This window comes from Podarcis bocagei, assembly GCF_964188305.1.
Source record: "Podarcis bocagei genome assembly, chromosome: 7".
NCBI lineage: Eukaryota > Metazoa > Chordata > Lepidosauria > Squamata > Lacertidae > Podarcis > Podarcis bocagei.
In genome coordinates, this window is record NC_138132.1 from 10,586,580 (window position 1) to 10,721,109 (window position 134,530).

The 134,530-nt window shown below is 48.8% G+C and overlaps 2 protein-coding genes and 1 long non-coding RNA gene across 4 annotated transcripts in view; 1 reads left to right on the plus strand and 2 right to left on the minus strand.

Moving 5' to 3' along the window:
- The first annotated feature begins 33,550 nt into the window (after positions 1 to 33,550).
- Positions 33,551 to 95,666, plus strand: BCAM (basal cell adhesion molecule (Lutheran blood group)). 2 transcript variants are annotated; one of them, XM_081200371.1, is made up of 16 exons: positions 33,551 to 33,707; positions 69,413 to 69,546; positions 69,655 to 69,871; positions 73,809 to 73,879; positions 75,419 to 75,515; positions 76,601 to 76,783; positions 77,800 to 77,924; positions 78,566 to 78,725; positions 79,227 to 79,342; positions 80,745 to 80,886; positions 82,530 to 82,657; positions 84,582 to 84,720; positions 89,083 to 89,121; positions 91,680 to 91,827; positions 93,683 to 93,797; positions 94,541 to 95,666. In XM_081200371.1, exons 1-16 carry the CDS (start codon positions 33,632 to 33,634, stop codon positions 94,544 to 94,546), a joined length of 1,896 nt encoding a protein of 631 aa, XP_081056497.1. In that variant the 5' UTR covers positions 33,551 to 33,631; the 3' UTR covers positions 94,547 to 95,666. The 2 variants fall into 2 exon arrangements, with proteins under 2 accessions (XP_081056497.1, XP_081056498.1); XM_081200372.1 differs by having other exon boundaries at positions 89,086 to 89,121.
- A 160-nt stretch (positions 95,667 to 95,826) lies between these two features.
- On the minus strand, positions 95,827 to 98,646 carry LOC308590618. The gene is made up of 3 exons (XR_014009800.1): positions 98,385 to 98,646; positions 96,393 to 98,051; positions 95,827 to 96,360 (listed from the first exon to the last, which is right to left on the minus strand). It is a non-coding gene; the product is annotated as an uncharacterized lncRNA (long non-coding RNA).
- A 21,732-nt stretch (positions 98,647 to 120,378) lies between these two features.
- The window catches only part of CBLC (Cbl proto-oncogene C), a 34,493-nt gene continuing 20,341 nt past the window's right edge, over positions 120,379 to 134,530 (minus strand). Inside the window, exons 7-11 of the mRNA XM_081200440.1 lie at positions 128,794 to 128,925; positions 125,739 to 125,921; positions 125,514 to 125,633; positions 122,315 to 122,470; positions 120,379 to 121,628 (exon numbers count right to left, since the gene is read on the minus strand). Of these exons, the coding sequence (XP_081056566.1) occupies positions 122,342 to 122,470; positions 125,514 to 125,633; positions 125,739 to 125,921; positions 128,794 to 128,925 (564 nt within the window). The 3' untranslated portion in view covers positions 120,379 to 121,628; positions 122,315 to 122,341. The remainder of the gene's footprint in view (positions 121,629 to 122,314; positions 122,471 to 125,513; positions 125,634 to 125,738; positions 125,922 to 128,793; positions 128,926 to 134,530) is intronic.

Genomic DNA, 134,530 nt, shown 5'->3' on the forward strand with positions numbered 1-134,530 from the left:
TGTGCCAGATCTGAGGGGCTCTTTTGGGGACCCCCTTTTGCAAAAGAATCTAACTTTGCAACCCCCAACCCTGCAATCCTTCATTCAGCGAACTCCAGGCATTGTTAAGCAGGTAAATGTCCCAACCTGGGACATTGGAGCACTTTGGGAAAGCTGCTTTGTATACAGAAAACTGATATCACCTGAATGAATCCAGCCGCTTGGAGCCCATTACTGGCAAAAAAGCAAAAGCAATACACAACCCAGCCCCAGAAAACAATTCCTTTTTGGTAGGTTTTAATCAGCTGAAGTTTGCTGCAAATTTTCTTGATTCCAAAATACATTTGAGCGTAGATCCCAAACTTGCAAAAGTCAAGTTGCATCAGAGGGAAATGATAGCATGCCCTCTCTGCAGTAGCTTTCCCCCTTTCCAGCGGCTGAGTCTTTCCTTGTTTTGCTTCTCTGTCAAGCAGCCCATTATTGTCCTACGTTAGCTTCTGTTTCCATGTGGAGTTATCAGCCTTTTCCAAATATCTTGGCACGGGCCCGACGTTTTGTTTTGAAACGGCAGGTTTCGTTGCCAGCAGCTTCTGTGCATTTTCTGTCTGAGGAATCTGAAAATAGTCCATGAAGGGCTGTGTGTGTGAGTGTGTTTTGGGCATATGGAACTCACTGCCACAGGAGGAAGGGATGGCCATTTGCCGGATCCAACAGACTCTTCTCAAATTCTTAAGGGTATAAATTAAAGCTTCTTGAAATCTGACCAAGGAAAGCCTGTATACTTAATACAATTAAATGTGATACGATATATGTTCAGTGCAGATTTATTTATTATCATTTACATTTATAAACTGCCCCTCATCCCACAAGACAGTGAACATTTTGTTGTTTTTGGTTGGCATCTCGAGAGACGATGGAGTGCGCCTCCAGGGGTTGAAGTCATACCACTGCATTAGCAGCACCGAAGAGACCTCCCCTGGGTGGAAGCCTGGGCAGAATGTGTGGGGGTTCTGAGATGCCCAGACGACAAGACCCCCCCCCCTAGCCTTGCTGAAAGCAGAGCAAGGCATTTGGCACCAGCTGGGCTGCAGGAGTTGCCGGAAGGCGCTATCCAACCATCTTAAGGACTCCATTCCGGATTTTTGTAGCCTTTTCTTTTCCAGAAGATATCCTGCAAGGCAGGTTTAGGATCTGTTATGTACTGAGTTGAATAGGATCCAAAAGGCAGCAGTCTGATTGGTCCTAGATCAATAGGGTCCAGAATGCAGCAGTCTGATTGGTCCACAGGAGCCACCCAATCCAGCTGCAGGTGAAAGTGAATCCGCAACCTGATTGGCCTACAGGTGAATCCCGGAATGAGCCAATCATGTGGGGCTCATTGTGTAAATAACGTATATAAAGCAGACATTCTGGGGGAACTTCCATTTCTCCTCACCACTATGAGCTGAAAAAAGAGCATGAAATCCACTCTCAACTCCGAGTATATTTCAGGATCAGAGTTTTCCTTCTCCTAGATGGGCTATCTTCCCAGGTAGATGAGCCCCATCTGCCCCTTACTTCCCTCTACAGTGGATGCTCAGGTTGCGAATGTGATCTGTGCGGGATGCACGTTCACAACCCGCAGCATTCACAACCCGCATCTGTGCACGTGCGGGTTCTGATTCGGCGCTTCTGCGCATGCGTGATCGCTGAAACCCGGAAGTAACCCGTTCCGGTACTTCCGGGTTTCACCAGGCCACAACCCAAAAGAACGCAACCTGAAGTGTCTGTAACCCGAGGTATGACTGTATATAATCATAATAAACCCACAACACTCTCCATTTTCAATGTCATTAAAATCCAATTAAACCGGTAAGCACCATTCAAAACAATTTGGCGGCAGCATCCAAAATTGCCTTGTTAAGTCACTGATGTCCCCCAGATGTGTGAACAGATGTGTCTTAAGCTCTTGTCTGAACATCGTCAAGGAGGGGGGCAGCCTCATCTCCATAGGGGGAGAGTTATACAAATTGGGGAGGGGGCTGCAACAGCGGGTGCCCAATCCCATGTCGCTTTCTCAGGAATTGCTTTTAAGGGGCAAAAAAGAGCAGTATATCTTGATTACGGGTGGGCGACAGAAAAACAACAACAAGTACTCTGTCTCCACTGAATCTAAAGTAAAATGTATGCTTCCTCATCCTTTAAAGCCCTTTGTGGCTTAGGGCCCTCATATTTACGGGACCACCTCTCCTGGTATGCCCCGCAGAGGACCTTAAGGTCCATGACTAATCATAGTTTAGAGGTCCCGAGCCCTAAGGAAGTTAGATTATCCTCCATCAGGGCCAGGGCCTTCGCAGTGATGGCTCCGACCTGGTGGAATGCTCTGTCCCATGAGACCAGGGCCCTGCAGGATTTAACTTCCTTCCGCAGGGCCTGTAAGACAGAACTATTCCGAATGGCTTTCAGTTTGAACTTAGCCTGATCTTTTATTCCCCTTCCTTCCCTCCCCCTCCCCTTTTTATGATGATTACCCGCTCTGGGATGCGACAGCTAATTCTCCCCTGATCTCCTCTCTGGCCCAAAGAGGACTAATTTAGCCAGCTAACCCTGGTGATCATCTAATGTTTATTGGATGGATTTCCCCCTAAATTGATTTTTTATTTTATTGTTATTCACGTTTTATACCGTATTTTATGCTGTTTTTTGTAGCATCAATTAAGTGTTTTAAATTTGTTGTTAGCTGTCCTGAGCCCGGTTTTCTGAACCGGGAAGGGCGGGGTATAAATAAATAAAAAATTATTATTATTATTATTATTATTATTATTATTATTATTATTATTATTATCCGAAAAGCGTTGTTGTTGTTGTTTTTCTGTGTTTTAGTAAAGGTCTCATGCCCCATGCAGGGATTCATAGAATAACAGAATTGTAGAGTTGGAAGAGACCACAGGAGTCATCTAGTCCAACCCCCTTTGCCTCAGGTGGGTCTCGAACCCTGAGATTAAGAGTCTCATGATCTGTGGAGTAAGATATCCAGCTTCGACTGAGCTATCCCAGGAATGAGGGCTGCTGCTGATCACACCCCCCCCCCACCTCAGCTCTCCAGGCCCCCTCCGGGGCGTTTGGTCATAGAAACGGGATGCGTGGAATTTTTCTGTCCTTGCTCTCCAGTTCCCTGGCTGCAATTTGCAGAGGGGATGCACGGTAGGCCCAAAATAGCCTCAGAAAATAAACAAGGGTGACCTTAACTCTCAATTAGCCGCCGCCAATTAATCAACGAGGATTTATTTCTGTATCGGAGTGGCTGCTCCCTTCTCCACAGACCTTCTCAGGTGTTAAGATCAGAAGAGGGGGCCTATTTGTGAGTAGTTTCAGTGCTCTCAGAAACTTGGGTTGGGGGGGGGGGAGGCATTTTCTCTGGCAGCCCCCAAATCATGCACCTCCCGCCTCACAGAGGTGCATCTGGCAATATCATTATCCAGCTTTCATATGCTGAAAATGGACCTCTCTCTCCCCCCTGGCCTTTGACCCCAGAGAGAGATATTTTTAGGAACCACTCCAGTTGCAACTGCAATTCGCTTTTAAGTTGTTTTTACTGCTGTGTTTCACACACTGATTTTAATGCTGTAAGCCATCCTGGAACCTTACTGTGAAGGACAGGTGATAAATGCAATAATAATCATCATCAGTCAGTCAATCAATCAATCAATCAATCAATCAATCATTTGTTTATGTGATTTGTGACTCGTTTCCCAGAATGCACCCTGAGGTCCTTTACAACATAAGAAAAACACATATTAAAAACAGTTTAAACAAATTGCACCTACAAAAATATATTATACACACTTTAAAAACAGCAGCAGCACAAATAAATCCATTCGGACCCAACCCAGACACCAACTGAGATAAAGATCTCCGTTTAGAAAGCTTGTCGTAAGAGGTACGTCTTTAGCAAATGCCAGGAAAAACAACCAGATAAGTTGCCCGTCTGAGATATAGTGGCAGGGAGTTCCAAAGGGAAGGAGCTGCCATGCTATGAGCCCGACTCTGAGAGCATTTGCAACTGACCTCCTAGCAGAATGTATTATGACAGGAGCTCGGTGTTTACAAATAAAAGAGTAAAAGAAATCTGGGTGCTTTGCAGGCTGGGGGATGAGTTCACTTGACCCAGAATACAGCTACCACCCTCCCCCAGGACATCTTCACGTGGCGCAAAGTTAAACTACGGAACTCTCTGCCACAGGAGGCAGGGATACTTACAAAAGAGGACGGGACAGATTCATGGAGGAGAGGGCTATTAACGGCTACTAGCTAGGATGGCTTTATCATAGAATCATAGAGTTGGAGGGGTCCATGAGGGTCATCTAGCTCAACCCCATGCTGTGCAGGAATCTTTATGCCCAGCGTGGGGCTCAAACCCACGACCATGAGATTAAGTTGGAGGCAGCAATGCTTCTGAATGCCCAACGCTAGAAACTGCAGGTAAATGTAAAGGACCCCTGGACAGTTAAGTCCAGTCAAAGGCAACTATGGGGTTGCGGCGCTCATCTCGCTTTCAGGCTGAGGGAGCCGGCGTTTGTCTGCAAGCAGCTTTACGGGTCATGTGGCCAGGAGGACTAAATCGCTTCTGGCGCAACAGGACACTGTAAGAGCGCACGGAAATGTCGTTTGCATTCCCGCTGGAGCGGTACCTATTTATCTACTTGCACTGGCGTGCTTTCGAACTGCTAGGTTGGCAGGAGGTGGGGCAGAGCAACGGGAGCTCACACGGTTGCGGGGATTCGAACCGCCGACCTTCCGATCGGCAAACCCAAGAGGCTCCAGTATATCTGAAGGAGCGTCTCCACCCCCATAATTCTGCCCGGACACTGAGGTCCAGTGCCAAGGGCCTTCTGGTGGTTCCCTCGCTACGAGAAGCCAAGTTACAGGGAACCAGGCAGAGGGCCTTCTCGGTAGTGGCGCCTGCCCTGTGGAACGTCCTCCCACCAGATGTCAAAGAGAACAACAACTACCAGACTTTTAGAAGACATCTGAAGGCAGCCGTGTTTAGGGAAGCTTTTAATGTTTGATGTATTACGGTATTTTAATATTTTGTTGGAAGCCGCTCGGAGTGGCTGGGGAAGCCCAGCCAGATGGCCGGGGTATAAATAATAAAAAATTATTATTATTATTATTATTATTATTATTATTATTATTATTATTATTGGTGGTATAGACCACAGCGCCATCCGCGTCCCTAGAAACCGCAGGAGCGGGCTCTCATGCACAAGTATCTGGCTGTGAGAAAAGGATGCGGGACTCGCTGGGCCTGATCTTCTGTTCTTAGCACAGGAGAGTTTTAACAGGTCTGCTTTCCAATCCCTGCTTGGGCGCACCAGGCACCTGAGAGGCCAGGAATGCGGAGAAGGCCCCAGGGTGGGAATTATGGCCTGTCCAGATGGACGCCAGCCCGCCAGCCCCTGGTCTGACTCACGCCTCGCTGTCAGCTGTTGACAGGCCTCGCTCGAGGGAGGAGATGCCTGATACCGGGCTGAGCCGCCTCCCGTCCCAGGGCCTCGGGCTGCCTCTGTTCGGAATAAAAAAACCCACATGCGTGTGTGTGGCTTGCGCCTCCTGGCCAGGCCCGTTGTCTGCAGCCAGATATGGTCCGTCCTAGCTTGGCACGGGGTGCTATCTAGGGATAGCAGACTCCCCACCCCACAGCCAAGTGTCATTCTTAATATTCTTCCTCAGAAAGACCTTTGAGTGTCTGCCGTTGCAGGAAAAAAAGCAGCTTCCTTCTGCATTTCCTGAATTGTCTGCCACACACGAACACAACACGCAGTGTAATGTTTTCATTATTCAAGTTCATACCCGCCCCTCACCAGCAGGTCCCAAAATTCAGAATTAAAAGCAGATAGGACATATCACATTTGCAAAAACCTCGAGTCCTTGCCAAAGGCCGCAGATTTGGGGGGTTCGTTTTGTTTTGTTTTGCAATCTTCAGTTATTCATATGCCCACATCAGTCTGTGGTATTTTTTCAAGACTTGATGAAAAGTCGGCATCATTTCAGTGTGAATTTCAACAACAACAACAACAACAAATTTATTATTTATACCCTGCCCATGTGGCTGGGTTTCCCCAACAGAATATTAAAAACACAATAAAAATCAAACGTTTAAAACTCCCCTAAACGGGGATGCCTTCAGATATCTTCTAAAAGTCAGAAAGTTGTTTATTTCTTTGACATCTGGCAGGAGGACGTTCCACAGGGCAGGGGCCACCTCCGACAAGGCCCTCTGCCTGGTTCCCTGTAACCTCACTTCTCGCAGGGAGGGAACAGCCAGAAGGCCCTCGGAGCTGGACCTCAGTGTCTGGGCAGAACAATGGGGGTGGAGACGCTCCTTCAGGTATACTGAGCAGAGACCGTTTAGGGCAGGGGTCGGCAACATTTTCTTAGGCCAGTCCAGTTCACTCCCTGGCAGACCTCTCAGTAGGCGTGGGCGCTATTTCCGGCGTACTTCCGGGACGGAGGAGCGCCCGTGCACATGCGTACACGCTGTTTCTGGCTCTCTTCCGACCCGGCGAGGGAAAAAATGGTGCCTTGGGGGGAAAGCACAGAATCCCCATGCCGATCCATGGAATGGCCGAGGGCCAGTTCCAGGAAGCTCATGGGCCGGTTCCTTAGGTTGCTGACCTCTGGTTTAGGGCTCTAAAGCTCAGCACCAACACTTTGAATTGTGCTTGGAAACATACTGGGAGCCAATGTAGGTCTTTCAGGACCAGTGTTATATGGTGTTTTCGGCCACTCCCAGTCACCAGTCTAGCTGCTGCATTCTGGGCTAGTTGTAGTTTCCGAGTCACCTTCAAAGGTAGCCCCATGTAGAGTGCATTGCAGTAGTCCAAGCAGGAGTTAACCAGAGCATGCACCACTCTAGCAAAGCGCCTTTCCCCCAATAAAATGCAGCTGTACAGTGTTACCTCGGGTTAAGTATTAAATTCGTTCTGGAGGTCTGTTCTTAACCTGAAACTGTTCTTAATCTGAAGCACCACTTTAGCTAATGGGGCCTCCTGCTGCTGCCGTGCCGCCGCCGGAGCACGATTTCTGTTCTCATCCTGAAGCAAAGTTCTTAACCCTAGGTAATATTTCTGGGTTAGCGGAGTCTGTAAACTGAAGCGTGTGCAACCTGAAGCGTATGTAACCCGAGGTACCACTGTATTTTATTTCCACTCATGTTAACGCACACTTTGGTTGAGTATATGCCTATATACCTGGCTGGGAGACTGCACTGCAAAAAAAATCATAAAAGTGCCAGTTTTGACATGCACCTGTGTTTTGGCTCATGTGTTGTTCCAGGAAACGCAGATTTGAAAGATTCGCCTTTAACCGGGAACTGAGTCTGATTTCTCTCCCAGCTAGGGACACGGATGCACAAGCTGTAGGCCCCAAGAAACGCACTGCAGCTCATATTTACTCTCCCACATTACTATCCGCCTGGCACACAAATGCAGCCCGTTTTTGCAGTCTCTCTGTCTTTCCACACAAACACACACACACACCAGGTGCCCTGCAAGTTCAGCTGGCTCATCCAGACCTTCCCTAAGCCAAAGGGAGTTAATCCCTGCGATCGGTCCGGGGATGGGGGGGGGGGAGAGAAGTGTGCCAGGCCTCCTCCATGTGCAAAACTCTGCCGTAGCCCTTGGCAACCTGAGGGGAGGAAGGGGGGGGGGAGAAGGAACATTGCGGGAAGAGCGCCCAGCGGAGGGGAGATTCCTGCCGGGACCGAGCCCTCGCGGCTGGCGGCTGGCCAACCTGTCTATGCCCCTAATCCCTGAGCATGCCCACCCGACATGGCAGAGGCCCAGGCCTACTCTAAGAGGGCGCAGCAAAGCCAGGCGGCAGCTCTGGCTAAATACTACGCATGCCTTCGCTGAACATTTGCAGGCCTTCCCAGATTTGAGGGGGCGGGGAAGGGACGGTAATCCTCCTTTTATGTTACTCAGGGGAGAACGGAAAATCAGGTTGGCAGCAGGACAGCAAGCCAGAGAAATGAAGAAACCTCTTCTCTCTTCTGCAGCACCTGTGGAAAAAATGGCACAGGTGCCCAGGGAATTTTAGGTGGCGCTGTGGTTGTGGTGGTGGTGCCCAAGTGAAATATACTCGGAGTCGAGAGTGGATTTCATGCTCTTTATTCAGCTCATAGTGGTGGGGAGGAATGGAAGTTCCCCCAGAATGTCTGCTTTATATACATTATTTACACAGTGGGCCCCACGTGATTGGCTAATTCTGGGATTCACCTGTAGGCCAATCAGGTTGCGGATTCACTTCCACGTGGAGGTGGATTGGGTGGCTCCTGTGGACCACTCAGACCACGGCATTCTGGATCCTATTGTTCTAGGACCAATCAAACTGCTGCATTCTGAATCCTATTATTCTAGGACCAATCAGACTGCTGCATTCTGAATCCTAATCCTATTGTTCTAGCACCAATCAGACTGCTGCATTTTGGATCCTATTCAGCTCAGTACATAACAACAAGACTAAGGAATGAGGGCTCACCTATAGTGTCATCTAATGCAGAGATTAACAGACCCTCCAAGTCTCCCTATTTTCCAGGGACGGTCCCCAATTTACAGAAGCCGCCCCGGTTTCTGATTTGACCCCGGAATGTCCCTCTTTTCCTTAGGACGTCCCTGTTTTCCTCGGAGAAATGTTGGATGGGGCGTCTTAATTTTCATCAGAGAAATGTTGGAGGGTCAGCTTCCCATGGCCATATGACATTCTCCTCTGAATCATGGCCTTCCTGCACTTTTGAAGGAGTGAGGACCAGGGGTCCACCTGGGTCCACTTTGGAGAGCCAGGCTGGAGATAAGCTGAAAGCCATCTTAGAGAGCAAACTAAAAGCTAAAAAAGACATTTCTCTCTCTCCCCTGCTTGCCCCTGCTTGCAAAAACAATACACAGCGAGTTTGCAAGAGGATGCGGTCAGGGGATTTTGGAGCTGTTCTGAGAAACTGTTCGTTTGCCCAGGATGTCTAGCCCACCACAAGGTTCTAAGCCGAGCAACCTGTTAAAACCACAAGGACATTTCTTGGAAGCGGGGGGTTCAGGGGCACTTCCTGGAACTAATAAAGAGGTTAAGTAGATTATAAGCCAGTAGCGCCACCTAGTGGAATAGGCAACTTGGAACCGAAAGGACACACCAAATTTATTAATTGGTTGGGCTTCAATGAATATGCATAAAGGGGAATGTTTGAGGGCTGGGTCAAGGGTTGAACCATTGTTTTGCCTAAGGGGATAAAAACTGTTTGCCCCTGGTGTTCGGGGGCATTTTCTCTCATTTTGGCAGCTGAATGCACCCCTTTGCTTTACTTGTCTGACAAATAAACCAAAGTCAATAAAACTTTTGTAATTAAAATATTGCTGCCTGGATTTTTCCATTCTGGTCTGTATTCTGAAGTCTCTAACATTTCTGGTGCTTGCGTGACTCGGATAGGGACCTTAAGTCCTCAAAAAGACCAGAAGGCAGCTCCCTTGTCCTTTTCTAGGCAGGACACAGGGGAAGGGCCAATAGGCCGCTTATCCTGGCGCCACCGAGGTTTTTCTTCGGAGGAGGGCGAAGCCAATTTGACCCTTCTGCTGGATCCTGGAAGAGAAGGCAATGGATTGAAGGACCGAGGTTGACAGGACAGGGCAGAGTCCAGCCGGCTGGTGAGTACATGACAAAGGGCCCTGGGGACAGAGGAAGACAGAGACCCCCTTGTAATTAAAAAGGGGAAGCGGCATCCTGATCACATGCCCAAGCGTGTTTGGTGGCAGTAAGGGAAGGATTGGCCCCTGATACCCACCCACGCTTAAGGATTTAAAGGAAGGCAAAAAGGAAAAGGGGGGGGGGGAACCGGGAGGCTAGTGTGTGTGGTACAGCGTCCAGTGAAAGAGGCACTTGGTGCGTGTGTGTGGGGGGGGGTAGAACCAATAAATACTCCGCTTCCTAGCAGCGTGAGTTCGAATGGGCGAGGAAAATTGGGAAGTGCATGTGTGTGTGTTTGGTGTTTGGGGACGCTGCACAAGGGCCATATTAAATATGGGAGGGAGTGGCTCAAAAGGTCTAATAACTCCCCTAAAGTGCATGTTGAACAATTTCAAGAAAGGATTCAGCGGAGACTATGGCGTTGTGATGACGCCAGAACACTTACACACTCTGTGTGAACTGGACTGGACACAGCATTGAACTGGGAAGAAACATAGGGGCCCTAGCTGGGACAGGGCAACAAGGAGTATCTTTTGAGGCTGAGTAGTTACTTAGAGAAGAGTTTCAGACTCAGATTCAGATTTGGGAGCGATGGAGGGGATCGCTCCAGAGATCCCTTAGGTTATCCAAGTTAGTATACAGAACCAGAGTGCATACAAAGCTTTCAGATCTCTGGACCTCAATGAAGGCAAGAGTTCAGCCAGGCAGAGCTGGAGGGTTCTCTGCTGAGCTGTAAGTTTGATAGTAAGGCAAGCCTCCTAGTTTCTCCAAAGCCCATCACTGAACTGGGAAGTACATGAGCCTTGCAGACCTCCAACAGTTTTGATCCCTATAGTAAGTACAGCTTGACCAGGGAGGGCAAGCTAAATCCCAGAACTTAGTTAGGGAAGAGCTGGGTATATATGTGACCAGCGGCAGTTTGGAACACATCAGGGAAACCACCAGTAGTGCCCTAGGTTCTCTGATGACCAGTGAGAGGTGGTCTATGGCTAGGAAATACGAAATGGTTTTAGACCCATAGCAGTTATAGCTGAGACAGGGAGGGCAATTTAATTGGTGTCCTTAACCAGGCACCAGCTGGATGGCTCAGTGCTCAGGTGTGTCTCAGAGAACACTGCAACAGACCCCTGGTTTGAGACTCAGGCAGAGAAACCTCAAGAGAAGACCTGCATCTTTGTGGCCACCACAGTTGACAAGTTAGTTGCCACAGAAAAAGGATGAGGGAACAGATGAAAAAAAAAAAAAAAAAACAAAACACAAAAAAACTGCATAAAACTAAAAGAGGAAGAAGAACTTTCTCCATTTAACTTGCATGAGTTTGTGAACATGGATGAAGTTTTAGAGGTTCACGTGATAATAGAGAAACCCCCCCCACCCCCCTGGCTGAAGAAATATAAGACTGATCAATTCAAAATTAAGGAGAATTAATACACAGGCTTTAGAATTTCTTGGAACGCCTGATGGAGGCATACAGAATTTGGACCCCCTTTGACTTTGAACTCCCTGCACATGAGTTAATGGTAAATGCCTCCCTCATAGGACAATGTGCAAAGGACATTAGAACCAAAAATCCAAAAACAGCCTGGGTTCCAGGGCATGTCCAGATTTCAGATCATGGCCATCGCCCAGAAGGTGTTTGAACAAAGAGGAGAGGCTGAGAAGAGGGAGAAAAAGCAGTGGAGGAAAGAAAAGGCAGCAGTGTTAGGCACAGGAATGGCTCACAGGCCAGGACCCGAGGGGTCCGCCGTAGCCATTCAGAGACCCGCGGCCAAGGGGGAGGAAGATGCCTGTTCAGCAACAGCAAGGCCATAAGAATTACCCCTGTGAAAGGCTACATGGAGCCAATTGGGAAGCCTGGTCAAAACGCATGTATTACTGGCTGGCAGAAAAGCAACTATGGGAAAGTACACAGGCTGAAACAGGCTTTGCCCAGCCCATTAAGAAGTTTACAGGCGCAGTGGAGGCTTGTGAAGGAGACGTGGCTGATGCTCTAGAGAAGACCTGGGTTGCGTGGCAGGGATTGAAGACGGCATGTCAGGCTGCAGTGAGTACCAAGCCCAGAGGGGGCTGAGGCTGCTTTGGGAAGTTGTTTCTACGGTTCAACGCATCTGTGTGATGCACTGTGTGTTGGAGAAAGGCTGAAAAGGCAGTTGCAAGCTGTTCCTCAGGCGATGGAGCACCCAAAAGTGGGGGTGCAGGCCAGGCAAGCCATTCCAAGAGTTCTGAGGAGGCCAAAGTCTCCAAGAGTTATTTGTCCTCTGAGGTGAAGTCCAACAGCGAAAGGCATTGCCATGCAATTGGCAGCTGGATGCAAGGCTAACATCTATATTGATTCTAAATATGCCTTCTTAACCCTGCATGCGCATGGCGCCCTATGGAAAGAGCGGGGCTTGAGTGGAGCCCACGGGAAAGCTCTGAAATACGTTCCAGAAGTTGAGACGTTACTAGAAACTGTATGGGCCCCCAAAGAGATTGCTGTAATGCACTGCAAAGGCCATGATAGAGGTTGGGACATGGTCACTAGAGGCAACCGGAAAGCAGATAATGCAGCTTGTGAGGCAGCTCTGAAACCTCCACCAGTGGTCACCACCGCCCTCAACCCAGCTACCCTGTTGCCGGTAGGAGAAGGTGAGGAGCAGACGCACGATTGCATTGAGGTTATGGACACAAGACTGGACCAGGAGAAGTGGCCAGAGGAAATCGATTGGCAGACAGAGTGGCCAAGGAAGCAGCCCGGGAACTGGCCCCGCCTCAGTTATTGGAACAGTGGTCCCAGAAGGGATCTTAAGCACTGCTGACAAACCAGATACTATGTATCCACCCACATGAGGCCAGATGCCACAACCAAGCAGCTGGAGAAGTATGTCTATATAGCCAACCTTTATCAACTGGTGGCCCAGATTTCCAGGAAATGCCTGCTATGCCAAAAGAATAATCCCAGAACTCACTCCAGACGATGTGGAACCACGTTACACCCTTGATGAACAGCAGTAGACCAGCCAAGAAGTACCACGCTCCAGGAAGGACCAGACAGCCGTGTTTTTGTGCCCCAACATCTGGCCAGCACAATTGTAAAGAATTACCACGAGTCCACCCATTTGGGAGGCCCAGCTGCTAAAGCACACCTTGGGAGAATATTCTATCTCAACTAACTGCTGCTATAACTAACTGCTGCTATATCCCAAAATGTGCCCTGTGCGCCAACCAAGAGACTGAGACTATCACCCTTTGAACTTCTATATGGCAGGCCAACCCCTTTCGTCCGAGACATCCCCGCCAGTTTGGGGCAGATGGGAGATCACATCACCCAAGAACAAGTGCAATCCCTGTGTTTGTTGTGTGTGTTTGCTTCCTTTCCAGGTATTCCCTCGAGCGTACACCTGCAGTCCCGCGGCAGTCTCGCTGAGCCGGTTCACCAGTTCCTCTGGGTGACAGTGTCTGGCGACCCCCTCATCCCCAACTGCAGTGAAAGTAGTCGAGGTGATCCCCTGGGTACATCACACGCATCTGAAGAAGGGTGTCTGGACTTGCAAGAGAAATCCTGCTGACCCTCTGAAGTTGATCATCACCTTGTGTCTGACGCTACCAGGGAAAAAGCGTTAGGCCACGGGCAACGAGATCCTGCGACTAATCATCACAAGGACAGTTACAAAGACTTTCTCTTTCTCTCTTATTTTCTTTATTGACTTGCTCTATGTCTTATTGCCCTGACCCTACCGAACCATACCAACCCTATTGCTATGACCTCTGCTATGACTGGTTTGTCTTGCCGGTGGTAAGAGACGGCATACTCGTAGGCTCTTGGGAACGAGGGTTCAATAGGGCGGCCGCAGTACAGCATCCCACTCTCCCACTGTGGCTCTTTATTCACTGCATTGCCCAGCGCACTTGGATGTGGCTCCTCCGGGGAGCTGCAGGATTGGTCGAAATCTATCGAGTTCTAGACCGCTCTTGTGGTTGTGGGAGAATAGCCTGCTGGTTGCAGGGTAGAGCACTGTACCAACCCCATTTGATAATCAGGTGCACATTAAAATTACTGAACAGGTGCCTGTAAGTTCTGCAGCCCCACCTGTGGTTGTCGTGGTGGCTCAAGCCTCCCAAAATCCCAGAATACTACCTGAACTACTGGGCCTGGTAACTCCACACCTAATACCCTTGAATGTGGCAGGGTATTCTTGTGGCTGCATAAGAGTTGCCGCCCAGTAGACAGACAGGGCACCTAGTTCCGGAAGAATTGGATGGGAGGGGTGCCCGCGGGCAGGGTCCCCAATGTAGAAACTTGCTCTCCAGCAAATTTAGAGGCACCACTAGGACTTTTGGTATTGGGACCAGAACCCCTTGATATAGTCACCCCGTGTGTCAGGCCGTTGCAGGGGTGGATATATTCTTGTGGGTGCATGGTGATATATGAAGAGGGGGAAGCCCCTTTTGGGTATAATCTCTTGAGGAGACAACACGAGGGCCCAGTCCACCCACAAGGGATTATAGGGAAATTGCTCCATATAGTGGGTGCCTCAGCAGAAAGGTGGAGAGTCACCCCTGAGGCCCAGCGCCCTTCAGCAGTAAAAGAACATTAGGAATGGCCCCCAAGTATTGGTGGGAGGAACTATGGAAATATTGGGGTTGGTGGGTAGGCGTGGTATGTACTGCCCTACTTCTTTGGATACTCCTGTATTTTTGCTGGCATTGGCCAAAGCGGGAAAGAGTTCCCTGGTCTCCCCTGCCAACTTTTCCCGTCTAATGACTGAGTGGGGCGTCCATAACCCCTACACTAGGTGTTTACAAGTGGCTGAAGTGGTAACCCATTCTGCCAATAAGTCACCCCAACAGATGCCACGAGTGGACTACCACTCCTCCCACTGCCACTTAACCGTTCCGCCATTCACAACCGAGCATTGGTCAATGCAGCTACATGTACGCATATCCTGGCTCTCTATGATGTGGTATCTATAGGTCCATCAAAATGAAAATGCAGAACCATAATCGGTCGGCATTTTCATGATGGAAAGGGGGGAATGAAGGAGTGAGGACCAGGGGTCCACCTGGGTCCACTTTGGAGAGCCAGGCTGGAGATAAGCTGAAAGCCATCTTAGAGAGCAAACTAAAAGCTAAAAAAGACATTTCTCTCTCTCCCCTGCTTGCCCCTGCTTGCAAAAACAATACACAGCGAGTTTGCAAGAGGATGCGGTCAGGGGATTTTGGAGCTGTTCTGAGAAACTGTTCGTTTGCCCAGGATGTCTAGCCCACCACAAGGTTCTAAGCCGAGCAACCTGTTAAAACCACAAGGACATTTCTTGGAAGCGGGGGGTTCAGGGGCACTTCCTGGAACTAATAAAGAGGTTAAGTAGATTATAAGCCAGTAGCGCCACCTAGTGGAATAGGCAACTTGGAACCGAAAGGACACACCAAATTTATTAATTGGTTGGGCTTCAATGAATATGCATAAAGGGGAATGTTTGAGGGCTGGGTCAAGGGTTGAACCATTGTTTTGCCTAAGGGGATAAAAACTGTTTGCCCCTGGTGTTCGGGGGCATTTTCTCTCATTTTGGCAGCTGAATGCACCCCTTTGCTTTACTTGTCTGACAAATAAACCAAAGTCAATAAAACTTTTGTAATTAAAATATTGCTGCCTGGATTTTTCCATTCTGGTCTGTATTCTGAAGTCTCTAACATTTCCTCCTCTCTTAATATGGGAGTTACTGATACCAGGAATGTTCTGGAAAGGTGAGGTTGTCGCCACATTCACACCATGCCTTGAAAGCGCCAGGATGCCACTTTAAACACTTGTGGCTTCTCCCTGCCCCCAAGTATTCTGGGAGCTGCAGTTTGCGAAGGGCACTGAGAGTTGTTTAGGAGACGCCTTCCCTCCTCTCAGAACTACAGTTCCCAGAGTTCCCAGAGGAAAGGGACTGGTTGTTAAAGCATTCTGGAAATTGTAGCAACCCATGTTCTGCAACCCATACACGCAGTCACAGCGACCAAAGCTCTTAGTCATGGTAAGGCAAACTAGGGCTCGGGGGCTGGATCTGGCCCAATCGCTGCCTAAATCCGGCCCGCAAACGGTCCGGGAGTCAGCGTGTTTTTACATGAGTAGAATGTGTCCTTTATGTAAAATGCATCTCTGGGTTCTTTGTGGGGCATAGGAATTCATTCATTACTCCACCCCAAAAATATAGTCCGGCCCCCCACAAGGTATGAGGGACAGTGGACCAGCCCCCTGCTGAAAAAGTTTGCTGACCCCTGCTCTTAGTGGTGTAGTGGTTAGAGTGTCAAGACTAGGGCCCAGGAGATCTGAGTTCAAATCCCGCCACTCAGCCTTGGGCCAGTCACAGCCTCTCTGCCTCGCCTACCTCCCAGGATTGTTGTGCGGATAAAACAGGGAGGGGCATAACCACGTATACCACGCCCAGCTCCTTGGAGAAAAGGCGGGGTAGAAATAATAATTAAAAATAATCTTTATCACGTCACAGTGAAAGCGGCCGGTACTGTTGTTTTTATCAGCAAACCTATTTATTTTGAAGACGTACCGTATTTTTCGTCCCATAGGACGCTCCGTCCCATACGACGCACCTAGTTTTTTGGGGGGGGGAAATAAAGGAAATTTTTTTTCCCTTTATTTCCCCCCCAAAAGCAGGTCGGGGAAACCGAACCAGGTCGAGGAACAGCGGGATGGCAGCGCTGCGCCTCCCTGCTGTCCCCCGAGCTTGTGGGGCTGGCCCATGTCTGCCCGGCGCGAGGGGCGCTCTGCATCAGGGCGCCCGGCCCACCGGGCGGCAGGCTGCTATCCGCAGCTTGGGGAGCTTTGCGGGGAACTCCTGCAAGGCTCCCCATGCTGCGGATGTCTGCCGGGCGCGGGGGGTGCTCTGCTTCAGGGCGCCCCTCGCGCTGGGCAGCAGGCTGCTATCCGCAGCCTAGACATCGCTGCGGGACCTCCCGCAGGGCTGCCTAGGCTGCGGATGTGTTCCTGAAGCCTGGAGAGCGAGAGGAGTCGGTGCGCACCGACCCCTCTCGCTCTCCAAGCTTCAGCAAAAGCCTGCATTCGCCCCATAGGACGCACCCAGATTTCCCCTTCATTTTTGGAGGGGAAAAAGTGCGTCCTATAGGGCGAAAAATACGGTAGAATCTAAGGCTGAGAGTCTATAGGTCCGGTGAGATTTGAACTCCCAGGCTTGCCCTTTTAGGAATTACGCGGTGTCAGCTTTCAGATAAATTCATGCTTTACACTCAGGCGCTGAATAGGAACGTCCAGAATCTTTCTCCAAGAACGGGATCCAGTTCTCAAACAAGGCAAAAACATCGCCCGTGTGCAAATTTTCTTCAGTTCAGCGCACTGCTGACCTGTGATAATCTTCTCGTGGAGATAAAGATCTCTTTATGGCCAGTTAACATGCTGCAGTGAAGCATGTGTGTTTCTGGAAGTGTAACCATCTGACCCGCAAGCCTTGCCCCTCCCTCCTCCATCTTAGCTGTGTGAAGGCTGCCTGTGATTACTCAATTGTTAGTGAAGGACTCATAGTTGACTTAAGCCAGTTTATCAGTGAAGGTGAGCCACAACCACATTATAGCCTCAGGTATACAAAGGATCAGCAACAGTCATTCCCTGGAGCAGCGGTTCCCAAACAAAACAAAGCCAAATCTTTTATTTTTCTGGTCAGGGACCAGCATTTGATCTGATTTGCGGTCCCCAATCCTTTTCTCTTTCCCCAGACCACTTGAAAATAGCCGAGGGTCTCTTGGCAGACCACTTAGTGGCTTCCCCCATCTGTCGTAGCATCTGTAATGCGCTGTGCTACACGCCGTGCGATTTTTAATCGCAATTTTATCGCTTCCGTCATTTCTTGTACTGGGGTTTTGCCTGCATTCTGCAGGGCTCAAATTGCAACGCAGTAAAATGCAACGTCATAAATAAGAGGAAAAAGAAGTACAATAAAAAAAGTATGTGAATATTTCACTTGGATATGCCACGGGCCACCGGGATCCTGGGTAGGCAAACTAAGGCCTGGGGGCTGGATCCGGCCCAATCGCCTTCTAAATCTGGGTGGCGGACAGTCCAAGAATCAGCATGTTTTTACATGAGTAGAATGTGTCCTTTTATTGAAAATGCATCTCTGGGTTGTTTGTGGGGCATAGGAATTCGTTCATATTTTTTTCCAAAATATAGTCCGTCCTCCCCAAGGTCTGAGGGACAGTGGACCGACCCCCTGCTGAAAAAACTTGCTGACCCCTGACATGGATGAAGTCCATGGACCACTGGGGATCCCCAGACCACAGCTTGGAAAGCCCTGCCCTAGGAAACCCCTGGACTTCCAATCACAAAAGGAAAAGTTGAGGAAGCAGCGGCTTGTGGGCAGCCTTTGGGAAGGCTGGATAGAAACCCATCACTGCTGACTCCATGGGTGGGGAACCTTAGTAGAAGCGGGGCTCCAGGTATCTCCATCTGGACTTTGGAATTATCCCCAGGCCACTCCTCCTCTTGCTAAGCCACGCCCCTCACAGGTCCTGCCTTGCACCCTGAATGTCTTTGTCTGAATGTAGGGCATCCTTGAACTCTGATAATGTTTCTTGCTTTTTCCGGATGGAGGAATCAGAGGTGCGTGCATGTGTGTCTGTTTTTAAACTATACTACCATTCTGTGGGTTAAACCACAGAGACAGAGCCTAGGACTTGCCGATCAGAAGGTCGGCGGTTCGAATCCCTGCGACAGAGTGAGCTCCCGGTGCTCAGTCCCTGCTCCTGCCAACCTAGCAGTTCGAAAGCATGTCAAAGTGCAAATAGATAAATAGGTACCACTCCAGCGGGAAGGTAAATGGCGTTTCCGTGCACTGCTCTGATTCTCCAGAAGTGGCTTAGTCATGCTGACCATATGACCCAGAAGCTGTACTCCGGCTCCCTCGGCCAATAAAGCAAGATGAGCGCCGCAACTCCAGAGTCGGCCACGACTGAACCTAATTGTCAGGGGTCCCTTTACCTTTACCATACGCAGGAAAATTTTGTATTCCTTGCTTTGTCCACTTTTGCGGGTAGCCCTGCCTGTCATTGGTATGTGGCCCCTGGAAGCTTCCTTAGTAAGGAATTTGGCCCTCGGGCTGATAAGACCCATCCCTTCTCAAAACGGGTCTCATAGCTGCCAACCAGATGATGCTGATGCTGACCTGTGTACACCAGGTACCCAGGTGATCTTCCATGCAAGTGGAATCAGAGGATTACTATTCCTATTATTTTAATTTATTACACCCCCTTCACCCTATGGTCCATGGGAAGGTTGCAACCATTAAAAAACAAACAGTTTAAAGCCACTTGCAACCTTCCAATGTGTTTGCATTGTGCCAGGATCAAACATGAGTTCGGGTTATTCTTTTAAACGATGGATAAATTTGGAACCAATTGCATACGTTTATCTATGCAAACGCAATTTTCATCTAAAACAATAAAAATGATTAGCAGCCCCCTTTACAATCACAAAAAATAGGGTGGGTCCTAAAAATATACATCTCAGTGGGTCAAATGTCAGGGTTTTGTCTCACAACTCGTCCTCTTAAACTCTTAAACATCATCATAATCAGAAACATCCACCCGCTCTCCAAGGCCCTCAGGGCAGCGTCCGCAGAACTCCTTCCTTTGTCCTCCCAACAACCTTGGAAGATAGGTGAGCCCGAGAGATAACCTAAACAAACCAGGGCTTAGTGTTATGTCCAGAGGTGGACAGCGATTGGTTCAAAGTAACCTTGGTGGCTGTAGCATCGTAAATGCCAATACCTTTCTTCATTTCATTTCGATGATTTCCATTCCCTCCCTTTGCAGGAGCCACAGGGCAGTTTGCAACAAGGCAAATCCATAAAGATAACACAGCCCTTCAGAAATACAGCACAGTGCCAGGTAAACAAAAAACAAAATATTGAATTGCAATTCCTAATGGCAGCAAGCAGGTCCCCTTGGCTCCCAAACAGGGATCTGATTCCTAGATATCATGTCAGAAATATATGAAAGTAAACAGATTGTTGTTGTTGCTCTTTAGTTGTTTAGTCGTGTCCGTCTCTTTGTGACCCCATGGAGCAGAGCACGCCAGGCACTCCTGTCTTCCACTGCCTCCCGCAGTTTGGTCAACCAACACTTATACGACTGGTTAGAACGCACCTTATAACATAAAGGTAAAGGTAAAGGGACCCCTGACCATTAGGTCCATTCGTGGCCGACTGGCATTGCAGAGCTCATCTCGCTTTATTGGCTGAGGAAGCTGGCATACAGCTTCCGAGGTCATGTGGCCAGCAGGACTAAGCTGCTTCTGGCGAACCAGAGCAGCGCACGGAAACGCCGTTTACCTTCCCGCCAGAGCGGTACCTATTTATCTACTTGCACTTTGATGTGATTTTGGGCTGCTAGGTTGGCAGGAGCAGGGACCGAACAATGGGAGCTCACCCCGTCACGGGGATTCAAACCGTCGACCTTCTGATCGGCATATCCTAGGCTCTGTGGTTTAACCCACAGCGCCACCCGCATCCCAACCTTGTAACATAAAATGTGTTAAACCCAATACACAACAGCTGCAATTCACAGATCCAACCCTCTTCCCTATGAACTCTGGGAATCGTAGCCCTGTGAGGGGTTCTCCTGACCATTCTTGGCACCCCGGACAAACTACAGTTCCGAAGATTCTTTGGCGAGAAACCACGACTGTTTAAAGATGCTGCTTTAAATGTGTCGCCATGTCGGGCGTTAAGTCGGAGGGGAAAGTTTGAGCAGGAGGCCTGTCTCCCATCCCTGGAGACACCGGCCTTAGCCGAAACCAGGACTCCCTCCTTATTCCCCCCCCCCCGACAGGAGAGCGACCTTTATCCAAAAGTTGTGGGGGCTGCAGTGTTGCTTCATCCCAGTGGAACATTACTGGAATGTGCAAAATGCAGGCTCTGGTTCCCTGCTGACTGGGAAAGCGAGGGGGCAAGCTCCGGCGTGCTAGTGGCAAAGAGAGGTCACAGCCTAGGGATGGACAGACCTCCTGGCTTCTGTTCCTACATCAAGATAACAGGTTTTCAAAGTTTCTACCTTCAGGGATCCTCTGTCCAAGGAGCCCATGAGTGCCTGTCAAGGAGCAGCACTGCAGAGGATTGTGGGTCAGATTCTAGAGTGTGTTGCACACTCGGTTTACACATCACTAAGCAGTGTATACTGCTCTGCCTCAGCAAACCCTCCAACATTTCTCCAATGAAAAGAGGGATGTCCTATTCCATACCCTCCAAAGTTTCTCCAATGAAAATGTTGTTGTTTAGTCATTTAGTTGTGTCCGACTCTTCGTGACCCCATGGACCAGAGCACGCCAGGCACTCCTGTCTTCCACTGCCTCCTGCAGTTTGGTCAAACTCATGCTGGTAGCTTCGAGAACACTATCCAACCATTTTGTCCTCTGTTGTCCCCTTCTCCTTGTGCCCTCCATCTTTCCCAACATCAGGGTCTTTTCCAGGGAGTCTTCTCTTCTCATGAGGTGCCCAAAGTATTGGAGTCTCAGCTTCAGGATCTGTCCTTCCAGTGAGCACTCAGGGCTGATTTCCTTCAGAATGGAGAGGTTTGATCTTCTTGCAGTCCATGGGACTCTCAAGAGTCTCCTCCAGCACCATAATTCAAAAGCATCAATTCTTCGGCGATCAACCTTCTTTATGGTCCAGCTCTCACTTCCATACATCACTATTAGGAAAACCATAGCTTTTACTATACGGACCTTTGTTGGCAAGGTGATGTCTCTGCTTTTTAAGATGCTGTCTAGGTTTGTCATTGCTTTTCTCCCAAGAAGCACGCGACTTTTAATTTTGTGACTGCTGTCACCATCTGCAGTGATCATGGAGCCCAAGAAAGTAAAATCTCTCACTGTCTCCATTTCTTCCCCTTCTATTTGCCAGGAGGTGATGGGACCAGTGGCCATGATCTTCGTTTTTTTGATGTTGAGCTTCAGACCATATTTTGCGCTCTCCTCTTTCACCCTCATTAAAAGGTTCTTTAATTCCTCCTCACTTTCTGCCACCAAGGTTGTGTCATATATATATAAAAAATACCAAGACACCTTCACTGAGCAATACAGGCTCAGAGAGAAAGAAGTGTAAAGCCAGTCAGACCTGTGCTCCATCTACCTTAGTATGGCCTGCCCTGGCTGGAAGCAGCTTTCCAGGGCTTCGCGCAAGCAATGTCCCCAGCCCCACCTAGAGATGTCTGGATTCGAACCTGAGGCTTTTCTGTGTGGAAAGCAGATGCTGTTGCACTGAGCTATGCCGTTTTACCAACTAGGAGTTGGGAAAAGGGGTGAGGCAGGTATAGGTAGCGATGAGGAACCCCTTAGACCCTTTCAGGAAATTTGGGGGTCTTAACGCAATTAATGTGTCCTCAAAATGCCGCTCCCCAAGTCACCAGCCAAGGCTCTAGACCCCCCCCCCCGGCTGCCTTTTGCTGGCCAGGGAAGACATATTTTAATCTTGGCAGGCTTCTACCTCGCTAAGTAGTCGATGTTTTATTTAAAGGCTGTGTTTTATCGGTAGCTGCGGCCTCTGTTGTAGTTGTTGGATATATTGTTTTGAACGTCGAGTGTGATTTTAAAGTGTTGCCATCCGCCCAGAATAGGGCATAGGCATTTCAAGGGCAGATAGACATTTCTGCATGAGAAGAGCTTTGGGTTTTGACGCCATATTTTGTGGGAGGGGAGGGTTGTCCCTGCAGTTCACCAGAAGCGCATCAAGGGATCCTTTGACGAGAAGACCAGGCGTGGCAGGCAGGCTTTCCCAGATTATAGTTTGACCACAATGGCCCACTTTGAGTGCGTTTCTGATGGATTCCGGAGACACGAGGGGCAATACTGAGCACAGACCCACCTAGTGCCCCTATTTTCCAGGGACAGTCCTGGATTTACAGAAGCCATGCCGGTTTCTTATATGATGCCGGAATATCCCGCTTTTCCTTAGGACGTCCCTATTTTCATTGGAGAAACGTTGGAGGGTATGGAATAGGACTCCCCTATTGAAAGTGAGGAGGAATTAAAGAACCTTTGAATGAGGGTGAAAGAGGAGAGCGCAAAATATGGTCTGAAGCTCAACATCAAAAAAACAAAGATCATGGCCACTGGTCCCATCACCTCCTGGCAAATAGAAGGGGAAGAAATGGAGACAGTGAGAGATTTTACTTTCTTGGGATCCCTGATCACTGCAGATGGTAACAGCAGTCACAAAATTAAAAGTCGCCTGCTTCTTGGGAGAAAAGCAATGACAAACCTAGACAGCATCTTAAAAAGCAGAGACATCACCTTGCCGACAAAAGTCTGTATAGTAAAAGCTATGGTTTTCCTAGTAGTGATGTAGCTGGACCATAAGGAAGGTTGATAGCTGAATAATTGATGCTTTTGAATTATGGTGCTGGAGGAGACTCTTGAGAGTCCAATGGACTGCAAGAAGATCAAACCTATCCATTCTGAAGGAAATCAGCCCTGAGTGCTCACTGGAAGGACAGATCCCGAAGCTGAGGCTCCAATACTTTGGCCACCTCATGAGAAGATAAGACTCCCTGGAAAAGACCCTGATGTTGGGAAAGATGGAGGGCACAAGGAGAAGGGGACGACAGAGGACGAGATGGTTGGACAGTGTTCTCGAAGCTACCAGCATGAGTTTGACCAAACTGCGGGAGGCAGTGGAAGACAGGAGTGCCTGGCATGCTCTGGTCCATAGGGTCACGAAGAGTCGGACATGACTAAATGACTAAACAACAACAAAAAAATTAAATTATTATTTGTCATTATTATGACAGAACACGGACCTGAATCCTGGGATTTTGCCACACCCAAGCGCTTATTTGCAACCAGCCTTCCCCTTTTCTGGCCTTCTGAAATGTCAAAGGTTTGTAAATTTCCTCCCATAGGAAAGGGGATTTCACAGCAAAGTGCACTAAAACCACCAAACAGCCACAAGAAAGAGGGGAGAGCTTGCAGTCTCCTCGCCGCAGGCCAACAGCAACACACACCAAATTGCCCTTCTAATAAAAGGGTCTGGCAACCATAGAATCATAGACTTGCAGGGTTGAAAAGGGACCCAAGGGTCATCTAGTCTAACCCCTGCAGTACAGGAGCATGAGACTCTATTATTATTATTATTATTATTATTATTATTATTATTATTTAAAAAATTTTATTTGATTTTATACATATCTGTATAAAGAAATTTCTCTCAATCTCGAGTCTTCCCACCATCCCCTCCCTAGGTCCTATTGCCAGCTCATTTTGGAGGTGTGAGTTACAAGAACACAAAGCCTAGATTTCTTGAAACAGGCAAAATTAGAACGCCACCTGCTTGCTGTTTCCTAAGAAGTTAAAGGAAACCCCCCTCCCCCTTTGTTACAATGCTTTTCAATACTGAGGGAAATTTCCCTTTTATCATTAAAAAGGAAGAATGGAAACAGAAACATTTGGGCAGCAGTCAAGGTTAGCACCCTTTGAGCGAACACTTACCCACAGCCAGAAAAGATATCAAAGGATTCTCTCATCACATCTGCATGTGCCGGTTTGTGTTATAGATGCCCATAGAGAAATGATTGCTGTAATTGAAATGGAAATTGGAAAAAAAAAATACAGCTCAATATTGTGGTAGGAACTGTGACCCAGTGACTGGGCAGGCTTAGTGTTGATGGGAGTTCATAGAATTGTAGAGTTGGGGGGTCCCCATGGGTTTTCTAGTCCAACCCCCTGCAATGGGTACCACCTTGACCAGGGGTAGGCAACCTAAGGCCCAGGGGCCGGATCCGGCCCAATCGCCTTCTCAATCTAGCCCGCAGAAGGTCCGGGAATCAGTGTGTTTTTACATGAGTAGAATGTGTCCTTTTATTTAAAATGTTATTTGTGGGGCCTGCCTGGTGTTTTTACATGAGTAGAATGCATGCTTTTATTTAAAATGGATCTCTGGGTTATTTGTGGGGCATAGGAATTCGTTTATTTATTTATTTTCAAAATATAGTCCGGCCCACCACATGGTCTGAGGGATGGTGGACCGACCCATGGCTGAAAAAGGTTGCTGACCCCTAACTTTGACAAAGGCTGAGGCCTTGCTTGCATCATGCATTCGCAACACTAGGATTCCGCTTTAAACAGTTGTGGCTCCCCCGCCCCCGCTGGGAGTTATAGTTTGTCAAGGGTGCTGGGAGTTGTTAGGAAACCCCTGTTCCCCTCCCAGAGCTACAATTTGCCGAGCTGTTTAACAAGCAATCCCTCTTCACAGGGAACTCTGGGAACTGTAGCTCTGCACGGAGAACAGGGTTCTCCTCACAACGCTCAGCGCCCTTGACAAACTGCGGCTCCCAGAATCCTTTGGGGAAGTCTGGCTGTTGACATCGGTCTCGAGAAACAATGGAGTGCGCCTCCGGGGGTGAAGTCAAGCCACTGCGTTAGCCGCACTGAAGTGACCTCCCCGGGGTGCAAGCCCAGGTAGCGTGTAACAAACTACAGTTCCCAGAAGTCTCTGGGGGAAGCCGTTTAAAGTGGCATCGCGGCGCTTTGAAAGCATGGTGTGGAGCTGGCTGCCTGGCCTCCCACTGAAAGCCTTCGTGAGTTTCCTCTGGCTTTGAGATGGGAGAAGAAGATTGGCTTGCGGCCAAAACATGATCGGATCTCTGATGTTGTTTCACTTCAAAGCAGCTCCCCAGTTTGGATCCGAATGAGGGAATAATCTGTTTCACCCTCCTCTGCCTGCCATCTTCGTGGTGCAAATGCAATGGAATAAATAACAGCAAATTGCCCCCTCCTCCCCACCCGCATGAAAGACCGTGCAGGGAATTCCCAGGTCCTCAGCCCAGTTTGTTTACCCAACCTTCTTTTTCCCCCTGTTTTGCCTGGCTAGCCTTGAGCTGGCCCTATCTGCTTGGGACAGCTGGGCTGTCCGTTTGCCGGAGGATTCATCCGGACCGCAATTAAACAGCTGCTGACCCAGCTTAGCCTGAGAGGAAAGGCTAGGAGAGATTTCTGACCTTGCAGCAGAGCCAAGCGGCTTGCTGGGATACCCAGGCCAGAAGGGGGCAAGGCCATATGGGGGTGCAAAGGAGTTTTTACAGCAAGGGGATGTGAAAAAAGGAATATCCTGCATGCCAGCAATAGAACTAATTCTCCAAATGTGGGGGCTTGAAACAGTCCCCACTCACCCCCTGCCTTAGGCCCCATCTGTGCCCTGCATTTAAAGCAGTATCATGGCACCTTAAACAGCCATGGCGTCCCCCACTGAATCTTGGGAGTTGTAGTTTGTTCAGGGTGCTGAGAGTTTCATAGAACTGGAAGGGGTCCCTACAGTCATCTAGTCCAGCCCCCTGCAATGCAGGGGTCTTTTTGACCCCAATTCTCTTCACAGAGTTGCAGTTCTCAAGAGTGGTTCAACAAACAATCTCTGTTCCCAGGGAACTCTGGGAAATGGGGTCTACTAACAACTCTCTGCACCTTTAACATACTACAACACCCAGGATTCTTTGGGAGACAGCTTGCCTGCTTAAGGTGGCATGATAATGCTTTATTTTTTCAGCGCAGGTGGGGCCTCGTTGGATAAAACTGAAATGAATTGCCTCCTCACTCAGAATTCTCTAAACGCTAATGTTCAATATTGCCCTAGCATTCTCTGATTAATCAAATATTTCCAGAAGGTTTGATGCTGGCCATAAATATACTGATAACCCAGTTTAATTATTTGGTACACGATATCTGACATGCAATGGTGTCCGGCATTATTTCATCACCGACATGCAATGGTGTTTCCTATCAGACTGCTTTTAGCCTTTTGAAACTTTCGGCTGGACGGCACCTGCCATAATGAAAACAATGAAGATATATATGAACAAGTCTAAGGTGCTCAGGTTTCAAACGCTGTGAGGAAAAGCAACGCTGACATTTGGGATTTCTGTTTCCGAATGTTGTGTATGATGTCGTTTGGGCAAATTTTGTGAAGGCGTTTTGGCTTACCCACTGGATGGCGCAGCAAAGTGAAGCCTCCAGATGCACAGAATACGTGTCCCAGGGAAGATAAAAATGGGATGCTGAAGAGAAGAGGTTTCCAAATTGTTTTCTGAGGTACCCAGCCCAGCCCAAAACATTTTGGTACCTGAGGCTGTCTGAGACAGAACAGCAAATGTCCAGGGCCATTTTGACGCCTGAGGCATCAAATCCCGCAAGCACCTCTCCCTGGCAGTAAAAATACAATAGCAATGTATTAAATCACTACCATTTTCTCATAACATCCAACCTCAGGTGCCTGGAAACAGAAGCCTCTAACTAATGCTAGAGCCAGCCAACCCTGGATTCTCTGAGAGCCTATGGGGAGTTTCTCAAGGAGAAAATTAGTAATAATGCATAAGCTTCCCTGACAGAAAGAAAAAAATCCCACTAATTGCCAACTTCTTTCTGCAAGAGGCGATGCAAGAAAGTTTTGGAAAACGGTCCGTATGAGCTATGCGCCATAGAATCTTCGGCAACGTACAGGGTTTCCTTCCGTGGCAAGGCATGGCTCCATAGAAACAATTTTGTTTACATTTTCATACGCGGATTTATTTGTAAATATTTTTCTATGTACATTTATGTATATGACAAAAGAGCCTTGTGGAATTTTAACAAACGTATTAGGGCATCGGCTTTTTGTGGACTTCATCAGACACTGTGGTTCTGAAAGTTTGCAAAAAGCTGATGCCTTAATTAATGTAGTCGCTCTTACAAGAGCCTTTGTAGTTCTGGCCTTCTGGTAATTTAGATGTATAAATGCAAATTTAGAATTTAGATGTCACAACTAATCTTCCATCCAAATCACCCCAGATAAACACTTCAATTAATTTGCGCCGCATCCCAAATCACCCTCTCTAATCAGTTCCCCTTTCATTCATTTCTCCCTAATTAACTTCCCCAAAGACCCTGCTCAAAATCATTTCAGTTCCCCTTCATTTATTCCCTTCATTATCCCAAATCATCTCTAGATAAAGCCATCTGAAATTAATTTATTGCGCCCAAATTAATATCCTGCTCAGCAATCCAGAACATTGCCAATTCGATTCCTCCTGAATTCATTGCCAACCCAGAAACACTTGGGGAACTTAGAAAAATATTTGGGGGTCTCTTCCCCACATGCCCACACACAGCAATGCCTGTGTGCTCAAAGGTTCATTGGGAAGGGTTCTCTAAGGATACAACATTTGAAAACAGCTCCTCTGGAGGGTGGGGATCAGTGGTGAGGTTGGGATTGTGAATTACGGTATGTGGGGAGCCAATGGTGAAATTGGTGACCGATGGTAATCTGTGCAGGGAGGTTTTGGAGCCTGGAGTCAGCACTATGGAGAGTGGAGGGCTGGAATTAAGTAGTAATAATCAATAGTGCTTCTGAGCACATGCAGGGTGTCTTTTGCACCCCTGAGAGACCAGGGCATGCACCAACACATCTGAGAACGCAGAAGGCTTGTTTCTTGGAAGAGGGCTGCTTATTTTCTTATTTTGCAGCTTTGTTAATTTTAGAACTAGTATACTAAATAAAGACATCTTTGGGGAAATACTCTTAGTCTTAGAACATATTTGAAAGCAGCACAAGGATGAACATTATCATTAAACCTATTATTCCAAAACATTGCAAACCTGCCCCCCCTTATTTTTTCCACGAGCCTATTAGATTGGTCTATATGTATTCTTTTGCAATAAGTTAATTTAAACATTATAGACCAGCTTCTCCCCCCCCCCTTTCACATATAGCAGGAGATACACTGGAGAGATGCTTATTTTCAAAACCAAAAAGTGCCCAAGCAGACATTATCTCTAAACCCAGATGTGTGAGTTGTTTTCCCCCTTCTTCCTCCAGTTAATAATTTTACTCCGTATATTTCCTCTCTCACTTAGCCAACGTAATTGGGGTGATTCCAAAAGGTGGAGAGGGGGGGGGGGAGTTGCTGTTCATCTCCTTGGTCAGAGTCCTTCAAGGTCCCTGATGCTATTTAGCATCTACATGAAACGACTGGGAGAGGCTGCCCAGGAATTTGAGGTCGGGCGGCAGGAGCAGGCTGGTAACACCTGACTCTACCTCTCTTTTCCATCTAAGTCCAGGAAGGCTGCGGAGATCAGCAGCCAGAAACACCATAACCAGACACTGGAGAGACCCGTCAGGAGTAAGCATGGACCAATGGTACCAAATAGTATGGGAAACAGCCCTACTAGAAAAATTAACCAATAAACTGAAACTGACACGGGGACAAATAGAAGGTGACACCTTCACTCCGGTATGGCTCCCCTTTATCACACACACACAGCCCAACAAGACAATGACAAAAATCACCAACAGCATACAAATCACTAGGGCTAACCTGATCCAAAACACCCACCCACCCCACTCACACATGAAAACAAAGACCACCACAGCCAAGCACAAATGAACAACCACACCCTAGGCCAGCCCCAACCTCTCTCACCACCAAAGGAACACAAGCGAAGAGCAGAGAACCTGCACAAGCAAAGCTGACACAAAACCCCACATTTAGTAAGTAAAATAGAAACATCGCCACCCGACCTCTCCCCCCTCCACCTCTCTCCCTCTTTTCTTCCTAATGTCTAACAAATGAAACTGATTTGTAAAAATGTTACATGGTAAAAATACGAGAGACATTATACATACTTTTGTAAAACAAGAAAATCTTTAATAAAAATACATTAAAAACAAAAGAGGGGGGGCAGGATGGGGACTCACAAGCCAAGACTTAGAATCATAGAATCATATAGAGTTGGAAGAGACCACAAGGGCCATCGAGTCCAACCCCCTGCCAAGCAGGAAACACCATCAGAGCACTCCTGACATATGGTTGTCAAGCCTCTGCTTAAAAGCCTCCGAAGTAGGAGACTCCACCACACTCCTTGGCAGCAAATTCCACTGTCGAACAGCTCTTACTGTCAGGAAGTTCTTCCTAATGTTTAGGTGGAATCTTCTTTCTTGTAGTTTGGATTCATTGCTCCGTGTCCGCTTCTCTGGAGCAGCAGAAAACAACCTTTCTGCCTCCTCCATATGACATCCTTTTATATATTTGAACATGGCTATCATATCACCCCTTAACCTCCTCTTCTCCAGGCTAAACATGCCCAGCTCCCTTAGCCGTTCCTCATAAGGCATCGTTTCCAGGCCTTTGACCATTTTGGTTGCCCTCCTCTGGACACGTTCCAGTTTGTCAGTGTCCTTCTTGAACTGTGGTGCCCAGAACTGGACACAGTACTCCAGGTGAGGTCTGACCAGAGCAGAATACAGAGCAGAATACAGAATACCTAGGCTGCATACACATAAAGCACATGACTTAAAAAGAGCCCTGATATCTCAGCCCAGCGGCCCATCTATTCCAGCATCCTGCTCTCACAGTGGCGAATCAAATGCCTGTGGGGAACCCCCAAACAGGATCCAGGCCCAAGAGCCCTCTTCCCTCCTGCAGTTTCCAGAAACTGACATTAAGAAGCATTACAGTTTCAAACTGTGGAGGCACAGCACAGCCATAATCAGAGGTGATTTTAGCGTAGTGCGACCGTTGCGGCCGCACCAGGTGCCGCACTGAATTTTTAGCGCCACACTGAAATTTGAGAGCCCCAGGTCCACCGCTGCCATCATGTCTAGCAGATTTCCCCCAAAGAATCCTAGGAACTGTAGTTTAAGGGTGCTGGGAATTGTAGTTCTGTGAGGGACAAACTACAGTTTCCAGGATTCTTTTGTGCATGCGCTTTTAATATGCTTTAGATGTTGGGTGTGCACGTAGCATTTCTTCTTCTTCTTTGGCGATCCCTTGTATCTGAGTAAGATTGTCTTCCATAAACACGGTTTTAACAATGAGTCCGTAGGTGACTGTGGAGGCCAATTCTGGATCCACACGTCCTTCCACAGTGGGGACATAGGTTTCCAGGCGGGAGTTGATCACGGTGTAGATTTGCCAAGCGTGCCTTCCTCTTAGCGTGTGGTGTAGTGGTTAAGAGCAGTAGATTTGTAATCTGGTGAACCGGGTTCGCATCTCCGCTCCTCCACATGCAGCTGCTGGGTGACCTTGGGCCAGTCACACTTCTCTGAAGTCTCTCAGCCCCACTCACCTCACAGAGTGTTTGTTGTGGGGGAGGAAGGGAAAGGAGAATGTTAGCCGCTTTGAGACTCCTTCGGGTAGTGATAAAGCGGGATATCAAATCCAAACTCCTCCTCCTCCTCTTCTTCTTCTTCTTCTTCTTCGAGTGTCTTCAAAGCCCATGGCACCTTTGGGAAAGGCTGTTCTCCAACTGGAGCGCTCGCAGGCCAGTGTTTCCCAGTTGTCATTGTTTATACTACATTTATTTTAGACTTGCCTTGAGACAGTCTACCTCTTTTGTTTACCAGCATTACGCTTTCCATTTTTAAGTTCAGAATAGAGTAGTTGCTGTGGAAGACGATCATCAGGCATCCACACAACATGACCAGTCCAACAAAGTTGATGTTGAAGAATCATTGCTTCAACGCTGATGATCTTTGCTTCTTCCAGTACACTGGTATTAGTTCGCCTTAATCTAGCGGACAATGCAGAAGGGATATTTGTTGAGGAGCAGGAGAGAGATTTCAGGATTGGGCATGCAGCTGGTTCTAAACAGCACCACACAGTCATCTTCTGGAAGACTTCGGGCTTGCAGGCTGGAGCCATCACAACCCTTGGGACATCCTGGTTGCAGCTATGTCTAGTGGCAGGGCAGGATTTAGGTTTGATGAGGCCCTCAGCTACTGAAGGTAATGGCGCCCTTTATATGTCCAGCTGTCCTTTGTCAACAACAAATTGTTGCTGTTTTTCATGTTGAGTATATGCTATATGGTAGTTTATGGACCTAATAGGTATCTAACACCATTTGCATGTAACAAAATATATATTTTATCAAAGTAATTGTTGAACTGAAATACAATTAAGAAGAAGTATATTAATAGTGAAATACAGGCAGGGCCCATTACCTACATCCTAGGAGCCTACACAACACAAAACACTGTTGCTGTATGTAGGCTTTATTTGTTTTTTATCTTATATTTTGGAAATGTACATCCAGGTTTTTTTTCCCTTTAATTTTTTTTGGGGGCCCCCAAGAGAGTGGGGCCCTAAGCTATAGCGTGTTTAGCTTATACGTAAATCCGGCAGTGTCTAGGAGTGAATTTGCACAGCACTGGTTAACATGCCAGCTAAGTTGTACCCTTTTACTGGAACAAACAACTTCGGTCTCTGCCGCTCGTGCCTTGATCGCATCCAGATTAGATTACTACATTGCATCTGCGTGGGGACAGTCTTTGAAAAGTTTCCACAAACCTCAGCCAGAGAACTGACTGCGGTTTGCGAAACTTCTGTTCAATTTGCCTTGGCTTCAGTGCTCAGTTTGAAGTGCTGCTATGAAGCTCTCAAACTGTCTGGGACCAGGCGATTTGATGGGGCCCCCTCTTCCGCCAGCCTGAACCTGCTCACCTCTTGCATGCAAAATCTGAGGCTTTGATCTCAGGCTGAGATTGTTCCTCAGGGCCTTCTTGGTTGTGGTGCCTGGAGCATGGAACTCAAACTCGACTGGCTTTCCTCCCTTCATGGCTTCCCAGCCACCTGTAAAAAACGAGCCAAGTTCTTGGTTTGAGCTGAATTTTCTTCTTCCTCTTGCCACAAATGCATTTTAGACAGTCTTTCAGTTTTCTTCCATTTTTCATTTTACTTTTGGATGTGATTGGAGTTTTTTTACTTGACTGCTTCTTATGTGAACTGCTTTGAGCACAGATGTATTTATGGAAACTCCGGTATATAAATAAATTGCGGCTATTATTACCATGACCATTGCTTTGTTACAACTATACAGTACTGTACATTTCACTATTTGGGGTTGTTGCTGTTGTTGTTTAATTGCAAGCTGCCTTGGAGACCCATTTGAGCAAAAAGAGGAGGTAAAAATACTTAAGATAGGTAAATAGGCTGTATAAAGCAATATTAATTTCTGGAGTGGCAGCACCCCCTCCCCAAATAATCTTTGGCACCTGAAAGACTAGATTTATTGTCATAAGATTCCATGTGTCTCATTGCAGCACACAAAGCATCAGCTTGAGTGACAGCTTTACGCATCAAAAAAAGAATGACACTCTGCACTTGCTCAGAGGTCCTCTCTTCTTATTTCTAGGTCTCAATCTTGGCGCTTAAAAGTGGATAAGCAAAGGGGAAGTATAACCTCATTTGTATTTTAAGGGGATATGATATTGTTGTTATATAGGAGCAGGAATTGACAGCTGATGGATAATGGAAAATAAAAAATAATACAAATTAAGAAATAATTGCAAATTGTATATATGGACTGAAATGTGAGTTAAGAGATAAATATGGAATATTTATGCAAAGGGGAAAACTAGGGGCGCATCTAGGAGGAGGAAACTATTTTGGCAATTTTTTATTAAATTTGATTTAATTTGGCAATGATCTGTTAAAAAACTGGAAAACTAATAAATATTATTTGGCAAAAAGAGAGAGGCTCCGGGCCTGAAATCCGGGTCCAACGAAGCCCTGCGCAAAGGAGGACTGAGTCCCAGCACCTCGCTTTTTAGAAACCAAGCCCCGAGGGAGAGGGGCGGGTGTAGGTGGGGGGGAGAGCGGATCTCGGCGCGGAAAAGGGGGACGGCGGAGTGACGGCAACCCCCTTTACCTGGGAGTAAGCTCCGTTGAATTCAACAGGGCTTACTTCCGAGGAGAGGGGGCTCGGATCGCGCGCCGAGCTGGCGACCGTCTGCCCTCCAGCCTCCGCCGGCTGGGGAGCCGCTCGCTCGCTCTCCCGCAGACCCGGGGGGGGGCGCGGCTGGGGCTGGCGCTGAGCCGCTGGGGGCGGGCCGGGGGGCGGGCCGTCTCGCCGGGCCGGAGGGGGCGAGCTGGCGGCGGCGGCTGGGGTGCCGGAGTCGGTGGCTGCAGCTCCTCTCGGACGCACCAAAGGCGCACCATGGGCTCCGCTCGCTCCCCGACGGCGATCCCTTTGCGCGGCCTCGTGCTGGGGCTCTTTCTGCTCGCCTGCTCAGGTAAGGGGCTCGGGGAAGACTCCCGATCGCGGCGGCGGCGGCGGCTTCCTTTGCCAGCCGGGAATGGAAAGGGAAAGCGGGAGCCCGGGCGCGCGCGCCCCGGGGTGAGAAGAAAGAAAGAGACCGAGCGCAGCCGCGCCGGGAATGGCAGCGCAGCTCGCCCGGGATCTCCCTGCGCTTTCGGACACCCCCCTTCCCCAAAACACCTCTTTGCCCACCGAGGAAGCTTCCCCGGTCTTAATTCCCCCCCCCCTCCGCGGGTTTAAGCGTCGGATCCACCTGCTCTTCTCCGCAAGTCCCTCCCTTCCCAAGTTTCTGGCAACTTTTACGCGTCCGCGGGAGGAAGGATTTGGTGGCGAAGAGGGGTGGGGGGTCGCCTTGCACCTGCGACCTGCCCCCCCCTATTTTTGGAAGCAGCCAGCCTGCCACCTCGCCCCGCAGAAAGGTCTCTTTTCTTTCTCCGTGCGTTGCGTTTTGTGGCAGCTGATCCTTCTTTTCTACCCGATCCCTTTTAGCCAACCACCTTTCGGGACCAGGAAAGGCGCCGTGCGTTCTCTTCTCCAATCCCAGGGAAGAGAGAGCCCCAAATGAATGGGGCGGGGTGGTGGGGTCGACGGCGGCCAGGTTCAGTTCTAGGGGAGGTGGAGAGGACGAGGGGGGGGGGACCTAGTAGATCAGGGTGGGGTGCAGGGACTGGGAATAGTTCTCTGTGTTACTGGATAGGTATCTCTTCTTTGCAAGGAATTCAGCTTAGTAGTTGGAAAAGTCTGGGGTTGGGGTGTAAGCGTCTCCTAATGGGGACCAGTCAAAGACCCCATCTTTGCCTTCTCCATCCTCCCCTCTGACACCGCCCGCATTCTGCACCACCTCGCCAATTAATATGCCACAGAGCCCCTTGGCAAGATCTAGGGTCCCCCTTGGGGTCACCGCAACATAAAGCGTGTGACCCCCCTTCTTTCTCTCCCCCCCCAACTCTCTGTGCTTCCACCTTCCCAGGACTGCTGCTGTTCCCTGCTTCCCCCCCACCCCACTCATATCCTCCCCATCCTCTCTTGGCACTGATCCTCTCCTCGTTTCCTGGCACTCTTTCTTGCTCAGCGGTGACTTGACCGTTCTTAAGTGACTCATGGGCAGGGTGAGGTGATTTGGAACGTAATTAAGGGAGGAAAAATAATGTGCGAGTTCCTTACCCCCCCCCCCCGTCAAATACAGAAGAGGAACTGTGGAGAAGGGTGCCATCCTGGACTCAGTCGCACCTCTTTTCGTCCACACACACACACACACCAGATGGTGCTATTTTATTCCAGGCTAATTTAACCTGGAATAAATCCTGAAGCCCGGTTCTGTGCACATTCTTGCTCGCTTGTTGTAGGAAGCTTGCATTTAAAAATCCCACCCTTAAAACCTCAGCCATCTGGATTATGAAAGGTGTTTAGTCCTTATCATCTCAAAAAAAGCTGTTTTGAGTGCTAAGCCTGAGTGCTCTCTGGAGCATGAGGATTAATACAAAAGAGTGCCTCTGGGCATGTGCAGAGTTAAAAAAAAATCTAAGGAACCGCTCAGCCCACCTTTACATATTTGGGATTAGGACACTGAGCTCAGAGGTTGTGGCTTTTACACAGGGGTGAGATCCAGCACCTCTAATTCTTGCTACTTGAAAAAAATAAACCAAAAACTACAACCCAGCTGTCAGTCCTCCTCATTGGAACTGTAGCAAAGAATGGCTCTAGCGGCCTGAGATTCAGAAAACAAGCTCTGCAGAGCCTTTTCGCTTGGGTTCAAAGTTACCCCTCAAGTACACTTTCCTCCCCCACTCCCTTTCAAATCATTTTGGGACCCCCTTTCTCTCAGGACACTGGGTTTTGCCCCACCCTGCCAACACCCCCTGAGTCATGACCCCCTCGCGCCGGATTTTGTAGATGCCAGAGGCTGGCACACAGGGGAGGATGTTTATACAATCTGCTCTTAGGGAGGCGGATGGGCTCGGATGCTGGAATGGTGCTGGGTTGGGTGTGGAGGGCTCTGCTGGAATGAGGCAGGGGGTGCCCAGAAGAGTGGAGGAGGAGGAGGTGTAACTCAGTTGTAAGTCTCCCCCAGTCCCCTTCCCCCAGCTTGGAGTACTGGGAGGGATGCTCTTACCCAAACAAGACCCAGCTCGTTGTTTGCTCAGCCCCAGCCCCTTTGCATTCCTGGTCCCCTGCGTTAGCTTTTCCCAGCCTCCTGGGCTCTTCAAGAACCACTCCCTTTACCCCTCTGAGCAGTGGCTGAGATTGCTGCTCCAAGGCAGCTCTGCCTCACCCCAGGCGGAGGCAACAGCAAGCACCTTGGGGGAGGATTTTGGGGGGTGTCCCTCTAGTCCCCCCCTTCTTGAAACCTTCCCATCCAGAGCACCCTTTAGAAAAGGAGGTGTTCTGAGACTTGAGCCCATGTGAAAACCACATATCCGATTATTATCAGCTGGTAAGCCTCTTTTATGGCAGGCCCCTTTAAGAACCCATTTTGTAAAGTGCTTAATTCATCTGATCCTGGCGAGCTCAGCTTGGGCATCCTTCATAATCTTGAAGTCTTTTCTCCAGGCCCAGAAGTATGAGATCAGGGTGGCTCTCCTGGTTTCCTGACTGGTGGGGAGGAAAAAAGGAGAAGTCACTCTGCACATGCTCACTACAGCCATCGCCACCATGTTCCAGAATTGAATCTTGGCTGAGATTTCAGTTCTCACGCAGCCCCTCTTTAGGCGTATCCTCCTCCTTCAAAGATTTTTACCCTTTTTGTGTACATAAGAGCCACGAAAATCAATAAATTACAGCAATTAAAGCCTCTCCAGGTACAATTTCAGCAACTACAGCAGCCAGAACATTAAAAAAGGAGGGCAGAGAAGTCAATATCGATAGCAAATGCCAGGATAAACAGAAAGGTCTTTAACTGACTGGGAAAGCAGCCCATTGCCACGGCTTTGCTGATTTCCATTGGTAGCTCATCTGTAAAACGGGTGCCACCACAGATAAGGCCATCCTCTGAACCCCTGGCCAAGCAGGCTTCAGGAAACGGGGGTCCGGTCTGGAGGGCTTCACGCATAGATCACCCTGAGCTGTGTTGGGAAAGGTGATCTTGGAGAGAGCCTTGTCCCAAACTCTTTCAGATCTTTATAGGTCAAAACACGCACCTTAAATTGGATGTGTGGCAGCTAGCTGGCAGCCACGCCCTGGGTGGCATAATGTGTACTGGGCACGATTCCTGGTTTCTCTTATCTGCGTTCGCAGCTTCAAATGACAAGGGACCGAGATAAGGAGTTTCATTTACTTCAGTTTAAATTAATATCGGCAACTGCCTTTTGGATTTAAGGCTGCATTTTAAGAGTGTGTGTGTGTGTTTTATTAATGCATGCTGTCTTAGTGGTGTAGCTGAAAAGTAGGATATTTATTACATATTACATGAATATATACTTTTTAAAACAAATATCTTATTGTATAAAATGGGAGGCATTAACTAAGAGTTCCAAATGCAATGCTATATGTTTAAAATGCATTAGTTGATTGTGACACCTATGATAAATCTCCTTGCACTCTGCTAATGGTGAGCATCAAGGAGCAGTACAGACAGAGGTGTGGCATCAGCGCATGGGTCGAGGAGGGTTTTATCTAGTCCCCTGATTACTAATGGGGTGCAGACGTGCTGTGAAATCATCCCCAGCTACTGTGTAGAAGCAGTGCAGATGGCCAGCTCCCCATGTGGCCGTATATCTGCCCTAATAAGTCCCCACTTGCTGAATTGAGGTGGTTAAAGAGGTAAGGAGATTTGATTTCTTGCATATGCAGGGGTCCTTGTCCTTGTTAATGGTGATGAGGGGCAGGATAAAGGGAGGAGAATAAAAAAACTACAAAGCTCAAAACCGTGATGGAGAAATCGGGTGTCATGTTCTCTAGTGGTGCGCTCATACAAGCCTAAACTGGCTCCTTGACTGTGGTGCGTGTAGCATCGTGGAAGAAGCCTTGAGCCCTTGAGGGGGTAGATAGTTGTTTTTGCTCCCGCTGCTTCATTTTTTAAGCCTGCAGTTTATAGCTGCTGTGTTGTTTTTACGCCGTTGCGTTTTTATGACGGTTTTTGTGGGTGGGTTTGAACTGTGGATTCCTAACATTCTTACGGGAAGGCAGCATAAATAAATTGTTGTGGGAATTTCTGGCTTGTTTTTTTTTAACTGAGTTTCTAGTCCTCATGGAGGTGGAGAAAAATTTAAGAGTCGAAGGAGGGACTAGCTTGCAATTGGCTTCTCAATAGCTATTTTCTTGCTTTCTTTATGCTGCTTCTCCTTTTCAGAAGTAGCTGCTCTCCTTACCCCGAACCCCATAATTCTGCCACTCTTGTCTTCTGACCAGTGCCTCTCCTCGCCTATAGTTTGGAAGAAAAGAGTGGAGAAAGAAAATGAGATTTGCAACCCAGTTTGTTTGTTCTGAAGTGAGTCCCCTGTGCTCAGTGAAACGTATTCCCAGGTAGATGTGCGTAGAACTGCAGCCTCCGTGTCTATTTTGGTTCTCAAGAGGATGGAAAGTTAGGAGTCAGATACCAAGCTGACAGATCTCTGCCTGGGGAGATGGTGGCGCTTGGATTCTACGAGATGCCTCTTCCGGGCTCAGCCTCAGGGCGTTGTGAATGAGACCGGTGTGAGCCTGCTGCCTTTTGCCCAGCCCATGTGTGTGACATTTGAGGTGTGAAAATTGCCTTGGCTCACTGCGTAGGGAAACAAGACTCGGAGCAGCTTTCCACAAGTGGCATGAAGGATGCTAGAAATAATTGCCTCTGCATGGGAGCCGTGCATAGAGCACACCGTGTCCTGCGTCCTGTGGGGAGCTGCAAGCAGAGTGCATGCACAGCCACATTCGCACCAACCGTTTAAAGAACCATGATACCACTTTAAACTCTGGGAGCTGCAGTTTGTTTGGGGCACTGAGAGTTGTCAGGAGACCCCTGTTCCCCTCCCAGAGCTAGAATTCCCAGAGAGGTTTTAACCGTCAATCCCTCTACACAGGGAACTTTGGGAACTGTAGCTCCCCGAGGGGAACAAGCCATAACAAATGGCAACTCCCAGAATCCTTTGGGGGGGAACACATGGCTGCTTAAAGCCCTTTAAACATGGTGTGCATGGGGCCTGTGTGTGGCAGCGAGGGGTCACCTCTCGCTCCTTTTCCAAATCCTGCTCGCTTGCTTCATATCCACACAAATGCTCTCCCTTGCCAGAGAGAAAATGCGCCTGCCAGGAGGCGGCTAAGCGGTGCCCGTGACAGAATATGCCGCTCTTGTGTGCCAGCCGTGGCACTCACAGTGCCATGCTGCCAACTCTGGGCTCTCTTCCTCCACCTTCTCCCCCTCGGCCTGATTCCCTGATAACATCTCTTATATCCCTGAGCCAGAGAGAGGGAAGACAACCGGTCTGGCCACTTCAAGGGGCCCTCAGAGCCCGAGCAGCGGCTGGGGGCTGGGCGGCTGTCCTTGCAGAAGGGGATGTTGCCAAATCCGCCCTTCAGGCCTACCTAAGGGGGCAGCTCCCCGTCCCCTATTCCCTTGGCAACCGTCCTCTGCTTTGTTCCCCTGCCTTTCCCATCAAGGCCTCTCAAAGCCCCTTTATGCGGCGGCTTCTGTGGTTTCAGGTGTGTTGAGGCCTGTTCCGTCCCACAAGGAACGCCTTTCATTGAAAGGCACCTGCCCGGCTTCCTTCCTCCCTGGGGCAAGGCCTGTTTTCGTTCCCCTGCTGTCTTTCTCTGCCTCTCCCTTCCCGACGCCCATTTCTCTTTCTTTCCCCCTCCGTTTCTCTTGCTCTGCCTGACTCCTTCTTCGCCCGTCCATCCCCTTCGCCGCATTGTGTTTATCTGACCAAGCGTGTAAACTTCTCTTCAAATCGCAGGCTAGAAATTAATGTGCGTGATTCCTCCCCTTCAAACACACGCGCTTGCATCTGTGGAAGAGCCTGAGCAAAGATTGCCCGGTAAACTCAGTCAGAAAGGACACTTGACTTGTGTATTTTGACTTCTGGAGCGCTTTTATGCGCACGCTGGGCTTTGTGTTCTGCTTCTTCTAAGTAGCCATGCTGTCGCAGGGAGTCCTGGAAATCCTGTTCCCAGACCTATGGTCTAAAGGCTCTGCTATAAATTGACCCCGGAACCTTTTATTTTAAAACGCCAAGGCTATATGTGGAGACAGGTGTCTCTGAGCACGTGCAGAGTGCCTTTATCTTTTTGGTGATTATCCATAGCTTGCAGGTTTTGCAAGGTTTCTGGAGCCGTGGTTGATAAGTGGTCTGAAGCCACCGCACAGAAATATTTGAGTTGTCTTCTCAGAGCTGGGGAAGGAACCCAGGAGTTCTGGTTCTGATTTTTTCCCGCTTGGAGCGCCCCTTCTCCTTGCTCCTCCTCCTGCTCTCAAATTCCTGAAAGTTCCCTCTTCCTTTGCTCTATTTGGCAGCTCCCACACCAGGCAAACTCCACTTCTCCCCCATGTTAATTAGCTGGCTTCATTAAGCGTGTCTGCAGGCGCCCCAGCCCGGCTGGGATGCTGAGCTGATGCCTTGCTCTCATCGCTGCCCTGGGAGCCAGGGAGATAAACAATGTGCCCAGCGGCACCGCCTTCCCTTTCATCCTTAGACTGGCACTGAGGGGTGGGGTGGGGTGGGGGAAGAAAGCTCATAAAGTCCTTGCTCTAGCACCAGCTTGTAGTTATTTCTAGACCCCGGGGCTTTTTTTAGCTCCTCTGGGGATTTGGGGCTGGTCCCCCCAGGCAGCTCTGGGCTGGATCTATTCATAGCTGGGCATTTGGTCTGTGGGAGCTGGGAAAGAAAGCGTCCCTCGCTGTCATTTGCTCTGAACGTGACGCTGAAGAGCAAAGGAACTGTGTCGGATTCCAGCCCCCTTGCTCCCACCCTCTGGAATCCATGTGCCGAACATAGCAGGAACCCGTGCGCATGCATGCTACCTGGCATGCCCCGGATCCGCGGGAAAGCTGCGCCACGGGACTTTGTGTGCGCATGCAAACCGCAGGAGAGTCTGTGGTGCAGACACGCATGTTGCTACATGTACTTAGAAACACGCTTAGGTATGTGCCACAGGGGACGTTTGCCGTGGGTATGTGCATGTTCTGCGCTTGATTTTTAAAAAGCAAAAGCTCTTCCAAGGCAATCTGGATTCTGCAAGAGGATGAGCTGAATTCTGTGACCTGTGTACATTATACACATTAAGTAAATCTTAATCCCCGCTTCCCTGAGCTTGCAGAATTTACTTTGCAGAATTGTGCTTATGTCACACAGAGGAAGAGAAATCGTCCAGGCGCTGAAATTTACAACACATTAAAACGTGAAATAAAACAACCCGGAACAAAACAAATTCAAGCTACCAGGAAAATATTTCAGATCCTTCTTAATAATAATAATTTATTATTTATACCCCGCCCATCTGGCTGGGCTTCCCCAGCCACTCTGGGCGGCTTCCAACAAAATATTAAAATACAGTAATGCATCAAACATTAAAAGCTTCCCTAAACAGGGCTGCCTTCAGATGTCTTTTAAAAGTCTGGTAGTTGTTGTTCTCTTTGACATCTGGTGGGAGGGCGTTCCACAGGGCGGGTGCCACTACCGAGAAGGCCCTCTGCCTGGTTCCCTGTAACTTAACTTCTTTAAGTGACATGTTGCTTTCTCCCTATTTATTTAACTACTTATCTTATAGAGCTGCCCCATAGCAGAAGGACTCTCGGAAGGCAATGTGGGGTAGTGGTTAGAGTGTCGGACTGGACCTGGGAGATCAGCGTTCGAATCCCCACTCAGTCCTGACGCTCATGGAGTCAGTCACAGCCTCTTGACCTACCTTGCAGGGTCGTTGTGGGGGATTAACTGAGGAGAGGGACAAACCATGTACCCCTTGGGGAAAAGGGTGGGAGTTAAATGCAGTGAATAAGCTCTTCTGCTTAAAAAGCAGAGACATCACCTTGCCAACAAAGGTCCGTATAGTTAAAGCCATGGTTTTCCCGGTAGTGATGTATGGAAGTGAGAGCTGGACCATAAAGAAGGCTGGTCGCCGAAGAATTGATGGTTTTGAATTATGGTGCTGGAAGAGACTCTTGAGAGTCCCATGGACTGCAAGAAGATCAAACCTATCTATTCTGAAGGAAATCAGCCCTGAGTGCTCACTGGAAGGACAGATTGTGAAGCTGAGGCTCCAATACTTTGGCCACCTCATGAGAAGAGAAGACTCCCTGGAAAAGACCCTGATGTTGGGAAAGATGGAGGGCACAAGGAGAAGGGGACGACAGAGGATGAGATGGTTGGATAGTGTTCTCGAAGCTACCAGCATGAGTTTGACCAAACTGCAGGAGGCAGTGGAAGACAGGAGTGCCTGGCGTGCTCTGGTCCATGGGGTCACGAAGAGTCAGACACGACTAAACAACAACAAAGCTCTTCTGCTTACCTGCTTAAGATCGCCGGAGGGGCCAGCCAGATGGAGATGTCAGTCGCCTGGCACCCAGCAATCTCCACGTGGTCGCAATCGGACCAGCGCCAGTAGCAAATTGGATAATTTCTAACACCCCATCAGGACCAGTAGCTCTGATGCTGCAATGCTGGAGGCTGCACCCAGCATTTCTTGGTTGCACATGCTGTCAGGAAGGGAGTCCCCAAACTTCCTCTCTCCCTGCTAAGTGAACTTTTCTAAGCCTGCTTTGTGCAGCAGCTGTTGCTAAGTAAACTAGGGAACTCGCTATCTCCAGCCGTCCATCCAGCCTCCCCTTGACCTTCTGCCATCTAGTCAAGATGTTTCTCTTCCAACATGCATCTGGCCTCTCAGGTTCAATTTTTTAGCAGATCGACCCTCTTTATTTGCGCTGCTTTTCTACGCGGCTCCCTTCTCTTGTTTTATTGATCGCCAACGTGTTACAAATTGATTTTGCAGTTTTTTAAAAACTGTTGTTAGCTACTCTGCGATTGCAACAGAAAATCAGCCGAAATAAAAATGAGCCAAAGAATAAATATGAACATTGCAATGTGTTTTTGTGCCGAAGCTGGACACCCTTCCTAACTGGCGCTGTTAGGGCTAGGGTGATGGTGCGAATTGCTCCTCTGGTGAGAATTTGCCCTTTTCCAGGTCTGGTGTAACATTATAGACTTGATCACGTGTGTGTGGTGGGAGAGAATGGGCAGAAAAATGGAGGGATAGGCCTGTGGACTGTAAAACTGATTTCAGCTGCAGAACTGATTTCTTGCTTGTCCTTGGAATCATAGTGTTGTCGGTTTGGAGGGACCCCAAGGTCATCTAGTCCAGCCGCCTGCAATGCAGCTGTCCCTGGGTGGGCTCGAACCACCGACCTTCTGGTTAACAGCCAGACACACTGACACACGGCGCCTTTGCCTGCACATCTGGTTTCCTTACATACCACATCAAGCTTCCGAATTTCCCTCTTTCGCCTCTAGGCTGTGTGTGTATATGTGTGCAAGCATAATATTATTGTTATTCTTGTTGTAAAAATCTTAATTTTATGGCAAGGAAATCCGGTTTCTGTAGAACTGGAAATATAAATGGGTGCAAATCAATGGGTTTGCACCCGTTTTTATTTATTATTTCCTTAATGTGTATCACGCCTTTCTCCCAATGCAGGGCCCAAGAATAAATTAAGCAGATGCAACTTTAGAGTGGGGGAAATCAAATAAGGAACCCTATTAAACAAATAAGTAAACCTATCAAATAAGGAACCCTATTAAACAAATAAGTAAACCTATCGTGCATTGTGTGATTTATGCAAAAAGATGCACATGCATGTCTTCATTTTTGTTTTTAAGGGCCCAGATATTCAAGGCATCATTTCATATTCTTTCAAAGAGGACTGGGAAAATGATGGAGAGGCAGCTATGGGACATGGGGCGGGGGGAGCCTGCAGGTTATCATGGCTGGATGCTAGGAAAGAAAAACAATGCAAGGGGAACTGAAGTTTGCCTCTTGATCTTTGGTACCTCTTCATATACTGCAAGGCCACGAGGGCTAGCCAGTTTTCTTTAACAAAGGAGGGAGTGAGACTCCCAGGACGCCAAGTTTTGAGCTGGCTGCCCAGCGCTGCAGTTGCAAGCCCAAATCCCAGTGGCGCAGAAACGCCGCGTTCTTTCTGCTCCCATTAGTCCTTGGCTGCTCGTCTTCCTCTCGGTTCCTCCTCCTTCTCCCTCGGCACCCCCCCCCGCTCTTCCTCTCTCCCCCCCCCCCCTGTTTTTATTCCTTGGTTGTCCCTGGCTCCTTTTTCATGGCAGGGCACAGCTGTTCCCGGGGTCAGCGGCACCTGTTACTGTTTAATCAGCCTCCCCTTTCTCAGTAACTCCTTCGTCTCCGCCGCCACCCACCCCCCTCCGGGGACGACCTGGAACCCACAAAGCTAGCAAGGGAGATCCCTCCCTCTGGGAATCTGCAAATAGAGTACGTCTGTGTGATCCACTTCTAGGGCTTCATCAGGATCCTCCCCTTTTGCTCTTTTTAGAAGTGACTAAATAGCCCTGCTTCTCAAGTCACTAGGAAGCATGACATAGAAACATGCGCATGGCCTCAGGATATGTCCTTGGAATCCTGCACCTTCTCTCCTTCTGCCCCATGTTTCTTTTTTTCCTTTCCAGAAGCGGAATTCAGGTGCCTTTTGAAGATCAAACTGTTTCAGCAGGCCTTTGGCCTGGTTGGCTGATGATCAGCGTTCAAAACTCCTGTTCTAGGCGCATTTTGCGAGCGTCATCAGCACTACCAGTTTCTGAGCTCTGGGTGCAGTACTGCACCTAAGATTTCAGATTAAAACTGCAGAGGGGAAGGAAAGGAGTACCTTTTTCTGCCTCCCCACTTCCAGCTACTCTCTGAAGACTGGAGAAGAGAGATTCTCTTAAGAATATAAGGGGGGTGGGGGTGGGCAGGGGAAGGACTAGACCATGTGAAAAATGAACACAATATTTTAGCTGCAGTTCATTCATTTTCAGCTTTGTATTCTTCCTTAAAAAAGTGCGCCTAGACATTCTTTTGTTGCGCCCATAACCTAGGTTTAAGCTGCCATTTAGCCCCTAGCTTTCATATCTCAATTTCTAACACTGATGATATATTTATTCCCTATGCCCCAAGATGTCTCTCTTATCTAAGTGGCTGGTTTGCATTTAATTTTTGTGGGGTTTGCCTGGTGCATATGTGTGTGAGAGAGAGAGGAAGAGAGAGAATTGTTCTGTACGCCATTCTGGGAAGTTGAGAAGCAGAAACAGACAGGCGACGAGACATCAATATTTTAAGTAAATAAATAAGTGTGCTGCTGGGCTCCCCATGGATGGGGCATGCATCCTGCCTGACGGAGCTGTGTCCTAAATGCCTTTTCATGCTGTGACTGCATGTCAGCTACTTGTAGACATCTCCTGGCTATGTGTGGGGCGGGGACAGGAATCAGCTCTCTTTATGTTTTTCTCCGTTCTGTCCCTCCTCCTCCTCCTCCTGTGACATGAAACCATATCAAGGTTCATGCTCAGAAGAGCGAGCTTAACCCAAGAAGCTGCCTTAGGGTAGGCCTGACCATCTCAGCACTCCTCTGCAGATCTGTTTGGCTAATAAAGAGTTAACGCCAACTCACTCGGTGTGATTTACTGCTGCTCGCTTCACAGGCAGATGTCTTCTCCATCAGCCTTCCTCAACCTGGTGCCCTCCAACTATTTTGGACTACGACTACTCCTATTCTTTGGAGGAAATGTGGGAAATCGATTGAATAAGTGAAGCAGCTGGAGGGCACCAGGTTGGGCACAGCTGTTCTACACCACCTGCTACCTGATCCTCGTAAATGGGAGATGCCAGGGATTTACCGTATTTTTTGCTCTATAAGACTCACTTTTTCCCTCCTAAAAAGGGGGAAAGTGTGTGCATCTTATGGAGCGAATGCAGGCTGCGCAGCTATCCCAGAAGCCAGAACTGCAAGAGGGATTGCTGCTTTCACTGCGCAGCGATCCCTCTTGCTGTTCTGGCTTCTGAGATTCAGAATATTCTTTTTCTTGTTTTCCTCCTCCGAAGGAGGTACGTCTTATAGAGCGAAAAATGCGGTAAATGGACTGTGCCAGCTTGTATTCCCTACCATTGAGTTGTGACTTTAAGTTTAACAGCCTAGCTAACCCCTCAAAACCTTTCGCTGAGCTCTTGCCCGATGGGAATAATTGCAGTGGCTTCTCCCACACACCACCCTTGCAACTTTAATATATCTGCGTGTAAGCGGCTGGCTAGGAAAACCTGGAGGAATTACATGTTGCAATTTAACTAAATCTTCTGCTGCTGCAGCAGCTCCCTGTTTGGAAGCCGAGTCATCTTTACGGTCTCTCTTTCATTCCCCTAATGCATTAAGACGCCGCGGCCAAGAAGGTTCGGAGAAACCGCAAGCCTAGCATGCCCTTCCATCTCGGCCCCATCCATTAGGAGCCTTCCCTCCACTTGGCTGATTAACCTGCAGATTATATGGTTTCAAGCTTTTCAAGGCCAGATAATATGGAGGAGCCCTAATCCGTGTTTGTGATTGGGGTGGTAATTCTGGATTAATTAACGCAGGGCAGGAGAGTGTGACATTGAGGTTGCTAACAAATGCTTCCTCCTTGTTGATGTTTTCCAGCAACAGAGTTTCTTCATTGATTTGTTTATGTGACAACTTGTTTTTCTTCCTCCAAATTTGAGGAAGTGTCTTCTGCTTGGCCAGAGAGGTGTTGTCTAGTCTCTCTCCCCTTTATCAGCTTTGCGTCGTCCCCCCCAAAAAAAGGACTTGTTTGGGATGATAGCAGGAAAAGCAGAGCATAAATGCTTTAGCGAATAGATTAATGTTCAGTGGCGAGCATCCAAGCCACCCAGATTGCTTCTCTATGCTTTGGAGAGAGTCTGTTTTCATTCTGTGCTTCACACTACAAAGGTGTAGGTCATGGGGCTACGCATTGGCAAAGAAGAGCAGTTCCCTTCTGACGGTCTCCTTGTTTATCATGGGATCTGTTGCTCTGCTGTGGCTATCGATTAGTTCCTGGGCTCAGTCCAAAGGGCTGCTTTTGATCTCTAAAGTCATTTATGGCTCAGGTCCAGCGTATCTCAGGGACCTGGTCTCCTCATATGAACCAGCCCAAACCCTTCATCAGAGGCCCTTCTCTTTGTGCCCCACCTGAGGGCCGTCACCTGGAGGATGGAGCGAGCTTGTCTTCTCCTGTTCTGGAGGGTAGGACCCGAAGCAACGGGTTCAAGTTACAAGAAAGGAGATTCCAACTCAACAAGAGGAAGAACTTTCTGGCAGCCAAAGCTGTTAAGACAGTGGAACGGATTCCCTCGGGAGGTTGTGGGCTCTCCTTCCTTGGAGGTTTATAAGCAGAGGTTGGACGGCCATCTGTCATGGATGCTTTAGCTGAGATCCCTGCATTGCAGGGGGTTGGACTAGATGACCCTCGGGGTCCCTTCCAACTCTTATGATTCTATGTTTTTAAGTTTCAGAACGCTGCAGTATGAGTGCTGACAGGAGTGAGGCCCTGTCAGCATATAACTGCTCAGAGAGCTGCCCTGGTTTCTGATATGCTACCACATAGCTAGGCAAACTAAGGCCCGGGGGCCGGATCCGGCCCAATCACCTTCTAAATCCAGCCCGCGGATGGTCCAGGAATCAGCGTGTTTTTACATGAGTAGAATGTATCCTTTTATTTAAAATGCATCTCTGGGTTATTTGTGAGGCCTGCCTGATGTTTTTTACATGAGCAGAATGTCTGCTTTTATTTAAAATGCATCCCTGGGTTATTTGTGGGGCATAGGAATTCATTCATATATTTTTTTCCCAAAATACAGTCCGGCCCCCCACAAGGTCTGAGGGACAGTGGACTGGCCCCCTGCTGAAAAAGTTTGCTAACCCCTGTGCTACCAGGCCAAGTTCAGTGTGTTGCTATTAGTATATAAATCCCCACCTCTTCCCCTTGAAAACCGGCTCTTTAGTGCAAGATCAGTTCCCCAGAGATGCAGATAAATCCTTTGTCATCTTTTAGGCAGCAGGCTAAGACCTTCCTGTTTCCCCGTTAATGACTTTGGTACGTTAATGTTGCATCTTTTTAATGAGGTGGGTAGAAGCGGTTGCTGGGTTTTATTTTGTATTTTGCATTGCCGGTTGACTTTTCCGTTTTTCCGCTTTTAAATTGCTCCGACGTGTTTTGTTGTGCCCATCCGCTTTCGAGGCTTTTCAGTTGTATAAAGTGGACTGGCAAATGGAATAAACCGATAAATAACAGCAATAAGAACAGAAAGGGGCTGGGGATAATCAATACTGGGGAGTGAAAGAGGCACTGCATTCTGCACCAAAGCAAAGTGGATTCGGAGACTGGCATAAGTGAAGCAAAACGCATCGTCAGCTGTTGTGCATCACATATCGAATCTCCTAGACTTGAGGATCGACAAGGAACTAGCGCCATAAACCCCTGCTCCCTAGAGATCCTCACCAGCCCCTTCCCCAGCTTTTAAGACTTGGAAGCATAAGCCTGCCTTTCCCCTGATATATAGCTATCTATTTTAAGCTGCTGCCTTATGTCGCCATTTCAAAATATTTCAGCCCCTGTACCATGCAGTCAAGGAATATGCAGTTCTGGCTATGACGTCTGGGACCCAATTGCATGTTTTCTGTCCATTCACGAGACTGTGGCCTGAGACACGGAAAAGAAAAGCTCACTTTAGGGGTGTAGGTATAGGATAACCTTGAACCTGCCGGACAGCTCAGTTGATTAGTATGTGGTGTTGATAACACCAAGGTTGCAGGTTTGATCCCCATATGGGACATATGGGGTTGGACTAGATGGCCCTCAGGGTCCCCTCCAACTCCACGATTCTATGACTATTTCCACTTGCCGCTGCTCTGCTCCCAATTGTCTCTTCCAAAGATGTTCCCCCCTTTTTTCTTTTGGAAAGAGCTTTCAAGCTGCAGTAACAGGCTTTTGTGTGTCCTGTGTAATTTGGCACTGACAAGAAGGGGGGGGGGGGAATGAGGCAGGGAACTGACCTGGCTTTGGAAACTTTAGTTAAAAGAAAACCACTCTTTTGGACGCAGGTTAGTGTGTCGAAGAGAGGGGTGATGTGTCTGGAATATTGCATCACTTCCATGGCTCTCAGCAAGGCAGAGTTGGGACACTTACAACCTGAGTATTGTTTCGATTCCAATTCCCACCGGCACCAACCAACCAGCATGCCCAGTGGTCAGGAATGATGGGAATTGTAGTTCAGCAATATGTGGCGCTGTGGGTTAAACCACAGAGCCTAGGACTTGCCGATCAGATGGTTGGCGGTTTGAATCCCCGCGACGGGGTGAGCTCCCGTTGCTCGGTCCCTGCTCCTGCCAACCTAGCAGTTCGAAAACATGTCAAAGTGCAAGTAGATAAATAGGTACCACTCCGGCGGGAAGGTAAACAGCAGTTCCGTGCGCTGTTCTGGTTCGCCAGAAGCGGCTTAGTCATGCTGGCCACATGACCCGGAAGCTGTACGCCGGCTCCCTCGGCCAATAAAGTGAGATGAGCACCACAACCCCAGAGTCGGTCACGACTGGACCTAATGGTCAGGGGTCCCTTTACCTTTACCTTAATACGTGAAAAGTACCTAGTTCGCTATCCCTGCTGTAGGGGATGAATTCAGGTGGGGAGGAAGATTTGCAGCTGAGGTCCCTGGATTCTTTTCCCATTTTTGGGAAGAGACTTGTAGGGTCCAAGGTGTGAATCTTCTCTGCATCATGGCAGGAGTTAAGGATCACTTATTTATTTATTTGTTTGTTTGTTTGTTTGTTTGTTTGTTTGTTTGTTTGTTTGTTTGCAAACCTGCCATCAAGCTGGGAGGTAGGACTCCTGGGTTCTCTTCTTCCCACTTCTGGTGGATCCATTATTTTTACTAAATGTTCACGCTCCAGGAGCTCTGTCTTCAACGAGCAAAAAGTGTGTTAGAGTTGTGGTTTTGTTTGTTCTGGTGAGGATGGGATTTCTTGCCCAAGTGCATTTCAATCTGTTTTGGCTCTGGTTTTGAAAATGTGCTTGGAGGCGGAGAGGAAAAAAACCTTCCTGTTTTCTTACGGATAGGATGGTTATCTGGAGAGTCCATAAAAGGTGGTAAAAGCTTGGCTGGAGTTGGCTGGACAGAGTTCAGGGCAGGAGGGATTAGGAACTTTCAGAGTTTGGGAAAAGGGGGTTGTAGGAACTAGCCGAGGAATTTGGGGCTCACTGAGAGGCAGTGTGGCATAGCGGTTAAAGCAGCTTTCCCCAGCATGGTGGCCTTTAGACGGTTTGGGCTAAAACTCACATCAGGATGGGAACTGTAGTCCAAAACAGCTGGAGGGCACTTGGTTGGGGAAAGCTGGGCTAGAGTGCCAAACAAGAAATGACGAGACCCGGGTTCAAATCCTTCCCCAGTCACGAAACGTACCTCACAAGGTTGTTGTGAGTATCAAATTGTGTGTGCTGCCGGAGTGGAGGGTTGGGGAACAATGTGCGCTGACCGCTCTGAACTCCTTGGAGTGAAAGTGAGATCAAAATGTAATAAAAAACATTTCACCCCACATTTTCCTCCATGTTGGCAATGGTAAAAATTCTTTTTTGATGCAGGACACGGAGGCTGTACATTTGGAGCACAATCAACGCACACGTAAAGCCTTTAAACATACATAAAATCCCACCAAGAATCTAGGGAGCTGTAGTTTCTTAAGGTTACTGGGAATTGTATATGTGAGGGGTGAACTACGGTTCCCAAGGATTCTTAGAGGGGAGGCAGTGTGCTTTAAATGTCTGGTGCAACTGATAAAGTTAGATCAGGCATCAGCATACTTTTTCAGCAGGGGGCCGGTCCACTGTCCCTCAGACCTTGTGGGGGGCGGACTATATTTTTGGGGGGAAATGAACGAATTCCTATGCCCCACAAATAACCCAGAGATGCGTTTTAAATAAAAGGACGCATTCTACTCATGTAAAAACACGCTGATTCCTGGACCGTCTGCAGGCCAGATTGCGAAGGCGATTGGGCCAGATCCAGCCCCTGGGCCTTAGTTTGCCTACTCATGAGTTACTAGATTGTCTGCAGGGACTCATTGCTTTTGCAAATCCCCCGCCCCTTTGCTTTCTCCTCTGCCCTGAGAGAAGTTGGCTATTCTTAGGAGACCCCTCCTCAATATGAATAAAGAGGCGGGCCTGGGTGCAAGGCGGCCTCTTTCATCTGCCCTTCCCATGCCACTGCGGGCTGCGTCTGGCGCAGGCTCGGGGATTTGGGGTGGGTGTGGGCGAGGGGGCTCCCTTCCCGGCCTGGGAGCGTCCCCAGCGCCAGCTGTCACTGGTCTGCGTCCCCTCTGCGGGAATCCCACTAACAAGGCTAATCTGTCACTCCAGTTTCTCTTCCCCGGCAGGGAAGGCCTGAGGGAGGACAGGGCAACCTGAACCCAGACAGGGCTGGGGGCTGGGGGTGGGAGAGAGAAAGATGGCCGGGTTGGGCTCAGATGGGACAGCTTTTGTGTGCGTGCCTCAGAGGTGGGACACCGCTGTCCCCCGGTCTGATACGGGGCGAGGCAGCTTCTGCAGCAGACGTTTTAAGCTAACCAGACAAGCCTAACATAGCTTTTTGTAGTGGGAGGTGGTGAGGAGTCATGGATTGGGGTTTGGCCAGAGCCTCGGAATTCGCTTTTAAAAACAAGTAAACAAAACCTTCGAGTGAAATCTAGGGGGCTGTTAAGCTGTCAGAAGTGGCTGGCTATTTACAGTTTGGATATGGCGGTGAGAGGGAATTTAAGAAAGGGGGGAAAAGCAACGCTTTGCCAAATTCTGGGAGAACTAGCACCGGGATAAAATCTATTTAGCTGTTCTTTATACAGCGCAATGAAGCTTTAGGTGGGTGTTAAGATGCACATTTCTTATACTTTTGTTTTTCAAAGCACCAGTGGCTCATTTGACAACCAGGGTTCAGGGTCCCCCCCTCCCCATTTTACCCTCACAACCACGCTATGAGGCCCACAACAGTTTGTTTGGTTTGCAGATGTGCCCCCCCCAATGGTGATCTCTTGTGTAGCTGAATGTTCCCTTATACATAAAAAATAAAATTCAAGAATGTGATAGTTCCAAAAGCTAATCTGGTTGGAGGTGGCGGGGAGATGAAGAGATGAACACAAACATCGCTATGGGCACATTCCCAACGTGAAACTCAGCTGCTTCACTCTGTTCCTCAGTTTCAATGGGAGATGGTTTGGGGACAGATGCGCAGTGTTTCATAAAAACTGCAGGATAGATAGGGAATAAAGCAGTTATTTTATGTGTACTGTGTTTCCAGAACAGTGGTGAGCTGACTTAGGCTCCAAAATCTAGTTGTTTCAGTGTTGGAGTTAACACCTACCAACTCATTGTTCCGATGTGCACAATTTCCTTTGTGTAGTGGAGAGAGAGCCCCTAGATACATGCAGAGTTCAGTTCCCTTGACGCAGCCACCACAGCCAGTCCTCCCTCACCCAGGATCTTAGCAGGGCTAGGTTTCTCCACAAACAAAAGAGCCTTGGTGAATCTCGTTTTGCAAAGTTGGCAGCGTACAAAATGCGTTTCAAGGTCTTTTGCTTGCCCACACACATGGCTAGGAAGGGGGGATTAACTGCACACTATTTGCAAACATCTACATGTGCTCATGCATTTGTTTGCATGCAGGCACGCAGCAGAGGGGGCAGAAAACCATTTTTTTTCAGTCAGTCACACTTTGGGTTCAGTGAGTTGTTACCAGAAGCACAAGCCTTCCTCTTCTGCTAAAGGGACACTTTTCTGCTGCAGAAACTCATTACAAGACGGACATTCTTCAAGGGACTGCCTTAAATCTAGCCTAGGCTTCCAAACCCAGCTGCTAAGATTATCTGAATCTGAGTGGCAAAACCCTTGCATGGTTCAGCATTTGAGTGAATGGGGCTTCCTTTCCTTGCCCTTTCCCAATCTCCGCTTTTGGGTGTAATGCCGGGAATCCTGGCTGGTTGAAAAACACGTTGACAGTTGAGGTCGCTGCCTGTATGTTTTATCACTTGATCTTGTGTAGTTTTCATAAGTAAACATGCGAATTTGGCTCTCGTGATGAGTCAGAGCGCCGTTTCATCTAGCCCGGTGGTTTTCCCCTCTAAGCATCTCGGTCATTTTCCGCTTCAACTTGCCTTTCGAGTGATACCTAGGCATTACCTGAACTTTTCTGTGTTGAAGAGGATTCTGGGCAGGTTTTTGTGCGAAGGCTTGGTTCACACATGGCGTTTGTTGCAGGTCTTGCTGTGGCCCTATGTAAATTGAAAGGTTGCCCTAGGCAGGAGTGTGTGAAATGACCGCGAGCTCATGAAATGAATGCTCAGGCTGAGTGTGTGTTCATGTGTGCTGTGTTCTTTAATTTTAAGAGTGTGACTTGTCTTGTCCACACTCTCCATCCCTCCCCATCCCCTGTTTTGCATCTGGCTCCTGTTGGTGAATAAAGTAGATTTGACAAGCCTGGCTTCTGCCCACCCCTTCCTCAGATCACGCCAATACACCCTGAATCTCTCTCCATTGCTGAGGAATCAGAGAATCAGAGTCGGGGGGCCCCCCAAGGGACATCTAGTCCAACCCCCTGCAATGCAAGACCTCAACTAAATCATCCATGACAGATAGCCATCCAACCTCTGTTCAAAATTAACCTCCCAGGAGTTTCCCAGGCACAGTGTGAAAAGCCACAAGTCTAGCCCAGATTCCCATGTTCTCTGACAGAGTTCCTCCCTGGTCTCACTACAGGAGATATCTTTTAAAACAAAACAAAGCTTGGGGATGTTGCAAGGTGAGCCACGGGACTGTTTACCTACATGAGTAATGGTTCCTCTCCTATACAAGCGGAAGGGCCCATACATAGTTCAGTGGGAGGACATCTGCTTTGCATGTAGAAGGTCCCAAGTGCAATCCCTGGCATCTCTCGGTAGGGCTGGGAATGTCTCCCTTTCTGAACCTCTAGGGAGCTTCTGCCCTTGGTGTGCGCACTACTGAGCCACGTGACCCAATGCTCTTAACTTCTAATAAAGCAGCTAATCATCATCATCATCATCATCATCATCATCATTATTAATTAATTAATTTATTTATACCCCGCCCATCTGGCTGGGTTTCCCCAGCCACTCTGGGTAGCTTCCAACAAAATATTAAAATACAGTAGTCCATCAAACATTAAAAGCTTCCCTAAACAAGGGACACCTGCCAACCTTGCAGTTCGAAAGCACATCAAAGTGCAATTAGATAAATAGGTACCGCTCCGGCAGGAAGGTAAACGGCGTTTCTGTGCGCTGCTCTGGTTTGCCAGAAGCAGCTTAGTCATGCTGGCCACATGACCTGAACGCCGGCTCCCTCGGCCAATAAAGCAAGATGAACGCCGCAACCCCAGAGTCGGCCACGGCTGGACCTAATGGTCAGGGGTCCCTTTACCTTTACAGTGGTACCTCGCAAGACGAATGCCTCGCAAGACAAAAAACTCGCTAGACGAAAGGTTTTTCCGTTTTCGAGTTGCCTCGCAAGACGAATTTCCCTATGGGCTTGCTTCGCAAGACGAAAACGTCTTGCAAGTTTGTTTCCTTTTTCTTAACACTGTTAATACAGTTGTGACTTGACTTCGAGGAGCAACTCATAGAACGCAGTGTACATAGTAGCCTTTTTTGAGGTTTTTAAAGACTTTGGTGATTTTTGAAGCTTTTCCAGAACTTCTTTTGCAGCCATTTGGTAAGTTAAGTTTTTAAAACTTTTTTGGGGGGTTTTGGATTTTGGGTTGGGGTGTTTGGAATTCAAGGACTTGGTGTTGGGGAGGGGTTTGCAAGAATCTGGAAGCTTGTGTGTTTTTTTCTGCATTTTTATGATTTTCTGTGACCATTGGGCCACTCTGCTCTTTTTTTAAAAAAAATTCTGGATTTGAATTTCTGTGTGCTGGGTGGCTGGGGGAACAGTTGGGGAGGGGTTTGCAAGAATCTGGAAGCTTGTGTTTTTTTCTGCATTTTTATGATTTTCTGTGACCATTGGGCCACTCTGCTGTTTTTTAAAAAAAATCTGGATTTGAATTTCTGTGTGCTGGGTGGCTGGGGGAACAGTTGGGGAGGGGTTTTCAAGAATCTGGAAGCTTGTGTGTTTTTTTCTGGCATGGAGAGGCTGCCAGTTCTGATGTTTCTGCGGCTGAAGACTTTGCAGCGGAGTTCCTGGAGGTTGTGAAGACGGAGGGTACGTTCCACAGCAGGTCTTCAACTGCGACGAGACCGGGCTGTTTTGGAAGAGGATGCCCAAAAGGACTTTCATCACACAGGAGGAGGCCAAGTTGCCTGGCCACAAGCCCATGAAGGACCGTCTGACCTTGCTCTTCTGTGCCAACGCAAGTGGCGACCTGAAGATCAAGCCCTTGCTGGTGTACCACTCGGAGAACCCACGGGCCTTCAAGAGACACAAGATCGACAAGGAGCGGCTGAGTGTCATGTGGCGATCCAACAGCAAGGCTTGGGTCACACGTGTGCTGTTTGTGGACTGGGTCAATCTTGCTTTTGGCCCTGCTGTCAAGCAGTACCTGCTGGACAACGACCTGCCGCTGAAGGCTTTGCTTCTGATGGACAATGCTCCTGCCCATCCTAAAGGCCTTGAGGTGGACTTGTTCGAGGAGTTCAGCTTCATCAACATCATGTTCCTGCCGCCTAACACCACGCCACTGCTCCAGCCGATGGATCAGCAGCTCATCGCCAATTTCAAAAAACTCTACACCAAGGAGCTTTTCAGGCGATGCTTCAAGGTGGCTGATTGCACCACCATCACCCTGCGGGAATTCTGGAAGGACCACTTCGACATCGTCACCTGCTTGAAGATGATCACCACGGCCTGGAACGGGATCAGCCAGAGAAATTTGAATTGCGCTTGGCGCAGCCTGTGGCCGGACTGTGTGGCACCAAGTGACTCTGATGCACCAGAGTCAACAGTGGTGCAGGACATTGTTGCCTTGGGGAGGACCATGGGCCTGGAGGTCATGGAGGAGGACGTCTGCGAGCTGGTGGAGGAGCACGACGACGAGCTGACCACCGTGGAGCTGGTCGAACTGCAGGCAGAGGCTGCGCAGGAGCAGGCCTCACTGGAAGAGGAGGAAGCAACTAAGGAACGGCTGTCCTCCGAAAAACTGAGGGACATTTGCCTGAAGTGGAAGGAGGTGCAGACTTTTGCAGAGCAGCACCACCCTGAGAAGCACGTGGCACATGACGTTGGGAACATTTTTGATACGAGGGTCATGTCGCCTTTCAGGGAGGTGCTGAAAAGGCGGATGAAGCAGCAGACTATGGACAAGTTCTTGAGCAAGAAGCAAAGAGTGGAAGAGGAGCCTTCTTCGAGTGGTCCCCCAGAGTCTTAGAAAATGTACTGTACACTTTGTTGATTTTTAAATGTTTTTCTGTCATGTTTATAAAGTTAATTTATTTTCCCTTCAATTTTTGAACTGCTCTTTACAGTATGTGTGACTTTAAAGAGCAGTTAATAAACTGTTGTTGTACCAAATTTGGCTTTGTTTGGCCTTTTTTTGACCATAGGAACGCATTAATTGATTTTCAATGCATTCCTATGGGATTTCGTGATTCGCAAGACGAAAAATTCGCTAGACGACAAAACTTGCGGAACGAATTAATTTCGTCTTGCGGGGCACCACTGTACCTTAAACAAGGGAGGATAATGGTCCGCTCAGGTTCAAATCGTACTTCAGCCATGGACTCCCTCTTTGGAGTTGTCCTTGCGATACGGGTGCCAGATGTACCCGGTTAAGTGGAACAGTTCTGGGTTGCGCATGAACTTTCTCCCTGTCAGTAGAGCACAATGTCACTTTCCTCTGCTGTGCTCTCCTGGGTGCCAGCAAACTGAGAGGGAAGGAGGGAGATGTTCATGTTCTGAATGTGCTTTTCCACCACTCACAGAAAGGCATGAAGCCATGCATCCCAGTGGAGCCTTCTGCCTGGGCGCAGCCGGTGTGCCACTATGGCCCTGTCTCCCTCCTGGTGCGGACAGGAGACAAAGCGAGCGAGTGGCGCACATCTAAGGCTGGCAGCTCACGTTTTTCTCACCATTATCTATACAGGCCTTTTGAGAATAACGTTCTTCCCACAGGGGAGCCCTTGAAAATCTCTTTCCCACCCTGCTTCTTCCATGCGCAGGCTGGAGCATGGCCCCAGGGGAAAGTGTGCTTCACAGGCCCAACAAGGGCCTCTGGATGTGGGCCAGAGGTCCTCATTCTCGTCCTTTCTCAGTCACGATGGAAACAGCTGGTTGGCCTTTCCAAGTTTAATGTCCCCAAAATAAAATGAAATAATCCCCAGAGAAAACGGGCCTGGCAGCGCACCCTGGGGACTAGAGAAAGGCGTGTGGGCCTATATGGTTCCATACGGTTTTAGGCCGCTGGAGGCGCACCTCAGGTGGAGGGGAAATGGGTGTGTGTGTGTGTGTTTTTGATTCCTGGTGTCAACCATTCTTGTGAGGCATGGCGTCACCCAAGCTCTGTTTTCCCTGCTGCAGGGTGGCAGCAAGCTGGCAAGCTGCCTTCTGGTACAGACTGCCAGTCGTTGGCATCTGTCTCGGCCTCCTTCCCATGGGAGACCTGACTTGCACTCTGAACATCGGGCAGGCAGGCAAACCCAATCCTAAGCCAAAGGGCATCCATTTTCAGGGTTGTTGTTATTGTTTTGGTAATGTTTGGTAATGTTTTGGTTGTTATTTGTTTTGGTAATGTTTATTGTAGAATGTATTGTAGAAAAACAGAGCTCCGCATCCACATTCAGCCGCAAGATACAGTCAGACAGGGGGTCTCTTCATAGCTCCATAGTTATCAGACATCGTAATATATCAATACATCGTGATGCTCAGCTGGTGATATATCGTGATGCTGAAAACCAGGTATTGCCCAGCCCTAACGAACAAAGCACTGAAAGGAGGCAGGCAGGGGGGAAAGACACTGCCTTGTTTTTCATCAGTTAACCAAGTCAAAACTCACATATTATTATTATGTGCAAAGCTGCTGAATGGTCTAAAATTTAAAAATATCTGTAAGCAATATAAACGAGAGACAGGGGAAGAGGGAGGGAGGGAGGGAGATTTTTAATTGCTTCGGTTAGGGCCATCAGTTTTCCACTACTGGGTTTAGAGGAGATTAATGTAACAATGCATATTTGCTGTTGTAGTTCAGCCTCGGCACCTCTGTGGCCGACAGTTGGTTCAGCTTCGGCAGCCACATTGTGAGCTGACAGGCGGCAGATAACCTGCCCATCTTATTTATACATAATTAACCTCATTTGCATACAATTAAGCATGTGCTCGGCGAGTGGAAGACTACAGCCGGTGGACATATTGCAACATTTCCGCGCCTGTCTTTTGTGTAATTTCTAGGCTGAGGCCAGGAGTGGGCTGTTGTTTATTTTCTTGTTGCTTAAGTGTGAGATTGCTGCACCTTCTCAAGCTCAGAGCAGTTACACCCCCCCACTCTGCAGTTGCTCATAATAAACCTATGTCACTCTGGAGACAAGTGAGAAAATGGACGGTTTCAGCTCTTTGCAAGCAAGTCTCCTTTTGCCAAGTCTTCCAGTCATATTGAAGGAGGTGAGGACATGTGACCCCCACCTAGGCCCAAAGTCACCCCGGAGGCTGGGAGTCAGTGGGTGTGAAGAAAGGTGAATGTAAACAAACAGAACATTTTTCACCTGGGCCAAGGCAAGGTATATCTGCCAAAATGCCTTTCATTGATGGGGACAGGAGTGCCCTCCTTTCCATTGCCTTGCCCCAGCCAAAATGAGGGTTTGTCAACTCAGACATACCAATCCTAAGTTAACCTAAAGCATGGTTTGCAAGCCCACTTCAAACTACAGTTTTGGATTCCAGTTTGCTGTCCAGTTGTGAACCACGGTCTGTCAACTTGGACATTATGCCAAACCATAGTTAAACTACAGGAACCATGCTGTGGAGCTAAATTCAGCCAGAGTCATAAAGCTGTTGTCCCTAAACATTCAAAATCACAACGCTGTCTCTCAGAATCACGATATAGGGGTGCGTAATACATTTGAAGCTCTTCTGAGTTTTGATAATAAGGTGTTTACTCAGGAGGCTGAAAATTGGAGGGGAAATTGAGTTCTTTCCTCCTCTCACTGTTCCGCAACTAGAAAAAAACAAATTTCAAAGTGAATAAATCAACTTGCTTAGTTTAGACAAACCTGTTAGTATGCCCCTGTTTGAGGACTGGATCACAGGACTTGCCTGTCGCAGTCCTGATCTTGTGCATATCACTCATCTCACCGTATGCAAGGGAGGAACGCTCAGTATTTTCTCGGCTCCATTTTGTCACTCGCTCCAGGGCAATTGCCTTCTCAGTAACGTGTTTTAGCCTGCTGCAGGAAGGAGAATGGTAAGGGCTTGTTCTGTAACCATCCCTTTCATCTCTTTTACCAAAGCTTCTGCTTCTCCCAAGAGAGAAACCCGAATTGGTTTTGCTCAGCATCTACAGGGCTTGGGCATTTTAAAACAACAGGACATGTTCTTTCTTTGAGAACTTGCCCCATGCCTTTATGTCTTTCTGCTGTGAATCACCCCTCCATACCTCAGCATGCAAAACGGCATTATACGGAGAGTGATTATGGGTGTATCTACTCCAAAATGTTGCAGAACACTCAAGAATGCTTGGCCTTGATTCATGTATTTTTTTCCTGATGTCCGATATTGAAGCTGTTTTGCCCAAGACCGGATTATTGCCCAGACAAACAAGGCCAAAGCCTCAGAGCTTTGGTTTTCATAAAATGGAGCCGGTGCATCAATTCATTTTCTTCTCTAAATTTATCAGCTAAAAGGCCTCTTCTCAACGGCCTGGCCGAGGGCCTGTAATATTTGGATAAATATGGCGCTGTGTTTAATGGTTTATGCTGGTGCTGGGGAGAGGAGAGCATTTCACAAGTGGGGGGTCACCACAGAAAAGGCCCGTTCTCGTGTTGCCACCCTCTGGACCTCTCGTGGAGGAGACACATAAAGAAGGGCCTCAGATGACGATCACACTATGGCCACCTCATGAGAAGAGAAGACTCCCTGGAAAAGACGCTGATGCTGGGAAAGATTGAGAAGCGGACAACAGAGGACGAGATGGTTGGACAGTGTTCTCGAAGCTTCCAGCATGAGTTTGACCAAACTGCGGGAGGCAGTGGAAGACAGGAGTGCCGGGCGTGCTCTGGTCCATGCGTTCATGAAGAGTTGGACACGACTAAACGATTAAACAACAACAAGCTGTTAAAAGCTTTATAGGTCAAAACCAGCACTTTGAATTTGGTCCGGAAACTTATCAGCAGCCAGTGCAGTCAGGCCAGGATCGGTGCAGTGTGCTCAAACCATCTTGCCCTGGAGAGCAGCCTAGCCGTCAAATTCTGCACCATCTGGGGTTTCCAAACTGTTTTCAGAGGTTATTCTTTCGAAGTGACTTGGGTTATGTTTTCTGTCAAGTTCCATTGGGCATAACAGAACTAAACGGGCTCGGCCCTGTATACCTGAAGGAGCGTCTCCACTCCCATTGTTCAGCCTGTTCACTGAGGTCCAGCTCCAAGGGCCTTCTGGCTGTTCGCTCACTGCAAGAAGTGAAGCTACAGGGAAGCAGGCGGAGGGCCTTCTCGGTAGTGGTGCCCGCCCTGTGGAACACCTTCCCAAATGTCAAAGAGATAAACAGCTACAGTGGTACCTCGGGTTACATACGCTTCAGGGTACATACGCTTCAGGTTACAGACTCCGCTAACCCAGAAACATTACCTCAGGTTAAGAACTTTGCTTCAGAATGAGAACAGAAATTGCACAGCAGCGGCGCGGCAGCAGCAGGAAGCCCCATTAGCTAAAGTGGTGCTTCAAGTTAAGAACAGTTTCAGGTTAAGAACGGACCTCTGGAACGAATTAAGTACTTAACCCGAGGTACCACTGTATTTGACTTAGGAGACATCCGAAGGCAGCCCTGTACCGGGAGGTTTATAATGTTTGATGTTTTATTGTGTTTAATATTTTGCTGGGAGCCACCCAGAGTGGCTGGGGCAACCCAGTCAGATTGGGGGCATAATAATAATAAAATTATTATTATTATTATTACACACCATTCTCTTGAAACAGTGATCCTAAAGACTTAGCTTGGCACGAAGTGGCTACGAATCCCCACTTTCACACTGACGTTGGAGACAGGGACCCCATTGCAGAAATAGTAAGGGGTATTCGAGACACACACACACACCCTTGCCCTGTGCCCTGAACCATTACTCTACTGGTTGGGACACAGGGAAAGAGAACTTGATGGGGTTCTGCCCCATTCAGCCCCATGTCCCCTTATAAAGTGCAATAGTTCTCCTCTGAGCTCCCAGAAGTCAGAGTGGAACAGAAACATCCGCCAAAAAGAGAGAGAAAAGGGTTAAGCACCACGGGTAAGAGGGGTGTGGGAGGATATTTGGGAATGGTTGGCCTTGAAGCTAAAATCTTTTTAAGTTGCCAGGCCAGCTGCTTCTGCATCTCTTTGCCACAGGGTTGTTTGAGCTTTGCTGCTGGTCCTTTAGCACAAAGGCGTTTGCATCTGAATAATGCCAGGAGCTGAAAGCTTTTGATTTGGCCTCTCTGTTCCTGCTGTGCTCTTAATTTCAATTTCATTTCCTCTTCTATCTGGCGGCACCTGTTTTCTCTTTCCCCATAAACATTCTAGGGTGGCAGCACTTAAATAAACCGAAGGCTGTCCTGAACCTCTAATAGTTATTCAGAACAGGGGTAGGCAGACTTCTAGAACCAAGGCAGAATTATGTGCAAAAGACTTGGAATTAAAGAACAGTGAACAGGATACCTGTGCTCAGGACCGCAGTACTTCAAGGACGGCTTATCTCTATATGAACCAACCTGGACCCTGCAATCATCATCTGGGGCACACCTTCTTTGTGTGCCTCCTCCACGAGAAGACTGGAGCGTGGCAACACGAGAACGGGGCCTTTTCTGTGGTGGCCCCTTGTTTGTGGGATGCTCTCCCCAGAGAGGCTTGCCTGGAGCCACCATTGCATATCTTTAGGCGCCAGGTGGAAACCAGGCCTTTGATTCTATGGCCTTTTAAATGTGTTTGTAGGAGAGTTTTTGTCTTGTTTTATTATGTACCGTATTTTTCGCTCTATAACACACACCCGACCATAACACGCACGTAGTTTTTAGAGGAGGAAAATCCGTAGGCATGCCACCCGTAGGCATTCCCTCCATAACACGCACAGACATTTCCCCTTACTTTTTAGGAGGAAAAAAGTGAGTGTTATGGTGCAAAAAATACGGTATTTTGTGTTCGCATTTTGTGTTTTCATATTGTGAACTGCCCCGTGACCTCTGGATGAAGGGCGGTATACAAAATGCATTAAACAAGTAATAAATGACTCTGAGCACTTTCTCAGTCGAGGAAATTGCTTTTTGTACTGGAGCTAAACTTAGTTCGCAAACCTTTCGCATAAACTTCTGCTCCTTACTGGCCTCCTTTTTCTCCCCCACTTCTGCCACTTAATTTACACAGAAAAAGGCACTTTGTGGTTGCTGTTGTAAAACAATCATAATCCCTTGCAGCTCCTGAGCCGGAGTTTTATTTTGTTTTAATTTAATTCAGACTGGCTTTCGATGGCCAAAGAGATAGATGAGAGGGCATTGGCTTAGCGGTCGGCATGTTGTGATGTTACATTGCCACAATCTGCCCTGGGACCAGGTGGGTTGTCAATCGGAGAACTAATAAAGGCATTTGGATAGGTGCAGTTTATCTACATAATGGTTGACCTGGGCGGCCCAATCGGCTCCCAGAAAACTGGTGGACCACGTGTTCTGCGTCATATCTACCAGTGGGCATTAAGAGAGCCAGTGTGGTGTAGTGGTTAAGAGCGTAATCTGGGGAACCGGGTTCGATTCCCCGCTCCTCCACATGCAGCTGCTGGGTGACCTTGGGCCAGTCACACTTTTCTGAAGTCTCTCAGCCCCACTCACCTCACAGAGTGTTTGTTGTGGGGGAGGAAGGGAAAGGGAGATTGTTAGCCACTTTGAGACTCCTTCGGGTAGTGATAAAGCGGGATATCAAATCCAAACTCTTCTTCTTCTTCCATGGCAATGCACAGCTTTTGGATGTAAAAAGCCTCTGGTTCAATCCCTGATAATCTCCAGGTAGGGACAGACTTCCTGCCGGGAACCCTGGAGAGCCACTGCCTCACGTTGTAGACAGCACTGAACTAGATCAATAGTCTGACTTTGGTATTACGCAGTTTCCTAGATTTCCCTAGGAATGCATCTATGACAGAACTACAGAGCCCTTAGAGGGCACCTGTCAGGGACTGGCTGGACGCAGAGGAATGGTGGGAGGAACCAGGTGGGGAACTCCCAAGGGAAAAAGGCTCAGAGCTCGCCCTCCTGCTGCAACAAGCTCCCCTCCTCCCTTGTCTCCCAGAACCAGGAGAGGCATGAAGAGGGTGGAGGAGAAATTAGCACCATGAAGGCGCAGTCTCAGATTGCTTGGGGAAAACTCTACAGAGGAGGGAACCTAGCAGCTGTGAGAAGGCAGGAACCTTCAGCCTCCACAACTGCTCCATAGGGACAAGACTCACCAAAGATGATTTGATATACGATATATACAATATACGATATCTTTATTGTCATTGTCCCATGCAGAACAATGAAGTTGAAAAACTACATAGAAACTACATAAAACATTCAAAACCCCCTAAAAACTCTGAAACCCCATTTTAAAACACACTATACTATAGAAACCCCTTATCCTGCGTTTAGAACCAGAATTGCATTTGCGTAGAAACTGTTTCTCAGGCGGCTAGTCCTGGCCTTTATAACCCTCTACCTTCTTCCAGAAGGCAGAAGCTGAAAGAGATCGTTTCCGGGGTGCGCACTGTCCTGCGCTATCTCTGCAGCTTTCTTATGGCACCTGGAAGCATAGATTTGATCCAAGGTGGGAAGAGTGCACCCAATTATTCTCTCTGCAGTCTTTACAACCCTGGATAGCATTGTTTTTTCCCTGGCCTGACACTTTCTTTTTTTTCTAATAAAGAGTCCGGCTAGCTCAGGATTGTCTCACTAACAGGCCCCTCCTTTCCAGAGTTTAAGGCAAGGGACGTTCTGAGCCTTACCTGGTGATTCCCAGGATTGAACCTGGCGCCTTATGCATACAAGACACATGCCGTACCCCTGAGCTACGCTATGCCCCTTTCCCCAGGAGGACTGCGGATTGCTGGAGGTGTTTCACACAAGGGATATTTTCCCTGCAACACAAACATTCACCCCCCCCCCTTAGTAAGCAAGCTTTCCTTGCAAAACCTTAAGCAGCTGAGTGTAACCAAAAGAGGGGGGAAAGGCATTTGTGCGTTGTACCTCAGAGACAGCGATGCCTCTGCCACCCCATTTTCAACCCTGGACATGCTTCTGCCTTCTCTTGGGCACTGTATTCATTCAGCAACCTTTAGACCTTGCAATCCCTCCCTGTCTCTGGGCCTTGTGCCTGCCTGCTCTGCAGTCCGAATAAGTTCCTGCCTTCCTTCCTTCCCAGAGAATCTTTTACAGAGGAGCTTATCATAGCCCTGTCTTTGCCTCTAGCTTTGGGTACCCTTGGGGGGTGTTTTGGGGGGGGGGCTACTCCGTTCCTCCGTCCGCCTTGGTTTGAGATGTTACGTGAAGACGAGGAGCCTTCTGTCTATGCACCAGTGTTTATGAATCAATCTCTTTTTCTTCCCTGGGTTTTCCCAGCTGGTTCCCTGGCGCTCAGCAGTTTCTGGGCATTCCGCCTTGCCAGAACCGCCCCCCCTCCCTCTCCATTACCCGGCTGGGAGATGAAAGCTGGCTCTCTCCCCCCACCCCCTCATTTGGAGGGGCTTATCCTGGAACAAAGCCCTCAGCGCCAGCCTGGAATCCCAAGCAGCTGCCGGCTTCCTTGCTTCCTTGTGGGCCCTTTCATATCGCCAATTTCTCTCTCCCCTTTCACACCCCCCCAGTGCCAGATAGCTGCTTTATTCCTCTTCTCTCTCCCCCACCCCACCCCATACCAGCTCCTCCCAGCAATTCTCAATCAAGATTGCCTTAAGTGTAGCTAAAGGCATATAATATCTGATATTTGATGGAGGAAAAAGAGGAAGGCTTGTCCTGTTTTGAGTGCATGAGACATACAATGTAATAGAGAAAGCTCTCTTTGTGTGTTAGGTGTTTGTGTGATGCCGCATGAACCAGTCTCCCTGCAACGCACACACACACACAACGCTAAACTGTGGTTAACAGTGTTGTGATGAAAAGACCCATTGCTTAGTTCAGATGATCTCCTAACCATGGTTTGGAGGACTGGGGATAAACCATGGGCTCACACACTCCCCCTTCCCTTCTTCTGTGCAGCTTCACTTCCCCGTTTCCTGTTTGGAGCTAACCATAGTTTGCCATGGCACCCAGGTCAGCAAACTATGGTTAGCTCCTGCTTTCCACTGTGCTGTTGTTTCTCTGCAAATTGGAAAGATGCAGTTTTGGCTCTGTGTGCGTTTGTGTGTATGTGCAGGAGTGCGAAAACCCTGTGTAGGCTTGCAGACTGTTGAGTTGTGTATGAAAGGAGGAAAGGTGGTATACAGTGGTACCTCAGGTTAAGTACTTAATTCGGTCCGGAGGTCCATACTTAACCTGAAACTGTTCTTAACCTGAAGCACCACTTTAGCTAATGGGGCCTCCCACTGCCACCGCACGATTTCTGTTCTCATCCTGAAGCAAAGTTTGTAACCTGAAGCACTATTTCTGGGTTAGCGGAGTCTGTAACCTGAAGCGTATGTAACCTGAGGTACCACTGTATCTGGAAGGGTATCGATCATATAATCATCTATAGCATCCATGAAAAACGGTCACCCGCACTTTGCTTAAAAACCTCAAAGGAAAGTCTGTATAATCAAAATAGTAATATTTGGAGGGGTATTAATTAGTACACACATACCAGCTACAATCCTATGTAGTGCGGGAGGTATCCTCAGACCCCACTTTACCAACTTTATTCTAGTAGTAAAACCGGAAGTTGCAGCAGTATACCTCTGGGACTTTAAGCTTAGAATTTGAAATTTCTCCTCGGGATGCTGCAAAGAACGTGGCTTCTGCACCAGAAGCATTAGGCGGTCTTGTGGTGGCCAGCGAGTGGAGAATAAAAGGATTGTGTTTCCCACTTAAAGCCACACTGCCCTGGCCCTTATCTGCTTCTAGGACACAGCAGCAGAGAGAGAGAGAGAGAACGAGCCGTGGATATTTTTAGAACGGCTGAGGAAAGAGGAGCCATTCGGTGGTTCTGCTTTGCAGCTTAGAAACTTTCGAGGGCAAACTTCCCTTTGGAACCATCTCTCTCAACAGCGGTGGGGAAAACCAATGTTAGAAAACGTTTGTTGAGTACTGTGGGGATCTGATGGTTTTCAACAGTTGTGGAGACCCCCAGCACCGGCCTCCTGCCCCTCAGGGGGTGAATGTCAAGGACCTTAACTCTGCTGAACGCAGCATGTCTGCCTTTCCACATATTTGCAATTCCCAGAGTTGCTTGGGAAGAGAGGTGGATGGTTAAATTACCATGGGAAGCGTAGTTCTGAGAGGGGAATAGGGGGTCTCCTAACAACTTTCAGCGCTCCTAACAAACTACAGTTCCCAGGATTCTTGGGTGGAGGCTAGGGCCACATTCACGGCGTACGCTAAAATTTTATTTTATTTATTTATTACATTTATATGCCATCTTTATCTTCCAAGGATCTCAAGATTGTGTATGCGATTCTCCTCCCCATTTCGTTTAATCCTCACAACAACCCTCTTGTAAATCTCGCTCCCCATATCTCTGCAGCCACATGCGGGGTTTTTTTTTAAAGCATGGAAGCCCTCCAGAGAAGTTGCCAGTGTTTGTAGTGGAAATCTGTCCTGATGTACATACATGTACACAAGTTTGATAAATGTACAGTCGTTGGAAGCTGAACGCCTTGGCTCCCAAACAAATCGGCTCCCAAACGATGGAAACCCAGAAGTGAGTCTTCCGGTTTTCGAATGATTTTCGGAACCTGTGCAGCTTCCGCGACTTCTGCAGCCAATCGGAAGCCGCGCTTTGGTTTTTGAACAGTTCCGGGAGTCAAACGGACTCCTGGAACGCATTTTGTTCAAAAACCAAGGTACCACTGTACACATTTGCGCAAGTGTTTTTTCCCTCACTATAATTAAGGGCACTTTGTACACTTCGGTTGCTTTGAGAACTCTGCCGCAAAATTCAGAGAAGCGCAAGTTTTGAAAGAATAGTCATGTTTTGAGAAGTGCAGATTTGGGGAAATTTCTGATTAAGATCAACATTAAATTTCTCCTTTCAGAATGGTCCCCGGTGATGACAGGGGCAAGGAGAGAATCTGCTGAGGGCATTTATTTCAACCACACACACACACACACACACACACGAGAGAGATCTCACATGTTGTGAGAATCATAATTGTATACAGAACAAGTTTCACACCCTTCAAATCAAGGCATTTAGAGGCGAGAGAGATGAATCGCATTCCCTTCAGAGGCCGTTTTACTTCCCATTGGGAATGTTACCCATTGTGATAAAAGATGAGCTGCCAATTTCAGTGTTTCTCCTCCTCCTTCTGTTGCCATGGATGGGGCAGAGGAAAGGGCCGCTGTTTACAAAAAAACAATAACAGTCCAGTGAAGGGGGGATGACCTGTTTGTTGAAAAGATAGGCTGGCGAAAGCTGCTGCTGTCACATAATAGATAAGAGCAAGTGCTGTGAGCCAGGAAGTACACGGTTCAGATTTCATCTCTGCTCTGAATTTATTAGATAGCTTTGGGCAAATAACCAACCACACACCCCCTCCCCCTGCCTGGATTTTTTCCCCTCCTCAGCCTCAACCTTTGCAATATGAGAATAAATGCCTATCTTGCAGGATTTCACCGGCGAGGCCTGAGAGGAAGCACTTTGAAAAACACTTTGTGGGAGCTGCATAAATCCTAAAACACGCTGCTGTTATTTGTTATTTAAAATGATGGGCGAGGGCCGTAGCTCAGGCGCAGAGCACTGCCCCTTCTTGTCGAAGGCCCACGGTTCAATTCCTGGCATCTCCGGGTCGGGCCTTGCCTGAAGGCCTGGAGACCTGCTGCCGGTCTGTGTAGGCAGCACTGAGGTAGATGGAGCATTGGTCTGACTTGGTTTATTTACTTATTTATTGAATTTGCATTTTATTTATTTCTTAACATTCTTATATTACATCGGTAAACGTTGTCATATTACATTACAGGACTTACTGTAATATGATTTCCAACATGTATACATAAATTATATACAAATTTTATATACCTAGAAAGAAAATGAAACAAAAAAGAGAAAAAACAAAAACAGTTCCCCCGCCCAAATCATATACATACCAACACACTAGACTTCCTGTCTTTCCCGTTTTATATTCCTTTTTTTCAAATGATTGTACTCTTATTATTGTATATTTCTTTACATATTATCTAATACATTCCTATATCAATATGTGTTCTTAGTCCTATTTCTCAACTCAGTCTCACTCCAGCGTCAATCAAATGCTAGCATAGATAGCGAACTTTTACTGTATTTTTGAACATATGTTTTATATCTATCCCACTTTTCCGTAATTTTTTGTTTTGAATTGCCTCTCAGGGTATTTGTTAACTGCGCCATTTCAGGAAATTCTTGTAGCTTGTAATGCCAGTCCGTTATTGTCGGGGCTTCTTGTTCCTTCTACCCCTTTGCCACCAAAGTCTGAGCTGCGGCCGTTGCATATAAGAATAAAGGCCTCCAAAGCTCTGACTTGGTTTAAGGCGGCTTCCCATGGATTTAAACCACAGGGTGAACTTTGAACATAAGGGGAACCTGTTGGGTCAAGCCTGCGGCCTGTCTAGTCCAGCATGCTGTTCTCACAGAGGCCGCCAGAAACAGAAACAGGCAAGAAGAAGAGCATTGTTCCCCCATGCAGTTTCCAGAAATTAGTATTCAGACCGCAGAGGCAGAGCATAGCCATCATGGGAAGAATAATAGAATTCTAGAGTTGGAAGGGACCCCGAGGGTCATCTATCCCAACCCCCTGCAATGCAGGGATATGCAGCTGTCCCGTATGGGGATCGAACCCGCAACCTTGGCATCATCAGCACCACGCTCTAACCAACTGAGCTATCAACAGCCTTATCCTCCGTTAAGTTGTCCAATCCTCTTTTAAGACCGTTATGTGGCCACAATAAAAGTACGTGTTTATGACTGCGATGTCTGAAAACGTGCTGTAATTAATTTTGGCGGTTAACGTTTTGGGGAAATTGAGTCTGTAACGAACGTGCCCCGTGAAAAAAATGGTGGGCAGCACTTTGTAAGGATTACAGTGAAGGAGCTCTTGACAGCGACACAGCCGTTAAGATAGAGGTCAGCAACTGGCGGCCCCCAAGCTGAATCCGGCCCCCTTGAAGGAAGCCCAAAAGTTGCCAGCTTGGAGGCAAAAATATGGGATATGGAAGAACCATTGATGGTGGATATGGGGCTTGCTTGGGTAGGTCCTTAGGCAGGTGAGCCTTGGGCCTATCCGTTTTGAGGAAACCTCTGACAAAATCTACTACTGAGCATGGCCTTAGGTTGTTTTCTGGTCAGTCCTGATCGCCATTCATTCATTCATTCATTCATTCATTCTTTTTCTCCTCTCCTCAGCCCCAGAATGCCACGCAGAAGTGCAAGTGTCCGTCCCAGCTTTGTTGGAGGTCCAGCTAGGCCACAAAGTGTCCATCTCCTGTACACACACCACGGAAGGTCACGATGGCTTGCCCCTGGTGGAGTGGTTCATCGTAAGTATGTGGGTCTTGGGAAGGCGGATAATGGCGGCTGGGGGTGTGGTGCTTTTAGACGCCCTTAGTAACCAGCCCTTTTGTCCTTGTCCGTGAAACCCTCTGCAGACGGACAAGAATGGGGAGCAGCGGCGTGTGGCCTACAGCGATCAGGGTCGGCAGGGGGTGGACAGAGGCACCGAGTACACGGACCGCGCCTCCATGGAAGCCGGCCACAGTTTGGTCATCAAAGCGGCCGAGGTGATTGACGAGAGAGCCTTCTCCTGCCAGGTGACGGCGGGCGCCGCAGGGAGCGGAATGGGAGTGACGCAACTCAAGGTGTACGGTGAGGCTCCTGCCATTGCTTCTCTCGCCATTTGGACCATGAGGCGCTCCTGCCGCCATCTTGTCTCCTTGTCCTTCCCTTGTAAAGCCCTCTTTACGGCTTGCCCTTGTTTTCGCTGCCTGCCCGCAGCTTTCCTGGCTCCACCCTTGCTCCCCTTGCACCTGAAAGTCTCATTTGGGCCGGCCCTACCGTTGGGGCAGTGCGAAACGGCTGCCTCAGGGTGCTGGTTTTGGCTGTCAAAGAAGGCTAGCAAACGACCAGCTACCTAAATTATTGCTAGTAGATTGGCAAGGAGGAGGAGAGGTGCTTATAGGATTTTCTGCCTGCGGGACCAAAATTATTTGGCTACCCTCAGGCTTTGTGCAGGAGAATTGCAGGCGGGTGGAGATTTATTGCTCTGCCTCAGGTGGCAAAATGTCTTGGACTGGCCCTGCAGATTCCACCTTCAGATCCCAACCTTGCCTTCAAACACACTGTTTTTTGGTTAACCCTTGGGCCTCCACATGAACTGGCGCAAAGCTTAAATAAGTCCCTGCGGCTGGGATTTAGATCCTTGGAGCCAGAGACCTCTTTCCCCTCCCTTAAGTTAGCCGTATAAGCACCTTGTGAATCAATAAAAATGAATCTTGCTCTTCTTGGCTTGGCTAGCCCTTAAAAGCACCGTGTGAACCAATCGATAGAAGAAAAACAATCCCTGCTGCGCAACCCTTCTTGGCCAAATGCGGGTTTTTTTCCTGTTCCGGGTGTCTCGGCCCTTTTATGTCATCTCCGTATTCCCTTTGCCAAGCTCTGAAAGGCTCCTAAAGAGGAAGTTCTAGGCCCTGAGATGGCCCAGTATATTTCCGGTACCTGAAGCAGAACATCCCTAATGCTCTGGTTATCTCCCGCTTGGACTACTGCAATGCACTCTACGTGGGACTACCTTTGAAAGTGACTCGGAAACTACAACTAATCCAGAATGCAGCAGCTAGACTGGTGACTGGGAGCAGCCGCCGAGACCATATAACACCGGTCTTGAAAGACCTGCATTGGCTCCCAGTACGTTTCCGAGCACAATTCAAAGTGTTGGTGCTGACCTTTAAAGCCCTAAACGGCCTGGGTCCAGTATACCTGAAGGAGCGTCTCCACCCCCATCGTTCTGCCCGGACGCTGAGGTCCAGCGCCGAGGTCCTTCTGGCGGTTCCCTCATTGCGAGAAGCAAAGCTACAGGGAACCAGGCAGAGGGCCTTCTCGGTAGTGGCGCCCGCCCTGTGGAACGCCCTCCTGTCAGATGTCAAAGCGATAAACAACTACCTGACATTCAGAAGACATCTTAAGGCAGCCCTGTTCAGGGAAGTTTTTAACGTGTGATATTTTACTGTATTTTTGGTTTTTATGGAAGCCGCCCAGAGTGGCTGGGGAGGCCCAGCCAGATGGGCGGGGTATAAATAGTAAATTATTATTATTATTATTATTATTATTATTATTATTATTATTATTATTATTATTATTGTGGTAAAATATTTCATGCTATTATTATGATTGGCAGCTTAATGGTGCCCTCAGAGCTGCAGCCTGAGGTGTCACTTCCTTGCCTTGCGTAATGATAAGGCCGGTCCTCTCTAGGCGTCGTCCTCCACATTAACCTGTGGATAAATTAGAACTAAGCCGGTGTTTTGTGGAGACAGGACACACAGTGTTAAGATATTGTGAAACGCCTGCCTTGCATCAGTTCAACCTGTGTCAACCTGTTTCCTTATCTCCTTAGAAGGCCCCTGTTTTTGTGTGTTCCTTTTCATTTCATTTCACTTTTAATTTGTATACCGCCTTCCTATATTACTATACTCAAGGCAGTTTACAAGCTGAAGAAACAGCACCTTATAACAATCTGATCCAGGACAAATAAGGCGCAATAGAAACATAACTTTAAAATAAACAACTTACGTCAAATAACCCGTTAGAATATAATAGTATGTAATGAAATTAAATTATAGGCAAACGACAATCAAATAGCAATTCACTCTTAACAATTACAATTACAGTGGTACCTCTGGTTACGTACTTAATTCATTCCGGAGGTCTGTTCTTAACCTGAAACTGTTCTTAACCTGAAGCACCACTTTAGCTAATGGGGCCTCCTGCTGCTGCCGTGCCGCCGGAGCACGATTTCTGTTCTCATCCTGGAGCAAAGTTCTTAACCTGAGGTACTATTTCTGGGTTAGTGGAGTCTGTAACCTGGAGTATATGTAACCTGAAGCGTATTTAACCCAAGGTACTACTGTACAATAAAAAATTACTATAATCAGTGAAAATGACAGCGAGTCACAACGCAAAAAATACCACAATACGTTCAGAACTACGAGGAAGGATCAAATCGAGAAACCAAGACACACAACTTGAGCCTGGTTTTGTGGCAGCCCTGCCTTGCTTAACGCTGGTCCTGCTTGAGAAAGATATAATATAATTTCTTAGAGATGAAATAGCATCGTAGAATTGTGGGGCTGGGAGGGACCCCTAGGGTCATATTGTCCAACCCCCTTGCAGTGCAGGAGCCTCGACTATCAGAACACCGATGGAACATATTGTAGCATTGCAGGGAGATCACTCAACCTTCCCACTCTGAACTGGCGAGGAATACCCTGTGCCTCCATCTCTTTGCTATCCCGGTTGATCTCCCCCCATCTAGGACTATCTAGGACTTCACATAACTCCCTGCAACCTAGTCCTCCTGGACCAGCCTCTTTCCCTCCAGCCCCCAGCTGCTTCTTCGCCCGATGATGCGTAATTCCTTCCCTTACGAAATCGTTTCCCTGCCTGCAGCAAAACACCTGGAGACGCCACCTCCGCTCTTTCTTCCAGAGGTGGCTTGCATCTCTCATTCTGTCTGTACTTTCCCCTCCAGCAACCTAATGCTGATGGGTCGTGTATGCTCCGAGCTTCCATGGTCTTCCAGGTTCAGATCAGCCTTCCTGAATTTGGGACATCAAAAGGCTGCTTGCAACAACATCCCAGTGGCCCTGTCATGCACCTGCAAACACAAATGGGACAAGAGGAGCAGCTGTGTTTGTCTACACACCTTCCATGCTGATAAACAGAGACGCCTGATCATTTCCCCCTCTCTGATTAAGAGGAAGCAGTGGGGTTTGTTGTCCCGGAATCTAGCTCAGCGCTGGTTTGTTTTGGGGTTCAGCCCCCCGCAACCTTGCTTATTGAATAAGATAACTTCTATTGTGTTTGTCCTTGAACCGCAGCAGCACCAAGCGAGATAACAAAATTTAAACCAGATAACAGAAACTCACACAAAAAATTCAATACTCTCTATTTATAACCAGTAATTCATAAAGTTAATAATTAGGATTAGCAAAATGAAAACATTCACACTGAAGCATGAAACATATTAAAACATATTCTTTAAAAAAACAGCCATTTGTGTAGTACAAAGCTGATATCAAAGTATGTCGTTTGTGTTTTCAGATCTCCATGGTGCCTCCATACTTATTCCTATATAAATAGCAGCCTTTATGGCAAAATAAGCAACTCTCCATACCACATACTGATTAGTGACTTGTAGCAGGAAACCCAGCTTCCTTTTCGCACCACAAATTTTGGGAAACCTGTTTACTGATGTGGGGGCCCCTGCATTTTGTGGGTGAGATCACTCTGAATTTTGTTCCGAGGCAAGAGCTCCTCGCTTGTTTTCTCAATTTCAATCTCTTCATTTCCCCTTGTATCTGGGGAATGAAGATGGGAGGAGGCGGGACTTCCTAGTTTCCTAATTTCCGTGGTTTGGGTGCCACTGGTGAAAAGGCCCCGCCTTGCATAGTCACCCACTCAGGACCCATCCTCAAAGGAAAAGCTTAATAAACAGGGATGTACATGCAGAACATGGCAAGTCTTGTAAGTGAGCAGAGTAGTCAATGGCCCTACTATGTCTGACCTCTACTGTCTCCTCAAACAGGCGCACCAGAAGCCCCGGAGGTCATACCTAACAGCAGGACCCTCTCTGTGACTGAGGAGGATGCCTCAGAGGTGAGATGCTGCTATCCTTTTCTTAAAGACAAAAACAAAACCTTGGAAGTGCCTGAAAGCCTTATTTCCTGACCTCAGGGCTTGGAACAGGTGCACTGACTATGGTGCCTTCACACCAAAGGGAGAGCACTCTGTACATGCTCAGAGGAATTCACCCTTCTCCAGCCCCTTTCCTGGTGCTGAAGTGAAATGGCTCAAAGAGATAGATGAGGATGAGCTGGAAACAGCTTTGAGTGTGTTTCCTGCTCCGTAATTATTATTGTGAGGGAGGTTTTTAAGACTTTCCTTGGGTGTGTGGATCTAGCTTCCCTTCAAGTTGGAAGACCCCACAGTTCCATGGGAATTAAATATGGCATCAGTCTCAGATTTCAGCTACTTCTCCGTTTTGAGTTCCATTTTTAAAAAGAAAGAAAGCATCTTTCTAGCTCTCGGGCTTCAAACTGTGTGGGCTGTGCCTGGTGAATCTCAGGGGAGGCCACTGAATAAGATTTCCAGTTGTCCGGAGTCAGGCTTCTCTGCCCTATATAGCTTTGTCTCTCCTCATAATCAGCAGAAAGAATAAATCATGCAAAACACTCACTGCGCTCGGCAGGAGATGGTCCTCCAGCCAACTGCCATCTCCTCAGGAGGTCCCCTCCAAGTGACGTAAAAATTGGGCCTTCAGCCTTGCCAATATTATCTTATTGGTTCCTATTGAATGCCTTACTTTTTCAACAAGACTTTTAAAATAGAGATTATTTTAACCCATTCTGTATCCGTGCTGCAGCTAAAACGTTTAATATACCGTATTTTTTGCTCTATAGGACGCACTGGACCACAAGACACACCTAGTTTTTAGAGGGGGAAATCTTGGCTTCTGCCATAGCCGCGCAACCTCTCCAGCCAGGAGCTAAACCTCTCCAGCGCAGCTAAAGAAACATGGCTAAAGAAGCCAAGGCAGCGTGCGCGATCCATCCCGCTTGCTGCCTTGGCTTCCTCTTTAGCCTTGCGCAGCCTCTTCCGGCTGGCAATTCCCCCACCTCCCGCAAAAGCCCACAGGAGCCGCGCACCCTTTAAGGAGCGTGCGGCTCCTGCGGGCTTTTCTACGAGGAGGGAGAAGGGACTGACTGGCCGCGTCAGTCCCTTCTCCCTCCTGGGGAAAAGCCCGCAAGAGCCGCGTGGAGCTTGTGTGCTTTTCCTTCCTGCCTCCCCCCTGCATTCGCTCCATAAAACAGACACACATTTCCCCTCACTTTTTAGAATGGAAAAAGTGTGTCATATGGAGCGAAAAATACGGTATATATTTTTTAATTGTAAATGGCTTCGGAGTGTTTTATGCTGGGAAGCGATTAACAGGAAGTTAGGAAAGGTTGCAGAAACCAGCGCAATTTAGCGTTTCCTCTTTTTTTTTTTTGTAGAGCCCCGCTGGCAAGGTGGGAGGTTCTGACTGTAAATAAGACTAACTAACATCCCAGGTGGGAGAACTCTCCTAAGGGCAGTGAGGGAGAGTGGTCATAGCAGGGCCTTACCAGTGATTCACCGGCTTTCCTTCCTCCCCAGATTGCGACCTGCACCAGCAAAAATGCCAACCCGGTGCCAACCATCAGCTGGTATAAAGATGGCCGCTCTCTGAATGCCTCCACAGAACGCAATAAGGGTAAGGAAGCTGTTTTCCTGCTGTTGTCTTTCCTTCGAGGACATGAGCTGTCTGAGAAAACATAACTCTAAGTACATCTCCGACTGCCATTTTCAGTCTTACGTGCCTGACTGCCACTGAGCATCTTACGCCATCCTGAAGCTAATTTGGAATAAATGTATAGACAAACAGTTGCTCTCTCTCATCCTTTCCTCAGGTTGCAAGAGTGCTGTCTGTTGTTTAAATTTATTTCCCCCCTCAAAATAGGCCTGCATCACTCAAAATAGGCCTCTATTCCTGCAGAACCTTAAAACCACCCATTAAAACAAAACCACCACACAGCTGAAAACCATATAGCTGCTAAATCCTTAAACTGCACGAAAGTTGCCATTTTATATACCGTGGTACCTCGGGTTTTTTAGGGACGTGGGTGGCACTGTGGGTTAAACCGCAGAGCCTAGGACTTGCCGATCAGAAGGTCAGTGATTCGAATCCTCGTGATGGGGTGAGCTCCCGTTGCTCAGTCCCTGCTCCTGCCAACCTAGCAGTTCGAAAGCACGTCAAAGTGCAAGTAGATAAATAGGTACCACTCCGGCAGGAAGGTAAACGGCATTTCCGTGCGCTGCTCTGGTTTGCCAGAAGCGGCTTAGTCATGCTGGCCACATGACCCGGAAGCTGTACGCTGTCTCCCTCGGCCAATAAAGCGAGATGAGTGCTGCAACCCCAGAGTCGGCCACGACTGGACCTAATGGTCAGGGGTCCCTTTACCTTTACTTTACCTTGGTTTTTGAATATCTCCGTTGACAAACATTTCGGTTTTTGAGCACGCCTCAGAAGTCGAACATGCCACGTGGCTTCCCCTGAGTGCAAGATTCTGAGGCCTAGCTGCTGGCTATTGAGTTTTCGGTTTTCAGAACTCGAACGGTCTTCCGGAACGGATTACGTTCAAAAACCGAGGTACCACCATATTTCTTTCAAATCACCGAAATGATGCGTTGGAAAACATCCTTGTGCTGCCCCGTTTCCAGAGTTCTCGCCTTCCCATGTGCCCCTCGGCCGACTGGCCTCACTCTCTGCATCACCTGTATACCTGTGCTCCTCCCCAGAGCTGTATGTCGTGTCACGGACAGTGAAAGAGGCGTCAGGGCTGCTCTCCGTCTCCAGCACACTGTACCTGCGGGTGAACAAATCTGACAAGGACTCCAACTTCCTCTGCCACGTCAGCTACGCAATGCCGCACGGAAAAGTCGGCACCGCAGAGTCGGACCCCTTCCAGCTCACGTTGCACTGTAAGTTACGTGGAAATGTTGGGAGCGTCTGTGGAGCATTCATCCTGTATGGTTTCATGTGTGGTGGCCTTCAGTAAGCATTTCCCGTGTGACTGTGTCAATGTTATCATTAGTGTTTTATTAATTCTCTTCCAAACCACCGTTCTGAGGCCATTTACACATGTTTGTGTCCCTGCCCAAGTTTTAAGATCTCCTTTGGAGGCCTGCCTTTGATCCTCAGCGAAGGCCCAGTGGTTGGGTACAGGGCCTTTTTGGTGGTGGCCCGCAGACTGCAAAATGCCCTCCAGCAGCTTTCCTCTTTGACCTGCTTTTAGAGGTACAGCCAGAAGGGGTCGGTGCCACCTGAGGGACAGCTCATTTGGGAGAACATGGGACTCTTAAGCTCAGGGTTATGGGTTCGAGCCCCACGTTGGGTGAAAGATGCTGGAGGGTGGGCTAGAGACGACTCTTGTGGTCCCTTCTAATTCTGTGCTTCCACGAAGACACCTGCTTTTTGGTTTTGCTTCTAAAATTATATTTGTTGCAAGCTGCTCCGAGGTTCCTAGTCAGGTAGAAGGTGCAGGATTACAAATATCGTTCAGAATAAATCTGTTCCGGCAGGCTTTTAATTTGCTTTAATCCTGGCTGAGGGCTTTGATGTATGACCTTAATGCTCCTGCTTCTAGGATCTTGCCGCGCATTGGTTCTAATTTTATTGTATCGTGGTCAGGCGTAGCTAGGTACTTAAAGGAATTGGTGCACGGTCCCATGGCTCAAATTCTCTCAGCCTAGCCAGCCTCACAGGGTCGTTATGGGAATTAAAGGAGGAGGAGAACCATAGAAACTACCTTGATCTCCTTGGAGAAAAAGGTGGGGTTATAAATGCAAGAAATAAGCAAATAAATACTGTGCAGCAAGCTTACAAGATCTTTGGAATGTGCAGGAGAAACTCAGAGATCTACGATTAATAGTAGTAGTAATAATAATAATACAGAAATAAATAGTCATGTGGTTTCAGTGTGACCCTCTTTCCTCAGACTTCACAGAAAACGTGCAGTTTTCTGTAGATTCCCCAGAGGTCATCAAGGAAGGGGATGATATCGAGTTGCAATGCCAGGCAGACGGCTACCCCCCAGCGGAGTATGTCTTTTACAAAATACAGGTACCGTTGACCATGACTTTTTATCCATGCCCAACCTGTTCCTTCCTGGGGGGAGACAGTGGGGGAGGGGTTTGAGACGATCTGCGTGTTTTGGTTTTATTTGCTGATATGAGTTGGAAATGAGGGGCGCGGGTGGCGCTGTGGGTTAAACCACAGAGCCTAGGACTTGCCAATCAGAAGGTCGGCGGTTCGAATCCCTGTGACGGGGTGAGCTCCCCTTGCTCGGTCCCTGCTCCTGCTCACCTAGCAGTCTGAAAGCATGTCAAAGTGCAAGTAGATAAATAGGTACCGCTCTGGCGAGAAGGTAAACGGCGTTTCCGTGCGCTGCTCTGGTTTGCCAGAAGCGGCTTAGTCATGCTGGCCACATGAGCTGTACGCCGGCTTCCTCAGCCAATAAAGCGAGATGAGCGCCGCAACTCCAGAGTCGGCCACAACTGGACCTAATGGTCAGGGGTCCCTTTACCTTTACCTTTATGAGTTGGAAAACAAGGACATCCTTTCTGACAGCAGTGGGCATGAAGTCACTTCTCCAGGCCTCAGGCTGGGTGGTGGTTGCCATTGCTGTTCGCTCCAGACAAAACAGGCCTCCTGACCTTTTTTGGGGGGGGGACCTCCCCTTTTTGCCTCCCTTGCAAATCCAGAGTGAAGACACACAGGTAGACCTGGGGTCCCGCGCCAATGGAATCCTGCGCCTTCCGCATGTGACCAAGGCAGACGGTGGGACATACCGGTGTCAGGTGCTGGACTTTGACAGCCCCAGTACCGTAGAGCTGGAGAAGGAGGTGACCATCTATGTCAACTGTGAGTGCCCTGTGGACTGTTGGGGGAGGGGCAACAGGGCATCATGCTGGGAGACAGGTTGGCGGGGGACGACGGCAGTGAAACCTGTTGGCAAAGTCACTTCAATAGCACAGAGTCCAGAGAGAAAAGTAATCCGGACAACACCTTAGAGAAGAAGCAAAAATGGTTTAGGATTTGAGGAGAATGTACATAGCAGGGAGATGCACAACCAAACATACAGAGGAGAAACTTCCTCCAAACTACACAGCCAACCAGAGCACTCACTGCTTCACGGAAGATCTTGCCAATCTGTCTGGTTGCCAAGCAACACCTCCACATACACACACACCCTTCTTGGGTAGTTGACTATCACTGAGAACAGAATTAACCCCTTAAGTTACAAATTGAATGATCCCTGCTGTTGCACTTCCATCAAAACCCTGAGTATTGTCAGCCTCTCACTCTTTGTCTCTCTCTCTCTCTCTCTCTCTCTCCCGCCCCTTCCCCCTGTTCCCACTTTAGATCTGGACCCCCTGGTTCTGAACCCAAACAAGACGGTGATGGCAAGATTGGGCGAAAACATTGAGCTGACATGCTCTGGTACTGGCTCCCAGATGCCCACCTTGCTATGGAAGAAGGTGGGTGGAGGTGCCACACGCTTACGAAATAACGCAGGAGCAGTGGCGTAGTGTGGGGGTGCAGGGGGGCCGGCCGCACCGGGCGCAACATCTGGGGGTTAGGGTTAGGGTGCGCAAATCCACAGGTTAGGGGGCGCAAATCCACAGGTTAGGGGGCGCAAATTACTTGCCTTGTCCCGGGTGCTGACAACCCACGCTATGCCACTGCGCAGGAGCTACGATCTAGCTCAGCATCGCTATTTGTTGTGATTCAGCACTAAACATCAGATTTTCCTGGGGGAAAGTGGGGGAACAAACAGAAGTTTGACTGATGTCCTTGCTCTCTTGCAAAGCACAAACTCCGCAGGTGCCCTGGGCGGGTTGTGATGGTTTCCACACTTCTCTCCCTATTATCTTCATTCCTCTAGCAGCTTAACTCAGACCTTATCTCGTCTGTCTTTAAATTTGCAACTTGCAAGGCTGAAACGTCGAAAGGCGCAGCTAGCAGAACAAAGCCTAAAGCTGCACACTCAAAGGAATCCTGCGGTTCTCTTGCCCAGCTTCCCATTGTTGCAAATGGAGCCTGTGCAAGAGAATCACCCTGTTGGGTTGCAGACTGTCCTGCTGGTCATAAGGGTGGAAATGGTAGGCAGTCAGAAGTGATGAATCTCCAAATACCAGAGTCTTTTCAGGTTGTCAGACCTGTTGCGACAACACTGAGGGATAGAAACTTGCATTTTAAGCGTAAGAATGGAGATGCTTGGAAAATGCATCTGGCGGTGGGTGGTGAGTCTAGGAGCAATCTCTCCCCCTGGTTTGTTTTTAATTGTACTTCGCCTTGTAGTTATTTATTTCATAAAATTTATATACCGCCTGATTGTGGAAAAAGCCTCAAAGCGGTTTACCAAAAAAAAAGCTAAAGCAATAACATTATCACTAAAAGATTTGCAACCGCAATTTAAAACATACAGAAAGTTTAAACCGCAGTAGAGTAGAATGAAACAAATCAAAACTCCTACAAACTTTCTGGGTAGGCTTGTCTAATATGAATGTCTTCCGAAAATCCTGCCCATTCTCAAAGGCTCGAGGCAGGTGACCCCACTTTCAGAAGTAATGATGATGGTTTAAGGTCATTGACGTCTGACCTTTTTCCCAAGTTGGGGTTCAAGGTATGGCTTACAGCGTTTAAAAAGGACGAGGCAACAAACTAGCTAAAAACAAATGCATCAGAAGACATTGAGGACCAGCAGTTCAGATCCACTTTGCCTGGACAGTAGCTGAGTGAGCAGATCCCGTCTTCTGCTCTGAGTCGGAAGGTCTCAGGCTGCCAGATGACAAAGAGGGAGCTGGGCTATCCTCTCTTGGGAGGGAATTGCACCATTCAGATGCAGTCTCTTGTTTTTCCTCCCCCATCCCCCTGCAGGGAAAGACTAAGGTGGGAGACGGCGAGACGTTGCCCCTGAGTTCACTCAGCTACCACATGGCCGGTGGGTACACCTGCGAAGCCTCTGTGCCCAGCATACCTGGGCTGCAGCGGACCCAGACGGTGGAAGTCGTGGTGGAAGGTAGGCTGGTTGGGGGGCGGCGGAAGCTAAGAAAAGAATTGCCCTGCAGAATCAGGCTGATGGCCCATAATACTCCAGCATCCTTTTCTCACAGTGGAGACAACCTGAAGCCCAAGGGAAGCCTCGGAACAGGACATTTTATTTATCTGTCGTGATACATTCCTCCAAGGTGTTGTTGTTGTTATGATTAATTAAATAAATTTGTAAACCGACCTTCATCCATAGGGCTCAGGGCAGTTCACAACATAAAAATACAAGACAAAAGCACAAAATACAGAATAAAAACAACAAAAGACGCTCCCCCCCCCACACCAATAACCTCCACCCCCTCTCACAAACACGTTTAAAAGGGCGTCAGACGTTAATTAGTCAAAGGCCTGGTTGGAGAGGGACATTTTTGCCTGGTGCCTAAAGGTGTATAATGAAGGAGCCAGGCGGGCCTCCCTAGCGAGTGCATGACACAAACAGGGAGCCACCACAGAAAAGGCCTGTTGTCATCTTGCCACCCTCCAGACCTTTTGTGGAGGAGACAGACGAGGAAGGACCTCAGAACAGGGTTCAGGGCAGTTCATGTGGAAAGAGGCAGTCCTGGAGGTATTGTGGTCCTCAGCCGTTCAAGGTGGCATGCATGGTCCCCCCCCCCCCCGCAACAACCCTGTGAGGTAGGTTTGCCTGAGAGTCAGAGATGGACCCAAGGCCACACGGTGAGCTTGAATCCTTTCCTCCCAGTTTCTCTTCCAACTCTCATCCGTTGCCCTTTTAAATGTGTTGTGGGAGAGGGGGGATTATTTCTTTTCTTGTTGTTCATATTTTTACTGCATGCTTTGTGGTTTTATGTTGTAATGTTACATCATGAACTGCCCTGGGATCTGTAGATGAAGGGCGGCATACAAATTTAATAAGCATTAATAATATCAACCACCGCAACACGTGTGACGCAGTCTTCCAGTCACTGGCATTCGGGCGTTGGTTGGCTGCTTGGGATAGGCTTGGGCCTACGGCTGCCTCTCAGCCCAGCCTACCGCAAAGGGTTGCAGTGGCGATAAAAATGGGAGCTCCTTGGAGAAAAGGCCAAGTTTAAGCAAATCTTGAACACGAATTTCATACATGATTCTGTGAAAGGGGGACGGGGGACAAGGTTTGCTGTTGGGATTCCTTCCTTCCTTCCTTCCTTAGCAACTGTCTAGTCCCTAAGACTATGAAGACCAGCTTGAAGGTGTATAGGCCATATCAGAAGCTCACTAGAATACATAGATTGATATACTGTGGTACCTCGGGTTACAGACGCTTCAGGTTACAGACTCCGCTGACCCAGAAATATTACCTCGGGTTAAGAACTTTGCTTCAGGATGAGAACAGAAATTGTGCGGCGGCAGCAGGAGGCCCCATTAGCTAAAGTGGTGCTTCAGGTTAAGAACAGTTTCAGGTTAAGAACGGACCTCCGGAACGAATTAAGTACGTAACCAGAGGTACCACTGTAATTCATTTAGTCAGTCACGGAGAGAGGCTGGTTGGCATTTTCTGTGCATGTTGCAGAATCCATCCTTTTCCTCGGCCCAGAACTTAGAAGCCTTTTGGGGGCAGGGTCCATGTGCCCCCTCCTGGTTGTCATGTCCTGACTTCCTCCTCCTTCCCAAAAACAGGAACCCCGCAAGTGGAGCAGCCCCAGTCCACACGCCATTACCAGAGCCTGGGCCAGAAACTGACCTTCACCTGCTCTGCTTTCGGCTACCCTGAGCCAGAGATCAAGTGGAGCGTCACTGGGGAAGAGGTGAGTCCAGCGGCGAAGAGCTTTGTCGGGGAAACGCAGGGGACCGGCTGGTGAGGATTGTGGAGCAATTGTAGCACCCTACAGGGGCGCTGGGGACATGGGTAGCACTGTGGGTTAAACCACAGAGCCTAGGACTGGCCAATCAGAAGGTCGGCGGTTTGAATCCCCGCGACGGGGTGAGCTCCCGTTGCTCGGTCCCTGCTCCTGCCAACCTAGCAGTTTGAAAGCACGTCAAAGTGCAAGTAGATAAATAGGTACCACTCCAGCGGGAAGGTAAACGGTGTTTCCGTGCGCTGCTCTGGTTCGCCAGAAGCGGCTTAGTCCTGCTGGCCACATGACCCGGAAGCTGTACGCCGGCTCCCACGGCCAATAAAGCGAGATGAGCGCTGCAACCCCAGAGTCAGTCACAGTTGGACCTAACGGTCAGGGGTCCCTTTACAGGGGCGCTGGACCTTCCCCTTCACCCCCCTCTGGGCCTGAGGGCACAGAGGTTTGCAGAGTCTGTTCCTGCTGGATTTCTTGGGAGCTGGTCGGGTCTTTCTCAAATGAGGCCAGTGGTGGTGGATCTGCTTCCCTGAATACGTCAGCACAAGGGTGTGTGTGTGTGTGTGTGTGTGTGTGTGTGTGTGTTGGGTCTCTTCTTTTGAGTCTGGGGAGCAGACGATTTGCTACCTTAGGCCAGAGGGCTTTGTTCCCACGTGGCCGGCAGCGCAGCGTGCAGCTCACCCCACAGATCACAAGGAGACCTGACAGGCCTGCTTGGGGGGCCCCCTATTCAGCACCTGTGCCCCCAAACGAACCCAGATAATCCCCTGCAACATCCTGGAGCTGAAAAGCAGGCTTGCAAGGGGTTCATTAGTGGGCGAGTCAGCGTCCGCAGGATTCCCTGCCGGAAGATGGTTCTCAAACTGCTGTTTTTAGGGGTCCTTCTCTCCCCCACACCCTTGCCTGCTGATACCCAGCTGCTCTCAAGCTGTCAGGCTGGGGGAAGCGGACTCCCTGGGTGGCCTCTTCGTGCGCTGAGATGAACAGAGGGAGTGGGCAGGGGCTGCGAGAAGAAGCCCAAGGTCGCGCGTAGACACAGAAGAGCTGTCTCTGCCCTGACTTTGCCCCAGTCCGCCCCCTCACCACCAGCATGCAAGGCATACTGGGAATTGTAGTCCACAGGACAGAGCTGAGAATCCTCCCTTCGTTCTGTGAGGATTTCCATCTGTCCATCTGACTGGGTTGCCCCAGCCTATACAAAAACATAATGAAACATTAAACGTTAAAAACTCCCCTATACAGTCATACCACAGGTTATGTCCACTTCATGTTACGTTCTTTCAGGTTACGTCCCGCGGTGACCCAGAAGTACCAGAAAGGGTTACTTCCGGTTTTGCCACATGCGCAGACGCGCAAAATGACGTCACATGCATGCGCAGAAGCGGCGAATCGCAACATGCGCAGGTGCGCCGCTGCGGGTTACGCTCTTTTCATGTTGCGAATGGGCCTCCAGAACGGATCCCGTTCACAACCAGAGGTACCACTATACAGGGCTGCCTTCAGATGTCTTCCATAGCTTGTATAGTTACTTATCTTATAGTTATGCAGGTTTGGGGACACATCTTGGCCAAAGTAAGCTGTAGTTCTGCCCTTGGGCATCCTTGGAACAACCTTGCGAGGGAGGTTGGTATTTGTAAAGAGGTCGGGTCTGGCATTGCACACGTCAACCTGGTTCTCAGCTCAGTCTCTTGACCCCGACTCTGCAGCAGCATTCTTGACTGCTTTCGTTGTAGCTCCTGCATGGAGTTGGGCCTCTGGCATCCCAACCCACCTGTCCAGGTAGAAACAAAGGTGAATCAGGTGTGAGGCAGAGAGCTGGGGATGGAGAGCGACTCCGTCCCATGCGAAATGCTGCCATTCTTGGTTTCTCTCTTCCCAGCCGTCTGCGAGGACCTTTGGCAACAGAGTCGTCAGCGAATTGTCGGTGGAGGTGACCCCTGAACTGGCCCAGAACGGGGTCACGTGCTGGGCAGAGAACGAGCACGGCAAGGCCGAACAGACGTTCCTGTTACAGTTGGGTGAGTGTCCACAAAGGGAAGTGCAGGACCTTTCACCCTTTCTCTCCAGTTGCCTCTGCTCATCTTTGTTCGCAGATGACTTGTAGTAAATAGTCCAAGCAGCAGCATAAACCAGGGTCCGAATCAAGCAGAATGTTCACTGCACAATTGCAATTTAACCTGCATGGTTTTTAAAATTTAAGTGGCAGCGGTAATGGTTGGGGGAAGAGCAGGATTGCCTCCCCAAATGCTCACCACAGCCTTCTCCTCACTCCAAACTGCTGTTGTTGTTTAGTCGTGTCCGACTCTTCGTGACCCCATGGACCAGAGCACGCCAGGCACTCCTGTCTTCCACTGCCTCCTGCAGTTTGGTCAAACTCATGCTGGTAGCTTCGAGAACACTGTCCAACCATCTCGTCCTCTGTCGTCCCCTTCTCCTTGTGCCCTCCATCTTTCCCAACATCAGGGTCTTTTCCAGGGAGCCTTCTCTTCTCATGAGGTGGCCAAAGTCTTGGAGCCTCAGCTTCAGGATCTGTCCTTCCAGTGAGCACTCAGGGCTGATTTCCTTAAGAGAATGGAGAGGTTTGTTCTTCTTGCAGTCCATGGGACTCTCAGGAGTCTCCTCCAGCACCATAATTCAAAAGCATCAATTCTTCGGCGATCAGCCTTCTTTATGGTCCAGCTCTCACTTCCATACATCGCTACTGGGAAAACCATAGCTTTAACTATACGGACTTTTGTTGGCAAGGTGATGTCTCTGCTTTTTAAGATGCTGTCTAGGTTTGTCCTCCAAACTGCTACCTACCCAGAAATCACAGGATTGTAGAAGGGACCCCAATGCAGGAGTCTCAACTAAAGAATCCAGGATCAAAGCCTTCTCCCTCCCACATGCTGCTGTCCCAGTCCTGACAGCCGCTGCTAACATCTTTAAAAGCCGGGCATGTTAAATTGCAGTCGTGCAATTAATTACATGCTCAGTTTGGCTCTGGCTTACATTGGTTCTGGGGATGCCCAAACCCTTCAGATGAGTGGAGGTTTTTGGTCCAGGTGTGGCGCTTAGTCATTTGCAGCGCTCAGGCTGCTTTCTTTTCCCCCAGGCTGGGCAGGTGTAGACAGGTTGGCAGGGAAAGGGAGCACATGGCAGTGGTTAGACAACCACAGACATCGGTTGAGGCCACTGCAAGGGGCGTTTCCACCCCCTTTCAGTAGGTCTGCCTCTCATTCTAATTTCCTGGCGTTAAAGCTGTTGACAAATTATTAATCTTTGCATTTGAACCAGTTGTGGGGAACCTGGTGTGTGACGATGGGCCTCTCTGTGAAGGCATGCTCTCGTCATGCCTTGCTCCAGGATCAGGAAGGCGTTTGCACTGAACCTGCTGCTAAAACTGAGACTTCCCTCTCCGTATTAGCCGGGAGTTCAATGCGCACGCCTCCCCGATTCTTGAGGAAGCTGCGCTCCCAATGCCCAATCGCCAGTTTAAAAATCGAAGCCGTCAAGTGCACAGCCTTGTGGGTAAACTGGTCCCAAGCTGATATGTGGGATAATCTTGTGAAGAGGGGTGTTGCAATTTCTGTGCAGGTTCCCTATCTTTTTTTGGGGGAGGGCGTTTGTGAACAGGGGTTGTGGACGTTAGGGTCTGACTTGACTCCTAGACAAACCTTCCCCAATCTAGCGCCCTCCAACATTTTGGACTACAAATCCCATCAGGCCCCTAGTCCAAGACCATCTGGGGGGGGGGGGCACCAGGTTGGGAAATGACCCAAGGAGCCTTTTCCATGACTGCGTGAACTCTGCACAAAGTCACGACCCAAAAATGTGCGCTTAGAAAGGCTCAGTTCTGCCACAAACTTCTTGCAAGGTGTGTGTTTACTTCTGCGAAAACATTCATAGGTCCTTCCTCTGCTAGGCCACGGATGGGGCAATACGCCTCATTCCTGGAGCAACAGAAATCGTACTCAGCTTCCTCCTCCTCCCCCAGCATCGAAGATTTCGCCATACGTTGCCTGTATTCTTTCAACAGCCATCTCTCCTCCCCCCACCTTCCCAAAAAGGGAACAAAACAAAGGTGCTTGTTTTTATTTAACTGCCCGACAAGCCCCTCAGAACGGAAAAAAACGTACAAAGCCGTTTCACAATGACACAGGGGCACTTCAGAAAGGGAGAGCCTCTCTCGTGAAATCCAAGCACTAGTGGGCCGTGCAGTTACAGAATCGTAGAGTTGGGACCCCGAGGGTCATCCAGTCCAACCCTCTGCAAGGCAAGAATCTCAGCTAATGTATCCATGACAGATGGCCGTCCAAACTCTGCTTAGAAACCACCAAGGAAGGAGAGTCCACCAGCTCCCGAGGGAGCCCGTTCCACTGCCAAACAGCTCCTACCGTCAGAAAGTTCTTCCTGATGTTTAGTTGGAATCCCCTTCCTTGTAACTTGAAGCCATGGGTTCGAGTCTTACCCTCTAGAGAAGGAGAAAACAAGCTTGCTCCATCCTCCATGAGATATTCCATTGAGATATTTGAAGATGGCTATCTCCTCTCAGCCTCCTCTTTCCCAGGCTAAACATGCCCAGCTCCTTCAACCATTCCTCATCAGGCCTCATTTCCAGACCCTTTTTTTTAAAAAAAGTTTTTTTTATTAACAATTTCAACATATCAAAATATCAAAACATATCATATTCATTATTTCCCCCCCACTTCCCCATTGAACCCTGCCCCCCCGAGACTTCCCTCAGCTCCTCTCTCTGATTTCTCAACACATATTATTCTCTGCATACTCTGCATAAAATTGTATAAATCCTTATATTATCTGTCTACTATGTTAACAATCAAGACATCTGTGTATGTTTATTCAAAACCTGCCAAGGAGTCCAATTCATTTTGTTGTCTTTTTAAGTAATTTGTATAAAGTTCCCATTCTTCTTTGAAGTCACAGTTGCCCTTATCTCGCAGTTTGCATGTCAGTTTAGCCAGTTCTGCATAGTTCATCAATTTCTCTTGCCACAGCTCTTTTTTCGGGGTTTCCTCCTTCTTCCATCTTTGTGCTATCAAGACTCTAGGCCTGGTTTCCAGGCCCTTGATCATCTTGGTCGCCCTCCTCTGAACACCTTCCAGCTAGTCAATATCCTCCTTAAATTGTGGTGCCCAGAACCGGATGTGGGAGTCTTTTGGTCCTCTGAATGATGAAAGGGTTAAGGGGAAGTAGGGATTTGGGTGAGCGACTGCAGACCGCAGCAAGAATTCTTTTTTTTTTAAAATAAAATATTTATTGAAGTTTAGACATTGCAAAAAAAGAAAAAAGAAAAATAAAAAAGGATATGAGCAATAAACAATTACAAAGCCTCAAAAACAAAAATAAATACAGTAGTAGAAAACATCAACAATACAAAAAGAAAAAGAAAAGAAAGCAAATGCATTTAAAAAAAAGGAAAAACCCAAAAGAGAACAAACAAACATACAAAAGAACCACATATTTTCATATCCTTATCTTTCATTTGCTTATTTCCTCGACTTCCTCACACCTCCTTTTTTTGTATTCTAGTTCAATTAAATATTCCAGCAAGTCCTTTCCCTCTTTCACAAATTTAGTTCCATGATTTAATTTAACGCATTTTTAGATTTAAATTTACATCTTTACCCAATATCAATCTATTCATACTTGATTCTTTATAATATTTCTACTAAAGTCATATAGCTTCTTTCCAGCATCTTTCTAACATTCATTAATTTTAGAATATTTCTGCAAATAAGCTTTACATTTTTTCCAATCTTCTTCCACCGACTCTTCTCCCTGGTCTCGGATTCTGCCAGTCATTTCCGCCAGTTCCGTATAATCCATCAGCTTCATCTGCCATTCTTCCCTGGTAGGTAGGTCTTGTGTCTTCCAGTGCTTTGCGATGAGTATTCTTGCTGCTGTTGTAGCATACATGAAAAAACTCTGTCCTTCTTTGGCACCAATTGGCCCACCATGCCCAGGAGAAAGGCCTCTGGTTTCTTTAAGAAGGTATATTTAAATACCCTTTTCATTTCATTATAGATCATCTCCCAGAATGCCTTAATCTTTGGGCATGTCCACCAAAGGTGAAAGAAAGTGCCTTCAGTTTCATTGCATTTCCAACATTTATTATCGGGCAAATGATCGATTTTTGCAAGCTTGACTGGTGTTATGTACCACCTGTATATCATTTTCATAATATTATCTCTTAAGGCATTACATGCCGTGAATTTCATACCTGTGGTCCATAACTGTTCCCAGTCAGCCATCATAATGTTATGTCCAACATCCTGTGCCCATTTAATCATAGCAGATTTTACCATTTCATCCTGAGTACAGACCGCAGGAAGAATTTGCCCTGTACCTTTGCTAACGTACCTGTCTCTCTTTCCAAGCAGTTGCGCCGACAACATCTGCCTCTCCTGTGCCAGCAGGTAAGTCCCTCTTTGCCTCCCTCCTTCTCCATTCTCTTCCCGTCCCGCTTCCCCCAGACTCTGCACTGCTATTACAGTGGGTGGGCAGGGTGGGCAGTGACAGCACAGCTTAGCTGGGTGGGCTTTCTGACAGTTCAGGAGGCTAACTGCTTTTTCCTTCTCATGCATGCTGCCTCAGGGAACCCCGAGCTCCGGACAGGTGGGTGTTTGAGGATGAGAAGGCAGGCCATATGGAAGGGGTAGAGACAGGGCCTTTTTGGTGGCAGCTCCCTGTATGTGGAACTCCCTGCCCCAAGAAATCGGGTTGCCTTCTTCTTTATTTGCATTCAGCCAAATAAAGGAAACAGCCTTAAAAATAATAATAGCTCCCTTTGAACAAGCTTTCGAGTCTGTTGCTGCTTAAAGGTATCAATTGTCTATGCTGGTCTCTGCGGTTGTCACTTTTTCGCTGCCGTTTTTAAGCTCGATTATTTATGTCTTAACAGTTGGGTCCCTTTGGCTTTTCTTCTTGTTTTGATATTCACAAGTCTCTTTGAGCAACTGCTCCGTGAAGGGGAAATAGTGGAGTATAATGCTTTTTTGGGGGGGTTGGGGTTGGGGGAGAAGCCTAATAATAATAATAATAATAATAATAATAATAATAGGTATTCTGGGTTTGACTTATTTCCACTTCTCCCTCCCCATGCGAGGGGGAAAACAGGCGAAATAAAAGAGGCAAGCCTTTCATGGAATCTCTTTCCACCGCAGAAAGATCGGAATAGATTAATTTCCCAGATGTTTTTGCTTGCAGGTTTCTTTTGCTTTCAAGTATAATAAGGTCAGGGAAGGTTCATTGTGTGTAATTTCGGAGCTCAGAAATGCCATCCAAGTTTGAAGTAGTACATGATTCACTTACCACAGTTTATTTCTCCCTGAGGTTTTGGGTTTTATTGGTTTTTTAAAAAAATTCAAGATTTCAATGAGTGTGTGTGTAAAACACACCACACCACATGAATAGGTGTGGCCTTGTGCTGTTGTTGACCTTTGGCTGAAACTACACCGTGGAGAGAGTTTTTCCTCAGGTTTGAGTCCCTAGCTGTTGTTGGACTACAACTCCCATCATCCCTACCTAGCAGGGGTCAGGGATGATGGGAGTTGTAGTCCAACAGCAGCTTAAGAACCTGAGTTTGAGAACGCGGCTAGACCTATAGAAACTGCCTTTGGCACCTCTTCCTCCCGCACTCCAACCCAAATTCTGAGAATTGTTGTTTTGCCCCACCTCCTTCAGCATAACAGTTCCCCATGGTTCCCTGGGGAAGATCCAGAACAGATAAAAATAAAGGAGCTCTCCACGCAGCACGGAGTTAAACTCTGGAACTCGCTGCCTCAGGAGCCAACCAATTTGGATGGCTTTAAGAGGCAAATTCACGGGGAGGATAAAGGCCACGATTGGCTACTAGCCGCGATGGCTACGCCCTTCCTCCACAGTAAGATTCCTCATAGATCTGCTGCAAAATGTAGTTTTTATGGGGTTTTCCGTTTTAATGTTGTACAACGCCCTTATCCATTACAAAATGGCGGTGTTTAAATAAATAAATAAATAAATAAATAAATAAATAAATAAATAAATAAGCAAGATATCTACCAGCAGATCCTGATCAACGTTCATTCATTCATTCCCTGACCAAGCTTCTGACCTGCTTTAAATGGCCAGAACACAAAGTACCTGTTGGAATAGTAAGTGAGGAACAATTGATTGTAACCCTCCTGCAATTTCACGAAAAGCCATGGGGTCCTTCAAAATGGCCCTCTTGTTCAGCATTAGTAGCGACCAGAACTACAGATGATCACACGTGTGTGTGTGTGTGATTTCATCTAATGAGTACAGTGGCACTTGGGTTAAGTACTTAATTCGTTCCGGAGGTCCGTTCTTAACCTGAAACTGTTCTTAACCTGAAGCACCACTTTAGCTAATGGGGCCTCCCGCTGCACGATTTCTGTTCTCATCCTGAAGCAAAGTTCTTAACCCAAGGTATTATTTCTGGGTTAGCGGAGTCTGTAACCTGAAGCGTATGTAACCTGAGGTACCACTGTATTTAGTTTAAATGGCATTGTTATAATTGTCAGGAATGCGATTTGCTGTTCTCGTTACAAGCTGAACAATATTGTTGTTGATCTTATTCATGATAATATGTATTTCATTTATATGTATTATAACAGTAAATACATCCTTATATAGCAGCAATTTTTTTAAAAATGTTATCGAACAATACTATTATTGCAGCACGTTTAACAACAGACGTATATCTGGTGAACCGCTCTGTGATCTTGCGATGCAGGGCTGCATTTAAATTTAATAAATAATAACAACCACCACAACAGCGCTTTAAAAGCAACAGCAATTTTTTTATCTGTAGCAATGAACAAAAATGTGGGTAGAAAAATGGCCCCGCTGTTCAGGTCGTCCTTCCCAATCTTTGCCAGACAGAAGCAGGCTACAGGCAAGGATCTGGGGAAGGATCTAGTGTCTGCAGGGCCTCAACCTCCCTTCACTTTTTCTGCTTCCTTCTCCCCAACAGTGGACGGGGAACAGAGCCAGGGCGGCAGCACCATCGCCGTGATTGCCGTGTGCGTCTGTGTCTTGCTCCTTCTCCTCATCGTGGGCTTCTTCTACTTCATGCAGCGCCGCGGCCAGCTGCCCTGCGGCGGAGGCGAGAAGAGATCCTTGTGAGTAGTAATAATAATAAATTTTACTTATACCCCACTCTCCCCGGCCAGAGCTGGGCTCAGGGCAGCTGACACCAATAAAATCACAGTAAAAACATAATGGGGGGGGGGAGGGGACCAATTTAAAATGCAGCCTCATTTTACAAGATAAATCAAGACCATAAGGGGAGGGAAGACATAAGGGCCATACTGAGTCCAAACCAAAGGCCAGGCGGAACAGCTCTGTCTTGCAGGCCCTGCGGAAAGCTGTCAAGTCCCGCAGGGCCCTAGTCTCTTGTGACAGAGCGTTCCGCCAAGTTGGGGCCAGTACTAAAAAGGCCCTGGCCCTAGTTGAGACCAATCTAACCACCTTGCGACTTGGGACCTCCAAAACGTTGTCATTTGTGGACCTTAAGGTCCTCAGCGGGGCATACCATGTACCATACCGGTAAGGCCTTGTGGGCTGCTCAAACTGCATGTATCCTACAGCCCCTTCCGCCTCTGCAGGGCTCGGCACTAGTAGGGACTAGCCACAAGGCCTTCAATGTCTAGTAGCAGGGCCGGCCCATTCATGGTGACCGGCTCAGGCGGCAGGATCCACAGAGGCAACGACACGCCAAGTATTCTGGCCTCCGGAGCTCCTCATCTGCCATTTTTTGTTCCTTAGTTACACGCATGCATTGAGCGGTGTCTGGCAAACCCCTCTGCTGCTCCTTATTTTTGTGTGTTGTGTGAAGTGCTGGGGAGGAGGAGGTTAAAGACCTCTGCCATTCTTCCATCATGGCTGATCAGAGGAAGGGGAGAAGGCTTATGCTACAGCCCTTCACTCTTGCTAAGTCAAAACGGTGCCACACTTTTTTTAAAAAAACCTACCTGCCGGCTCAGAGGTTGATGCAAATCTGGTTCACTTTATCCTCATGCACAATTAAATGTAGACGAACCAGTGGCCCCTGGTTCTGTATATGTGGGTGTTTTGTTGGCGTCTCTCTGTCTTGAGAGACAACAGAGGGGTCCTCCAGGGGTGACATGAAAGCATTGCATTAGCAGCACCCAAGTGAGACCTCTCCAGGGTGCAAGCGTTCATGGAGGTCCTGGGCTGCCCCGATGATATGACCACCACACACCCCTCGGCCTCGCTGATGTGCTCCAAAGGAAAGCAGAGCAAGACTCTGGGCACCAGCTGAGCTGCAGGAGTTGCTGGAAGGAGGCGTACAAGACTCCATCCAACCACCTTAGGGTTTCCACTCCGGATTTGTGTAGGGTTGACTGCTTAGCCCTTTCCTAGCCAGTGTGGTGTAGTGATTAAGAGCGGTGGACTCGTAATCTGGTGAACCGGGTTCGCTTCCCCGCTCCTCCACATGCAGCTGCTGGGTGACCTTGGGCCAGTCACACTTCTCTCAAGTCTCTCGGCCTCATTCACCTCACAGAGTGTTTGTTGTGGGGGAGGAAGGGAAAAGGAGATTGTTAGCTGCTTTGAGACTCCTTAAGGGGAGTGAAAGGTGGGATATCAAGTCCAAACTACTACTACTACTCCCATTCTTCTTCTTCTTCTTCTCCTCCTCCTCCTCCTCCTCCTCAAGATATCCTGTAAGACAGTGGAGGTTTAGGATCAGAATTTCCCTTCCCTTAGATGGGTTACCTTCCAAGGTGGCCATAGATAGATAGATAGATAGATAGATCTATGTAATTTTTTTATATGTAAATCTTCGCCAGCCTTCCCTGGGCTGCAGAGCCATAAATGGATGAAGGACTGGGGAGTTGTGCCGGGTGGGGTGGGTTCGGGGAGAGGCTGGACGTAACCGTACCCTGTTGGCTTTCTTGGCCACCTGTTCCCGGAATGCGGCGCTCAGATATATCTCTTTCCTCCTCTCGCCAGGACCCCCAAGGAAGGGAACCCTGACGACACCGTGGTGGAGATGAAGACGGACAAACGGAACGAGCAGACGGGGCTCCTGAGCCCTGGGGGCGGCGGCGGCGGTGGGGCAAATGAGGTGAGGAACGGAGGAGAAGGCGGACGGCGGTAACCCTGCTCTCACTGAGCTTGGGGCAAGGGATTCTCCCTGTTTCTTGAGGGCGCCAGGAATCGTAGCTCCACAAAGGCAGTTTCCCACTCCTTTTGCAGACCTGGGACAAAGGAGAAGGCCTGCTTTGAGGAACAGGGCTGCCTACATCTATGTAAAGCACATTTAAAACTTTGAGCCCCTAACACAAAAGAGGGGTGAGGGGTGGTGGATGGTGATGGGAAAAGGAATTATCTGTGGGATTGAGTGTAGGTATATTTGAACATTTTTAAGGATTGTATGTTTGTATATTCGCAGTATGTGTGTATTAATGCTGAATTATTTTAACAATAAAAACTTTTCAAAAAAAAACCAAAAACTTTGAGCCCCGCGCTGGGCAAACGATTCCTGCATTGCAGAGGCTTGGGCTAGTTTGCCCTGAGGGGGTCCCTTCCAGCTCTGTGATTCCATGAAAACATATGGTGCCCCCCGAGAATCCTGGAAACGGTGGTTTGCTACTGGGAATTGTAACACAGCGAGGGCTAAGCTACCGTTTCCAGGATTTCCTTGGTGCGGGGATGTGCTTTCAAACGCACGGTTACAGCCCGTGTCTCTGTGGCAGGAGTGCAATGGGTCCCATAGGGAGAAGGCTGGGGGCTGGAGCTGAGGGGAAATTCGGGGGCGCAGACTCCCTGTTTCATTCTCCCTCTCTTTCCAATCCTGTCTCCCTGCAGTGCTGAGAGCAAGCCTGGAGTGGCCTTCTTCCGGAGGATCTGCCTCTTGCCTGCTCTGTACCACACAAACCACGGGGCAAAGAGGACGCCAGGGCTGGACTGTGCGGGGGGAACCCGGTCCCTCCGGGGCCCTTCCTTCCCCAAGGGCAGGGGAGCCTCCTTCCTTGCATCTGGACTTCTTTTATTTTGTGCAAATGGGGTGAGGTGAGGGGGTTGTGCTGCCGCTACTACTTCTTCCTCCTTGAAACGCCTGATTGTTATTATTGTTCTTGTAATTATTTTTGAAGAAACTGACACTTGCCTGGACCCCTCTGGGGTGAGCAGACGTGCCATCCACACACAGGCCCCTGTCTCTCCACACACCGGTTTGCCTCTTGCTGACTTGCGCACCTGAACCAAGCCCACTCGTGCACTTACGTCCTGAACACGGAAACACGGCCTTGGAAGAAAATTCACACAAGCTGACTGGCCCCTTTCTTCTGGCACACGACTGTTAGCCACTTGTGGTCTGAAAGGACCCGCTTTTTGTAAACCTTCCCACCCCCCCCCACCCCCCGTCCTGCTTAGTCGCTTGGAGGCGATTCTCGCTCGCCGTAGGTGACCAGGCTAGCAGTGTCTGTCTTTCGCCGTTGGGCAAAGACATGTGGACACCTATATTCCTGCAAACACTTCTTTATCCTCCATGTGAAGCATGCAATGTGAGTGAACACATACAGGGACACCCTTGTTACGCCGCACATCCACACCCCCACACCCGTTGAGCGTGCTTGTCGGGAAGTCGTGCGAAGACTTGCAAAGTTGACATGCTCCCCACATGCATGTGAATGTGTTCTGTCCATACATTAACATGTTTGTGTGTGTGTATGCACCCAAGGCTTTGCAAATTACGTGTGGGCATCGTAGCTGAGTATTAATTTCTACTAGACAGCCCTGAAGTCCATTCCACAATAATGGCACAAACAGCATCCTATGCATTTATCAGCACAGAAACTGTCTGATGAAGTGATATCGCTCAGGCTGCAATTCTGTATATACTAAGCTCCATTTATCTCAATAATGCTTGCTTCTGAGTAGATCATGCTGTCATGCTTTTATCTAGGTTGACAAACACATGGCATCTTTTTTATTATTATTTCCTTTCAAGTTGTGATTCCTTCCACAGCTTCTGCCTGTTTTTGTCCCCTTCAGATTCATAGGGTTGTTCTACACACACACACACACACACACACACACACACACATTTTCTGGCACCAAACCTCAAAATACAGGAAAGCGTTGGGTTTGGCTAATCAGTTACTTGTTTTTAATTTTCTGACTGAGGTGTTTTAGTACAAAATTGAAGAGCGGAGGGGCAGTTTTTGAAAGAGGACTTCGAAGGCCGCTTGAAAACCAAATCTTTTTTTGGTGGCCTGACTGCAGGATCTACCTGGGGAGTTTGTTCCTTTGAAGTCAGCAGTAAAACTAGTTCGATACCCAGCTTTAAGAGAGTCCATCTTCAGCCAGCCAAGGTTCAGCTTTCATTTAGGAATGTGTACAATCTCACAAAGAGGTGTTTATTCTATTTAAACTGCTGGCCTGAAGTAGAAATCCCATCAGTTAAGAAAACAATTTCCCTTCTCTTAATGAGTGCAAGCAAGGATCTCTGACTCTGCCGTCCTGCTTGCTCAACTGTTTGTAGTTCTGGATTCTTGGCTTGACACAGCTGATCTGCATCGATAAGAACAAGCATTGCCCTACAGAGAAAATCGCTCTGCTCCATACATATTTTTTTTTTTTGAAATGCAGCGAATATGTCACGGACAGTAGTAGAATTTGAAAGCCTCGTTATCACTTAGTCGTAGAATTTGAAAGCCTCGTTATCACTTGCCAGAGGGAGAGCCTTTTGCCACAATTACTCTGCTGTGTGGTTTTACGGAAGCCTTATGCATGTGTGCCTACACACAGACACACAAACACACGTGTGTGCTCACCCCCATAATAAAAACAGCTGCCACCCACATACATTTCCAGTTCGTAAGTATATTTTCTAGCACATTCACAAGCCAGCTGATGGGCATATTAGAACAGCCAACCTCTGGAACCAGGCCTCTGCAGCTACCCCTTTTAAACAACCGTTTGTTTTGCAGCAGCAAGCAAAGGAGAGCATTTAGGGCACCATGCCATGGAAAAAAATAGAAGAAAAGCTTTGCTTGCAGATTTCTCCTGCAGATCAATACTCCGTTGCAGCAGCCCAGGCCGGTTTGGGTGTGCTTGTTCCCCTGCCGTAGTTACACGGCTGGCAACCTTGCAGCATGCCGGTGCCAGATAAAGCATGCCAGCAAACACACACACACACACCCAATGCGGAATAGGCGCACAGGTTCCCAATCAGTTGCGTCAGGATCTTGCTTTTTTAAAATCTCTGTTCCCGGAGGCTGGCTAACGGAGAGCGCTTCCCTCCCTCTCTGCGTCTCCCTATGCAAAATGCTTCCATCCCTAAAGGCAACCTTACGTCCTGCAGGGGTTTGACGGCGGGGCCTTGCCACCAGAGATAGTGTGGCTTCTAGGCAGCTTTCGACGGCCGCCATCTTTCTCGCAGATTCAGCAGCAAATCTCTGCCCGCGTTTCCTCCTCTGTATACACATCCACACGCCACTTCTGACGAGTGAGGAACCCGTGGTTCCCTGGGATTTCAGCTCCCATCATCTCCAGCCAGGGATGATGGGCCTTGGGGGGCTACAGCCTCACCCTGCCTTAACGTTTTTCCACGCACGATGAAAAAAGCCACGGCAGCTGGAGAATGGGCAACCTGCCCCCAAACACCTGAGTCTTACCACTAGGCAGCCACTCCCATTTCGTCTCCGTCCGTGCTCTCGTCGTTCACCACCCCTACCTACAGGGGGCGTCCCGATTTTCTTCATTGAAATGCATTGGGTTGTGTGTGTTGTTTTTTTTTTTTAAAAAAAATGGCATTTATTATCGGTCTGTACGGGACAAGCCTTTTGGGGTTCTAGTCTTCCTACTCTTCCCTGACCCCCCCGACGGCTCATGTCCTTTCTCTGTCTCTTGCACTGTCTTGTCGAGACACTGGCTCTGTTTTGGGTGGGTGGGTGGGTGTGGGGAGACTTGGGGCTTTTAAAAACAATGTAGTGTATTTAATGGTGTTGCATCTAGAGAGCAAGGTGAGGCTGCTGAGCTATGGCAGAGCCCAGGGAGAAGGCAGCAGTGAGGGCAGTATTCTGGCTACTGAGCTTTAACCATCCTTGCAAGAAACGGAGGTGGGGTTTTTCCATAACTCCCCTCCCAGTATGGCAGCTGCAAGACTCCTTGGCGACCCCTTCTTCATGCCCTTCCCCACATTTTCCTAGCGAGGGATGGGGTTGTGTCTCTCTTAAACACAGCCCACTAGCCCAGACTGCCCCCTCGTTACACCCCTCCTTGTTTCATGACCACTTTTTACTTGTGCCTGCTGCTGTTTTTAGGTTTTGCCACCTTTTAAACAAACAAAAAAACGAAACAGATACAGTGGTGCCTCGCAAGACGAAAAGAATCTGTTCTGTGATTCTCTTCGTCTAGCGGTTTTTTTCGTCTTGCGAAGCAAGCCCATTGGAGGATTAGCGGATTAGCGCTATTAGAGGCTTTTAGTGGCTTATCTGCTGATCAGATCAGCTGATAAGCGGCTTAGCGGCTTAGAAAAAGGTGGGGGGGAGGAAACCCAGCAGGAACTCGCAAGACATTGTCGTCTTGCGAAGCAAGCCCATAGGAGATTCGTTTTGCGAAGCACCTCCAAAACGGAAAACTCTTTTGTCTAGCGAGTTTTCCGTCTTGCGAGGCATTCGTCTTGCGGGGCACCACTGTACCTGACTCTACTTTCCACAGCTGTTTGATCTGCAAGCTGCTAGCAGGTAAGACTGCTATGAAAAGTTTCGCCTTCCATTCTCCACCCCATCCACCCACAGACTTAAGTTTACTGCAAAAACCACGCAGGAGTAGGTCAGTTGGCAAACGCAGCCACCTACCACCCCTCTCTCAGCTCCTGCCATAGCTCCAGCTTCTCACTCCCCATCCCTTCGGATGTCTCTGTTACCTGCTGCCCCCCCCAACTGGGTTACACTGTACATTAGCAAATAAAAAATATTGTAACCTCAGTTTGGCTCCGGCATTCGTTTCTTCTCCCTGCAGACCTTGTGCCCCTTCCTTTTAAACTGGATTTTTAAAAAAATGCAACCTCTCTCATCTGGGACGTACCATTTGGAGTCGCCCCTAGTTGTGGACGGAGCAAAAAATTCTGTTGGCATTGGCTTTGGAGATGCTAAGGCTTCCTTCCTCCTGGGAAGGAAACTTCAGCTGGGAGTGGGAGCGAGTTTATGTTTTGTTTTGTTCTGTTTTGTTCTTCTCCCTGCAAGGTGCTCGTGGTCGGGTTTGACCTGCCTTGCGTGGCCTGCTTATTTTTGGCCCTGGATTCCCACGATGCACTGCTGCTGTGGAAAAAGCCGAAAGTGCAGGCTTGAGATCTCTTGAGCAGTGGAATGAGGGACGCTTGATATTTCTTAAGAGATCCTCCTTTAGTAGGGCAGATCCCTACTTTTAAAGCACATGACTCTCCCCCCCCCATATCAAAGAATCCCAGGAACTGTGGTTTGTTAAGAGTGCTGGGAACTGTAGCTCTGGGAGGGGAAAACTACAATTCCCAGGATTCTTTGGGGGAAATTGTGGGCTTCAAATGTGCATTGGGTATGTCTCTTCTATTTCTCTCTATCTTTGGCGATCCCTTGTAGCCGAGTAAGATTGTCTCCCATAAACACGGTTTTAACAGTGAGTCCGTAAGTGAATGTGGAGGCCAATTCTGGATCCACACGTCCTTCCACAGTGGGGACATTGGTTTCCGGGCGGGAGTTGATCACGGTGTGGATTTGCCAAGCGTGCCTTCCTCTTAGCACGTTTCTCCCTTTCGTCCTGAGTTTGAGCGTCTTCAAACCCCACAACACCTTTGGTCAAGGCTGTTCTCCAATTAGAGCGCTCGCAGGCCAGTGTTTCCCAGTTGTCGGTGTTTATACTACATTTTTTTTAGATTTGCCTTGAGAGAGTCTTTGAACTTCTTTTGTTGACCACCAGCATTACGCTTTCCATTTTTAAGTTCAGAATAGAGTACAGTGGTACCTCAGGTTAAGTACTTAATTCATTCCGGAGGTCCGTTCTTAACCTGAAACTGTTCTTAACCTGAAGCACCACTTTACCTAATCGGGCCTCCTGCTGCCGCCGCACCGCCGGAGCACGATTTCTGTTCTTATCCTGAAGCAAAGTTCTTAACCCGAGGTAATATTTCTGGGTTAGCGGAGTCTGTAACCTGAAGCGTATGTAACCCGAGGTACCACTGTAGTTGCTTTGGAAGACGATAATCAGGCATCTGCACAACTTGACCAGTCCAACGAAGTTGAAGTTGAAGAATCATTGCTTCAACACTGGTGATCTTTGCTTCTTCCAGGACACTGGCATTAGTTGCCTGTCTTCCCAAGTGATATGTAAATTTTTGGGGGAGACACAATTGATGGAATCTTTTGAGGAGTTGGAGATGGCATTTATAAGTGGTCAGTGTTTGACAAGCATACAGTCAGGTTGTTAGTACAGTAGCTTTGTAAACAAGCATTTTGGTTTCCCTGCAGATGTCCCGGTCCTCAAACACTCTTCACTTCAATCAGGAAAAACCTGCACTTGCAGAGCTCAGGCGAAAAGCAAAGTCATTGCTTTGACTTCAATAGCACGTCATCCCACAAGATGAAGCTTTACAGGTGAATCTTTACCTAGCATGGCACTAAGTCATGGGGCAGGTGTTGCCAAGAAAGGTTGCTCAATTAGACAAGGACCCAACTTGGTTGAGTGCTGCTTGCAATAATCTCAGTAACAGGCAGGTGCTAAGTGGTCCATTGGAAATTCGGCACCAGCCAGAAATTCTCAGCTGGAAGCATCTGTCTTAAATATTCGAATGGGAGGAGTACAAGTGTAAAAAGGTTCATAGAACCATAGAATTCTACAGTTGGAAATTACCACAAGGCTCGTCTAATCCAACTCCCTGCAATACAGGAATCTTTTGCCTAGCTTGGAGCTTGAACCCACGGCCCTCAATTAAGAATCTTGTGCTCTGCCGACTGAGCTACCCCAGGCAATTATAAGATCATTGTATAATCTTAGACGGAGGCATGGCTGCGAATATCAGGAAGGAATCCTGCCCTTCTGAGTTTACCGTTACACTACCGGCAAAGAAGGAAGGTCACTATAGGCAGAGATTGGTGAAACTTGCTTTGGGGGTGAGCAGCAGAAACACATACATAAATATATAAACCACATGTCTGAAACCCCACAGAAAAAAAGTCCTGAAGAAATTGACCTCAAATATTTCTCTGCAAGGTCAAAGTGGGAAACCTCCCCATTGTCTCTTTCCTCACAAATCCTGTCTTAAGGGCATATTTAAGATATGAATAGGGTGTGAGCCTGTGACCTGGCTCAGGAACGAAGTATTTATCATTACAAAAGACTGGCCAGGCTCCCCAGGCAATCCAATCAAGTGACCATTAAACAGGTAACCTGCCAGACAGGAAATAAACAACGCACTCAGATTTCTGTTGTAAACCGCCTTTTCTGTGATGTAGGTATGATGCTTCTGGGGGGTGGTCTTGGACTCGAGGGTGGGCAATTTTAAATGTCTATATAAGGGCAGGCACACTTTTGTTAGGGGTTCCTCCTCCTTTCTCCTGTCTGTGAGGGGGCACCCTGTTGCAATAGTTGAATAAAGATTGAGCTTACTAGCTGCTTTGCTTCTCAATATTCTCTGGTTGGCCTCTGTTATTTTTTCCTACCGATAGAGAACCTACAAAGGACTCTACAAGGGCTCTTATCTACCCCATAAGGGAATAAGGGCAGATTTTGTTTATTACAGAAGGAAGCAGCAATGAAAGGAGGGTTAGATTTCTTCCAGCAGAAAGAAAACTGGGAAGAGAGGAGCTCCACACCTCCCAGAACTCCAGAGGTTCCTTTCTGCTAGTGGTTAGCCTTGGTGCAAGCTAAGGACGTGGCCAGGCTGGGCAAAGTGCAGGATTGAGAGCCCAGGAACCCACAAAAACAGAAGGAGGAAACTTTTTTTTCCCTTTCCAGGGGCCTTTGGCAGCTCCTGTTGCTGCTGCCGGTCTGAACAGCTGCCAAGGTTCCTTCTCAGGAAGCAGGGATTTGCCTGCGGAGACCTGAACAAAGGAGAAAACGTAAGCCGGGACTGGGAGGGGAAGCCTAGGGGATGCATTGGCTTGGAAATGCCCAGCCATGTTCCGTAGGAGCCTGGTAGACAGTGACATTTGGGGGCTGCAAGAGCCTGCCCCATTCTTGCCTTGCATTTATATCTCACCTCCGTCTCCAAGGAAATCTCCCCCTCCTCATTTAATCCCCTGTGAGGTAGGTTAGGCTGACTGGCACAAGATCGCCATTTGAGCTTCATGGCTGAGTGGGAATTTGAATCCTGGTCTCTTAAGAGTCTGACACTAGTCTAAACGCTGTATCTCACTGCTACTCTTAATGCAAGGGAAAGCCCCAGTTACAGGAGGCTGCCGGTTTGAGTCGACGTCTGTCCGGGGGAGACATGCCTGCTGTTAAATTCTGGCAATGGTCCCTGCTAAAAATCTTCCCCAGCTGTTTCCCCATCCATTGGGGGAGTGAGGGAGATAAAGAAAAGGCAACCAGAGGAGGTTATGAACGGAAGACCCTGGAGGGGACAGGGTTAAGCAGCCTGGACTCTCAGTGTGCTGTAGTACAGGCATGGCCAAACTTGGTCCTCCAGCTGTTTGGGGACTACAACTCCCATCATCCCTAGCTAACAGGAGCAGTGGTCAGGGATGATGGGAATCGTAGTTCCAAAACAGCTGGAGGACCAAGAGTGGTCATGCCTGCTGTAGGAGATGGAATGGGTGAGGGAACTACAGGCCACCTGAGATTGTTGGACTCCAGTTCCCATCATCTCTTGCTATTGGCAGTGCTGTGTGAGCCTGATGGGAGCTGGAGTTAGTCAAGCACACAGATGGCCAGAAATCTTCACAGCAGAAGTAGGGGACCATTTTTTCAACCTGAGCAACCTTTAAGAGGCTGGAGGAGGGGGAAAAATGTTTGGGGCAATGGATGCCTTTCTACACTCGGTGACTTTCCAACCATGCAAAAGGCAGATTTTGAGACGGCCCCTCTCTGTCCTCCATTAAGCATTGCCGCAGTTCCCGGGCACATTCTAGCCAGTCAAAAGCATTTCAGGAGAGGCCAGAGCAGCGCCACTGAGGGCTGCTATACTCTGAGGAAGTGCCATGGCCTGAGGGCCACATAGGGAGTCCTAGAGGGCCCTGGGGCATGCCCTTCCCCACCCCTGCTTTGCAAGGAGTTCCCACCCCAGCGCTTTGGTTCTTGCCATATCAAAGGAGGACCAGAGCAGTCAAAACATGATTGCCCATCACAGGTTAGAAATGGCCTATCTCTCCTGCTTTGGGGCACCACAGTCGACTGCCTGTTAGGACTTCAAAGGGAGGTTGTGACCTTCATGCATGTGTGAACTTGTTCGGAGGTCCCACCTAGCCTTCCTGTGGTTAGAACAGGGGTGGGATAAAACGTGGATTCCAGAGCTGGATCTGTCTATGCCGAGGCCAGCCGCCACGACTTTACACGCCTTCCCAAAAGTGTACTGGACTCTCCCATCTTTTGCACCTCTTCCGCAGGGACTCTCTCAGTCTCTGGAAGACTCATAAGCTGCTAATTGGAGCAGTTCCTTCCTGCCTTCTTGGTCAGACATCCTTACTCCCTTGACTCCCCACACACCCTTTTTGCTTTTAACTCATTAGCTCTTCTCCCTGTTTTTTTCCAAGGAATGTCCAGGGGCACTCGCCTGCCCCAACTCAGCCTGTTCTGCTCAGGGACGCCAAATTTCTTCCTGGTCTTGGCTCCTGTGCTCTTAAAACCAACCAACTTTTTCTCTAAACTCTGGGTAAGAGGAGGCTGCGAACCGGGAGTGGATCTGGTAAGATGGTGAGATGGAAACATTGGTGCCAACTCCCCAGGGTTCTGGGTGGCCCAGCACCCACAAAATTCCCCATGAAGGGGCCAGGCACCCACAAATTTCAGGGCCATGCGGGCTTGCATGGCACCCACGACCCCAGGCACTCATGGCCGCGGGGCCAAGTTGGCACCCCTGACTGGAAAGGACCCCCCCTCCCTGGCTAGCCGCTGTCTGAGCCAAACCACCACCACCAGGGAGTTTCTGAGAATGAAAAGACTTGACATTGGAGATCATTGGCCAGTATCTTTGCAACTCTGTGCTGCTGGGCCTGTGAAGAGAGACAGCAATCACAGTACCCTTGGTTCCTTACCCTTGCGGTAAATCTGGGGAATTATCGTGTGGGTTGTTGTTTGTTTCTTTTTGCAAAATTAATAAAAAGTGCATGCATCAACAAGTTTGCACCTCTGCAACCAGCTTTCTAGGTGGTCTTGCTTAGGGCAATTGCTGTCAATCAGGCCCCTCCTTGCCCTACGGGGATAATAGCAGTGGCACAACCTACAGGCCCTGTTTTGCAATAATTTAGGAGAATACGCACAGGCTGAGGATTAATCCCTCAGAAGGGAAAAAGCGTTGCTGGGGGGTTGCAAGGAGACAGTGGTTCTGAGTACTTTTCTCCAGCTCAGCTGAGGAAGAGGGTTTCTAATAGTAGGGTATATGCCTTGTCAGCACCTGTGCTCAGAGATCTACCTTGGTTACAATCTGCTACCCGGCCAGGTTTTAGGTGCTACTATTAGTATCTATGGTGCTGGAGGAGACTCTTGAGAGTCCCATGGACTGCAAGAAGATCAAACCTCTCCATCCTTAAGGAAATCAGCCCTGAGTGCTCACTGGAAGGACAGATCCTGAAGCTGAGGCTCCAATACTTTGGACACCTCATGAGAAGAGAAGACTCCCTGGAAAAGACCCTGATGCTGGGAAAGATGGAGGGCACAAGGAGAAGGGGACGACAGAGGACGAGATGGCTGGACAGTGTTCTCGAAGCTACCAGCATGAGTTTGACCAAACTGCGGGAGGCAGTGGAAGACAGGAGTGCCTGGCGTGCTCTGGTCCATGGGGTCATGAAGAGTTGGACACGACTAAACGACTAAACAACAACATTAGTATCTAAAGCCCTTGGGACCAGTTTACCTATGATATCACCTTACCCCACCTCCGGCCACTTGGCTGGACCTGCTGAATTCCTGCCTGCTGTGTATCTGTTAAAGACATGGGGGAGAGGGAGTTGGGAGTCCCCTTTCTGACCTGGAATCCTTTCTGGCTCGAAAACCCTTAAGAGGTGAGGGTTGTATGTGACTACTCGGAATAGCACTCTGTACACGCTCAAATGAACTGATGCTCTAGTGCTGAATGATTGAAACTGAGAAGAGCAAGCTGGGAGGCTAGGTTTCGAGGGCGTTCCTTGATTTCGTTTAAGCCTTCTGCTCACAAAAATCTGGGGGGAAGAGAGACAAGGCTTAAACATGAAGCTTTCTTTGTGTTTTACATGTACCTAAAAATCCTCTGGGGAGCCAGAAACTAGTAAATAATGTAGGGACGTTTATGATCTCAGTTTTACAGTGTTCAATAATGCAGTGTGTGTAATCTGCAATTTGAGACCCTGAAAGCATTGTGGAAAAAATTTGTGTGTGTGTGTGTGTGTGTGTGTCAGAAAACGAGCAAGCGTCTGTGTGACACAGAAATCTTTCGTAGGGCAAAAGACAGCCACACCTCTTAATTTATGGTTGGTAGCATTGCACACACAGTTCAACAGGTTCGGAATTCAACAGCATGGAGTGGGCAAGGAAAGCTCGACTTGTTGGATTTCTGCCTGCCATGGGGAAGAAAAAATGAGAGAATGGAAGAAGGGTGGTGGATGGAAACTCTGTCACTTCCTGAACTCTATAGGTGGTCCCTGACTGGATGTGTTCCAGCTTCCTATCTGGCTCTGTCCTGTACCGATATCGTTCAGCTAGCTAAGTCAGAGGGACACAATCGTGGCTGGCAACTTACTTTGGAAATAATGGTTGAACAGGTATGTGTGTGGGAGACCGTGGTAGAAGGACACATGCTTAGCATGCAGAAGGACTCAGCCCCCATCATCAACACCAGCCTAAAGGTTTCTGAGATCAGTGGGGTCAGATATGGGGTCTTTGGCCAAGATCCCATAGAATCATATAATTCAAAGTATTGGTGCTGACCTTTAAAGCCCTAAACGGCCTCAAAGGCCCAGTATACCTGAAGGAGCGTCTCCACCCCCATCGTTCTGCCTGGACACTGAGGTCCAGCTCCGAGGGCCTTCTGGTGGTTCCCTCACTGCGAGAAGCCAAGTTACAGGGAATCAGGCAGAGGGACTTCTCGGTAGTGGCACCCGCCCTGTGGAACACCCTCCCACCAGTTGTCAAAGAGAAAAACTACCAGACATTTAGAAGACATCGGAAGGCAGCCCTGTTTAGGGAAGCTTTTAATGTTTGATGTATTACGGTATTTTAATATTTTGTTGGAAGCCACCCAGAGTGGTTGGGGAGGCCCAGCCAGATGGGCGGGGTATAAATAATAATTTATTATTATTATTATTATTATTATTATTATTATTATTATTATTATTATTATTATAGAATTGGAAGGTCCCCGGGGGCAGTGGCGTAGAGTGGGGGGTGCAGGGGGGGCAGCCGCACCGGGCGCAACATCTGGGGGGGGCGGGCTCGCACTCACAGCTCTCTGCCCCTACTAAAATCCACGGGTTAGGGGGCGCAAATTACTTGCCTTGCCCCGGGTGCTGACAACCCACGCTACGCCACTGCCCAGGGGTCATCTAGTCCAACCCTCTGCGAAGCAGGAATCTCAACTCAAGCATCTATGCCAGATGGCCACCCAACCTCTGCTTAAAACCCTGCAATGAAGGCGAGTCCACCGCCATTCCATGGCCGAACAGCTCTTACTGTCAGAAAGTTCTTCCTGATGTTTCATCAAAATCTCCTTCCTTGAGATTTCTCGAGTCCTGCCCTTCGGAGCAGTAGAAAACAAACTTTCCCCATCTTCCACGTGACAGCTCTTTGGATATTTGAAGATGGCATTCACGTCACCTCTCAGGGGATTTGGGGAGGGCTGGGCGTGTCCCACGCGATCTTTGCTGATCCCTTCTTAACCAAAACGCCGCGCCCAAGAACAAGCCAAGTTGGCATAGATGGCAGAAAGCAAAGGGTGATCACACCCAAAACCCGTGTTTGCTTGTGTCTCTCGCCATCGTCCTCGCCCTGCCAAATCAGCCAGGCAGCTGAGCACCCAAGTTGCCATGTGGGTGCTTTCTAAAATAAATCGTGGGGATGCAACGACTGAAGAGCCATTGGGGACGAAACGAGGCTAGGAACTGCATGCTCCCAAAGGAGTTATTTTTATTGAACTGTTTGCCAAATCAAGACAGAAAACAACAAGGTTGCCATGGTACAACGACACAGTCCTTTCTGTGGAGCAAAGTTTCCTACAGATTTCCACAAGCTGTGGCCAGTCCTTTAAATATAACTCTTCCCCGTTGATATCTGACTTGATGGAGGTTTGCAAAAATCTTCGTCGAGGTATGAGATAAAGGACCACCGTATTATGTCAAGTTTATCTCTCTCTCCTCTCTGCAATGCCTCTCGCTCGCTTGGGTGTGATACAGCAATTGCTCTGATAACACCACGTCCCTGTGTTCACGCTAGCCAGGGTGTCAAACTGTCTGGCCTTTGGTGACCCCTCCCACCCCCCCCAGTGACAAGCTGTTTCTAGTCTAGCTGCTGTCAGCAGCAAGGCGGCCAGTTCTCCAGGAATTATTTGAAAGTCATCAGAACTTGGAATCATTAATAAAGCTTAAAGGTAAAGGTACCCCTGACCGTTAGGTCCAGTCATGGATGACTCTGGGGTTGCAGCGCTCATCTCGCTTTATTGGCTGAGGGAGCCGGCGTACAGCTTCCGGGTCATGTGGCCAGCATGACTAAGCCGCTTCTAGCGAACCAGAGCAGTGCACAGAAACGCCGTTTACCTTCCCGCCAGAGCGGTACCTATTTATCTACTTGCACTGGGTGCTTTCAAACTGCTAGGTTGGCAGGAGCAGGGACCGAGCAACAGGAGCTCACCCTGTCGTGGGGATTCGAACAGCCAACCTTCTGATCAGCAAGCCCTCGGCTTTGTGGTTTAACCCACAGCGCCACCCGTGTCCCTAATAAAGCTTACCCTGCCTCAAAGCCTCGATGGGCCATTTGGCTGCATAAACACCAGGCATTTAAAGTACACTCAAAGACACTCTTGCCAGAACGCTGGGAACTATAGTTTGCTAGGGGTGCTGGGAATTGTAGCTATCTGAGGGCTTAACTGCAGCTCGCAGCAATCTTTTTTTGGGGGTGGGGGTAGAATGTGCTCTAAGTATGTTGCATACCAGTTTCTTTGAAAAGCCCCAGCTCTGAGAGTGATGTGAATTTTCTGCCTGTGTCCTTTGACCTTGAAAGGTCTTTTATCCTCAGATTGAGGCGCCTGAGGAAAATGCCTGTGTTTAATGGGGCCCATTCTCAGCTCCCTTCGCTTCCTAAAGAGGTGTTATCCATCATCGCGCGGCAGTGCTGTGCATCTTCTCCACATACCCTGCACACTTGGCGCACACATATGCCAACTCTGGCCCCTGGGGGCTTGTGACGTTGTGCTAAATATGACATCCTTTGCTGAGATGCGGAACAGAGAAAGATCACGGCACGCCTGGCGATTTCTGAACCAGTCCATAAAAGGAAGCAAGGGAGTTTCTGCTGAGGCCTGTTTGCGGTAACTCTTTAACAGGGGACCAGCACTCTGCACATGCTTTGGTGCACTTGAGATCATCAGCATTCCTGCTGCCAGCTTTTGGGGTTCTGTTCCTGGTTCCTGGGTTTAGAGCTGGACTCCCGGGTGGGTTGCTGCCCTCTGTTAAAGGCACAGGAGACCCAGCAGGGAAAAACATGGCCCCACTGCCGTCTCCCCACAAACAATTAGGTATGCCATGCTCTTTATGGACTGAACTGCATTGACTTTAATACTTCTTCTTTGGCGATCACTCGTAGCCTAGTAAGATTGTCTTCCATAAACACGGTTTTAACAATGAGTCCATCAGTGACTGTGGAGGCCAATTCTGGATCCACACGTCCTTCCACAGCGGGGACATTGGTTTCCGGGCAGGTGTTGATTATGGTGTGGATTTGCCAAGCATGCCTTCCTCTTAGCATGTTTCTCATTTTTGTCCTGAGTTTGAGCATCTTCAAAACCTATGACACTTTTGGTAAAGGCTGTTCTCCAATTGGAGCACTCGCAGGCCAGTGTTTATATGACATTTTTAAAGATTTGTCTTGAGAAAGTCTTTGAACCTCTTTTGTTGACCACCAGCATTACGCTTTCCATTTTTAAGTTCTGAATAGAGTAGTTGCTTTGGAAGATGATAATCAGGCATCTGCACAACATAACCAGTCCAACCAAACTGATGTTGAAGAATCATCGCTGGTGATCTTTGCTTCTTCCAGGACACTGGCATTAGTTCGCCTGTTTTCCAAAGTGATATGTAAAATTTTTTGGAGATACCGTTGATGGAATCTTTTGAGGAGTTGGAGAGGGCGTTTATAAGTGGTCTGTGTTTGACAAGCATACAGTCAGGTTGTTAGTACAATAGCTTTGTAAACAAGCGTTTTGGTTTCTGTGCAAATGTCCCGGTCCTCAAACACTTCAGTCAGGAAAAAGCTGCACTTGCAGAGCTCAGGCGAAAAGCAAAGTCACTGCTTTGACTTCAATAGCACCTCATCCCACAAGATGAAGCTTTACAGGTGAATCTTTACCTAAAGGTAAAGGTGAAGGTACCCCTGACCTTTAGGGTCCAGTCGCAGACGACTCTGGGGTTGCGGCGCTCATCTCGCTGTATAGGCCGAGGGAGCCGGCGTTTGTCCGCAGACAGCTTCCAGGTCACGTGGCCAGCATGACTAAGCTGCTTCTGGCGAACCAGAGCAGCGCACGGAAAAGCCGTTTACCTTCCCGCCAGAGTGGTACCTATTTATCTACTTGCACTTTGATGTACTTTCAAACTGCTAGGTGGGAAGGAGCAGGGACCAAACAACGGGAGCTCACCCCATTGCTGGGATTCGAACCGCCAACCTTCTGATCAGCAAGCCCTAGGCTCAATGGTTTAGACCACAGTGCCACCCACATCTTTACCTAGCATGGCACTAAGTCATGGGGCAGGTGTTGCCAAGAAAGGTTGGCAACCTAGGTAGTTCTATGGATGCCAACCTCCTCTCCACGCAAGGAGATTGGAGGGATTCAGGGTTCGGTGGCCAATCACCTGTTTTGTATGCAGAAGATCCTGGGTTCAAATCCTCAACACCTCCAGATTGGGCTGGGAAAAGACCCCTCTCTGAGACTGCCTCCGCTTTGAGAAGTTGTGCACGGGATGCTGGCAACAGGGTGCCGTCGCTTGAGAGCCAGTGCTGCCTAGTGGTTAGTGTGCCGGCCCAGGGTCTGGGAGACCAGGTTTCAAATCCCAACTTGGCCACGTAGGATGGCCTTAGGCCAGTCACCGTCTCTCAGCCCAACCTACCTCACAGGGTTGTTGTGGGGAATGAAAGAGGAGGGGAGAAGGATGTAGAGCCCCCTGGAGGAAAAAAAAAGACGGGATATGAATGCAGTTGATTGCACAATTGATGCAAAATACAATTAAACGCGAGCAGGTGGTACAATCTCAGCGGTCCTGATTGCAGACCTGGAAATCCATCAAAGTTTTGTAGAAAAGGGTGCTTGTGTGTGGGTTAAGTGATCCTGCACATGTGTGTGTTCATGAGCGACACACACAAAGAGAGAGAGACTTTTCCTGATTATTAAGGCAAGCATGGTCCTGAATCTGGGCTGGGTTCCCCTTTGGACGGAAGGGCTGGGTGGGAGCGGCGGTGAATTTCCTTCCCTTCACGGGCAGCCCTGGGATGGAGCTCCAATTCCCTAGCAACTGAGTGCTTGCAAGGGGTTGAGTGTGCTTTGCTCTGTGTGTGTGTGTGTGTGTGTGTGTGTGTGTGTGAGAGAGAGAGAGAGAGAGAGAGAGAGAGAGAGAGAGAGAGAGAGAGAGAAGGTTCACTCAGAGGTGACACACACACAGAGGACACTTTCCCTTCATGACCTCGGCTTAGTGTGATGTCAAAACCAAGAAGCCCCTACTTATTTCAAATCAATACATGAGCTGCAGCCAACCCACACCTTTGCAGCCAGTGGGGGTGGGCATTTGGGACTGGTAGGGTGGAAAGTGGGGAGCCCAACAGCAGGTGGCGCCAGAGCCAACGTGAGGCAGGGGCAACCAACTCTCGTTTGGTCTCCATCCTACCATTCCCAGCTGAGTCCTACAGGGGGCAGCACTGAGACAGAGGCGGCTGCAGAGGAGGAGGAATCTGACAGACACCAGTCAGTCTCCAGGGGTGGAAGGTACCCGGCCACAAACACCCACAATAAACCCCATTGCCTTGGGGGGGGGATTACTGGAGTGCCGCTGCCACTCAGTGCCTACAATACTGAGCAGGATCGACTGCTGGTCTGTCCAGGCAGATTCCTGGGTGTGCTCCATTCTTGGTTTTTGCTATGGGTATCGATGGTGCTGCACACCCGCCAACATTTCCCCGATAGAAATTGTTGTTGTTTAGTCGTTTAGTCGTGTCCGACTCTTCGTGACCTCGTGGACCAGAGCACGCCAGGCACTCCTGTCTTCCACTGCCTCCCGCAGTTTGGTCAAACTCATGCTGGTAGCTTCAAGAACGCTATCCAACTATCTCTGTCATGCCCTTCTCCTTGTGCCCTCAATCTTGCCCAGCATCAGGGTCTTTTCCAGGGAGTCTTCTCTTCTCATGAGGTGGCCAAAGTATTGGAGTCTCAGCTTCAGGATCTGTCCTTCCAGTGAGCACTCAGGGCTGATTTCCTTAAGGATGGAGAGGTTTGATCTTCTTGCAGTCCATGGGACTCTCAAGAGTCTCCTCCAGCACCATAATTCAAAAGCATCCATTCTCTGGAGAACAGAATTATGGTCCAGCTCTCACTTCCTATTCCATAATAATAATAATAATAATAATAATAATAATAATAATAATAATATTTTTTATTACTTATACCCTGCCCATCTGACTGGGTTGCCCCAGCCACTCTTGGGTGGCTTCCAACATTTATAAAAACATAATAAAACATTGAAACCACATCCCCCCCCCCTATACACAGCTGCCTTCAGACGCCTTCTGAAGGTTGTATGGTGACTTATCTCCTTGGCTTGGGGGTCGCATAACTCCTACCCTCCAACATTTCTCCAATGAAAATAGGGACGTCCTTAGGACATTCCGGGATCAAATCAGAAACCGGGACTGCTTCTGTAAATCTGGGACCGTCTCTGGAAAATAGGGACACTTGGAGGGTCTGGTGCTGTTCAGGCCTCAGCGTTGAATTCTCTGAGTATGTACACCCTACAAAAATGTTCCTCCTGCGCACGGGCACCTGGTGCCTGCAGAAATGGGAGAAGCATGTGCGTTGTTTTTTGAGACGTGGTGGTTGAATGCATCCCGCTCCCAACGCAGCCTTCACGCAACCATTTATTCCGTTTCCTCGACATTTCCTTAACTGTTAACTTCTGCAACGTACTTGAAGTTTCACACAGTGTAAAAGCCACTTTTGGAAATATAACGCAACAGTGGCACAAATGTGACGCTTGTTTTCGTGTTATTTCTTTCCGGGAGGGGGGAGACCTGTTTGCAAAGAACATAGAAATGAGTGCTGGGCTTGTGCTATATATTCCACTTTTATGTGGCACAAACACAGTGCTATTTTCCGAGGTGAAAGAAAGCTGCTGGACCTCTCTGTGAATGCCTCCCTCGTTCTCTTAGAACGACAGCAGTGGCATTGGAGTACAGTCATACCTCATGTTACATCCGCTTCATGTTACGTTCTTTCAGGTTATGTCCTGCGGCGACCCGGAAGTACCAGAAAGGGTTACCGTGTTTTTTGCTTTATAAGACTCACTTTTTCCCTTCTAAAAAGTAAGGGGAAATGTGTGTGCATCTTATGGAGCGAATGCAGGCTGTGCAGCTATCACAAAAGCCAGAACAGCAAGAGGGATTGTTGCTTTCACTGCGCAGCGATCCCTCTTGCTGTTCTGGCTTCTGAGATTCAGAATATTTTTTTTCTTGTTTTCCTCCTCCAAAAACTAGGTGCGTCTTGTGGTCTGGTGCGTCTTATAGAGCGAAAGATACGGTGCTTCCAGGTTTCGCCACTCACGCATGCGGAGAAGCGCAAAATGACGTCACGCTAATGTGCAGAAGCGGCAAATCGCAACTTGCGCGTCACAGACCCACCACTGCGAGTTGTGCTCTTTTCATGTTGCGAACGGGCCTCTGGAATGGATCCCATTCGCAACCAGAGGTACCACTGTATTCTGTGAGCAGGGATGTCCCCTCTATGTGCTGCGTGGAGCCGGGATGTTCAAGGTGAAAACTGAGATGAGCAAGACAACATCTGGCAGTTCCCCTTCCCTCTGGGCATCAACCTGACCTCCAGAGGAGCATATGGGAGAGGTCTCGCCCGGCGAGCGCTAGTCAGCCCCTCACCCCAACGCAAAGAGCTCGCCTGGCTGGGTCAGACCAAAGGTCCTTCTCTCTAGGCCACTTCTCTGGTAGACAGCCAGCTAGCTGCCTCAGGGATGCTCATTATCAGGAAGAGATGGAGACAGACCTGTGTTCCTGGTTGGAAGCCATTGACGCTGCCTGCTATTAATGCAGCCCTGTCAAAGTGAAATTCAGGAAGCGCCGCCCCACAGGCAACTTTGACCAGCCTTGCTGCGTGGACTTGTGGCAGAGCACTGGGGCTCTGAGCACCGCCATACCCTAGACCGGTGGCAGTTGGGGGGTAGTGGATGTGACAGAGCCCAAGGTGAAGGCCTTTCAAAGTGGGTTTGTGTTGTGTTGTGAATTCACAAACCCTCCAAGTGTCCTTATTTTTATACCCTGCCCATCTGGTTGGGTTGCCCCAGCCACCCTGGGCGGCTTCCAACATATATAATAATAATAATAATAATAATAAAAACATTTTAAAACATCTTCCCTATACAGGGCTGCCTTCTGATGTCCTAAAGATTGTATGGTTACTTATGGTTACTTATATCAATGGCAATGTCCTAAGCAGGGGTGCCCAAACTTTTTTCAAAGAGGGCCGGATTTGATGAAGTGAACATGAGTGAGGGCCGACCAAAGTTGTTGAGCATATGGAGAATGGAAAATATTTAAGGAATATGTAAGATTATATTGTAAAAATGACACCATCTTAGCAGAACTTGAATGATACTCGTAAACAAAAATAAATGAAACAAATACTCTAGTGGAATGTATGAAAAAGGGTATAAAGTAAAGCTGCACGATAAAACCATGATGACAGAAACAGTATAATGAGAACAATTGGAAGTTTTATGCAGAAATTTTTATTTGAGAGACATGATTTTGTATAAATTTTTGGTTCTTTTTCTTCTTTTCTTTTTATTTTTTTTCTTACTTTTATCTCTTGAGGTTTTCTTTTTTTGTGTCTAACTTTTCTATACTTACCTTCGTTGTATGTTTGTATTTTAAACCAATAAAGAGTTACTTTATAAAAGTTGTTGAGCTTTTTTAAGGACTTTTACCCCAGTACATGTACTGCCACGGGGGCCAGATTAAATCATTAGGCCCCCAAAACGGACTTTGGACATCCAGGAGTCTATCCCTGGAAAAGAGGGACACTTGGAGGTCTGGTGTGTGCCTTTTTTGTGTGAAATGCATCCCTCCACCCCATTCTCTTTCTGTCATTTGGAAATCTCTCAGGCCATGCTCCCTCTCAGCCAGCCCCCTCTCCCACCAGGACACACCTGCCCCCAGTTTTGGGGGTCAACAGCAGTGCAGACACTCAGGAGCAGTTGTCCCTGGATAAATCTTAACCTCCAGATTCCCAGCTCCTTCCTTCCTTCCTTCCTTCCTTCCTTCCTTCCTTCCTTCCTTCCTCTTTGAGAGAGAGAGACTAGCTGGCTCTCTCCTTTCAGTGCTTCATCTTGCTGCTTGCTAGAAAAATTCCTGCAGGTGCCCCATCTGACCCGCCCTCCTTTCTCCGCACCCTCTTTGAGTGTTTGCCAGCCTGGAATGTGCTCTTCAGCTCCGATAAGGCCTCTCGCTTGCCTGGGTGGAAAAGCGTGTTCTCCTTCATGGAGAGCACGTGTTGCGGTGGGGGCCGCCAGGACACTCCAAAGATGGGGGGCGGGCTAACTGATCGTTGGCCACTGATGCGATTGGGGCTTCCCTTGTTGTTGGGATGAAGTTAATGTTGCCAATTTTTGATTGACAGCCAGAAATAGTAAAACTCCTTGCACAAGGCTGGGGCTTCCTCTTTTCGCCCGTGCATCAGATTGCCCATCCCCCCCTTCCTAGAATTAGGGTTGTTCGCTTTGACCTTGCTATGCCTGTCATGGGGTCGTCTGCTTTGGAGCGGGGGCCTGGTAGGAATTTTGTCCATCTGGCTGATTGGCTGGGGCCATTTGGTTTTTGCCTACTGCGTGGCAAATCGTCACAACTTGTAAGGTTCGCGGTTAGGCATTGGTTTATGGTTTGGTTGGTTGAGGGGCATGGATTGGCTGTGCCTGCCCCTCTAATGCTGCTGCTGCAAGGGATTCCGTTAAAGGAATTGGGGGCTAACTATTGCTTGTCCACTCTGTCAAGGGGGCTCGGGCCATAGCAATGAGCTCCTGGTTGCATTTGGGGTGAGGGCAGGTTCCCTGCTCCACGTAACCCCCAAGTGTATTCCCCCATTCTGACTTTCGCATTGTGTGGAATGTCAGTCTGTCCCCCACGGTTGGGGCAGATAGTCGCAACCAATGCCTACGCAACCACTCACAAATTTGTATTTTAATAAAGTTGTGGCCAAAATTATGCCAAAAATCTTAAACAAAAACTTCTGTGTGATGTGTGAGTTATTGGGGTGGACCTGGGGACCTCGACATGCAAATAGACAGGAATGTTTCAGCGTGTGTAGAAAGTCGCCAACCGTGAGAAGGTGAACTTGACATCCGTTGCTCTCCCTACTTTTGCCCAACACTGCCATGTGTGTCCTCACAACCCCGTGCCAAAGGTTCCCCCCTCCGATTTCGGCTCAACATGGCTCCCCGCCTAGGGCGCTTTGGCTGGCTCGAGGAAGTGAGCCAGTCTGCATGCTGCAGGAACAAGGGCTTAAGCACATCTCCCTCCTTTGGCTGATTTCCTGCGTTGAGTAGAAAGCGAGAAAACCTTGTGAGGAGCTTCAATCGCCCCCTTAAAAGCAAAGGCATGGGCGGGGGGGGGGGAATGAGAGACATGGGCTGCTCTGCTCCGATTGCTAGAGCAGCAGGCGGGGAAGAGCTGCAGCGAGTGGCTAATGAGCCGGCTCGATTTAATGGACTCAGAGAAAATCAGCATCCGCCAAAGGGAGCCAGAAAACCCCTACTAAGGCTGGTGAGTATCCGGCCTTTCAGCGCCATACGGGGACTGCCTGAGTGTGACGGCAGAGGAAGACAAAGGGGTTTCGTGTGCATGTCCATGAGGGACAGGCTCCTGGGGGTGATTGAGTAGGGGGCTTAGCCACCACGCGACCCAGAACTTGGGGGACAAAGCATCTTCCAGGAGATTGGGTGAGCGAAGTTCAGCAAGCACGCAGAGGCAGCCAGAACTTTGCTGCTGGATTCAGGCTTGCCACTCGGTGATGCAATGGAATGATTGACGAGGGTATACCGTATTTTTCACTCTATAAGACGCACCAGACCATAAGATGCACCGAGTTTTTGGAGGAGGAAACAAGAAAAAAAAATATTCTGAATCTTCGAAGCCAGAACAGCAAGAGGGTTCACTGTACAGCGATCCCTCTTACTGTTCTGGCTTCTGGGATAGCTGTGCAGCCTGCATTCGCTCCATAAGATGCACACACATTTCCCCTTACTTTTTAGGAGGGAAAAAGTGAGTCTTATAGAGCAAAAAATATGGTATATATAGTTCCCTGGTCGGGCTCTTAACACAGGCCTGCGACAAAAAGCTTCCTTTACATCAGGGAGCCAGTGTGGTTAAGAGAGGTAGTCTCGTTCTAATAAATATCATTTTTTTTAAAAAAAAAAAAAGAGCGGTAGACTCGTAATCTGGGGAACCGGGTTCGCATCTCTGCTCCTCCACATGCAGCTGCTGGGTGACCTTGGGCCAGTCACACTTCTTTGAAGTCTTTCAGCCCCACTTGCCTCACAGAGTGCTTGTTGTGCGGGAGGAAGGGAAAGGAGAATGTGAGCCGCTTTGAGACTCCTTAAAGGGAGTGAAAGGCGGGATATCAAATCCAAACTCTTCTTCTTCTTCTTCTTCTTCTTCTTCTTCTTCTTCTTCTTCTTCTTCTTCTTCTTCTTCTTCTTCTTCAGGGCTGGGGAACTTCTGCCACCAACCACCAAGTCATAGCTGGACTTAACAGTCCTAACCCACATGCGATGATGGGAGATGTAGTTCAGTGATGTTGGGGGGGGGCTCCAGGTTCCCCTCCCCACCTTACAGGAGGAAAGGGGAGTCTGGGATGTTGTCCACTGGCTGAGGCGTCAAGGGGACCTGGGTGAGGACCGACGTTACCCTAGGAACTTGTGAGGGAAGCGCTGAGCAGCCCCAGGCAGTGCCCTATATTAGGACGGCTGTCTCCCCCCACCCAGCTCCCCAGTTCTGTCAGACTCCATCTCTTCCCCTCACTGAGTCTCCTCTGTGGTGTGTCCCTCCCGGCAATGTTGCCCCCTCCCAAATCCCAACCCCCCACCCACTCACCCATCCATCCCAACCTTGAAATCAACTGTCCGAACAAGACACTTCATCTGTTGCCGTAGAAACCGCCTCTTCTCTCCCTGCCAACTGGACCAAATCCTATGGATGGCGGGAGCAGCAGCAGCAAGACTAGCCTGATTCATAATAGGCTCGGAAGCCATGGCTGCTTTCCTCAGGGGAGGGGAGGAGATAATCCCCCCCCAATAGCCCGACAATATTATCTCTGAGTTCCTTGCCATATTTTATTCTGCGGGATGTGGCAGCCCGTATCTCACCCCTGGCAGTAGAATTTTGACTCCCGTTTCTGATAAACGCAGTCCCTAGTCCTGTCAGTCACACCAGGCCCGTGCGGTTTGTGTTGTGTGGGGAAGAGGCCATTTTGGAAGCCTCTCAATGATTTATCCATTGCCTACCCCTCCCTAATGTCCTTCCCCACCTCTTGTTTGCTTCCAGCTCTCGCTGAGGGGAAATTGGATGGGAAATGGAGCGTGGTTACAGCTGGCGCAGTGGCGTCTGGGGGGTGGGTGTAGGATGCCCGGGGGGGGGGGGGGAGAGATGGATGGAAAGAAAATAAGATCGCAGGAGCCAGAATGGGGGAGAAGAGGCAGGAGCTATTTCAATCCCCCACACGCCGCCCAGTTTGCCTCAGATGGAGAACAGAGTTAGGAGTTGTGAAGGAAAATGGCAGATCTGTAGCCCGGCAGTGATCAAGGCTTCTCCCTCCAGTGCCAGTCTGTTAGGGGTGTCGGACCTGGGAGATCTGGGTTCAAATGCCACAGCCTTAGCCCCAAAATTCAGCTGGGTGGCCTTGGGCTAGTCACTGCCTCTTCCAGCCCGACCTACCTCATATGGTTGTTGTGAGGAGAACATCAAGAGATGAGGGGGAAGACCATGTATGCTGCCTTGGGCTCCTGGGATGAGAGGTGGGGCAGAAATGGAATTAAGTTAACAGGTAAAACACCAAAGGCAGGTGGGGAGAAGAAGGCGAATGGGTGGCAGTGGCTTTTTCTGGGATCAGGGCAGCGGGTTGCAAAGGGTTAAACTCCCCCTCCATGCCCATTGGGATTCTGATCTTGCTTCCCCCTGCCCCCCCCCACGAGCTCAGTGACTGCTATATACATTTAAAAACATATATACTGCAAATTACATCCATGCCATTAGCATCATTTCTGCTTAGGCCACAAAGGATGAGCACAGGGTAACTAAAGAGCTGTCCTATACCTTATTGGCTGCTGCTCCCCCCCCCAAACACCCCTGGGAAATGTAGTTAACCCCTCACAGAGCTACAGTGGAGGAGCAGGTGCGTAGTTTGGGGGTGCATGTGTCCACAATTTGGAAAACCCCAAATTGATGTTTGCTCCAGTCAAGCGCTAAAGAGAGGGTTTCCCCAGGGAAAACTCCAGGGCAAAAAACCCCAAAACAACAGCGCTCAGACACTGAGCTATTAAGCATGGCCCTGTGAAGAAGCCCCGAGTGGTGATGGCATGGGCACTGCCCAATAGGAGCCTCCAGCAGGATCACAACTGCTATTCCCCTGAGGAAAGGGAGGGGGGAAAGCAAGCTGCACCCCACGAACCCGTCTCTCATAATAGCACCTCATCTCCACCACCTGCCTGTGTGCCTCGGCGGTCCAAAGGAGGGGGGGTGTTCTTCTGAGCCTCCTCTGTTTTTGCGCAGATTCTATTCTGCTCGCCTCCTGAGCTCTTCATTCCACCACAGAGCATTGATCTGTGCTCTCAACAGTTCCCGGAATAGGAGCTGATCTCACCAAACCACCCGGAGCCAGTGAGCCACCTCTTCCTTCCCCCTGGGGAAGCGAGATCAATAGTCTCACCAGAGGAGCAAACTGCCACACGGGTCAAGGTAGTGGAGAACACAGGTTGAAGATCGATTGGGGGTGTGTGGAATCCCCCCTCCAACAAACTGTAACCTCCAGGTCCCCAGCTTCCTTTTTCTTCCTAGCAAATATTCCTAGCATTTGCAAAAATTGCAATATGAGGGAAAATGCATTGCCCCTTTTCTTTTTCTCTTTTTTGGCGAGAAATCAGTTGTTCTTGCCCTTTCAGTGTTTTGTTTTGTTTTGCTTCCCCCCTCCTTCGGATGTCCTGTCCGATATTTTGGGCACATCTCAAGGCCATGGTTTCACTGACAGGCTCAGATCCTGCAGCCTCGGATGGAGGAATTTCGCAGACAAAGTATTTCCTCGTCGGTAGTGCCAGGGGCGGGGTGGTGGTGAGGTGGGGTGGGCGCTGGCGGAGCTTCACATGAAAACGTCCCCTTTCATGTGTGGCTAAAGGGACAACAGGGACTTCAGTTTTAAAACGGCAGAAACCCTAAACCTTGGACAATTTCCAGCGCTGCACTTGAAATTTAAAGGTAATGGAACCTGGACTTGTTAAAGCTATGGTTTTCCCCAGTAGTGATGTATGGAAGTGAGAGCTGGACCATAAAGAAAGCTGATCACCAAAGAATTGATGCTTTTGAACTATGGTGCTGGAGGAGACTCTTGAGAGTCCCATGGACTGCAAGAAGATCAAACCTCTCCATTCTGAAGGAAATCAGCCCTGAGTGCTCACTGGAAGGACAGATCCTGAAGCTGAGGCTCCAATACTTTGGCCACCTCATGAGTGGAGAAGACTCCCTGGAAAAGACCCTGATGTTGGGAAAGATGGAGGGCACAAGGAGAAGGGGACGCCAGAGGACGAGATGGTTGGACAGTGTTCTCGAAGCTACCAGCATGAGTTTGACCAAACTGCGGGAGGCAGTGGAAGACAGGAGTGCCTGGCGTGCTCTGGTCCATGGGGTCATGAAGAGTCGGACACGACTAAACAACAACAAACCTGGACTTGTCATTATGACGTTTTAAGACAGTAGCATCCCACATGTAATGCATGATGAAGGGCGGCCAATATATCTTATAAATAAAAATAGTAAGAAACTCCCTGCATCCATCAGCACCCATAATAAACAATGCATGCTTTAAAAATCTGAAAGGAGACTGGTCGCTTCCAGGCGACCTGTTTATTACACTTTCATCCTGATTTGTTTGCACAAGGTTTAGACAACATGTATATTTACCGAGTATACATTCTGATTGGTTTGAGGAGAGTTTGCACAACGTCAGGTCAAGCAATCGTCATCTCACACTTTACAAGAACATTTCCCCCATCATTTTCCTTATTGCAATAAAATCTGATTTTGGGGGGAGCAGGTCTGCTGAAAACAGCAGCCCAATCGTCTTTAGAAGTACAACCCGAATTTGAGGGCATGAGAATGAACCCGACTTGGAAGCAGCAGTAGTCTGGAAATGCCCTAGAAGTGCACGTGTGTGTGTGTGTGTGTGTGTGTGTGTGTGTGTGTGTGTGTGTGTGTATACACAAGTTTGAACTTGAAGTTGTGGTATTCTCTGCCTCTATCACTTGAGTGTTGACACCACCTTGTGGATGTGGCTAACACAGCACCCATTCAACCAAAAAAAGCATCATGCACACACAGCTAGATTGAAATGCTAACCAAAACTAACTCTTTACCACTCGTAACACAGGCCAGATTCAACCCTGGCCTCAGAAGGTCTGGAAAAAAAATATTGGACCCTTCCTTCTGAGTTTGCTCCCAAAAGGAAAAAACAAGGCATCAGAGCAATTTACAAAAACCAGCAGCCTGCCAAACAATGACGCAGCTAGGCAAGGAATGGGACGTGGCAATGACGGCATGGACACTGTCCAGTCAGAGCCCACGGCATGAGCACCACTGCCATTCTCACAAGGAAAGGAGGAAGTTCTTGTGATGTATCAGCAGGAGCGGGAAATAGCTGTTTCCCAGCAAAGATGCTTTGAGTGCTGAGCGATTTTCTGCTGGCAGGAGTGGCTGTCTGTGTGATGTGGTTTGCGCAGGTTGTGCCGTTCTCCTGGGAAAACCGGTACCCAGGAGTCGCTGAAAAATACAGAGGACCCACTTGGCTCTGTTGCACTGGCTTCCTTTGTCCTTAGCGGGGGAAGTCCATGCGGTTCAAGGCTGTGAGGCAAAGAGTTGCAGAGGAGCAAACCCGTCTTTCCCCCTGGGAAAAACAGGGAGCAGCAGAGTGGGCGACAACCAGTGCGATGGAAAGTTCAGTCTTCTGTGGCTGCTGCCCCCAATGGACGCAATCCAGGCTGGCGATGGGATGCCGGAGGCAGAGGGACAGGGGTACCTTCCAGTGGAGCAGATTGTGCGTGGCAGATGGCATCAGCTGTGCAAACACAAAAACGGGTTAGGCGACATCTAGCCTTCTGGCTGCTTCTGTTGGCTCTGGAGAGGGCAGAAGCTTTGGAGTCGGGTAAAGGAGGCGCTGCCTGGCCAGGAGCCCCCTAGAGAGCCAGCGTGGCTTAGTGGTTAGAGTGTTGGACTAGGACCTGGGAGACCAGGGTTCAAATCCCCATGCAGCCATTAATTATTATTATTATTATTATTATTATTATTATTATTATTATTATTATTATTATTAAAATATATATATACTAAAAAACTGCAGTGGGGCTCTCCCACCCCCTCCTCCAAGCAGCTTGGGGGGGTGTTTCAGCTGCTGCACAACGATCCTGCGAGGTAGCTGAAGCCAGAAGATGGATGCTTATCCAAGGCCACCCATAGCTGGTTGGAACAGGTTCTGCTGAAGGACTCTGTGTAACTTATGAAGCTTGCATCCTTCCACCAATGGACATTGCTCCGATAGCCTTTCAGATTTCTCCCTTCCCTCTTCCCCCCTTTCTCCTCCCACTGTCCTTTTGCATTCTGCTCTTCCATCACCAGGCGGAGCTTTGATTCAGCGCACGGGTCTCATATTCTCCTGTGATATTCATATGCCATCGGCCTAACCTTCCCTCCTCAGTCAATCAACTTCAGTCTCTGGTTGATTAATCTGCTGGCAATCTCTCTTACCAGTCTCCGCTGCCGTCTCAGCCACAATCAGCTCAGCTGCTGCTCCTCAGGAAACGGCGAAGTTGCCAGGGTGTCCCAGGGCGCTGCTGAAGGGGGGCTGCCCTGGGGGAGACTTGGCAAAGGGCGATGAAGCATCCAGTGGCCAGAGGAGGAGGCCTGGGAAGAGAGTCAAAGAGTTGGCACCAGCTGGCCGCCAATGATGTTTGGAACTCATAGGCAGGGCCAGATTTAGGTTTGATGAGGCCCTCAGTTACTGAGGGTAATGGGGCCCTTTATATGTCCAGCTGTCCTTTGTCAACAACAAATCGTCACTGCTTTTGGTGTTGAAAATATGCTATATGGTAATTTATGGACCTAATACCGTAGGTATCTCAAGCCACTACCGAGGGCCTTTTCGGTAGTGGCGCCCTCCCTGTGGAATGCCCTCCCACCAGATGTCAAAGAGAACAACAACTACCTGACATTTAGAAGACATCTGAAGGCAGGCCAGTTTAGGGAAGCTTTTAATGCTTGATGTATTACAGTATTTTAATATTTTTTTGGAATCCGCCCAGAGTGGCTGGGGAAGCCCAGCCAGATGGGCGGGGTATAAATAATAATAATAATAATACTAATAATAATAAGTTGTTGTTGTTGTTTTGCCATGCAACCCGTCCATGCAGAATGTAGGCACCCTATATATAGAAAGGAGCAAATCAGTGATATTTTAGGGAGCAGGCTAGCGGGGGGGGCATTGCTTACATCATAGGAGCTTATGGGGGCATGGCATGCTCAGCTGCGGGGGGCAGAGGTGTCTTGGCTGAACTCCCGCTGAAATGTGGAGAAAATTATTTAAAAAATTGCCTTCCTTCTGATGAAAAAGCTGGAAAATAACAAGCCCGAGAAAGTTTATGACCTAGTCTGCTTATTTGCTGGGGGAAATGCCTTGAAGGTGGATAGAGTGGGAGTGCGAGAAAGATTTATTCTCAAGTGCAGTGCATGGGAGTGAAAGGAATGGCGGCTTCGGATTCGGAGGTGGAGACTGAAACTGAGGTAATTTAATTAAAAAAGAATATTATGATTATAAGAAGCTGGTAAGGTTAAGACTTAAGTTTTAAATTTTAAGGTTTATTCTATTATAGAAAGATAGGATCAAAATAGTCTAGGGTAATGTAATGACAGAATTTTATGAAACATGGAATGGAAAGGATTTGCTGGGATAATTAATAACTAGGATACAAAGGAAGGGAGGTGGAGGAAGTCTAAAAAAGAAGGCTATGACAGTTAAGGGTCTGAAAACAATGAATTTGTTTTTAAATGTTTTTAAAGGTTAGGGGTTTTTTGTATTTTTGCCACTTTTTGTTTTCTTTTTATTGAATTTTTTTTCTTCTTTTTTCTTCTTTTTTACACGGTGGGAAGGGGTTTGCTTTTTTCTTTTTCTTTTTACTCTGTTAATTATTTTTATTTTTTGTATTCCCTTTTGATTTTACTTTGTTTGGTTTTTTTGTAATATATTGAAAACTTTAATAAATATCTTATATAAAAAAAAGAAACTGAGGTAATTAAGCCTAAAGCTTTTCAAAAAGAAATTTAAAAAGACGTAGAAGTGCAGAGAACAGCATTACAAAGGATATCATGAAAGTAGTAGAAGATAAGCTCTCTAAATTGGCAGAGAAAGTAGAACTGACAGCAGAAAATGTTTTTTTCCCCTTTAATATTTTTTGGGGGCCCCCAAGAGAGTGGGGCCCTAAGCTATCGCGTGTTTAGCTTATACGTAAATCCGGAACTACTTGTGGGCACATTTATCCTTGCATTGACCCGATGACCCTTGGGGTCCTTTGCAACTCTACAATTCTACGATCCCACGTCCTGGAATTTCAAGAGAGAGCTGGGGAAGCACCCACTCTGGGCTGCAACAAATGCCGGTCGCCATAAATGTACAATCTGCAGGGGAGAAGCAGCAAGGGGGAGGGTGTGCTTAACCCGCCTCTCCCTGCCACTTTGCAGTTTCCTGGCCTCTTCCCTCATATCCACAGAATGATGATTGCTTCTGGGAGCCTGTTGGAGGGAAAGCTCATTTGGGGGGAAAATGGTGGGTGGGGAAAGGGTAAACTCTCCTCTGCCTGGTGCTTTTTCACTGTAAATTGTTCCTCTCTGCCTCACAGAGGGGAAGCAGCAACTGGAGTCCTCTCTGCCATTTGACAGGCTCTGGGGTTAGATGGTGCCTCCAAAGTCATTCAAGCAAACGTCTACAGACCGTCCAGGACAGGGGTCAGCAAACTCAGCCCTCGGGCCGGTGTCTCCAGTGCCCATTGCGCAGCGGGCCGGAGGGCGGGGGAGCGTGTGCCCATACACGTGCGCACACGCTATTTCCAGCGCACTTACGGTTGGAGGAGCACCGGAAATAGCTTGTGTGCATGTACACGGGCTTCCTCTGACCCGGATGTGCGCCGCCAATAACACTTGCGCATGTGCAAATAACATTTGCGCACAGACTATTTCCGGTGCTCCTCCGACCCGGAAGTGGGCAGCCGTGCAGCACAGCGCCGGTAAGAGTGGGTGGAAGAAATTTAAAGACTATTTACAAAAGTATTAATGAATGTTAGAATGATGTTTGAATGAAGTTAAGTGGTTTCTAGCTGTAACGATATAAAAGAATATGGAAAATTGGATTTTTAAATAGGCAAAAAATTAATGTTATAATATACTAAGATCAAAGATCAGGATAATAAGGAGGGAAAGAAATTGCTGAATTAATTAACTGAATTGGAATACAAAAAAGGGAGGTATGAGGAGGTCAGGGAAACAAGGATATGAATGTAAGATATGGAAAGGTTGATCTTTTATTTTTATTTTTTTATCTGTGTACTTATTCTGTATTTTTCTTGTATTTTTATTTTTGTCTTTTATTCTTGTATTTTTTGCTTTTATGCAATTCCTTTGTTTGAAACTTTAATAAATATTTATATATTTAAAAAAAAGAGCGGGTGGCGCCCCAATAGCCCCCAATAGCCCTCTCTCCTCCATGAATGTGCCCCAATCATCTTTTCAAACCATCCAAGTTGGAGTTCCGCAGTTTAGCTATGCACTGCGTAAAGGAAAATGCTCTTTTGCCTATCCTGACTCTTTCAGCATCCAGCTTCACTAGATGACTCTGAGTTCTGGTGTTGAGAGAGAGAGAGAGAGAGAGCGCAAAACTTAAGAACTGGGTACCACTCACCTGGTAGTCGGGACTGGGTAGGGTGGTCTTCTGCCTCTTCATGTTTAGCCGAGGTGGCACTGGCGGAGTTTGCAACTTGGGGGTGGCGCACGGAGGCGAGACAGCATTTGCTGCCTGGAGCTGAGGGTTGGTGCAGAAGGGGAAGGGCAGAATTAATCCAGATCTTGCCCCATAAGCTGCACTCCCCACTCCACCCTGCCCGGTATTGCACCTTCTTCTACCGACCTCTTTCTCCTGGCGCATCATAGCCAGTTCCTGAAGCACCACCTCCACGTCTTCCAAATCCCCCTCGTCCCCCTCGTCCTCCAGGCTGGCGCTGTCTTCTTTGTAGCTGAAGGCATCAATGAGGATGTCTTCGTGGCCCCAGATCTCCCGGCGACAGAAGGGGCAGGTATGAGCTTCGGAGAGCTAGGGGGCAGAGAAGGCTGCCTTAGAGTTTGCCAGGCTGGTGTCAAGGGCGGCTGTGTTCCCAAAAGGGGAGTTGGGAGGCGGAATCCTGTCCAGGTTACTGTTAAAGGCGAATCTTTATGGTGCTGGAGGAGACTCTTGAGAGTGCCATGGACTGCAAGAAGATCAAACCTATCCATTCTGAAGGAAATCAGCCCTGAGTGCTCACTGGAAGGACAGATCCTGAAGCTGAGGCCCCAATACTTTGGCCACCTCATGAGAAGAGAAGACTCCCTGGAAAAGACCCTGATGTTGGGAAAGATGGAGGGCACAAGGAGAAGGTGACGACAGAGGATGAGATGGTTGGACAGTGTTCTCGAAGATACCAGTATGAGTTTGACCAAACTGCGGGAGGCAGTGGAAGACAGGGGGGCCTGGTGTGCTCTGGTCCATGGGGTCACAAAGAGTCGGACACGACTAAACGACTAAACAACAACAAAATACTGAGCACGCTCAGTCTTCACTGGGTTGAGTTTTTTGGGTGTTTTCTCTCCTTTATGGCGTTTGTGGTTTCCACTTTCTTTTATCACCCCATGTGAGGCTAGGAGGCAGCGACATGCCCAAATCATGCACCTAAAATTTGTGGTTGTGTGGGAATTTGAACTACGCCGTCCCTCGTTTAAATCTGACTTCCTGACTGTAAGAGACACACGGTCTCCGAGTTGGTTAAAATACGATGGGCTGGAGAATTGGTTTATGCTGCCGAACGATAAGGAGCAGCTTATCTCCGAAATGTGCTGAGGAGAATTAAGAGAGCGAGAGAGATCCTAATGAACTGGCTCATGCAAACGGGCCATTAAGCCTGATGGAACTGATAAATCCAGATGCGTGGCGGATGAACTTGTCAACTCCCTGTACTGCCGTCTCCAGTCTCAAACGATTTTCTTAATGATTTATGGAAGCTTGACGAGCGGTCCGGGGGTTAGATTACAATCTCAGGGCCGTATTTCAAAATGGAGATACGTAGATAGAGATATAAAATGAAGAAGACACATTTAGAAATAGCAAATCAGGGATGAAGAACCTGCAGCTCTGCAGACGATGGTGGACTACAGATCCCATCATCCCTGACCAGTGACCATGCTGGCTGGGGCTGATGGGAGTCGGAGTCTGGCCACAACTGGAGTTCCCCATCCTTGTACAGTGGTACCTTGGTTCTCAAACGCCTTGGTACTCAAACAACTTGGAACCCAAACACTGCAAACCCGGAAGTAAGGTTTGCGAACTTTTTTCGGAAGCCGAACGTGCTCCGTTTTGAGTGTTACGCTGAGGTCTGTGTGTTTCTGCTATTTATTTTGCATTTTTGTTTTTGCGGCTCTCTTTTTGTGACCGTGTGGAACCCAGTTCAGCTACTGATTGATGGACTGTGTGACGGCAGTACATTGTTTATTGCTTCCTTTTTATTGATCAGTGGTCTCGTCAGAGAGTAAAATTCATGTTAAATTGCTGTTTTTGGGGTTGTTTTTAAAAGTCTGGAATGAATTAATCCATTTTGCATTACTTTCTATGGGAAAGTGCACCTTGGTTTTGGAACGCTTTGGTTTTGGAACGGACTTCCGGAGCGGATTAAGTTTGAGAACCAAGGTACCACTGTACTGACTGGATGAACACTTAAGCAAGATGTAATCAGTATTATGGGCTGGCTGGAAGCAGAGGAATGGAAGAAGGAACCAGCTGGGGATGTGACAGTTCATCTTGTGGAGCACATCAAGGAAAACAACAAGAAGGGGCTCAGCCACACCGTCCAGTCTTATGCCACTTCAAAAGGCATAGCTTCCTCCAAAGAATCCTGGGAACTTTAGTTTGCTTGTCACAGAACGACCTTGCCCTCTGACAGTTTAACAGCCGGTCCCTCCTCCCAGGGAACTCTGGGAACTGTAGTTCTGGGAGGGGAATGGAGGCCTCCTAACAACTATCAGCACAATTCCCATAGTGATATTTTTTAAAGGTTTGTTAAGGGTGCTGAGAAGGGACGCGGGTGGCGCTGTGGGTTAAACCACAGAGCCTAGGACTTGCCGATCAGGTCAGCGGTTTGAATCCCTGCCACAGGGTGAGCTCCCATTACTCGGTCCCTGCTCCTGCCAACCTAGCAGTTCGAAAGCACATCAAAGCGCAAGTAGATAAATAGGTACCGCTCTGGCGGGAAGGTAAACGGCATTTCCGTGCACTGCTCTGGTTCGCCAGAAGCGGCTTAGTCATGCTGGCCACAAGACCCGGAAGCTATACGCCGGCTCCCTCGGCCAATAAAGCAAGATGAGTGCCGCAACCCCAGAGTCAGCCACGACTGGAACTAATGGTCAGGGGTCCCTTTACCTTAAGGGTGCTGAGAGGAGGCCCCTACTCACCTGTTGTTGTTTTTTAGTCATTTAGTCATGTCCGACTCTCTGTGATCCCATGGACCAGAGCACGCCAGGCACTCCTGTCTTCCACTGCCTCCCACAGTTTGGTCAAACTCATGTTAGTAGCTTCAAGAACACTGTCATATTCGCCTACAGAACTAAAATTCCCAGAGTCCCCTGGGGAGAGGGACCGACTGTTAAACCACTCTGAGGAACTGTAGTTTCAGGAAGGGGAATAAGGGTCTCCAAACAACCCTCAACACCTTTTACAAACTACAGTTCCCAAGATTCTTTGGAGGAAAGCCAAGACTCTTAAAAGTGGCGTAATGCTTAACGTGGAATGGCATTAAGAGTGGCTGAGGGTTAAGGAAGGGGTGAGGAGACAGTAAGGTGTTAGTTCACGAGAGAAGCAGCTGCTTGCATAAGGCAGCGAGGCCCAGCCCGGCAGGGCGAAGGGGCAAGTGCCTGGGAAAGGTCAGGGATCGGGCCCTCACCTGCCATGTGTTGAGGCAGCCCCGGCAGAGGAGATGGCCACAAGGCTGGATGCGGACATCTTTGTCGTTCTCAGCGCAGATCTTGCAGAGCTGGAAGGTGGAGCCCACCTGGCAGTAGAGTTCGAACTGCTCCTGTGGGAAAAGCGGAGAATGGGACATGGGATGGTGATTTGAGAGAACAAGAGGCAGCGTCGCCTAATGGTTGGAGCGCTGCACTCGGAGACCCATGTTCCAATCCTCACTGAACCCTGAAACTGAGGTCGCTGCCTCTCAGCCTAAACTACCTCACAGGGTTGTTCGGAGGATACATTTGGGAGAGGGGAAAGCTAGGGATAGGCATGCACTGTTTTCCACCAAAGGTCTGGCGAAACGCAACGGTTTTAACCTGCCATTTTAAATGGCAAAGTGGAAGAAAGTGGTGCCAGGCGGATTTCTCCAGGGAGTGGTTGGCCACAAACAAGGTGTCACTACCCAAAAGTCCCCCTATCCTGGGTGGATCTAAACACAGGAAACCCCCACCCCCGTGCTATAAATGTCAGAAATTAGATCATTTTAACAAAAGATTAAAAAATCTCTATGGAAAATCACATTTTAGTTTTTTTCTGCTCTCTGGCACCATCTGGTGTTGCATGTTTATAGCTGTCAGGGGTTTAGGTGCAGAGGCACGGGCAAGGGAGGAAACAGAGAGCGAAGGGGAGGAGACAGAGGAAAGGATGAGTGATGACGACGACCCGAGATCTCCCAGTCTTTCCAGTGAATCAGAGGATTCACAGAAAGGAGCACCAGTGGCCAGGGCAAGGGGGGAATCTAGAGAGGCACCCCAGGAAGATAGAACCAGAGGAGACTCAGGGGGGAGCAGCTGGAAATCGGGACCAGCGTCACCGCCAGGAAGCAGGGAAGAGGAAAGGAGCCAGGGGGGAAGCGCTGGCAGCTCACCACAGGAGGGAGGGCAGGAGTCAGGAGTGGCCACACCTCCATCGGGGAGCGAAGAAACGGTTAAGAGGAAAGTGGAAGGTTGGGCGCGCGCGCCAAGTTCAAATGCAGAGGAAGGCGGCGCAGTGAGCAGCCCCGAAAGGGAACCAGGTCCTAAAGCCCGGCGCAAGGAGGCAGAAGGGTCCGGGTCAGCGTCAGAAGAATCCCGGAAGGAAGAAGCCCCGGGGGGTAGAGGGACCCAGAGGAGGACAGTCAGGAGGAAAAGGTGGAGCAAGGCTAGGATATTAAGTTGGTGCGCACGGGGCGGAGACTCAGACGGAGCCTCGCCGATCTAGCTAGTAGACGTAGAGTTGCAGACAGCAGCGTGAGAATGGAAACTGTAATTCAATAAAGACTTTTACTTAATGACCGCTGGCTAGCGTGATCCTCTGTGAGCTAGGATCTTGAAGCAGCTCTGACAGTAGGCTCCGTCTCCCCATATTGTGGGCATCTGCAGCCTCGAGGAGGGGAGAGAAACAGGCGCCCACTAGCGAGCTCACGAACGGCAGGAGACATGACGGCTGAGCAGCAGATAGAGGACCTCAGAAAAGCAGTGGCACAACTGAACGCCGAGGTTCTCGCATCCAGGAAGAGAGAGGACGAGGCAGCTGCCGCCTGCAGGGATCTCCAGATCAGGTTAGACGTACTGGCAAAGCAAACGCCCCGGCAGGAGGGAATTGGGTTGGCGAGACGGACAGGCGGACTGCTCTCTCACTTCGATGGGAACCTGCAACAGTATCCCAACTTTAGAGCCGACGTACTGTACGCACTGCAACTGTTGCATAAAGACTTTAGAGATGAACAGGAGAGAGTGGGGTTCATCATGTCCCATCTGCATGGGGAGGCGAAAGCATGGTTGCGCAATTTATGGAGAGATAACGATCCGGCGCTCCAGAATGCGGATGCCTTTATTAAAGCGATGGATGGGTGTTTCTTATCAAGTATTGACATTGATCTTGCACGGAAGGAGGTGCATGGGCTGAGACAAGGGAGGGCCAGCGTCAGACAGTATCATGCCCGCTTTTTCGCCTTGGTCAGCGCCCTGGAATGGGACAGAGATTCGGCTCCTGTAAGAGACCTCTTTTGGGAGGGACTGCACAACTCGATTAAAGATGAGATAGCGAGGGGGGAGAGACCCCGAACCACCCAGGAGGTCGTTCAGAGGGCACTGGCTGTGGGGGTGAGGCTGGAAGGACGTCCGTGGAGCAAGGACGAAGGACGTGGAGGGCGCGAACCAGCCGGGGGCCCCTCCTTCTTTCCCAGAGAAGCAGCACGGGCGCAATCCACGCCTCCGCCAGGAGGAGGAGCCGAACCTATGGAGGTTGGAGGTGCAAGGGCTCAGTCAGCAACCAGAGCCCTAGCACCGGCAGCAGTGAAGGCGAAGCCTCCTAGAGGGACCAGGAAGTGTTACGTCTGTGAGCAGCCAGGGCATATGGCGAAAGAGTGTCCCCAGAGGCCCCACAAGCTTACTGCAGCCTCAGCAATGGTGACTGCAGCAACGCAGCAGGGAGGACCACAGCAGGGAAACGACGATGTCTGGCTGGAGGAAGAGGCACTGGGGCCCAGCCAGACGTGTTAGTGACGCAGTCCCCAGAGATTTTACAGCCAGTGAACCCCCTCCCGCCCAAACCAGTAGTGAGGCTCACAGCATCTCTCCAGCTGCCCACTGGAATCACCATGGACGTGCCAATCACCATCGACTCCGGCAGCAACGCGGACTTTATAGGGCAGGAATTTGTCGACAGGCACGCTGTGCAGTTGCTGCCGGCCACACTGCCCCTGCAGGTTGTCACTGTGGATGGCAGGGAGCTGCTAGGGGGGCAAGTGGTGAAGCAGACGCCACCAATGGTGATGCGACTTGGAAATCACAGGGAAGTCATCAGCTTCAACGTCACTCAACTGTCTGACACGCCCATTGTATTGGGCATGAGTTGGCTGGACAAGCACAGCCCAACGATGGCTTGGTTCCAGAGGCAGCTGGTTTTCGGCTCTTCCTTTTGTGCTGAACACTGCATCGTACCCAGGCAGGAAGGAGAGGAAGAGGAGTCACAGCTGCTGCTAGGCACGCTGCAAGCGATTCCCCACAAGTACGCAGAATTTCTGGAAGTTTTCTGCGAGAAGGAGGCGGACAGGCTACCCCCTCACAGACCATATGACTGCAAAATTGACCTGCTGCCGGGGGCGGCGCTGCCTAAAGGGAAGCTGTATTCCATGTCTGAGGACGAACTGCAGGAACTCAAAGACTTCATCGATCATAATTTGGAGCGCGGTTTCATCCGAGAGTCTAAGGCAGCGGGGGGCAGTCCTGTATTCTTTGTTAAGAAGCGAGACACGCCCCAAAAAAGACTCGTAGTGGATTACAGGATTTTGAACAGTGTGACCAAGCCGTCGGACTTCCCCATGCCCCGCATCGACGACCTCCTGGCGAAGGTACGGAAGGGAAAGGTGTTCACCAAGTTGGACCTGCGGGGGGCGTACAACCTCATTCGCATGCGGGAGGGTGATGAGTGGAAGACAGCCATGTTCACGCCACTGGGTACCTACGAATACAGAGTTATGCCTTTTGGACTGCAAAATGGCGCTCACGTTTTTCAAGCATTTATGCATCACGTGTTGGCGGGACTTCTCTACAAGACGTGCGTCTGTTTCTTGGATGACATCCTGATCTTTTCGGAGTCGCAGCAAGAACATGACAAGCACGTCAAGGAAGTGCTGGGCAGGCTAAAGCAACACAGGCTCTACGCCAAGCTGGAGAAGTGCCAATTTGACGTGCCGGAGGTGGATTTTCTGGGCTACAAGCTGTCTGACAAGGGGCTCGCCATGGACAGCGCCAAGGTTCGAGCAGTGTTGGATTGGAAGAGCCCACGCAACCGGAAGGAGGTCCAACGGTTTGTCGGCTTTGCGAACTTCTATCGCAAGTTTATCAAGGGCTTCGCGATGCAGACGGCGGCCATCACTGACACCCTTAGCTCCAAGAAGAAGAAGTTCATCTGGACAGAGCAGGCGGAGCAGTCCTTTCAGGCCCTCAAGCGTCTCTTCGCGTCGGAAGAGCAGCTGCTTCATGTCAACCCCAGCATGCCGATGAGGGTGGAGACAGACGCTTCGGACAGAGCAGTGGGGGCGGTCCTGCTGCAGAAGGACCAGCAGGGCGTGTGGCGGCCGGGAGCGTTTTACTCCAGGAAGCTCAGCAAGTCCGAGCAGAACTACACCATATGGGACAGGGAGTTGCTGGCCATTCATGCAGCGTTCAAGGCGTGGAGGCACTTTCTGATCGGCGCCAAGCACACGGTGCAGGTTTGCACGGACCACAAGAATCTGGAACACTGGCGCACGGCACAGTTCCTGAACCAGAGGCAGATACGTTGGGCTGAGTTCTTTGCGGACTTCGACTTCCGAATAGAGTATGTCCCGGGGGACACCAACATCATGGCAGACGCTCTCTCCCGCAAGCCACAGTATCTGGAGGACGCAACACCAGCGGCCGCCATGCACATCTTTGCACCGACAGTGTGGGCGTGCGCCGCGGCGACCGTGGACCTAGAGGCGGTGCGGCGAGCGTTGCAGGGGGACTCCTTCGCACAAACGAAGATGGCAGAGGTGCGAGGGGGCAAGGCAGCGGCCGACGGTTTCCAGCTACGAGATGGATTGCTCATCCGTAAAGGGGCCATCTACGTGCCGGGTGACGAACTTCGAGCCAAGGTGCTACAGCAGCTGCACGACGCACCCACGGCCGGGCACTTTGGCAAGGAGAAGACGGTGGAATTAGTAGCCAGGGATTTCTGGTGGCCTGGAATGAGAGGGGAGGTCGCAGACTACGTGGCGAGGTGTGACACTTGCCAGAGGGCAAAGACGGTGCACAAACCGCCGGCTGGACTGTTGGAGCCGCTGCAAACTCCGGTCGAACCTTGGGAAAGGGTGGCTCTGGACTTTGTCACGGATCTGCCCAGCTCAAGGGGCAAGACGGCAGTGTTGGTGGTGGTGGACCTGTTCTCCAAGATGGCGCATTTCATTCCGTGTGCTAAGGTGGCCACGGCAGAGCAAACCGCCAAACTGTTCATAGACCACGTGTTCAAGGTTCACGGTCTGCCACGGTCTATTCTGTCCGACCGCGGGCGGCAGTTCATCTCGAACTTCTGGCAGAAGCTGATGGGCTTCCTAAACGTCAAGATCAATCTGGCGTCGGCGAGACACCCGCAGACCAACGGGCAAGCGGAGCGAGCCAATGCCATCATGCAGCAGTACCTGAGATGTTATGCGAACCAACAGCCTGCGACGTGGGTGGATTACCTGCCGCTTGCAGAGTTTGCCTACAACAACACGAAGCACGTATCCACGGGCGTCACGCCGTTCTTCGCCAACAACGGGCGGCACCCTAGAACCTTCCCGGGACTGGAATGCAGGGGAGAAGGGGAGCCGCAGTCAGCAGATGCGTTCGCGTCGGAGCTGCAGGAAGTCCACGATCAGCTGCGGCGCCACCTGGAGCTGGCTAAACACGCATACAAGGTACAAGCGGACAAACACAGAAGGGTTGGCGAAGAGCTCCACGTGGGAGACTGGGTCTGGTTAGCAGCCCACGCAGTGCCGGCCAGGTCGTTGGCCAAGAAGAAACTAGGGCATAAACAACTGGGGCCCTACCAAGTCGAAGAGCAGGTCAACCCGGTGGCTTTCAGGCTGGCGCTTCCGGAGGGTTCCAGAATGCATCCGGTGTTCCACAGATCGGTGCTCACTCCCTACAAGGCACCGCACAGGTTCCAGGAACCCGGAA

Bases quoted from the DNA above. Each gene is read 5' to 3' on its own strand.
- BCAM (XM_081200371.1), top strand. From the start codon at position 33,632: ATGGGCTCCGCTCGCTCCCCGACGGCGATCCCTTTGCGCGGCCTCGTG. The intron at 33,708-69,412 runs GTAAGGGGCTCG...TCCTCTCCTCAG, and splicing joins CTTTCTGCTCGCCTGCTCAG to CCCCAGAATGCCACGCAGAA. The intron at 69,872-73,808 runs GTGAGGCTCCTG...CTCCTCAAACAG, and splicing joins GACGCAACTCAAGGTGTACG to GCGCACCAGAAGCCCCGGAG.